We start from the raw sequence: 144,179 nt of genomic DNA, 5'->3' as shown, positions 1-144,179 counted from the left end.
ACAGTAGACAAGTAGGGGAGCTGGGATTTATTCATTCAGTCATATTTATGGAGCACTTACTGCATGCAGAGCACTGTGCTATGTGTTAGAACTCAGGTCCTTCTGACTCCCAGGCCCATGCTGTATCCACTAGACCACACTGCTTCTCATCCCCCCTGAGTTTGGTGTTTGCTAGGTGAGCGACTGTAGGATCGAGGGGGGCTGTCACCACCCCCTTTTCCCCTCCTCCCCCTCTACCTCTTGATACTTGTCTTCATCACTGTCCTCTGCCTTCTGTGTCCAGAAACTTTCCCTGCCACCTGAAAACTGTTTGACACTCTTGTGGTACTCAGACTGGTTTTCCAGCAGCTTGCCTGGGGCACCAGGTAATAATGATAATAATAATGATGGAATTTATTAAGTGCTTACTATATGCAAAGCACTGTTCTAATTGCTGGGGAGGTTACAAGGTGATTAGGTTGTTCCACGGGGGGCTCCCAGTCTTAATCCCCATTTTACAGATGAGCTAACTGAGGCACAGAGAAGTTAAGTGACTTACCCAAAGTCACACAGCTGATAATTGGCGGAGCCGGGATTTGAACCCATGACCTCTGACTCCACAGCCTGTGCTCTTTCCACTGAGCCACACTGCTTCTCCACAGAGCCACTGGATGCCCCTTGGCTGCTCTCCTCCACAGTTGTGGCCCTCAACTGCTCTGGAGAATTGGTTCTGCCTTCTTCTACAGGTTTGGAGGCTTGTCATCAATTCCAATGTGGTCTGGCTGCATCCTTCCTGCTCAAGAGACCCTCAGTTGCTAAGCAACAGGGCATCCCTTACAGGCTCCGGGGTTGGAGGGATGTGTTCCAGGAGCACTGGGAAGCAACTTAGCCTAGCAGAGAAAACACGGGCCTGGGAGTCAGAGGACCTGGGTTCTAATCCTGGCTCTGCCGTTTGCCTGCTGTATTACCTTGGGCAATTCTCTGTGCCTCGGTTTCTTCAACAATAAAATAGGGATTCATTATGGGACACGTATCCATCCCAATGCTTAGAACAGTGCTTGACATGTAGTAAGCACTTAAATACCACAAAAAAAATCCAAGCTGAAAAAAAAAGCCCACTCTAGTTCCAATGTCCATCTGCTGTCCCTGTTCCTCCTTAGGGTGCAGGTCCTAACCGGGCAGTGTCGGTCTGCCAGAAACCTCAGGGGACACCCAGTCGGGGCCATGGATTGAATCTTGGGAAACAAGGAAAGAGCAAATCCACAGGCTTGGACGCACTGGGAGAGGGCAGTCCGTCCAAACGCCGTGGAGAACAGTAAAGATCGAATTCCATAGTGGATGAGCCAGGGGTAGTGGTATGGGCAGAGAGGGAGAAAGAGCTTCTTGGAACATTAGCAGGTGGAAGCAGAAAGGAAGGAGGGCCCTGGCCTGACTTAATCACGCCTCTCCAGGCCTGGTGAGGCTGGGTGGCTCCACGTCAAGAGCTGGGATGCTTTCCTCAGTGCCAGCCTCCACGGCTCTGAGTGGCAAGGCCAGGAATGGGACTGGCCTGATGGCATCCCCCACTCAGTATTTGCCCCGTGCGCAACCACGGGGTTGGTTGGGGGGATGCCACCCCCCCTTCTCCTCTTCCCCTCCCACCTCCTCTTACTCATCATTGTCACTGTCGTCCTCTAGGGCCATGGCTCTCCTGCCATCCCCCAGTTTGTGCCCCTTGGACTGGTGCCCATGGCTGTCTCACCCCAGAGGCTGACCCCGGGGCTGTTGGGAAAAACTCGGCCTTTGTCCATCTGCCCGTGGGCATACTGGTTCAGAGGAAATCCAGCCAGGCCCCTGAGAGTCAGATTTCCTTTCCTGCAGTGTTTGCATTTCATACCAGTCTCCCCTTTCCCAGTGAACATTTCTCACACCTACTTTTCGGCCATAACCAGTCACTCTGGACTCCTTTCTGGTATTTCTCAATAGGGCAATGACCGCACCTCCCCAGGCCATTTCAGCCTTCGAGGGCTCCAGGAGGGTGGTGTATTCATCTTTGGCATAAGCAAGCATGTTTCTGTCTGCATGGGCACCGTGAGTGATGGTCTTTGGCACAGGCAAGCATATGCATCATGTGTCTTTTTGCTTCGACTCATGGGATTGTCTTTGGCATGTGCGTGCATGCTTGTTCCTCATTCATGTGCTTGTCTTTGGCATATGCATGAGTTTGTGTCTCCATGAGTTCCTGTGTGTTTGACTTGGATGTATTTGTATGTGTACCCTGGTGCATGCGTGTGATCCTTGAAGGGAGAAAAGGAAAGTGAGGGAGAGGTAGCGAGGGTGAGTGGCAAGCTGAGGCTAGCCTCTGGTCTTTCTCTAGCCCACATCCTTGTCACTTCTCCCTGCCTCTCAGGTGCCTTCGATTCTATCGACCACCCGCTTCTACTGGAAACATTATCCAACCTCGGCTTCACTGACACTCTCCTCTCCTGCTTCTCCTCCTATCTCTCTGACTACTCCTTCTCAGTCTCTCTTGTTGGCTCCTCCTCTGTCTCCCACCCTCTAGCAGTAGGGGTCCCTCAAGGTTCAGTTCTAGGTCCCTTCTATTTTCCATCTACACCCACTCCCCTGGAGAATTCATTCACTCCTATGGCTTCAACTACCACCTCTGTGTGGATGATGTCCAAATCTACATCTCCAGCCCTGATCTCTCTCCCTCTCTGCAGTCCCACATCTCCTCCTGCCTTCAAGGCATCACTATTCAGATGTTATCCCGACACATCAACTTAACATACTAAAACAGAACTCCTTATCTTCACACCCAGACTCAGCCTTCCCTATGACTTTCCCATCACTGCACATGGCATCATCATCCTTTCTGTCTCACAGGCCCGTAACTTTGGTGTTATCTGTGAGTTCTCGCTCTCATTCAAACCATAACCCATAAAGTTCCATAGATCGCTGTGAGGGTGTTAAGTGCTGAGGTGGTCGTTGGGAAGATACAACCTTGGGAGAAGAAAAAGAACCAGGTAAGTGTAGGTCATTGAAATCCACAGGCCCCAGACTCGGACTGTGTCCTCCACCTATCCAAACACTCTTTGTGAAGACCCAGTGGGAGGATAATGGATGGGTTTGGCCATCATTTGCTGTGGGAAAATATTTCCTGCAACAAACTGTCCTTCTGTCTTTTTAGCACCTAGCCGCTCAGCTCCTCTCAAATCTGCCTTGTTTTTCAACATCCCCCAAGAAGTTCCCTGGTGTTACCTTAGGACATTGCTGCTGAAAGGGAAACTTGTGTTTAGTTTGAGTTCAAAAATATTTCTAGTTGGATTTGTGTTGACCAAAAGTTTTCCTTTGCTCTGTTTTGGTTTACTTCCTCCAGGTGGGAAGATGGGGGGAAGGGGAGGGGGCAGGCAACAATCGGGAAGGGTCTTGGAAAGGAAACCTCAGAGGAGAGTGAATGGGCTTTGAGTACCCATTGAAGTTGGATAGGAGGAGCCTAAGCTACAGGTCTAAATATGTTCAAATCCAAGGAAACCTTTTATGTCAAAAAGATTAGGAAGCGTTCATTTAAATTGCAACAACTACATAACAATAATAATGATAGTAATTTTGGTGTTCGTTAAGCATATACTTGTGTGCCAAGTACCCTCTCAGGGTCGCACCTGGACAGTTTCCAGTAATCTACCAGTCTTGGCTACGGCAGGGAGAATCAAGCAGAGGCCTACCCATTCCATTCCTAGCTTGGGCAGTGGCTAACAAGTGGAAGACAATCTGCTACAAGTCAAAATACACCCATGCTGGGCAGCAGCGGCATGGGAGAAAATCGAGGGCGGAGACTCGAGTTTACCATGTGGAAGGCATCAATGGTAAACCACTTCCTTGTTTTTACCAAGAAAACTGTATGCATCCACTACCAGAATGATTGCAGATGGAGAGCGGGGCGTCCTGGGAGAGAGGTGTCCGTGGTGTTCCCTATATGTCGGAAATGACTCGATGGCCCAAGACAAGACAATGCATCAAGTACTGTATTGGGTGCTGGGCTAGATACAAGGTAATCAGGTTAGGGAATGTGTCTATTATATTGTTGTGTTGTAGTCTCCCAAGTGCTTAGTACAGTGCCCTACATATAGTAAGTGCTCAATAAATACAATTGCTGGATATCCTTGTCAGATTTCCAACATGTCTCCCTGTTCCCTCTAGACTGTAAGTTCCTTATGGGTACTCTCCCAAGCACTTAGTAAAGTGCTCTGCACATAGTAAGCACTCAATAAATGCCATTGATAAGGCTCCTCAGTCAATCAATCAATAATATCCTCTAGACTGTAAGCTCGCTGTGGGCAGGGAACAGGTGGTGTTTTTTTTTTTAACAGTGTTTATTAACTGCTTACTATGTGCCAGACACTGAACAAGGTGCTGGGGTAGATACAAGCTAATCAGGATGGACAAAGTCCATGTCCCATATGGGGCTCACTGTCTTAATCCCCATTTTACAGATGAGATAACAGGCACAGGGAAGTTAAGTGATTTGCCCAAGGTCACACAGCAGACAACTGGTGGACAATGTGTCTACAAACTCTTGTATTTTTCTCTCCCAAGTGCTTAGTACAGTGCCAACTTGTACTTCCCAAGTGCTTAGTACAGTGCTCTGCACACAGTAAGCGCTCAATAAATACATTGAATGCATGACTGAAATGCTCTGCACACAGTAAGTGCTCAATAAATATCATTGGTTGATCTACTGAGCCCCTTACTGATCCCAGTACTAAGTGCTAGCAGAGTCCAGGAGAGTAAGTGATGATCCCTGCTCTCAAGGAGTTTACAGTCAGTCAGTTGATCAATCAATGGTATTTACTGAGTGATTACTGTGTGCAGAACACTGTATGAAGCACATGGGAGAGTACAATGTAACGCTGTATAATAATAACTATTATTATTATGGCATTTGTTAAGTGCTTACAGTGTGCCAGGCACTGTACTAAGCTCTAGGGTGAATGAGAGTTGGTAGACACATTCCCTGACCACAACGAGCTTACAGTCTAGAGTTTACAATCTAAAGGGAGATTGACGCAGTGATTTTCAGAGAGGAGGAAGAGGTGAAGGTGGCTATGTAAAGGGATTAAGTAGGAGGGAATGTATATTTATAGGAACGTTAGTGCACTTACTACATGTCAAACACTATCCTGAGTGCTAGGGTTAATTAAGTCAGGTTAATTAAATCAGACACAGTCCCTGTCCCAGATTGGGCTCACAGTCTAAGTAGGAGGGAGAACAGGTATTAAGTCCCTGTTTTACAGTTGAGGAATCTGAAGCACAGAAAAGTTATGTGACTTGCCCAAGGTCACACAGCAGTCAAGCAGCAGAGCGGCAGAACCCAGGTCATCTGACTCCCAGGTGTCTGCAAATTTGTAGGTATCTGTCTGCAAATGCCTAAATAATAATAATAATCATAATAATGGTATTTTTTAAGCACTTACTATGTGCCAAACTATGTGCCAAGCACTGGGTAAATCCCTTCATGCGCTGTGCCTAACTACTTCGCTTTTCCATTGTTAGCTTGGAATTTTGATTTCGTAATGTATTATTGTGTGTTTTTCACTGTTAGTGTTCACTGTGTACCCCCGCTTAAATTCTTAACTCTTCACATTTTTTTTTTATTTGGTTTTCATGTGACGAATTAAAGGAGCATAGCAGTAGTTGGGGGAAGGAAGATCGCTCAATCAATCGTATTTATTGAGTGCTTACTGTGTGCAGAGCACTGTACTAAGCGCTTGGGAAGTACAAGTCGGCAACACATAGAGACAGTCCCTACCCAACAGCGGGCTCACAGTCTAGAAGGGGGAGACAGAGAACAAAACCAAACATACTAACAAGATAAAATAAATAGAATAGATATGTACAAGTAAGATAAATAGAGTAATAAATATGTTCAAATCCAAGGAAACCTTTTATGTCAAAAAGCTTAGGAAGCATAAATTTAAACTACAACAACTACATAATAATAATAGTAATTGTGGTATTTGTTAAGCCACAATTGTGACTTAATTGTGGTATGTGCCAAGCACAGTACTGGGCGCTGGGTTAGATGCAAGATAATCAGGTTAGGAAATGTGTGGGCAACCTCTGTGGCTCCTTGACCTCAAGAAGCAGCATGGCCTAAGGGATAGAGCAGGGGTCTGAGCACTAGAAGGACCGGGGTTCTAATCCCTGCCCCTTCACTTGTCTGCTGTGTAACCTCGGACAAATCACTTCACTTCTCTGTGCCTCAGTGACCTCATCTTTAGAATGGGGATTAAGATTGTGACCCCCATGTGGGAAATGGCCTGTGTCCAACCTGATTAGCTTGTATCTATCCTCGTGCTTAGTACAGTGCTTGGCACATAGTAAGCCCCTAACAAATACCATTAAAAAAAATTCACTCTTTCTCCTCTAGCACTTTTTCATGTCCCTGCTCTACCAACTACCAACTCTGTTGTTTTGTACTCTCCCAGGCACTTAGTACAGTGCACTGTTATAGTAAGTGCTCAATAAATACCATTGATTAATTGTCATCTCTTCTTTCTGAGGTTAAAAAATGTTTCTGCTCTCTTGGGAAGCATGAAGGTGGTGTGGGCTGGGGAGAGAGGGAGGGGAAAAAAAGAGAGATGCAGGTGCCCAATGAAATCCAAGGTAGTTTCAAAGGCCAAATTGAAGAGGAACGAAGTTTAGTTCTGAGAAAAACACCCTTGAGCTACACTTCAGGATTGTTCAGTGGCTTCCGTCCCCTACATTCCACCAAAACTGCCCTCTCAAAGGTCACCAATGACTTCCTGCTTGCCAAATCCAACAGCTCCTACTCTATCCTAATCCTCCTCAACCTCTCAGCTGCCTTTGACAGTGTGGACCACCCCCTTCTCCTCAACCCACTATCCAAGCTTGGCTTTACAGACTCTGTCCTCTCCTGGTTCTCCTCTTATCTCTCTAGCCGTTCATTCTCAGTCTGTTTTGCGGGCTCCTCCTCCCCCTCCCATCCCCTTACTGTAGGGGTTCCTCAAGGGTCAGTTCTTGGTCCCCTTCTGTTGTCTATCTACACTCACTCCCTTGATGAACTCATTCGCTCCCATGGCTTCAACTGTCATCTCTACACTGATGACAACCAAATCTACATCTCTGCCCCTGCTCTCTCTCCTTCCCTTCAGGCTCGTGTCTCCTCCTGCCTTCAAGACATCTCCTGGATGTCTGCCCGCCATCTAAAACTCAATATGTCCAAGACTGAACTCCTTATCTTCCCTCCCAAACCCTGCCCTCTCCCTGACTTTCCCATCACTGTTGACAGCACTACCATCCTTCCCGTCTCACAAGCCCGCAACCTTGGTGTCATCCTCGACTCTGCTCTCTCGTTCACCCCTCACATCCAATCCATCACCAAAACCTGCCGGTCTCGCCTCCGCAACATCGCCAAGATCCGCCCTTTCCTCTCCATCCAAACCACTACCCTGCTGGTTCAGTCTCTCATCCTATCCCGACTGGATTACTGCATCAGCCTCCTCTCTGATCTCCCATCCTCCTGTCTCTTCCCACTTCAATCTATACTTCATGCTGCTGCCTGTATCATCTTTGTGCAGAAATGCTCTGGGCATGTTACTCCCCTCCTCAAAAATCTCCGGTGGCTACCAATCAACCTACGCATCAGGCAAAAACTCCTCACTCTCGGCTACAAGGCTCTCCATCACCTCGCCCCCTCCTACCTCACCTCCATTCTTTCCTTCTACAGCCCAGCCTGTACCCTCCACTCCTCTGCCGCTAACCTCCTCACTATGCCTCGTTCTAGCCTGTCCCGCCATCGACCCCTGGCCCACGTCCTCCCCCTGGCCTGGAATGCCCTCCCTCCGCACATCCGCCAAGCTAGCTCTCTTCCTCCCTTCAAAGGCCTATTGAGAGCTCAGCTCCTCCAGGAGGCCTTCCCAGACTGAGCCCCCTCCTTCCTCTCCCCCTCCTCCCCATCCCCCCTGCCTTACCTGCTTCCCCTCCCACAGCACCTGTATATATGTTTGTACATATTTTTTACTCTATTTTACTTGTAAATATTTACTATTCTATGTATTTTATTTTATTAATATGTTTTGTTTTGTTGTCTGTCTCCCCCTTCTAGACTGTGAGCCTGCTGTTGGGTAGGGACTGTCTCTATATGTTGCCAACTTGTATTTCCCAAACGCTTAATACAGTGCTCTGCACGCAGTAAGTGCTCAATAAATACAACTGAATGAATGAATGAATGGTTTTGCAAGAACAGCTTTAAACACAGGACACCTGCATAGAGATGGTTTTAGAAAGATGAACTTGCCTATCTTAATAGAAGGAGAGATTTTATATGTGCTTCTGTGTGTGTGTGTGTGTGTGTGTGTGTGTGTGTGTGTGTGTGTGTGTGTCTCCCTGGACCCCACCCCTCCCTAAGCCAAACTGTTTATTTGTGCAGCTCGTTCATTCCACCTGAATAACTTTTCAGGGCACGTCCACCTCGAATCTCAACCAGAGTGGGCTGCAAGAAGAGACGGTGGAGGGTTTTGTCACATCACTCCTGCAGAAGTCTGGCATCCTATTTCTAATCTTTGCCATTTTGATCACCCGTTCCTTGGTGTGGTGTTTTGTCTCAACCAATGCATTTTATCTGAAATGCATTCAGTTGCTGAGCAACCCTCTGAGAGTTGGTCAGGGACCATTCTGCTGGCTCAGCGGTAGTAGCAGTATTTATCATTATCATTTTACAGATGAGGGAGCTGAGGCCCAGAAAAGTGAAGTGACTTGCCCACGGTCACACAGCAGGCAAGTGGCAGAGGCGGAATTAGAACCCAGGTCCTTCTGACTCCCAGGCCCACACTGCTTCTAAGCACTGCACTAAGCACTGAGAACGCAAACACAGGCGGGAATTAGACACAGTCCTTTGAAGGGCTCACAGTCTAAAAGCCGCTCCACCCTGATCGCCTTCTTGATTTGTTTGGCAGTGGAATCTGGTGTGTGACAACGACTGGAAGACTCCTCTCACGACATCACTGTTCTTTGTGGGCGTGCTCATCGGATCCTTCATATCGGGACAACTCTCAGACAGGTAAAGACTAAGCTTTAGGCAGGAAACCTCCTCTAGACTGTAAGCTCGTTGTGGGCAGGGAACGTCTACCACCTCTGTTATATTGTTATACTCTCCCAAGCGCTTAGTACAGTGCTCTGCACACAGTAAGCGCTCAATAAATGATTGAATGAACGAATTAACTAAATACCATTGATTGATTGGCACAACCCTGCCTAGAGACAGGGGGATGGACTTGATAACCTTTCAGAGTCTCTTCCATGACTTTTCCTCCTCAGACTGACTTTGCCCAATGGTGGAAATAATAGTAATAGTGGTAGCGGTATTTATTAAGCACTAACTGTGGGCAGAGCAGTGTACTAAGCTCAGAAAAATACTGGTGGAATGTAGACTGTAAGCTCCTTATGGACAGGGATCATATCTACCAACTCTGGTACCAAGCACATAGTACAGTACTCTGCACACAGTAAGCGCTCAGTAAATACCAATGATTGCTTGAATTAGACACAGCTTGAAATCTAACAAGCAAAATGGGGAGAGGAGACTAGCAAGAGATGTGTAAGGAGAGATGAAACCAAACATCCGTTTTTATTTTTGGATTGTGAGACCCCTGAGAGACAGGGACTGTATCTAACTCAATTAATCAAATAGTATTTATTATTTACATATTTATTTCCCCACAAAGGAAGAAATAGTCCCCTGGTATGAACAAGGGCAGTCCTGGGCTGTGGTGCAGGTCCTCACAAGGGGAGGGGGCACGTCCTAGGATTTTGGGATTTTTGTCCATGTGTTGGGGAGGAGGGAACAAGGATAGCAGACACTCAGAGAAGAGAGGTGGTTTGTTAACCAAGGTTGTTTTAGTTCAGCTTGCTTTCCCTGTTTTCATTATTATTTTTGAATAAACAGGCATCTACAAGTCCTTCCCATGACCTTTCCCCTCTTGTCATAAACTTGTTAAACTTGAAGTGGTAAATATTAGCCAGGGTAAGTAGGTGGCAGGGGAGAGCCTCCAAGCCCCGGGCTGGCACTCCTGCCCCAGGTGTAGTGATCAGGTGGTGGCTGCCTTTGGCAGACGGAGCAATCACAGACCCTGAGGCTGTCTGTGCCCGCCAATGTTTATAAACCTGGATTTCTTTCTGTTTCCACTCCCATGCTGGCCACTGCCCTACCTGACTGAGAGAGGAAGGAGCGTGCCAGGCCAGATCAGGCAGCGCCCCATTCATGGCAAGATTGTATTGCAGCCCTTGATTGGCAGTCAGGCCCTTTTTTCAGAAGGACCACAGCCAGCCTGGGGGTTCAGGGACCCAGGCCCTCCATCGGGCTGGGCATAAGAGACTGGAGCCCAGTCAGGGTCACAAGGTCCAAGGAGCTCCAAGAAAAGGGCTGGAGATGGCTCAGGGTCTGAGAGGTGTTTCCAACCCAGCTCTTCAAGCCTCCAGCTGAAGCATATGACCTTCAGCGGGAAGGCAGGGGGACCCTGGTCATGTTCAGGGAAGGTGTCTCTGGGTCAGCCCTGCTCCCCACAGAGACCAACTGGAAGTTTGTCTCTGTGCCCAGGGGTTGCCATGGTCAGGGTCCCATGGTCACCAGGTGAATGTAGGGTGTCTGCTTGCCCACAGTCCCCAGGTGAGTATAAGTTGTCTGACCACAGTCAACAGGGGAGTGTAGGGTGTCTGCATGCCCACAGTTCCTAGGGTTTTTTTTTAATGCTACAAGCACTTACTATGTGCCAGGCACTGTACTAAGTGCTAAGGTGGATACAAGCAAATCGGGTTGGACACAGTCCATGTCCCATGTGGGGCTCACAGTCTCAATCTCCATTTTATGATAAGGTAACTGAGGCACAGAGAAGTTAAGTGACTTGTCCAAGATCAAGTGATGGAGCTAGGATTAGAGCCCATGACCTTCTGATTTCCCAAGTCTGTGCTCTATCCACTACGTCACGCTGCTGGGTGAGTGTAGGACGACTGCCCGTAGTCATCATGTGAATATTGGGTTTCTGCATGCCCACAGTCACGAGGTGAGTGTATCTGCCCACAGTCACCTGGTGAGTGTAGGATGTTTGCATGCCCACAGTCACCAGGTGAATGTAAGATGTCCGTCTTTCCACATCACCAATCAATCAATCACTGGTATTTATTAAGCACTTACTGTGTTCAGAGCCCTGTGCCTGACACATAGTAAGCTCTTAACGAATACCACTAAGTTTTTGGGAGAGTACAATATAACAGAGTCAGTTGACCCGCTCCCTGCCCACAGAGAGCTTCCAATCTAGACAGTCATTGTTCTTTCTCCTCCCAGAGCTGTCTGACACCTGCTGGGGTTGGAGGTCAAGGCGTCAGGAGAGTGTAGGGTGTCTGTCTGTCCATGGTCACCAGGTGAGTGTCCCCCGAGCACATTTGCAGTCACTTGCACTGTGCCACATGTAGTGAACAGAACCTAAATATGTTTTGCGGCTCTAAGGGGAGACCAGGCTGGATGCTCCTGGTCGGAATCAGACCTGAGCCAGATGGACTCTTGACCAATCCCCCAGGCATTCCCAGAAGTGAAGGCTCTGAGATGTTGGAAGAATGGGCTGGAGCTGTTTGATCTCTAACCCTTCCCAAATCAACTCCAAGCGGGCTTTGGACTCAACCTACGGAGTCTTCCTCGCCCCTTTAAAAACCCTCTAAATGTCTGCCCCCGACTTCCAATGGCAATTGTGTGTGATTGGGTTTTGTGCAATGTTACATTGTTTAGGTTCGGCAGGAAGAGCATCCTCTTTGCCACCATGGCCGTGCAGACAGGCTTCAGTTTCCTGCAGATCTTCTCCATCAACTGGGAGATGTTCACCGTGCTGTTTGTCATCGTTGGCATGGGCCAGATCTCCAATTACGTCGTGGCTTTCATTCTAGGTATGAGCCCTCTGTGGCGAGTCAGAGGGGAAGTGAACGGGTTTCCCTTCCATCCGTGGGAGTGGGGGGGAGCGAGTTTCTTCCTCTTTCCCGCCTCATTGGTTTGCCTCAGTGGTTCCAGGTGGCTCGCCCCACAGGTGATACAACAGAGAGATAGTGACTCTCAGAGTGAGACAGGAGGATTTCTCACTAGTTCGGGCTGGTTTTGGACTTGGGGATCTGACCACTCACACTCTGGCCACTCACTCTGGAATCCCAGCTGTCAGGTGACCTGTGGGGTTGGGAAGTGGCCGATGAGAGCCTCAAGAGTTCACTCAGCAACTTCTGCTTCCTGCCAAGCTGGGGTTGCAGGGGGCGAGGCCCTCTCCTCCTCTTGACTGAGCACTGCTCTCCTGACCCCTTGACCTCTGACCCCGGCAAGGGTCAGACAGCTCTGGGAGGAGAAAGAACAGGCTTATCTGGAAAGCTGCCCCTCAGGGTGAAGAGGGCTGGAAGCCCCCAGCCCCTGTGACCAACCGATGGGCGTCCAGACCTAAGACTCGGGTTTCTGCGTCCAGGTGTCCCAGAGGAAATGAAAACTTTTTGAGTTGCTTTTTGAGTCGTTGGGTCTGGCACCGTATGGTTGAAATAGGACAGAGGCCACGAGCCAGGCTTGGTCGGTAGAGTTTCTTTCAAAATCTCCCAGACCATACAGAACTAGCCACCCAAATCTGGTCTCAGCCAGCCGTTTGTTCCTGACTGGGCCATCTGATTCAGGTTCCCTGCCAGGGAGTGAATGTAGGTTATTTCAGAGGTGTCCTCTCTCTGCCTCCCATCTCCTCAGAAGAGTTTCCATTACACTACTAAAGGACAGTCTGTCAATCAGTCAACCAGTGGTATTTATTGAGTGCTTACAATGTGCAGAGTTTTAAGCACTTGCAAGGAGGGTACAGTAGTTGATAGTCTACGGGGGAGACAGATATTAATATTGACAAATAAGTTATAATAAATAATTTGAAGATATGTGCATAAGTGCTGTGGGGTTGAGGGGTGGGACGAATATCAAATGTTTGAAGACAATGAAGGAAGAAAGTTCCTTGTTTCCTGTAAGTAAGGAACAAAGACGTGGTGCCAAGCCAGGTAACTAAGAGAGCCATCTATAACAGCCTCCAGAATCAGTTTACAATCTGGCTAACCTCAGTCCCAACCCACAACAAAGTCCAAACAACAGCCCTCTCACCCTATGGCCAATCCGTCCAATTGGATGATTTTACTGATGCTTCTGCAATTCTCTACGGCTCACCTGAGGTTTTCAGATGTCGGGGTTTTCTCTGCCTTGAACAAAGCTGCTCGCAAAGCTGTTGCAACATTGCTGTTTGTTAAACGCTGATCCTTCAGGCCTGAGGGAAGCACCTTGGGTGACCTATCAAGATAGTTTGGTGGTAGGGTCCAAAGGAGGGGTGGTGCTGAACAACACTGGGGAAAGAGAGCCAGCATGGATTGAGGGGAGTTTGAGTTCCACCCAGGAAAAGAGAGCATTGGAATAGGACAGTTGGTGGTTTGCTCACCCACCTTCTCTGCCTGCGGTTTCTGTATTTGGGGGAGCATAAGACTTGGGAGCCTCAGAAGTGTGAGGTTTGGGAGGTTGGGGAATTTGTGGCTTGGGAGCCTTGAGAGAACCCAGGTTGCCACCAGAGCAGCCAGGGTAGATGGGAGAGGGTTGAGGAACTGAAGTATTGGAAAGAGTTGGCTGAGGGGCAGGGAGGTGATGGGGTACCCAAGGGCAAGGGGGAAAACAGAAAAGGGGTGTTTCAGCCCATTGCCATTCTCTGGCTTAAGTACTGATGGAGGCCTAGGTGGTTCTGTCCTTGGCTATCTGGGCTGGAGAGAGGGAGGAATAAGGAGGGCATCCATCCATCAGAAGGGTGACCCTGTCATAGGGAGTTGGAAGGTGGAGACTCTGAGTGAAGACTTATAGTCGTGTGCTGTGTGTATTTATTATAGTCTTATTTTGATGGAGTCTCTCCTGAGGCAACAGGACCCAAACTGGTTTCCAGCACTGGACTCTATTGAATTGTTCTCAGCATGGGCCTTTTATTTGGGATGCCCTTCACGAACTCCATAAAGTTAGCCCCAACTCTCAACAACCCTACTGTCAAACAAGCTAAGGGAAACAGCGAGGCATAGTGGAAAGAGCACAGGCCTGGAAGTCAGAAGACCTGACTTCTATTCCTAACTCTGCCACTTGCCTACTATGTCACTTCACTTCTCTGGGCTTCAGTTACTTCATCTGTGAAATAGGGATTAAGACGGTGAGCCCTTTGTGGTATAGAGATCATGTCCAAGCTGATTATCTTGCATCTACTCCAGTGCTTAGTACAGTGTACAGATACCATAAAAACGCAGCCCTTTGTATATCAAACCCAGGGTCCTCTCCTCCTCTTCGCCCCAATACCCTAGCCTGTTGGGCAATAGCGCCTCCTACTGTTTTGAGGAAAATAATTTTGTTCCTCAAAACCACAGTTGTCATCGATGGCAGCGATTGAGCAGAGTACTGAGTACTGATTGTTTGCAAAGCATTGTATCCTGCACTTGGGGACTTCGAACAAAAGTAAAAGACAAGCTCCCAGCCCTCGAAGATCTTATAACCCAGTGGGGGAGACAAACAGGCATAAATTTCCAAACCTGCAATAAGTAAAGGAATCCAAGTGAAGATACAAGTGATAAAATTGAAAGGAAGCAAATAAACATACAGATCCACTGGGATGCTAAAATGGCTAGTGCAGGACTGAGCAGTGGGGATTTTTGAATTTATTAACTGGGATTTCGATTTCCTTTGAGTAGCTCAGTCTGCTCTTCTGTCAGAGGCTTGGGAATTATGCTGTTAGGTTGGATTTCACCTTTCGGCCAGACCTGCAGTCCGGGATCCCAGGTGGGGGAAGGGAAGCCCAAGGTTGGTCTCCAGTCATGAGTGGTCTCCAGTGGGAAGCCCCATTGTGTTGGAGAGCGGACAGGGTATGTCTGCATCCCCTCCACTCTTCTTTGTCTAGATGGTGCAAAGAAGCAGCATCTAGAGAAGCAGTGAGGCCTATTGGAAAGAACACAGGCCTGGAAGTCAGAGGACCTGGGTTCTAATCCCTCCTCTGCCACTTAATTGCTGTGTGACCTTGCGAAAGTTACTTAACTTCTCTGGGCCTCGGTTTCTTCAACTGTAAAATAGAGATTAAATACTTAGAGTTTGAGCCCCATGTGGTACAGAGATTGTGTCTGACCTGATTACCTTGTATCTCCCCAGTGCTTAGAAGAGTGCTTGGCACATAGTATGCGCTTATCAAATTCCATTAAAAAAAAGGCTCATTAGATTCCAGTGAGATTTGGAAGCAGTAATAATAATAGTAATAATGAAAATTGGGACATAATAATAATGGCATTTGTTAAGCACTTACTATGTGCAAAGCACTAGCATTGTGGTAAATACAATACAGTAGGTCAGACACAGTCCCTGTCCTGCACAAGGAGTTCAGTATGGGAGAGAACACAATCTTTGCCAATGTAAAGTTCTTGGCTAAAACCCTGAAAGCTAGCGAGGCCAACTCATTCTAAGAAGGGAGAATTACATCACTGGAGCATTTGCTTTGGAGAAAGAAATCATTCCACATCACAAGACAGTTGGTAGTATCTAAGACAGCAGCAGGCACAAGCTGCTTAGATCCTGGGAACGAGACCCCCTGTCCTGTTTGTACCAAGAGAGGCAGGTCTATGACTGCTGCTTTTCTGCTCTGTTGGCAGAGCTCCTGGGGGCTGGAAGGCGCACACGATCCGCTTCCTCCCAACCTCAGGTGACCTTGGCCGAGGTGATATGTGCCAAGATCCAGAAGGCCATGCACCTGCTGCTTTGATGCCCTCACTGGTGGTCTGGTGCCCTCCCAAAGGGGTTGGTCCCCACCAGGCCATTTGGAGGGGATTCTGGGAGCTTCTCAGGGGCCTCCTTCCCAAGCCTCCCTATCCCACCTTCCCCATTCCTGGGTCAGTCCCACTTTGTCCTCATCCCCCGGTGTCTCAGTGTCACAGAGAGGCGGGCATACCCATCCCTGGGGACACAGAAGTCCCAAGCTCTATTTTTGACTCTCTTCAGCTGACGGTCTCTGATGTCTGGGGCCAGTGAGGTGATCTCTCTGTGTATTTCTGGGTCCCGGGGGTCAGGGCAGCAGTCCGCCCGAGCCAATAGGAATGGTAGCGCTCCCTCCAGCCTTGGCCATCCAGCCTGCCCCATGGGCTCAGCCTGCCAGCTATTTTGGGACCTCGGTGGAGAGTCACCTTGACAGTGCCAAGCACTGCTGCAGGTTATTTTCGGAACCTCCCTCTGGTACCCTTTCCTCATGACTTTGTTACCCACTCACCAGGGTGGGCACTCAGTCAGACAGTCAATCATATTAATTGAGTGCTTACTGTTTGCAGAGCACTGTACTTAGCACTTGAGAGAGTACAATATAACAGACACATTCCCTGCCTACAACAAGCTTACGGTCTAAAGGTGGAGACAGACATTAATATAAATAAATTGTGGATATGGACCCAAGTGCTGTGGGACTGGGAGGGAGGATGAATAAAGTGAGCAAGTCAGGGTGACGCAGAGGGAGTGGAAGAAGGGGAAAGTAGGGCTTAGTCGGAACAGTTTCTGAGGAGGCAGAGAGACGGAGGTGCTGGTGGTGATTGCTTCTTTTCCTCCCCTCCTCCTCCACTTACTCCAAAAGGGCACAGACTCTAGGGTTCCACCTTTGCTCCTCTTCCAACCATCAGTCCTATTTAGCTCACTCTTTTGTGTGCAGAGCACTCTACTAAAGGCTTGGGAGAAGACAACACAGTGGAGTTGGTAAGCATGTTCCCTGTCCACATTGGGTTTATAATCTAGAGGGCGACCTGGCAGTCTAGAGTCTACAATCTCGACTCATTTCACGTTTTTGAACTTATGGTGGATGGATAGACTGGGAAGGAAATCAAACACTGGTATTTATTGAGCTCCTCCTGTGGACAAAGCATTGTATTAATCCCCAGGCTCCCACCATTAAAGAATGTGTCCTTTAATATTAATCAATCAACCACTCAATTGTTTTATTGAGCATTTACTATGTGCAGAGCACTGTACTAAGTGCTTGGGAGGGTACAATGCAAACAGAATTAGCGGACGCTTCCCCTGCTTATAACAAGTTTACAGTCTAGAGGGGGAATTAATGCAGTCAGGCAAGCAAGCATGCAGTAGCAAATATTGCCCGGAAGTTGACTTCCCTGCCATTTCACATTCCAAGTCTCCAGAGCAGGATCTTGGTGTGTGTTAGAGCATCCCCGTTGTTTCTATTCCTCAGGACAGAGACCCAGTGGCTAAAAGTTGTAAACTCTAGACTGTTAGCTCATCTTGGGCAGAGAATGTGTTCATTATAGAACAGTGCTTGGCACATAGTAAGCGCTTAACAAGTACCATCATAATATTGTTATATTATGACCTCTAGACGGTAACCTCTAGACTGTAAATTTGCTGGGTCTGCTATTTTGTTATATCATACTCTTCCAAGCATTTATTACAGTGTTCTGCACACAGTAAGTCCTCAATAAATAAGATTGACTGACTGACTGTTGGCCTCAAGGACATCTCTTCTGTGTTCTCAGCCGCCTTTCTTCAGATGCCCGCAGTTCAGCGGGGACAGGAGGATTTGAACGGGGCCAACCAATGCTTTAACTTTCCGGCTTGAACCAGTTATCACCCCTCTCTCAGATCCCATCCGAACCACACTCACCAGCCAGAGTTACTTAAGAAGGGAGCCAGGAATTGGTTGGGGTTTCCAAGGGACAGTAATTGGCAGGGAAAATCAAGGGATTGAGCTCAGACTTCCTGGTGCTGATCCAGGGATGTTGTCTAGCTATGGGACCTGGAGAGGGTGAGGTAAATTAATCTGTGTGGGGCTTAGGAAGGAAAACTTCTATCTATTCTAGCAGCGGTTAAATTGGGAGCACATTTTTCTTCCTTGATGGTCATGAAACTGGGCATCAAAAGACTCAGATTCTAACCTCAGCTCTGATCTCAGCTCTAGCACTGCCATGTGGCTTGCGCTATGTGGCCTTGGGCAACTTTCTTGGGCTGTCTGGGCCTCAGTTTCCTCATCAGTACAATGGGAAGAAGACACTGTCCCTCTCTCCCACTTGGACTGTTAGTTCCACATGGGCCAGGGATTGGGTCCGATCTGATTATCAATTGCCGTAAAAGGAGTTACATTAAAAGCATTCCTTGTAAGGCCACGGAAGTGATTTAGTGGTTTGAATTTGCAACAAAGGGATGGGTTAAAGGACTTGGACTATATCATTAGGAAAAGACTGACCAGAGAGGGGTGTGGTAGGAGAACAGAAAGTACAGAGGGACCCTCCCCCCACAACATCACCATCAGTCAACAAGGCCGGTCAAATGCGAGGCCCCCACCTGTCCTCGCCCCACAGGGGAAGCAGTGAGAGCCCCCTCCCAAATAATTCTGAATGAGATTAAAGGTCTCTGGTGATTTGATAAATCCAGAGAAACTCTGTAACTGATTGTTCCACAGCAAAGTTCTGGCCAAACCATCCATCAGTGGTAACTCATGAGCCCCTACTGTGGTCAGGGCACTGTACTAAGAGCTTGGGAAAGTATAATAAATAAAGTACACGATTCCTGCCTAGGTAACAGTCTAGCAGGGGAGGGAGATACAATGTAATTTACAAATAGAAGAGGAAGCACTTAAATAGCTGAATAGGTGAAGTACTCTGGGAGGTTGTGAGTTTGGAAGGGCTGAGATGGTAGTTGCGGGGAGGTAACCTGGAGGGAAGGAAGTCAGGAAAGCCCCCTGGAGGAAGAGGCAGTGGCACCTGCTATTTCCATCAGCTGATTTCCCTTCATCCTGGGATCAGAAAGGAGAGGCCTCAGGGATGCAGGATTTCCTGGAGCTGTGGGATGAGGACAGGCCCCCATGTTTCCTGTCCTTAGGGATTGGGACCTCCATTTTGCAGTCTCTGGGAGGAGGGAGCTAGGGCCCGTTCTGGGAGGCCAGAGCTCTTATGCTAAACTGTAAGCTCCTCATAAGTTGTTGGCTCCTTGTAGGCAGGGAAAGTATCTATTGACTCTTATCGTCTCCCAGGTGCTTAGTACAGTGTTCTGCACACAGTCAGTACTCACTAAATACCATTGATTGACTGGCTGATTCCACGCTGCCGAGGGGACCCTCAAATAGGAGGTTAAAGGACTTTGGAATTAAGATGGGGCCCCCTCTGCATTTCTACTCCCTCCTATGAGAAACTCGGATGCTGGATGGTGAAATACCCAAAATGTTTGACCCTCAGGCTTCAAAAACCTGAAAAGCAGCATGCATTAGTGGAGAGAGTGTGGGCCTGGGAGTCAGAAGGACCTGGTTTTAATCCCGCCTCCACCACTTGCCTGCTGTTTGACCTTGGGCAAGTCACTTCACTTCTCTGTGCCTCAGTTACCTCATCTATAAATTGGGGATTTAGATTGTGGGCCCTATGTGGGACAGGGACTGTGCCCAACCTGATCAGCTTGTATCTACCCCAGTGCGTAGTACAGTGGCTGGCACATAGTAAATGCTTAATAAATAACATAAAAAATGCCTGGGTACTATGCAGATAATAATAATGAACCAAATACATTTTTTTCTCTACTGGCTCACAAGATTGTGAGCCTTCTGAAAGATGGGACCTGTATCCAGTTCCCATTCTTTCCAGGTGCTTAGTGCAATGCTCAGCACACAGTAAGCAATTGATTATAATTATGGTACTTGTTAAGCACTTACTATCTACCAAGCCCGGTTCTAAGCACTGGGGTAAATACACGTTAATCAGTTTGGACAAAGTCCCTGTCCCATATAGGGCTCACAGTTGAAGTAGGAGGGAGTGGGGCTTTATCCCCATTTTACAGGTGAGATAACTGAGTTACTGAGAAGATCACACAGCAAACATGTGGCAGAGCTGGAATTAGAATGCAGGTCCTCTGACTCCCAGGCCCATGCTCTTTCCACTAGACCATGCTGCTTCTTTTCTACTACTACTACTACTAATAATAGTGGTATTTGTTAGATGCTCCCTATGGGCGAAACACTGTGGTAAGCACTAGGGTATCTTGTCTTGTCTTCTGCTGTGGAGTCATCTCCAACCCATTGAGACTCCAGGGACACATTTCTCAAGCACTGTGGTAGATTCATTCTTTCATTCATTCATTCAATTGTATTTATTGAGCACTTACTGTTTGCAAAACACTCTGCTATGCGTTTGGGAGAGTACATCAACAAACAGACACATTCCGTACCCACAGTGAGCTCACAGTCTCGAGGGGGAGACAGGCATTAATATACATAAATAAATAATAGATACAAGTTAATCAGGTTGGACACAGTTCCTGTCCCGCATGGGGCACACAGTCTAAGTAGGATTACTCACTACTACTACTACTACTACTACTGCTACTGCTACGACCACCACCATAAAGGACATAGACATATGTTGGCTATTGGTAAACTGCCTTACTTCTGCAGGAGATGACCAACTTGACCTCGCTGTTGCATCCAGTCAGTCCTGTAGGATTTAGGATCTCTTGTGTGCAAAGTACTGTACTAGATGCAAGAAAGGTGGCCCCCGCCTTAGGGTAGTTGATAATCAAATGTGGGAGACAGGGATAATGAAGGATGTTTTAAGGATAGGATGATGATTTCTTACAATCGCAACTCTGGAGTTTGATGAAAGCCCTCACGCCGGTGTGGAGGATTGCAGCCGGGAATACGTCCCCTCTTGAAGGAAAACACCTTCCTCCTTTGAAGGACCACTGTGGCTGGAACTCTTATTGACAAAGATGATACTGTAAAGAGCAAACGATGAAGTGAGTTAAAATGCTAATACTCCTCCCTTGTTTTAAACAGGAACAGAAATTCTTGGCAAATCAGTTCGCATTATATTCGCTACGTTAGGAATTTGCATATTTTTTGCAATTGGCTACATGTTGCTGCCCCTATTTGCTTACTTCATCAGAGACTGGCGGATGTTGCTACTGGCTCTTACAATACCGGGGGTGTTCTGCGTGCCGCTGTGGTGGTGAGTTTAATGGTATTCACGGGTGTTCAGGCTCCCGGGGCACTGGTAGCCTGCAGATCCAATCGTAACGTGAACAGGGACATGGAGCACCAACAGGCCAAGAACTGTTACCCAGAGGCCTCTGCTCACCGAGCCCTGAGCCTTCCAGCCATGAAGGGAGACCAGCATGGGGGACATCGAGATCAGATCCTGCCACGTGTCTGAGACTCTCTGTGTGTCGGCTCATCCCCTGCCTGTTTGTCCTTTTATCCTCCCTTCCAACTTTTCGCTTCCTCTGGAGAAGCCATATTCTCCAACCGGGTCCATCTGCTCCAATGTCTTCCATTTTCCTGAAGCAGGAAACTGTTTTACCTGAGGGGTTGGAAACATTTGCATGTGTGTTCTTTACGTGTGTATTAAGTCCCCATTCATGGTTTCACCCTTCCGAGGACCATCTAAACTCTGGATTCCTTGGACTAGTCCCCAGAAAGTCTGGGAAGTCGTGTTTTTCCAGCTGTTAATTGGGGAAATTGAAAGGAAGTCCCCAAAATCCATAGTGAAGCTGCCTTTTACAAAAAATGGCACTTGTTAAGTGCTTACTCTGTGCCAGACACTATATTAAGCTCTGGGGTAGATTCAAGCGAATCAGTTTGGACATAGTCAATGTCCCACATGGGGCTAACAGCCTTAAACTCCCTTTTACAGTCGAGGTAATTGTGGTACAAAGAAGTTAAGTGACTTGCCCAAGGTCACATAGTACACAAGTGGCAGAGCCAGGATTAGAACCCAGGTTTTTCTGGTTCCTAGGCCTGTGTTGTATATCCACTAGGCCATGCTGCTGCTTCTTCTTAAAGGGTCACAAAGTCTTCTGGGAAACACTTGGGGTGTGAAGGAAATCCTACTGATGAGATCCTTTTGGTTTTCTGGCCCAACTGGAATGCACCTTTTGGGAGTGGGGGGACTCCATTTCTTTCGTTTTACGTGTTTAAATGGGGTGACTTACTATTATTATTATTACTATGCAGCCTTCTTAGTTGGGAAGTGCCACTTTTTGAAGTCTGCAAATACCCCACAGATTGATCTAACTCTGACCCAGTCCAACGAGCCACCTGTTGGCAGCTTGGTCTTGTCCTTCCCCAGTTCCCTCTAATCGGTGCCTTTCTGCAACCTCGATATATACACAAGACCTCCAGGATGCATGTCCCGAGGAAAACTTTCAGGCAGGATGTCCTGGTGGCCTTACCGTGAGGCAGATGGGGCCAGTCCAGAGAAGGAGGAAGCCTTCTCATCCCTCCTGCTCAGAACCGTGACCTGTCCAGGATGTAGTCAGGACCACACCAACTCTGGCCACCAAATAAGCTTCTCTTCTCTTCTCTTCTCTTCTCTCCTCTCCTCTCCTCTCCTCTCCTCTCCTCTCCTCTCCTCTCCTCTCCTCTCCTCTCCTCTCCCCTCCCCTCCCCTCCCCATGTCCCACAAGGGGATCACAGTCTTAAATCCCCATTTTGCAGATAAGGTAACTGAGGCACAGAGAAGTGAAGTGACTTGCCCAGAGTCACTCAGCAGACAAGTGGCAGAGCCCAGATTAGAACCCAGATCCTCTGACCCCCAAGCCCATGCTTTATCCACTAGGCCGTGCTGCTTCCTATTCTGATCCACAGTTCAAACCAAACTTTGCACCAGTGTCAGTGCCCCCCCCCCGCCCCCACCACCATTCTGGGGCTGGGTGCCTTTGATTTTATTTTTTTCGTAGTCCAGGAAGTACAGAAGAAATTTGGTCGAGGACGGGAGGGGAATAGTACTCTGACTCCTGAAGCAGCACAGTGGGTAAGGAGCCCCAGGCTACTCACCTTTCTGGCCCACTTACACCATCCTGGGATCACCCCCACAGGGAGGTCTGACTGGGGCAGAGCTTAGGAAAGCGATCCATTGTCAGGAATTTGTTCCATCTCCTCTGCCTCCGGGTTTGTCCTTGAACCTGTAAATTGGCCCAGAAGCCTCCGTGCTCCTGTCTCAAATTCTGTCATTGCACAAAATGGGCAGGAGAGAGATGTTGTTTGTTTCCCCCAGAGTGAGCCTCTTCCTCAGGCTGGATCTTCAAGTAGGAGAACCCTGTCCCTTCCTGACTAACTCCTAGCCCACCCGGAACGGCCACTCTAGCTGCCTAGGGAGAGAGCTCCTTCTTCCCGTCAGGCTTTGGGTCTTATGGCCCTGCTCTATGTGGGCCCCCTGCTTCCTCCCTCATGTGTTTGCTGCTGACTGCGGGGGCTTCCCAGGGGAGGGATTGGTCGGCATGGATGCCCTTCGGACCCAGTATGACTTGGGTGGCCCATGACCCCTGCCATGTGTGCCATGTGGGAGGAGGGGAATGAACAGGTCAGCGGACTGTCCTGGGGGGAGGAGGGGGCTGATCAAGGTGGAGGACAAGGCCCGCTGGTGATGACATAGTGGGAACAGCAAGGGGGAGGCAACACTGTGAAACTGGGGTGGGCTCACAGCAGCCGATTCAGCCTGGGTGTCTTCTGTCCTGGTTTCCACGCCATTCGTTTTCAGGCGCACACCTGCCCTGGGGCATCCTGGGGGCCCAGCATAGAGGAATTGCTGGAGAAGTTGTTGTTGGTTCCTAGTCTGGGGTCAGTGCATTTAAGGAAGCAAGTCCCCTTGACTCCCCTCCCATCCCCCTTATTTCATCCCCCGCATAGAGACCATCCCGGGCCAAGCGCCTGTCCCCAAGAGTGGGGCAGGGCCCAAATCCAGGAGTGGGCACATCGAGAGTCCAGTTGGAACTCACTGATGTCCTTGATACCCACCCAGAAAGGACACTCAGCTGGGGCCCAGCATGGGTTATGGGGACCAATGTCCTTTTGAGGTGGCAGAGCGAGGCTAGGCTCTACCAGCTCTCTGGATAGGACTCAGGAGAATTTGGGTTTGGCAGTGCCAGAAGTTCCAAGCCTCAGGTCCACAGTTTGGTTGGTCCTGGAGTTTTTCAAGGTCAGAGATGTGGTCAGACTAGGTCTCACTGGTCACCCAGGCAGGGCTCAGTGATGGGAAGACTCCCTATGGTGGGTTTTTTGTTTGTTTTATATTTTCTTTTTTTATTGTACTTGTTAAGTGCTTACTATGTGCCAGTCACTCTTTTAAGCACTGGGGTAGATAGATACAAGATCTGGTTAGACATAGTCCTTGTTCCTACAAGGGGCTCACAGTCTTAATCCCTGTTTTGCAGATCAGATACTGAGGACCAGAGAAGTGAAGTGACCTGCCCAAGGTCACAAAGCAGACAAGTGGGGAGCCGGAATTAGAACCCAGGCCCATACTCTATCCACTAGACCACCCCACTTCTGCATTGGCAGAAGCTTGCCTGCCTGTCAGCCTGGCACAGAACAATGCTTACTGGGCTGTTACTTTCATGCCCCCTTAATTCCCTCAGGACTTGGGGTCAGACTGAACTTGGCTCCTAGACTCAGACCAAGGGTTTGAGATGCAGAAGTGGTCATCCAGAGCTGGGCCAGAAAGGTCACTGGGAGAGCAGAGGCCAGCCCTACCAACGGCCGAGTAATCGTGACCGGAAGTTCTGGCCCAGGAGCTGATTTTCCAGGACTCAGGTAGACCTCACTTAGGGCTCGCTCCAGTGCTGGGCCCTCCCCCATTGCCAGGTGATTTGATACCTCTAAAGGCACCCGAAAGGAATCAATCAATCAATGGCCTTTATTGAGCACTTACTATGTGCAGAGCACTGTACTAAGTGCTTGGGAGAGAACAATACAACAGAATTAGTGAACAAATTCCCTGCCCATCCTGAGCTTACAGTCTAGAGGATGGGAACAGTTCTAACTATCCGCTGAACAGGTAAGGAGGACTGAGAGATTCCTGTAGCGGGCAGGAAAGGACTAGGCACTGTCTTTTTCTACCGTTTGGCCTGGTCTGTAGAACTGCAGCCCTGCCCCAAGGTTATGCCCAGCCCTGCCCGCTGGTATCCATGGGGGAGCTGCAGTCCCCACATAGACCACACGAGGGCACCCTGACTCTTTGGAGAAAGAAGAAATTGGTATATAATTTCCCAAGGACCTTAGAAAATGTCTACATTTTTCTTTTAGAATGTTGCTGGCCTCTGGCTGCCGTTCGTTCACATCATGCCCCATCCATAAACAGTTTCTGCGCTGAGTGGAGATTTAAGCTTTAGAACAGCTGACATCCCCTATCCTCCATTATCACCTTCCTGGTACAAGGAATAGCCCAGCATTCCACCTGACTCTCTCTCCCCAAAGCGGGTAAGCAATAACCCCTTTCGGACCACACCGATTTCAGGAAGAATAAACAATTGTAGGGGGCTGAGGTGTTTGTTATTCTGGTGCAAAGCATTGTGGGAGTGTCAGTAGGAGAGCAGAAAGGGTCACGGTGGAAACGTTGGAATCCAAATTTTCAATGTTATTTCAGGATCATCCCAGAGTCGCCCAGGTGGCTGATTTCCCAGGGAAGATTTAAAGAGGCAGAAGCCATCATCCGCAAGGCTGCAAAAATGAATAACGTGGCAGCCCCGGCGATTATATTTGATCCTATGGAGGTAAGCATTGTGGATACCTCAGGTCTTTTTGAAGACCAACTGCATATCCTTGAAACCTTGTGAAGGAATTGCCAGCCACACAAGCCAGCCTTCACTGGGCTCACATAGAGAGCCCATCACTGGATTGGGTGCTGGGCAGTGTCAGAGTCACGGGGGTGTCCTGTCCGAGACCAACACACCGTCCCCACGCACATCTTCCCCCAGATACCGACCAGCAAAGGTGTGGGTTGGGACGGGGAGTGGATGCAGGTGGTGAGCTGGGGTTTGCCTCAGTGTGAATTGGGAACGGTGAATTTTGAGATCTATTTCCAAGGCTGACCTAGGAGAGAATCAGCATGGCCTAGTGGATAGAACATGGGCCTGGGAGTCAGAAGGACCTGGGTCCTAATCCCAGGCCTACCACTTGTCTGCTGTGTGACCTTGGGCAAGCCGCTTAAATTACCTGTGCCTCAGTTACCTCATTTGTAACAATGGGGATTGAGACTGTGAGCCCCATGTGGGACAGGGACTGTGTCCAACCTGATTAGCTTGTATCTAGCTCAGTACTTAGAACTGTGCTTATCACATAGCAAATTCTTAACAAATACCATTATTACTATTAATGCTAATATTATTGACTGGATGGAGTGACCAAAGGGGTGCTGGATTAGCAGGTTTTTGACTCATTCATTCATTTATTTAATCGTATTTATTCAACATTTTCTGTGTGCAAAGCACAGTACTAAGCACTTGGGAGATTGCAGTATAACAACAAACAGACACATTCCCTGCCCACAGCAAGCTCACAATCTAGAGGGGGAGACAGACATTAATATAAATAAAAAAATAGATAAATAAATAAATTACAGGTGTATACAGATATATACATATGTGCTGTGGGGATGGGTGGGAGGATGAATGAAGGAGCAAGTAAGGGCAGTACAGAGGGAGTGGGAGAAGAGGACAGGAGGGCTTAGTCAGGGAAGGCGTCTTAGAGGAGGTGTGCCTTCAATAAAGTTCTGAAGTGGGGGAGGGCAGAAAGACTCTTGCTTTTGTCTCTATGGGGATTTTCTTCATTCAGGAAAACACCCAGAACATCACTTTACCCATGGAGTCTCTCCCGCTGTAGACTGTAAACTCACTTTGGGAAGGGAAAGTACCTGCTAATTCTATTGTAGCGTACTCTCCCAAGCTCTTAGGACAGTGCTCTGCTCATAGTAAGGGCTCAGTAAATGCCATTGATTGATCGATTAGCCAGTGAAGGTGAAAGCGAGAATTTTTGAAGCTGACACTTTGAAAGAGGCCAGACACACCGTGGGACTCCCTCGATATTCATTTTTGAGGCTAGTGATGTTAGAAGAGGGTCAGTTCCCCACACACAGGTTAGTCTAGTCAGGGTTCAGACCCCCACAAAACTAGCACCCGTGCAAAGCCTCCTCAGGGTGGCTGGGAGTTCTTTGATTGGCTTAATCAGCTGTGTCCTGAGCAACTCAGTAAATCTGCCCTCAAAGCCTTCCCTCTGAAGTTAGTCCTGGACTTTAGTCTGTTTTCCTCTGCTTTCTGAGGCAATTTAGAGAACCGATCTGTCTACATTACGCTCCCTACTCTCCAATTCTAAGTGAACCGGGCCTCTGTCCTGTCGAAGCACGCAAATCTCACAGAATCATTCTCTCCATTCATTTAAAAGCATTTGAGCAGTGGCCACGAAGCTAGTTCTCGAGAGCCCATGGGAATTGGGCTTTCCTTTATGTTGGCTTTGTCACTGGATTTCCGGACTCATTTTCACAATGGGATGACATCCAGTCTTGTTTAATAATGAGGGGCTTTGGTCTGTGAACAAAAATGTGCCTTTTCGTTGGCTGGCAGGACAGAAGGTTTGAGCGGATCTTAAACATTTAAACTATGCAGGTCTGCTTCCAACTCGTGTTTGGTAACACCGCATGCTGGGAAGCCTAACGGATGTCCTCATTTCTCGTCCTTGTGCAGCTGAAAGCAGAGATTTTTTTACATTTTCAGCTCGTGCAGAAAAAATAGGACCCCATCAAAGAGTCTGCCACCCAGCCCAGCCCCTCTGCCAGTTAGCCCGAGCTCACGGGTTTCGGTTCCATCCCTTGGCATCGAGAGAGCAAAGTTTAAATGTCTGGGAGTCAGGAGGAGAAACCATGTTACCTGTTAAAGAATATTTTGAATCCACTCCTGGGCCAGGCAGAAAGAAACTGTGCCCTCAAGCTCTCCCCAAGGTGAGGGCAGCATCAGGGTCACACTGGCTCCAAGGGCCAGAAACAGGCATCTGTCCTGTCTTGGCAGCCTCTACCTCAGCCCATTTGGCTCCTGGTTTGGCTGCTGTGTAGCGAGCATGATTGCACCAGCCAGCCGGGTCACTTGGGGCTACCATTCCCTTCCCTCCAGTCTCCTGGTCAGTACCAGGCCAGACACGGGAGACTGTCACTTCCTCTTGCCTCTGAGGCAAAGCCCTGCTTCCAGCCCAAGGCCATCTTGTGTGGTCTTCACATGGTCACACAGTTTTGCCTGAAAATGTAACAGTCCTCCTTTCCCACTTTGGGCTTCCTGGTGGCTAAATCCCCAACTGGGCCAGGGAACTTCTGATATGTCCATATCCTCCACGTGCTTCCATCATTTCCCTTATGATTCTTCCATTCAGTGCCTCAGCCCTTAGTACAGTGCCTTGTACATAGTAAGCACTTAACAAATACCATTATTATTATTATTACTATTATTATTATTATTTTATGACCTTGTAGCTGAGCTCAATTTCACCCTAGTGGTGGTGCAAGGCAGGTTGAGGGTCTTTTCCTTCTACACTAAGCCTTGGGGAGTCATGGGGTCAAAGAGGGGAAACATACTCAGGAACTTTGAGCCAGAGCCTCTGTTAGTCATGATGGATGTGTGGGGATAACAGTCATTCCAGGAACTTATGAAGCAGCGTGGCCTAGTGGAGTCAGGAGAACATGGGTTCTGATCCTGGCTCCGCCATTTGTCTGCTGTGTGACTTTGGACAAGTCATTTCACTTCCTCTGTGCCTCAGTTACCACAACTGTAAAATGGGGATTGAGACTGAGAGCCCTGTGTGGGACAGCGACTGTGTGCAATCCGATTATCTTCTATCTACCCCAATGCTTAGTACAGTGCCTGGCACAAAGTAAGCACCTAACAAATACTGCAATTATTATTATTATTATTATTTCTTGAATAACCTAGTCCTCCTGCTTCTGCAAAGTGGCACACAGAAAGGCCAGGCCCTGAGGATGCAGTGGCCCAATCATATCAATCAATCGTATTTATTGAGCACTTACTGTGTGCAGAGCACTATACTAAGCGCTTGGGAAGTACAAGTTGGCAACATATAGTGACAGTCCCTACCCAACAGTGGGATCACAGTCTAAAAGGGGAGACAGAGAACAAAACCAAACATACTAACAAAATAAAATAAATAGAATAGATATGTACAAGTAAAATAAATAAATAAATAGAGTAATAAATATGTACAAACATATATACATATATACAGGTGCTGTGGGGAAGGGAAGGAGGTAAGATGGGGGGGATGGAGAGGGGGGACGAGGGGGAGAGGAAAGAAGGGGCTCAGTGTGGGAAGGCCTCCTGGAGGAGGTGAGCTCTCAGTAGGGCCTTGAAGGGAGGAAGAGAGCTGGCTTGGCGGATGGGCAGAGGGAGGGCATTCCAGCCAGGAGACTTGCATTCTAGTCCCAGCTCTGATGACCCTGAGCATTCCAGGGAAGAATAGGATGGAAAGCCCAGTTAATTTCAGGGGGGAAAGACACCACCAATGCCACTCTGCTCCTCCCTCAGCTTACTTTGGCTGCCCCATTATGAAGCAGCATGGCCTAGTGGAAAGTGAGTCAGGGGACCGGGGTTCTAATCCTGATTCCGCCACTTGTCTTCTGTGTGACCTTGGACATGTCACTTCATTTCTCAGCGCCTCAGTGACCTCATCTGTAAAGCCCTGTGTGGCACATGGACTGGGTCCAACCTTATTGTTTGTGTCTACCCCAGCACTTGGTACAGTGCCTGGCAAATACCCTTTTAAAAAAAACATACAAACAAAACATTTTGACTGATGACTCAGAAGCAGAGGAAACACCTAAATCCACTCGATACTAAGCCCTGCCTGGGAGCCCCAAGGTCTGAGTTGGTCTGGGTTGGGCAGAGTTCTGACTGCCATCTTCAGCATCCCTACGTCATTTGCCTCCTCCTCTTCCTCCTTCTCCTCCATCCCTTCCTGCCACCCATTTTGGGGGTTATGATCTGGGGAATCTGCCTAAGTATGGTTGTTACCATGTTTCTGGGACTACAAACACATTCTGTGTCCACAGTGAGCTTGCAGTCTAGAGTGGAAGACAGAAATTAAATTATGTATATATACATAAGTGCTGTGGAGCTGAGGGTAGGCTGAATATCAGGTGCCTGAAGGGCACAGATCCAAGCACACAGATGATGCAGAAGGGAAAGCGAGTAGGGGAAATGAGCGCTTAGGGAAGGCTCATTGGAGGTGATGTGCTTTGAATAAGGCTTTGAAGCCGGGGAGAACGATGATGTGTCAGATGTGAAGGCAAAGGGAGTTCCAGGCAAGGGGTTGGCATTGAGAATCCAAGTTAAGGTAGTGTGGGTCTATCAATCAGTCAGTCAATCAATCGATTGTATTTATTGAGCATTTACTGTATGCAGAGTACTGTACTAAGCTCTTGGGAGAGTACAGACAACAGAATTGGTAGTCACATTCCCTGCCCACAACAAGATTACAGTTTAGCAGGGGAGGTAGGCCTTAATATCAATAAATAAATTATGGATATGTACATAAGTGCTGTGGGGCTGAGGGAGGGGTGAATAAGGGGAGCAAATCAAGTGCAAGGGCAACACAGGGAGTGGGAGAAAAGGAAATGAGGGCTTAGGCTTCCCTGTAGTGGTCTAGGAGGATACCCAAAGCCATTTTGTGAGCCTGCAATGGCAAAATGAAATAGCAGCCATCCGGGGCAGACTCTAATTCCATCTCACAGGGGCGAGGACTGGGAACAAAATGCATTGCTACACTGGGCATCTTATGCCTTTATGAGTAAAGGTAACCTGGACTGGCTTCTTTTTCCCTCTTCAAGGAACTTTTGCAGCTTATCTTTGGTTGATCATGGTCTTGGTTGTCCATATGTTTTAGCTACAGGAGCTAAAACCCCAGGACCATCAGAAGGGTTACTTCTTGGACTTGTTCAGAACTCGCAATATTGCCGCCATCACCGTTATGTCTCTGCTGCTTTGGTAAGTGAAACGACAATGTGAACTAACACATTTGCCACCACGGCAAAGTGACTGATTGTGATTGTGTCTCACAAGCCCGCAACCTTGGTGTCATCCTTGACTCTGATCTCTCATTTACCCCATATATCCAATCCATCACCAAAACCTGCCGGTCTCACCTTCACAACATCGCCAAGATCTGCCCTTTCCTCTCCATCCAAACTGCTATCATATTAATACAATCACTCATCATATCCCTACTGAATTACTGCATCAGCCTCCTTTATGATCTCCCAACCTCCTGTCTCTCCCCGCTTCAGTCTATGCATCACTCTGCTTCCTGGATATCTTTCTACAGAAACATTCTGGGCATGTCAACCCTCTCCTCAAAAATCACCAATGGTTGCCTATCAACCTCCACATCAAGCGTAAGTCTTCACTATTGTCTTCAAAGCTCTCCATCACCTTGCCCCCTCCTACCTCATCTCCTTTCCCTCCTTCTACAGCCCAGCCTGTACACTCCGCTCCTGTGCTGCTAACCTTTTCACTGTGCCTCATTCTTGCCTGTCCCACCATTGACCTCTGGCCCATGTCTTATCTCTGGCATGGAATGCCCTCCTTCCTCACAAACTGGCACACTTCCCCCCTTCAAAGCCCTACTGAAAGCGCACCTCCTCCAGGAGGCCATCCCAGACTAAGCCCTCCCTTTCCTCTGCTCCCTCTCCCCTCCTCATTGCCCCGACTCACTGCCTTTGTTCTACCCCCCTGCCCCACAGCACTTGTGTATATATGTACATATTTATAATTATAATTCTATTTATTTTTATTAATGATGTGTATATATATATAATTCTGTTTATTTATAATGATGCTACTAATGCCTGTTTACTTGTTTTGATGTCTCTCTCCCCCCTTCTAGACTGTGAACCTGTTTTGGGCAGGGATTGTCTCTATTTGTTGCTGAATTGTACTTCCCAAGTGCTTTACCCAGTGCTCTGCACACAGTAAGCGCTCAATAAATACGATTGAATGAATGAATGATTATCTTTTGCAGCCTGCAGGGAAGTGATTATTATTATTACTATTACATTATTATTATTACTTCTATTATTGTATTTGTGAAGCACTTACTATATGTAAATCACTGTTCTAATAGCTGGAGTAAATACAAGTTAATCGGATCAAACACAATCCCTGTCCCACATGAGGCTTGTGGTTTAAGTAGTGGGTGATCAGGCATTGCATCTCCATTTTACAGATGAGGAAACTGAGGCCCAGAGAAGCCCAAGGCCACACAGCCAGCAAATGGCAGATCCGGGTTGAGAACCCAGGTCCTCTGACTTCCAGGCTGTGTTCTTTCCACTAGGCCACACTGCGCCACTCCTGAGTCCACCCAGGGGCCTGATGGGAATGACACCCATAATGCCCTTAGTGCTGACCTGAGGCACTTCTGGGATCATCTCTGAACAGGGAGAGAACTTGAGTCCTGGGCCCCTTTCACCCCTCGAGTTTACACATCTGTTAAAAGGTAGAACCTCCCAAAGGAAATAAGGTTCTCCTTAAACTGAATCAGTTCTAAGTGACATCGCATCTACAGCTGACAGGAATTTTCCCAAGAGAACATCAAGTCAAACCACTAGACTACACTGGATTGATTTCGGTCATTGGCCGAAGGAGGCCTAGATAACTTCCTAGGTCATAGGAGGAACGCTTGGCCCACTGCTCTGGCTAAAACCATAATAAATAAATAAATAGAAAAAGAGCCTTGTGGGTTGTCTCCCTAAGATTGTGCCTCCCACCTTCCAGGAGGCAAATGCAGGCTGCCTGTCACCGTCGAATCTGAGGGCAACAAACTCTCTCCAGAGGAGTCTTCCTGGTGCAGTTATTTGTCCCACAGAACAGCTTCTCTCTAACTAGAAGCTAACTGCAACCCACAGGAAAAGTAGCTACACATTATGAAGCATGGAAGTTCTGTGTGACATTCTCCTTCCCCTTAAGCCAGTTTCATTCTAATGGAGTTTCCTGTAAGTGGATTCCTCTTTTCCATTCCTCTGTCTTTTTCTCTCTTTCTGAGCTGTCCTTTCACTGGTGATACTTCCATTTTTTCCTCATGTAAGAGTGAGGAGGAGTGAAGCGGAAATACTGAAATTTCCAAATTAATGATCTGGGCGTTGACAAGGTCTTGCGTTGCTGCCTGTTGAAGTGCCTCTGGAATACATTTTGACCAGTGGGAGACATCCAAGTGGGGAAGCTGGCTTCCTTCTCATCCTTTCTCTTGTCTGTGTCTTCCAGGATGCTCACATCAGTGGGTTATTTCGGTCTCTCCCTCGACACCCCGAATTTGCATGGGGACCCCTATCTGAACTGCTTCCTGTCGGCCATGATTGAGGTTCCAGCCTACATCATAGCCTGGCTGCTGCTGCGGGCCCTGCCCCGCCGTTACATAATCTCCGGGACGCTGTTCATGGGGGGTAGCGTTCTTCTTCTAGTGCAGCTCGTGCCCAAAGGTAGGCGGTATCAGCCGGAATGAACCCAGGTCCTACTGACTTCCAGGCCAGTACTTCTTCCACTAGGACAGAGAATCAATCAATATTGAGTGCCTGCTATGTGCAGAGCACTGTACTGTCTGGGGGAAAACCATAGTGGTAAAAGGCATAATAACGGCCCTTAATGAACTCACAATCTCTGAATGTCTAAACGGCTGAAACAGACAGGACATAAGCTCTCTGAGTACAGGGATCATGTTTCTAACACTGTCGTAGCCTCCGAAGTACATATTATGGTGTTCTACACAGAGTATGTGCCCAATAAACTGATCAATTGATCAGTTGATAGGAGGAAAAAAAGAATGCTTCGCGTGTCTGTGAATGCAGAAGCACTGAGGTGGTGGTTGGAAGGGCATGACATGGAGGAATTGTTCATCATTGTCATAGATAAAACATAAGGAGTTCTGCTCTAGCCCAGGGATTGTGTTCTTTAAGAATATCGTTATAAAAAAATGGTATTGGAGTAACCGTTGACTCAGTGGAAACTGATGGTTGGACAGAGATGATTTGAAGATACCACCATGACTGACATTGTGTGATAGAAAATGTATCGAGAAGCAGTGTGGTCTAGCGGATAGAGCATGGGCCTGGGACTCAGAAGGGACCGGGTTCTAATTCCAGCTCCCCCAGTTGTCGGCTGCATGACTTTGGGCAAGTCACTTCACTTCCCTGTGCTTCATTTACCTCATCTGTAAAATGGGGATTAAGACAATGAACCCCGTGTGGAGGACCTGTTCTGTGTCCAACCCGATTAGTTTGTATTTGCCCCATTGTTTACTACAGTGCTTGGCACATAGTAAGTGCTTAAAAATTCCATAAAAGACAAAAAGAAAAGAGAAAGAAAAATACAAATTCCTCTATCAGTAATATGTTCACCACTAGCAGAATGCTTTATGCCCTTACTACCCTTGCCACTTGTTATTTTGTCCTATTAAAGAGAATATTGTTACAAGCACACAAAGAAACACAAAGCCCTAAGGGGCACAGTAATAATAATAATAATAATAATAATAATAATAATGGAATTTATTAAGCGCTTACTAAGCTTGTCTAAGCACTGGGGAGGTTACAAGGTGATCAGGTTGTCACCATCATCATCAATCGTATTTATTGAGCGCTTACTGTGTGCAGAGCACTGTACTAAGCGCTTGGGAAGTACAAGTTGGCAACATATAGAGACAGTCCCTACATAACAGTGGGCTCACAGTCTAGAAGGGGGAGACAGAGAACAAAACCAAACATACTAACAAAATAAAATAAATAGAATAGATATGTACAATTAAAATAAATAAATAAATAGAGTAATAAATATGTACAAACATATATACATATATATATGTATATATATATACATATAGGTTGTCCCACGGAGGGCTCACAGTCTTCATCCCCATTTTACAGATGAGATAACTGAGGCACAGAGAAGTTAAGTGACTTGCCCAAAGTCACACAGCTGACAATTGGCAGAGCCGAGATTTGAACCCATGACCTCTGACTCCAAAGCCCATGCTCTTTTCCACTGAGCCATGCTAATTCTCAGTACAGTACAGCCTGACTGAAGTGGGAACTGGGAGTTAAGAAAATCAAGCCTTTACCAGCTCTGCCCACATTTCCTTCTGACTCGAATCTACTAATAGTTGTGGTATTAAGCATTTACTTCATGCCAAGCACCATACAAAGCGCTGAGGGACATTCATTCATTCATTCAATTGTATTTATTGAGCGCTTACTGTGTGCAGAGCACTGTACTAAGCGCTTGGGAAGTACAAGCTGGCAACACATAGAGACAGTCCCTACCCAACAGCGGGCTCACAGTCTAGAAAGGGGAGACAGAGAACAAAACAAAACATATTAACAAAATAAAATAAATAGAATAAATATGCACAAATAAAATAAATAAATAAATAGAGTAATATGCCACATATACAGATCCAACACAATCTTTGTCCCAAAGATTGGGACTCACAGTCTAAAAGGGAAAGAGAATGGGTATTTCATCCCCATTTTATTAATATAATTGTTATTATTGCACTTAAGTGCTTACTTTGTTTCAAATGCCATTCTAAGCACTGGGGTAGGTTTGAATTACTCAGGTCAGACACAGTCCCTGTCCCTTGTCAGGCTCCCTGTCTAAGTATGAGGGAGAACAGACATTAAATCTCCATTTTGCAGATGAGGAAACTGAGGCACAAAGAAGTGAAGTGACTTTCCCAGGTTGTCACAAGGTTAAGTGGTGGAGGTGGAATTAGAACCCAGGTCTCCAGACTTCTTGGTCCATGCTCTTTTCTTTAGGCCACTCTGCTTCTCAGCTATGTGCATCTACCTGCACCAAATGTTGGGCTGTTCCCAGACAGGCACACGTTCTGGAAAGAACAGCCCCAAGTTTCTACATCGCAATAAGTTGAAATTGTGCAATGAAAGCAAATTGTGCAGTTACTCCTAAAACTGAGAAGCTGTACATCCACTTCACAATTGAAACTACTTCAAGGCAAAGTTAAGAAATTCACCTCTCTTCAAGGGTAAAGGACATGATATATACCAGAATTGTCTGCAACAAAAGTGAAATATAAACCAGGCAAAGGTCAACCAGTGGAATTGAGTTGGCATATGCCATTTGGAATCACCAGAACAGAAAGTTCAAAGTACAAAACTGCCGCAACCCTTGCTCATGTCAAGGAACAGCTAATTTGGATATTATCCATATTTAAGTTTTTCCTGGGACACAGTGTGACAGTAGAAAGAGCACAGTCTGGGACTCAGAGACTCTGGGTTCTAATCCTGGCCCTGCCACTTAGCTGCCATGTGACCTTGGGCAAATTACCTAGCTTCTCTGGATTTCGGTCCCCTCATCTGCAAAATGGAGATTTAATACCTGTCCCCTCTCCTTAGACTGTGAAATACGGGACCTGATTATCTTGTATCTACCCCAGCGATTGGTAAAATGTTTGGCAAATAGTAAACTGTGGCATTTGTTAAGCACTTACTGTGTGCCAAGCACTGTACCTAGCACTAGCAAGGATACAAAAAAATTAGGTTTGAAACAGCCACATGGGGCTCACAGTCTTTATCTCTGTTTTACAGATGAGGTAACCAAGGCTCAGAGGAGTGAAGAAACTTGCCCAAGGTCGCATGGTAGACAAGTGGCAGAGTTGGCTTAGAACCCAGGTCCTTATGACTCCCAGACCCGTGCTCTATCCACCAGGCCATGCTGCTTCCCCTAAATAAAACAGGAAATGAATAATACTTGGGGAAAAGACTTCAGGCCCTTCACTCACTAGACTTCTCTTTTCAGATTACAATTTCCTGTCCCTTGTGCTGGCGATGCTGGGGAAATTTGGAATCACCTCTGCATTCTCAATGCTTTATGTCTTCACCGCTGAACTCTACCCAACCATAGTCAGAAACATGGCAGTGGGGGCCACCTCCATGGCCTCCAGAGTGGGCAGCATCATCGCTCCATATTTTGTTTATCTTGGTAAGATGCCATATGTACCCTTCTTGTGCCTCTATTTGCATGCCACTCTTGAACCCTCAGGGAAAGCTATCCTATGAAAACGTGAATGTTTATTTCTACTCCCCCATTCTCATGTGATCCTCTTGCCAAGGTATAATAATTATGGTACTTGTTAAGTGCTTACTGTGTGCTGGGCATGGTACTAAGCACTGGGGTGGATACAAGCAAATCGAGTTGGACATAGTCCCTGTCCCCTGTGAGGCTCACAGTTCCAATCCCCGTTTTACAGATGAGATAACTGAGTCAAGGGGAAGCAAAGTGACTTGCCCAAGGTCACACAGCAGACAAGTGAAGGAGCCAGGATTAGAACCCATGACCTTCTGACTCCCTGGCCCATGCTCTATCCACTGCTTCTCAGTATAGCAGTATGCAGTACTCAGTATATACTCAGTATTCTCAGTATGCTGCTTCTCAGCATAGCAGGGTGGGAATGAAGAAGGGCAGTCTGATCCCCCACTATGCCTCACCCACCCATCCTCTTCCTCCTCTCTTCCCACTCTGGGATTAGAGATTGCCCAGAATGGGAGACAGAATGGGTCAGGACAGTCAGGGTGAGGGGAAGGAGCTGGTCTCAGGAGCTTACCTGGATCCCTCAAATGCTGAATTGGGGTTGGTATGAGACCCTGCCAATGCACTGTACACCTCTGCCTGACTTCAGGCTAAGGGGTCAGAGAACCGGTCATTCTATCCTGTGAAGCACAGAGGTAGATGATGTGACAGGCACCTGCTTCAGTAGCTAATTCCTCAAGGTGACCTCTTTGGGAGACCCTTCCCCCCCACTCCCCAAACAATGAGGTCATACTCCAGCCACGGACCTTCTGAATGGGTACAAACATCAATTTATCCTTCCTCAAATTCCACAACCCCAAACTAGGAGGTCCTCCCTGCAGCTCAGAAGTGATGAGTTCAAAATGAACAAAAGAAAACTCTCCTTCCACCCTGTAGCTGTTGTTCTTTTGGAATTCCTTAACGCAGGAGCTTGTAGAGGAGGAAGCTAGCGGTAGGTTCTCAAAGTGTTTGAGAGCTCTGTAATGGATTAGAAATGTTAGCCAGTGTAGCCTAATAGATGGATGAAAGGAGGGCAAGAGTCAATTTATCTTAAGTGCCCTCCAAGGGTCTCTATTGGAAACAGAATTCTGAGCTGTAAATGCCATTTTTAATGTTCTGAAATGTGGCCCTTGGAGTCCATTTCCATATCATTGTTATTCTGGTATTCCCCCCACCCACTCCCTTTCCCATTTCCTAGCTTTCAAATCCATGGGCTCCAAAAGATTTTGACATGACCTGGGAATCAGCCTAATTTATAATAATAATAACAATAATTGTATTTGTGAAGCACTTACTAAGTGTCAAGCACTGTACTAAGCACGGGAGTAAATAGAAGATAATCAGGTCCCACGTGGAGTCACACTCTAAGTAGAAGGGAGAGCAGGTGTTGGTTGAATCCCCATTTTGCAGATGAGGGAACTTAGGCCCAGAGAAGTGAAATGACTTGCCCAAGGTCGCACAGCAGACAAGTGGTAGAGTTGGAATCAGAACCCACATCCTTCTGACTCCCAGGCCCATGCTCTTTCCACTAGGCCACACTGCTTCTCTAAGATGGGAGTGGCATCCAAGGCACCTGAGAGCTGGATCCCTGGATAAAAATCAAACTGTCTGGCCATATAATCCATGGAGAAATTGAAATGGGCAGAGTACAGTTCTGAGGGTTGGAAGGACCTGGGCTCTAGTTCTGGCTCCTCCACTTGTCTTCCTTGTGATCTTGGGCAAGTCACTTCACTTCTCTGTGCTTCAGTTCCTTCATCTGTAAAATAAAGATTAAGACTATGAACCCCATAAACCCCATGGAAATTAAGACCCGATTACCTTGTGTCTAACCCAGTGCTTAGGATAGTGCCTGGCACATAGTAAGCGCTTAACAAATACCATAAAAAACAAAACAAAGAGCCGAGTTCTAGTCCTGGTTCCTCCACTCATCTGCTGGGTGACCTTGAGCTAGTCACATCACTTCTCTGTGTCTCAGCTCCCTCATCTGTAACATGGAGATTAAGATCGTGAACCCCATGTGGGACATGAACTGTGTCCGACATGATTAGCTTGTACTTACCCCAGCACTTAGAACAGTGCCTGGCATGTAGTAAGCACTTAACAAACATCATTTAAAAAAAAAAATGGGGAACACCATCAGGGGGTGGGGTTGGGAGGCGCTCTCTTCACCATCAAGCTGACCAAAAGGGAAGTTGATATTTTTAATCAAAAGACAAATCATCGTCCAGACAGCCCAGGCCCACCATTTCCATATCCAAGTTTCTCCATTCCTCCTACTCTTGTGAGACTTGGCCAGCTTGAGTAGGGCCTGGGATCCAGGGAGCGAAGGCAGACATTCAGTGGTAATGGTTTCCCCATCAGTCATATCATCGCTCATGGCACCTCCATTGCAATCTACCAAACCTATCCTTTGTCCCTTCTCCCATGAGGCGAGCCTCACTAGGCCAAAGTTCCTTCGCCCTCGGGGGCCTTGGTTCCACATGGCTGACTGAGAGCCGGTGCGGGCAGGAAACCCGCTGGACTGAAAGCTGTCTGGAGAGGTGCAGGGCCAAGCAGGGAAATGATTGTAGAAGTCTGATGATTTCTTGGGAGGCTGCCAGAGTGGAACACTCTCCCGGACCTCGTTTTTCAGCCTCTTGGGCCATTTCAGAATCACATTAGGTCAATTTAGCTGTAGCTTTCAGCAAAAGACATTTCCACACAGTGCGCTGCACAATGTAAGCACGCAATAAATATGATTGACTGAATGAATGAGTGAATTTTTTTATGGCATGTGTTAAGCACTTACTATGTGCCAGGCACTGTACTAAGCTCTGGGGTAGGTGCAAACTAGTCATGTTTAACACAGTCTGTGTCCCACATGGGGCTCATAGTTTTAATCCCTATTTTACAGATGAGGTGTAACCAAGGTACAGAGAAGTGAAGTGACTTGCCTATAATTACAGAGCAGACAAGTGTCGGAGCTAGAATTAGAACCCAGGCCCTCTGACTCCCAGGCCTGTTCTCTATCCACTAGGCCACGCTGCTTCTCACAGATTGAGAGGCTAGTGCAGAGTGATGGAGACAAAATAGACAAAGATTGAATGCTAATACAGAGAGGTAGAGAGAGACACAAAACAGAAAAACAGAGACAAAGACTGAGTGATGCCAAGACACACGAAAGCCAGACAAAGGCCAAGTACTGCTGCAGAGTGACACATGGCAAAAGATAGACACCAAATGAAAACAAAAGACCAAGACCGACAAACGTTCATTGCAAATGCTGTTTGGGTGACATAAATGCATGACTGATATCTCTTACTTATGCTCTCGTACCAGGTGCATATGACAGAGTCCTGCCTTACATCCTCATGGGGAGTTTAACGGTGTTGATTGGGATCATGACCCTGTTGTTGCCAGAAAGCTTTGGAATGATTCTACCAGAGACGTATGAGCAGATGCAGACGGTGAAAGGGTAAGGGCACTGCCTTCAACCCCTAGCTGAAGACATCAGAGGCAAAGATCAATTATTCTGATGATTGCAGAGGACAGTGGGGGATCAGTCAGGGAATGTTTCCCAAGGGAGGAGGCACTTACTCTGGAGAGTGGGCCATTAGGGGTCAAACATGAGAATGAGAAAGAGAGACAGCCTCAGTAGTGTTGCAAAGAGCCTCCTACCCCTTCCCTCTTGTTCTGAAAGATCAGTAAAGCTTCCTCGGAATTCTGAGTATAATAATAATTACAATAATATTAATAATGGTATTTGTTAAGCACTTACTATGTGTCAAGCACTGTTCTAAGTGCTGGGATAGATACAGGTTTATCAAATTAGAAACAGTCCCCGTCTACGTGAGGCTCACAGTCGAAGTAGGAGGGAGAATCCCCATTTTACAGTTGAGAAAACTGAGGCACAGAGAAGTGATTTGCCCATGGTCACATGGCAGGCAAGTGACAGCCAGAATTAGAGCGCAGGTCCTTTGACTCCCAGGCCCGTGCACTTTCCACTAGGCCACGCTGCTTCATTGCAGTATTCATTAGGCACTTTAAAGTGTGGAGAAATGATATCCTCACTGAAGTATTTTAGACAACCCCACCCACCCTACCACCACCCCCTCAAGTGAAGACAATCTAAAGGCATAAAGGAAATGTGGAAGCTGATCAGGATCTTTTTTTAAATTTTATGGTATTTCTTAAGCACTTACTATGTGCTAGGCACTGAACTGAACACTGGAGTAGATATAAGGCATTCAGGTTGGAAACAGTCTATGTCCCATATGGGGCTCACTGTTTTAATCCCCATTTTACAGATGAAGGAACTGAGGCACGGGAAAGATAGTGACTTGCTCAAGGTGGCACAGCAGACAAGTGGTGGAGGCCGGATTAGAACCCATGTCCTTCTGACTCCTATGCCTATGCCCTATCCACTAGGCCATGCTGCTTCAAATGAGACATTTGTGTAAATTAATTGAAAAGCTGCAAAGTCCTCTTTGAGCATATTAGAGAGAAAATTTCCAAATACTCTATTTAGTCACATAATTGACCCACTTTTTCCCCAAAGCTTTTGGAACCCAAAAACAGGAGAGGAGCTTTTTGTATGGGCTCATGTAGGAATTAAATGTAACAATGAGAGGAAGAAGAGAAAAGAAGGGGAAAAGAGGAGGCAGAAAAAAGTGGAGGAGGAAGAGAAAGGTGAGAGGGCCCTAGAAACTGCCTCTAGGGCCCCTTCTAAACTATGAGCCATTGTTGGGTAGGGACCATCTCTATGTTGCCAACTTGTATTTCCCAAGTGCTTAGTACAGTGCTCTGCACATAGTAAGCGCTCAATAAATACGGTTGAATGAATGCCTCTCTCCTATTGCACTCTCAATGAAAAAAAAATGCTCTTCTGTCTCCACAGTTGCCCATGTTATCACAGGTTGCAATTACGAGGAAATAAAAAGAATCTTTTCTATCCTCAAAAATTAGGATGGGGAAATTTTAAGGCAGAGGCAATTGTGTGAATGAATATAGTCATATTTTACTCAGGAAATGTACTTGGAAAGGGAATGCAAAAGGGAAAGCTTTCATTGCCTGATTAAACTTTCCCACAAGAACTGATTAAAAGAAGGTGACTCAACACTTGTCCTCTGGCCAAAACTCTGGGTAAAGGAGCTGATGCCCCACACTTCCACTGGCCAGCCTTGCCTTTGGGCTTGTTATTATTATTATTATTGTTGTATTTTGTTAAGTGCTTACTATATACCAAGCACTGTTCCCCTCCCACCTCACATTTCATTTAGAGGGGACTAGGGCAGCCTTCTGAGCCCTATTCCGTCCGATTCACAGGGCACACAGGTTCAACCCCTGAGGTTATGTGGGCCAAAGGGGTCACACACACTAGAAGAGGGGAATTTTCATTTTGTATTACAGGAGAATAATGGGAAGCAGCATGTCCTATTCACTCATTTCTGTCATATTTATATGTGCAAAGCATTGTACTAAGCACTTGGAATAGAATACAATATAACAATAAACAAACATTCCCTGCCCACAATGAGCTTACAGTCTAGGAGGGGAGACAGACATTAATGGAAAGAATAAATAGATCAATAAATAAATAACAGATATGTACAGAGTGCTATGGAGCTGGGAGTTGGGATGAATAAAGGAAGCAAGTCAGAGTGATGCAGAAGGGAGTGGGAGAAGTGGAAAGGAGGCTCAGTCAGGGAAGGTCTCTTGCAGGAGATATGCCGTTAATAAGGCTTTGAAGGTGGGGAGAGTAATTGTCTGCCTAGTGGAAAGAACATGGGCCTGGGACTCAGAAGGACCCAAGTTCTAATCCATGGCTACACCGTGTGCCTGCTGCGTGATCTTGGGCCTGTCACTTCATTTCTTTGGGCCTCAGTTACCTCATTCTTTCATTCATTCATTCAGTCGTAGTTATTGAGCACTTACTGTGTGCAGAGAATCGTACTAAGCGCTTGGAAAGTACACTTTGGCAACAGAGACAATCTCTACCCAACAACAGGCTCACAGTCTAGAAGGAGGAAATGGGGATTAACTCTGTGTTGCTCCACTGAGGACATGAACTGTGTCCAGCCTGATTAGCTTGTATCTACCCCAACGCTTCAGTACCTGACACATAGTAAGTGCTCAACAAATACTATTTAAAAAAAATAAAAGGATTGGGAGCTGCATTCTGCCTCACATCTAACAAATCATTCATTCCCGACAAGCAGTGCTATTAAAAAAAAATAAAATAAAGGAATTGGGGGCTGCTTTCTACCTCACATCTGACAAATCGTTCATTCCCAACAAGCAGCGCTGCCCATGTGGGGAGTCCCAGGACCCCCAGGCATCCTGTCCCTTGGGCATCCCCTCTCTGAAATCACTCAAACCCAAAGGCCAGTAGGATTTGCAGCCAGTTCTATTGTTTTATCTAGAAAAGGCCCAGGCAGCAATAATAATAATGGGATTTGTTGAACACTTACTATTTGTCAAGCACTGTACTAAGTGCTGGGGTAGATATAAGCTAATCAGGATGGATACAGTCGTGGCTCAGTGGAAAGAGCCCGGGATTTGGAGTCAGAGGTCATGGGTTCGAATCCCGACTCCGCCACTTGTCAGCTGGGTGACTTTGGGCAAGTCACTTCACTTCTCACGGCCTCAGTTACCTCATCTGTAAAATGGGGATTAAGATTGTGAGCCCGACGTGGGACAACCTGATCAGCTTGTATCCCTCCCAGCGCTTAGAACAGTGCTTTGCACATAGTAAGCGCTTAACAAATATCATCAATATATATTATATAATACAGTCCCTGTCCCGTGTGGGGCTCACAGTCTTAATCCCCATTTTACAGATGAAGTAGCTGAGGCACAACAAAGTGAAGCAACGTGCCCAAGGTCACACAGCAGAAAAGTGGCAGAGCTAGGATTGGAACTCAGGTCTTTCTGACTCCCGGGCCCATGCTCTATCCACTAGGCCCCGCAGTGGGGAGGGAGATTCAGAGATTAAATATGCTCTATGCAGAGCTCCTCTCAGCTCTGCTCATTAGCATCCTGGGAACAAGTTCTTTTCAAATAGCTTTGGTTTTGGTTGGCTCCATGAGCTCTTCAGGGGATTAAAGGGTGAGCTTAAGTTGCCCTGATTATTGCCAACTCAAACAGAGGCAAGCCTCAACCCTCTGTTTTAACAGATCTGAGGCAAGAACTTAAGTTACCACTGCATTTCATTACTTTTTCCCCACTGCCCCAGGCCCACTTCATTCATTCATTCATTCAGTCAGTCAGTCAGTCCTATTTATTGAGTGCTTACTGTGGGCAGAGCACTGTACTAAGCACTTGGGAAGTACAAGTTGGCAACAAATAGAGACGGTCCCTATCCAACAATAGGCTCACAGTCTAGAAGGGGGAGACAATAGACAACAAAACAAAACATGTGGACAGGTGTCAAGTTGTCAGAACAAATAGAATTAAAGCTAAATGCACATTATTAACAAAATAAATAGAATAGTAAATATGTACGAGTAAAATAAATAGAGTAATAAATCTGTACAAACATATATACAGGTGCTGTGGGTAGGGGAAGGAGGTAGGGCAGGGGGATGGGGAGGAGGAGAGGAAAAAGGGGACTCAGTCTGGGAAGGCCTTTTGGAGGAGGTGAGCGCTCAGTAGGGCTTTGAAGGGAGGAAGAGAGCTAGCTTGGCAGATGTGTGGAGGGAGGGCATTCCAGGCCCTTAATTATGCCCTTATCCTTAGTGATTAAGATGATAAAATAACCATGTCCTAGTCAGTTTGTGAGGTAGACGGTCGGTTGATTGCCTTTCCAACTCATTAAACCACAAAACTCTTCAAATGAGAAGCAGCTTGGCCTAGGGGATAGAGCACAGGTCTGGGAGTTAGAAGGACCTGGCTTCTAATCCTTGCTCTGCCACTTGTCTTCTGTGTGACTTTGGGCAACTAAATAACAATAATAATTGTGGTATTTGGTAGGTGTTTACTATGTGCTAGGCACTGCTAAGTGCTTCAGGAGATACAAGGTCAGGTTGGGCTCAGTCCCTGTCCCACATGGGGCTCACAGTCTTAATCCCCATTTTACAGATGAGGTAACCGAGGCACAGAGACGTGAAGTGACTTGCCCAAGGTTACTCAGCAGAGAAGTGGTGGAGCCTGGATTAGAACCCAGGTCCTTCTGATATCTAGACACATACTCTATCCACTAGGCATGCTCCTGTGCCTTAATTCCCTCATTTGTAAAAGGGGATTGAGACTGTGAGCCCCAAGTGGGATATGGATTGTGTCCAACCTGAGGATCTTGTATCTTTGTCAGCGTTTAGTCAAATGCATGGTGCGTAACAAATACTATTTAAAAAACAAATGCAGCAGTCTCCCCCTCCTCTTCACCCTACCCAGAATAGGTGTGGTGCTTTCCTCCTGTATTTTCCCAAGTAGGAAGTTAAGCCACTTTGGAAAGCACAGATGTCAGCACATACTAATTGATTTCTAAAGGCTGCCAAGGAATGTGTACAACCCAGCGTTTTCAAAAACATATATAAAGCCAAAAGCTTTATAAAGCCAAAAGCTAAGATTGGGTCAGTATTAGGAACAGTAACCCTGGATTCTTTTGACGGTGGTCAATAAAACAGTGGGTGGGTGAGAGAACTTCATTAGAAGGAACATTCAGGGATTTGAGTTAGGCTGATGCAGCCTGCCTTATTGGGTTAGTGATGGCAACAAGTTATGTTGCCAACTTGTACTTCCCAAGCACTTAGTATAGTGCTCTGCACACAGTAAGCGCTCAATAAATACGATTGAATGAATGAAATGAATGAATGAATGGCATTCATTCAACTCCTCACCCTGGGCTTCCAGGCTCTCCATCACCTCACCCCCTCCTACCTCACCTCCCTTCTCTCCTTCTACAGCCCAGCCCGCACCCTCCGCTCCTCCGCCGCTAATCTCCTCACCGTACCTCGCTCTCGCCTGTCCCGCCATCGACCCCCAGCCCACGTCATCCCCCAGGCCTGGAATGCCCTCCCTCTGCCCATCCGCCAAGCTAGCTCTCTTCCTCCCTTCAAGGCCCTGCTGAGAGCTCACCTCCTCCAGGAGGCCTTCCCAGACTGAGCCCCTTCCTTCCTCTCCCCCTCGGCCCCCCCTCCATCCCCCCCATCTTACCTCCTTCCCTTCCCCACAACACCTGTATATATGTATATATGTTTGTACATATTTATTACTCTATTTATTTATTTATTTTACTTGTACTTATCTATTCTATTTATTTTATTTTGTTCGTATGTTTGGTTTTGTTCCCTGTCTCCCCCTTTAGACTGTGAGCCCACTGTTGGGTAGGGACTGTCTCTATATGTTGCCAATTTGTACTTCCCAAGCGCTTAGTACAGTGCTCTGCACATAGTAAGTGCTCAATAAATATGATTGATGATGATGATGATGGCATTTCTACTCTGGGGAGCTAAATTTGAAAAACTTGATGTCCAGGATAGAGTCCTGTGCCAAAATGAATTCCTGCTGTTGACTAGCTCGCCTCTAGTCTCTATATTCATTGTAGGCAGGGAATGTGTCTGTTATATTGTTATAGTGTACTCTCCCAAGCGCTTAGTACAGTGCTCTGCACACAATAAGCGCTCAATAAGTACGACTGACTGACTGTTGCCAAAAGGAGTTTGACTTCCTGCCACATGGACTTACAGACCAATAGCAAAAAGGGTTTAAACAATTCAGGTCAGGTTTCCTTGCATCAGGTTGGTGGGAAAACGACTGTTCTTTACCTGAATTCCTAAGTGCATGCATCAGGTTGGTCCTGCCTAGTTTTTAACCAGTCTCAGGTTTCCTTGCATCAGGTTGGTGGGAAAATGACTTTTCTTTACCTGAATTCCTAAGTGCATCCATCAGGTTGGTCCTGCTTAGTTTTTAACCAGTCAGTCAGTCACTTTTGGGTAGGGACTGTCTCTGTATGTTGCCAACTTGTACTTCCCAAGCACTTAGTACAGTGCTCTGCACTCAGTAAGCACTCAATAAATACGATTGATTGATTGATTGATTGATGGTATTCATTGAATGCTTACTGTGTGCAGAGCATTGTACTCAGCAATTGGGAGAATACAAAACAGTTAGTAGAGACATTTCCTCCCCACAATGAGCTTACAGTCTAGATGGGGGAACAGACACTGCCTTGTCTTAAGCATCGAGTCGTCTCCGACCCATCGCAACTCCATGGACATATCTCTCCCAGAATGCCCCATGTCCATCTGCAGTTGTTCTGGTAGTAGGCAGTTGTTCTGGTAGTAGATCCATAGATTTTTCGTGGTCGAAACATGGAAGTGGTTTACCATTGCCTCCTTCTGTGCAGTAAACTTGAGTCCATAAGTAAACTATGGGTCTGTCCTTAAGTACGGCTCAATAATCACGATTAATTGAGCGAACCGACAGGATTTGGTGACAGTTCGAATATGTGGGCATTGAGTATTACCAGCCAATCATTACAATCGTTATAATTTCCCATTGGGGAAATGTTTTTCATTGCCAAATCATTAGCATACTTGGGAGAGAGAGCGGGGGTCCAAGATGAACTAGAGGGGGAAGGGAGAAAAGAGTGGAGGACGGAGTAAGAGAGGAGGAAAAGGGGTCCATGGGCCTCTATGCTTTAAGCTTGTTGTGGGCAGGGAAAGTGTCTATTTTATGTATCTTTGTCCAGCCCAATTTGCTTGAATCCATCCCAGCACTTAGTACACTGCCTGACACATAGTAAGCGGTTAACAAATGCCGTAATTATTATTATATTATTGTATTGTACTCTCCCAAGCACTTAGTACAGTGCTCCAGCACTTAGTACAGTGCTCCAGTAAGCACTCTATAAATATGACTGAATGAGAGAGGAGGAGGGTTCCAGAATGACTCTAGTTCACAGGCCTGTTTCGTTTCAGATTCGGTTCCAAAAAACCCCTGCAGAACTCAGTCAAGCAAGAGAAGAACCCTCGGGTTACGATAACGCCATTCTGATCCATCATCTCCCACCCAACCGGCCAAAAAGCGGACCAGCACGACTGTGGGGCAGCTGGGTCACCTCCTTGCCGAAGTAATGGGGCCGCTGACCATTTTGTTGGCCCAAGGTTATGAGTGGATTTTCTATTCGTTGAGTCATGGCCCTGCTCTTCCAGGATCCTTTTGACTGTTATCTCAAAACAGAAGGTCTTCAGAGGGCTCCCACTGGCGACTGTCTAACTTGCTGTTTGTGTGCGTAAGAGAGACTGGCCGGTGTCGGGGTGGGGATTCCTGAACAACTTCCTGCCAGGACCGCAATGCTCACTGTAGCTTGGGCTCAGACTGCTTAGTGGGGGACTTTTTGCATTTCTGAGTTGGCCGAAAAGCCAGCACTCAAACTGTTGGCTTGTTGGGTTTCATTTGGGGAGAGGGTGTTTACCAAGTCGAGCGTTGACATTGAGATTCAAAATGCAGTAAGCGTTCTTAGAATTATTGGCCTGTATATATATATACACACACAATATATAAGTATATATATATATACTTTTTTTCCATCACCAGAGAACCTCATCTGAGCTCTGGGAAGTTTTTTATGGGCAGCAAGTCCTGCAGCTTGAGGCAGAGGGTGATGGGTGTGTAGCAAGCATGATGTGGTCTGTTGTTGAAGATACAACCTGGGTTCTGGTCACGAGGGGACCTTCACTACCCCCCTGCCCCCTGGGCGATCCAAAATGGATGAACCACTTGGATTCCAGTCTACTAGCTCCCAGCACTCCCAGAACCTAGGCTAATTCCCAGGTTTTTGCCTAACAAACACTCCAAACTTTCCACTAAATTCACTATGGGCCTCGAAAGAACCAGTTTAGAAGGATTGCCGGTTAAATGGCTAAGTCTGTCATACACTGGAACGAGGTCAGATGCAAATTCCCCCAACCCAGTGGACTGGTGCCAGGCTGCTCAGCATTAGCCAGGAAGTCCCGTGCACTCCATTCCAGAGAGATGGTGCTCAGTGAGAAACCGGAAACCACTCTCTTCTTTTCAAAGCTGCTTTCTTTCAGGGAGAAGTTGACCTTTCCCTGATCGGAACCGTCTGAATATGTCTTGTCTAACCGATGGTGTGGCAGTTGGTTTTGGAACAAAATGAAGGCTGTCCTTTGCTGTCAGAGAGCTCACTCCAGGACCAAGTATTTCCAGCTTAGAAAAGAAAGGTCCGCTTTATGCCACACCCTCATTTTGACAGGCAGCAGTCAGTCAATCATATTTATTGAGTGCTTACTGTGTGCAGAGCACTGTACCAAACTCTTGGGAGAGTACGACGTGACAATATAACAGACACATTCCCTGCCATTTCATCCTTACATTGACTCATTTGGCCACGATTTCTAAGTGTTGATTTGGACATTGGGCTTTTGTTAGCTAAGTACTTTCTGCATCAGTAATTTCCCTTCTTTCAAATAGTTTTATTAAGAATTGGAAAAGTGGTTTGTTGTCTTCTGGCAACACACTCCTCATTGTTTCATTCCTTGACACTGCCCATGCTGGTGGATTACAGATTTCTACTGACCCTCCCCTGCACCACAACTCTCCCCACACCATAACCTCCCCTGCACCACAACCATGCCACATCACAACCCTCCCACACTGCTATCCTTCCTGCAAAGAAATTCACCACGTATCTTTCCCAACATGTTTTTCATTACCAAAGTATTTTTGAAGAATTCTTTGAAGATCCTTTGATGTCGCATTTAGGCAAGCTGTTCTGGCCATTACAGAGTCCTGGTATCCTTTGATGTCAGTGTCAATTGTCAGCCCTGAAGAGTGACTTGTTGCCATGGGCACCATGGCCAGAATTTTTATGAAAAGATTTTCTAGACTAATCTTGGTTTACCTGATTGTGAAAGTGGCTATTTCTAAAATGCATTAAAATGGTTTCTAATCCCATTTCCTTCAGGAGAGTACATTACTTAAGTTGTGAAATTTTAGATGCTCGTATTTCCCATCCCTGATCCTCCACCCCATTGGCCTCCCAAGTAATTGCTAGATATAGCTTATTGAGCTCAGCAGTGAGCTCTCAGTAAATACCATTTCACCACAACTCCTCCTTGACATTCCTCCCTTCTCTGCTCTCCTTCGGGCACCCCCTTGAATCCTGGCTCATATTCTAGGATCCCATTTCCTGCATCCTCATTCCCTCCAACTGGAACATGGCAAAACTGATTCAAACAGGCCACTGGAGCCCAGCCCCTTGCTTGAGAAGGGGAGGAGGGAGGGAACGAGGCTGCTGCTGCTGTAGTTGCCAAAATGATTTCACGTTCTGGGCCACATCCTGGAGGGAAAACATGGCGCTAGTGGTGGGAGGGCAGCGTTGCCTGGTGGGAAGCACAGAGACCAGAAGTCAGGAGACCTAACTTCTAATCCCAGCTCTGCCACCGGTCTGATAGGTCACCTTGGGCAGATCACCAAACCTCCCTGTGCCTCATTTCTTCATCTGTAAAATGAGGGTGAAATCCCTGCACTCTCTACCTCAGGTTTTCTTTCCAACTCTGCCCCCAACCTTCCTCGTGACTTTGGACAAATCACTTAATCCTGCTGAGTCTTTTTTCCCCATTCACAGCAGGAGGCCTCACTTCCTCCTCCCAGTTAGTATCTTTTCAGGGGTGATTTCTAGCTCAGAAACTCCTTTCCATCATCCTTAAAGCATTCAGTCAGCTCGCCCCTTCCTACCTCACCTCACTGTTCTCCTCGTGGCTCCGTGGAAAGAGCCCGGGCTTGGGAGTCAGAGGTCATGGGTTCTAATCTCGGCTCCGCCGCTTGTCAGCTGTGTGACTTTGGGCAAGTCACTTAACTTCTCTGAGCCTCAGTTCCCTCATCTGTAAAATGGGGATTAAGACTGTGAGCCCCATGTGGGACAACCTGATGACCCTGTATCCCCCCAGCACTTAGAACAGTGCTTCGCACATAGTAAATTCTTAACAAATGCCATCATTATTATTACTGTCCAGCCCACACACTTTGCTCCTCTAGTGTCGGCTTGTTCACTGTACCCCAATCTCACCTGTCTCTCCACTAATCACTTTCCCCCATCCTCCCTCTCTTCTGGAATTCCCTCCTTCGTCATTTTCACCAGACCACCACTCTCCCCACCTTCAAAGCCATATTAAGGTCATGTCTCCTCCAAGAAGCCTTCCCCGAGTAAACCCTCTTTCCCCTGATTCCTTCTCCCTTCTGCACTGTTGATGCATTTGGGTCTGTACCCTTTGGGCACTTCATATTCACCCCACCCTCAGCCTCACAGCACTTATGTACATATCTGTAACATTTATTTATATTAACGGCCATCTTCCCCTCTAGACCATAAGCTCACTGTGGGCAGGGAACGTGTCTACCAAACCTGTCGTAATGTACTCTTCCACGTGCTTAATACAGTGCTCTGTGCACAGTAAGCACTCAATAAATACCACTGATGGATTGATAGACACTTCGCTTTCCTAGGTGACAGTAATCCCAAAGGGTGGAGAAGGGAAGATGTGTTGAGGGCAGAACTGCCAAGGTGTTTTGCTTCAGCCTCACTTCCTGCATCTTTGTTAGTCAGAGCCCCCTTAGGCAGGAAGGCAGGAAGCCTCTTGGAGCTGTTCCTCTGAAGACATTCCAGATCTGCCATCAGCAAGCCCAAATTAATCAATTAACCCATCACTGTTCTAAGCACTGCTGTAGTACAAGTTAATTGGGTTGGCCACAGTCTCTGTCCCACGTGAGGCTCACACTCAATCGAATGAATGAATAAATGTAACATTCCACTGGTCCTGGGGGCACCACAGTCCAACTTTAGCCTCACTCTGGGAAGTGGAGCAGAGCTGAGGAAATCAGCCAATCAACAGTATTTACCGAGAGCCCACTGTGTGCAAAGCACTTCACTAAGCGATTGGGAGAGGACAAAACTATACAACTGATATATGCATTCCCTGCTCTTAAGGAGCTTACAGTCTACAGTGTGCACAGCACTGTATTGAGCACTTAGGAGAGAACAATAGAGTTAGTAGTTGCCCTTGAGGAGCTTACAGTCTAGCTGAAGGGAACTGAAGCCTGGTGCAGTGGACTGGAATGAGGCATCCCAGGACACTGCTCCTGTCCCTCCTCCTGACTCAGTGAGGAAGCTCCCACACAGGCCAGACTAGAAGGAATAATAATAATAATTATGGCATTTGTTAAGTGCTTACTATGTGCCAAGCACTGTTCTAAACGCTGGGGTAAATACAAGGTAATCAGGTTGTCCCACATGGGGCTCACTGTCTTAATCCCCATTTTACAGATGAAGAAACTGAGGCACAGAGAAGTAAATGACTTGCCCAAGGTCACACAGCAGACAAGAGGTAGAGCCAGGATTAGAACCCATGTCCTCTGATTTCCAAGCAAACCCTTGCTCTTGCCACTAGGCCATGAGGGATGGGGAGAAGGGAGCAGCTACCCACAGGAGTTGTGGTTGCACTAGAGCATTCAGTAAAAAGCTTGGTACACAGTGCTCAGTAAATACCATTTACCCAAAGAGCAAGCCCCTTAACAGTGACCAGCCAACTGCTGGCAGCTCCCATAATGCCCAGCATCCTTCCAGCCATCCAATCAATCAATCAATCAATCGTATTTATTGAGTGCTTACTGTGTGCAGAGCACTGTACTAAGTGCTTGGGAAGTACAAGTTGGCAACACATAGAGACAGTCCCTACCCAACAGTGGGCTCACAGTCTAGAAGGGGGAGACAGAGAACAAAACCAAACATATTAACAAAATAAAATAAATAGAATAGATATGTACAAGTAAAATAAATAAATAAATAAATAGAGTAATAAATATGTACAAACATATATACATATATACAGGTGCTGTGAGGAAGGGAAGGAGGTAAGACAGGGGGATCGAGACGGGGGTGAGGGGGAGAGGAAGGAGGGGGCTCAGTCTGGGAAGGCTTCCTGAAGGAGGTGAGCTCTCAGTAGGGCCTTGAAGGGAGGAAGAGAGCTAGCTTGGCGAATGTTGGGAGGGAGGGCATTCCAGGCCAGGGGGATGATGTGGGCCGGGGGTCAACGGCGGGACAGGCGAGAACGAGGTATAGTGGGGAGGTTAGCTTGTACCTACCCCAGCACATAGTACAGTGCCTGGCACACAGTGAGCCCTTAGTTAATACAATTTAAAAAAGAGTGTCAGAATCACACTGCAATTTCATTGACTCATGAGGAGCTGGAGAAAGAGCCCCTGCTGAGTTCCAGCTAATAATAATAATAATAATGGTATTTGTTAAGTGCTTACTATGTGCAAAGCACTGTTCTAAGTGCTGGGGAAGTTACAAGGTGATCAGGTTGTCCCACGGGGCGCTCACAGTTTTAATCCCCATTTTACAGATGAGGTAACTGAGGCACAGAGAAGTTAAGTGACTTGGCCAAAGTCACACAGCGGACAGTTGGTGGAGCCAGGATTTGAATCCATGACCTCTGACTCCAAAGCCCATGCTCTTTCCACTGAGCCACACTAGCTGCCAAGCCCCCTGAGTCACTCTGTCTCCTCTGTGTGCAACAGCTGGGTCTCTTATTTTGTCTTTTTCCTGTTGTATGCTGAGCCCCTTGGTGCTGGTGATATAGGCAATCAGTCAATTGCATTTATTGAGCATGCTTAGCACACAGGCCTGGGAGTCAGCAAGGACCTGGGTTCTAATTTCAGCTCCACCACTTGTCCGCTTGGTGAGCTTGGGTAAGTCACTTCACTGTGCCTCAGCTACCTCATCTGTAAAATGGGGGTGAAGACTGTGAGCCCCATGTGGGATATGGACTGTGTCCAATCTGATTAGCTTGTATCTGCCCCGGTGTTTAGAACAGTTTCTGGCACATAATAAGCATTTAACAAATACCAGCTTGACTTAGTGGAAAGAGCCCGGGCTTGGGAGTCAGAGGTCATGGGTTCTAATCCCAGCTCTGTCACTTATCAGCTGTGTGACTTTGGGCAAGTCACTTAACTACTCTGTGCCTCAGTTACCTCATCTGTAAAATGGGGATTAAGACTGTAAGCCCCATGCGGAACAACCTGAAAACCTTGTATGTACCCCAGCGCTTAGAACAGTGCTTGGCATATAGTAAATGATTAACAAGTATTCATTCATTCATTCAATCATATTTATTGACCACTTACTGTGTGCAGAGAACTGTACTAAGTGCTTGGGAAGTGTTATTATTGTTATTGTTATTATAAAATTAGCACTACGCCATGCAGAGCACTGAACTAAGTGCTTGGAAGTGTACAGTAGTAGACATGAGCCCTGTCTGAATGAGTTCACAGGTTAGTGAGGGTGATGGATACTGAAATAAATTACAGGTAAGGGAAAACGTAAGTATAAGGATATGTATAAAGTTCATTGTGGGTGGGAATGTGTCTATTCTATTATACTCTCTCAAACGCTTAGTACAGTGCTGTGCACACAGTACACGCTCAATAAATAAGATCGACTGGGTAAGAACTAAAGTGCAGAGGTGATATGGAAGTGCTGAAGTGACAATAAGGGGGAAATTAGGTGGAGACAGGAGGGCTTAATCTAGAAGGGCCTCCTGGAGGAGAGGTGATTTAAGAGGAACTTTGAAGGTGGGGCGAGCAGTCACCTGCCAGCCTTCAAGGAGGAGGGAGTATCAGATAGAAGGGAGGGCATGAGCAAGAAGTCAGTAATGAGAGAGAAAAGAATGGGCACAGTGAGTAGGATGGCTTGGTAATCTTGATAGTATAGTGTTATGTGCTTGGTACAGCGCTCTGCACATGGTAAGTGCACAATAAATACCATTGATTAGTTGATAGGAATAAAGTGTGTGAGCTTGGGTTCAGTGGGAGAGGAGTGAGGCTAAGTAGTCAGGTGGGAGCTGATTGAGAGCCTTAAAGCCAATGGTCAGGAGTTTCTGCTTGTACAGAGGGGAAAGAGCAGCTTTTGGAGGTTTGGGGAGATTGGGGAGGTATCAATCAATCGATCATATTTATTGAGCACTTACTATGTACAGAGCACTGTACTGAGGGCTTGAAAGAGTAAAATACAACAGAATTAGCTGACAGGTTCTCTGTCCATAACAAGCTTATAGTATAGAGGGGGAGGCAGACATTAAAATGAATAAGTAATTTGCAATATATAATTTAAAGATAGGTATGTAAGTGCTTTGGGGGTGGGGGTGGGGTAAATATCAAGTGTCCAAAGGTCACAGATTGAGGTGCATGGACGATGCAGATGGGAGAGCAAGCACCGGAAAAAAGGGTTTAAATCAGGGAAGGCCTCTTGGAGGAGATGTGAACTTTGAAATGTTCTGAGGATAGAGAGGGTGGTGGTCAGTGTATATGGAGGGGAAGGGAGTTCCAGGCTAGGGGGAGGATGTGGTAAGGGTTCGGCGGAGAGATGGATGGGATTGGGGCACAGTGAGTAAACTGGCACTAGAGGAGCGGATTGTGCTGCCTGGACTGTAGGCAGGAAAATAAACGTTCTACAGAAACAGCCAAATGAATTTTTCCAAGACTTAGATGTCAGAAAAATGCCAGCTCAACATTGTTACTTGGGCAATTTTGGTGTTCATGTCTCCAGGAAAGAGATATTGGGGTAGTCAGTCCATCAATCATATTTATTGAGCACCTACTGCATGCAGAGCACCGTACTAGGCACTTGGGAGAGTATAATATAACAATATAGCAGACCAGTCCACCCCAGCCCTTCCCTGCTAAAATCAAGTTGGAGACAAACTTGCTGCCCATTCTTTGGCCTACTGGGGTCAAAGGCCATCCTAAATGGTCCACTCCCTTCAAGGCAGTCATCTCAACTATGGCTGTTGCCATTAGGGTGCTTGACGCATTTGGCTACAGATGAGAGCCAAAGTCTTATACTCCTCTTAGTTGGGTCTGGTTTCAGAAGACTTTACTCTCCTTGCGAAGTTGGGTTGAGGTCTATAAATATTAAAACCCCTCTTGGGCAGTGGTATTATTTCTGCAGGCCTCAGAGATCTAAAATCAGCATTCCCTACCTCACCCTGTTCTACCAGGGCACAGTGAGCCTTCTTTAGAGAGCAAGCAATGCACTCTGCCAGCCTTGCCAATGTACCATGGTAATTTCCTGAGGTGGTAATTTTCCTTTTCCTTTCCTCTTGTAGTTACTGAGATGCAGTAGAATTAGCAAGAGAACTAGTTTGTTTTGTCACTCTAAGTTAAAGGATCTTGAGTTTATTTCATTATATTTTATATTTCACTCTAATTAAAACTCTAAATACGATTCCTAAAAGCTGAGTTTGTTTTTATCAGGTGGAAAATGGACTTTTTCTAACGAAGCGCTAGCCTGGGCTATCTACTCTGCTTCACTTCTGTACTTTCCTCCTGGCATAATCCAGTTATGCAAAAAAAATTCAGTACCTGAGTCTCAGCCAGGCTGATTTTATCTGAGTAAATATTCTCAATTAGTCCTTGATTTGCTTGATGAACATTTATAAAGTACCTCAGGCACTTCAGGCATTTTTCTTTGGTTTTAGTGTTTGCTAAAAACTGCTTGATTTCTTCCTATGGGCATCATTTCAGGACATTCGTAACCTGGAAAAGACTGTTCCTTTGTTAGTTTGGGAAGGGAAGCAGCATTGCTTAGTGGATAGAGCACGGGCCTGGGAGTCAGAAGGACCTGGATTGTAATCCCAGCTTCGTCATTTATCTGCTGTGTGACCTTGGGTAGTTCACTTCACTTCTCTGTGCCTCAGTTACCTTATCTATAAAGTGGGGATTAAGACTGTGAGTCCCATTGTTTGACAGGGATGTGTCCAGCCTGATTAACTTGTATATACCCCAGAGATCAGAACAGTGCCTGGCATATAGTAAGTGCTTAACAAATACCATAAAAAAAAGGAAAGGTAGAAATCCATGAAAAATTTTACTTAGCAATATAATTTAATCAGTACTCCTGGGTTCTAACTCTAGTTCTGCCATCTTCTGCTATGTTAAACTGATCTCTCATGGACTCTCTCTCTCTCTCTCTCTCTCTCTCTCTCTCCCCCCCCCCCCATCTGTCTTATATCCAGTTCCTTAATAGCCTCTTCATCTTTTCCTCACTTCCATTATTCTTGCATCTTATTTTCCTATATAATCCTTGGACTTGAATGTTCTTTTCTTCCTCCCTTCTTTCCTTCCTCCCTCTTTTTAAAAATTCTGTTCCAATTTTCCTTCCATTTTTGTGATTCTTTCTTCTTTGTGTTTGAAAGGGGATAGGAATTCCAGGCGGGAGGAAAGGTGTGAGCAAGGGGTTGGAGGCAGGAGAGTGAAGAATGAGGCGTGGTGAGGTGATCTTGAGAATAATGTGAAGTATGAGCTGAGGTGTAGTAGAAAAGAGTGGATAGAGAGGAAGAGGGCTAATAAAGTGCCATAGAGCACTTTCCTTCTGCTCTCCTTCTTTTTCCCTCCCCCAAGACTCTGTTCCCCTTTCCTCCCCCAGGCTCACATTAACAGAGTTGACAGGAAGTTGTGGCCTCAGCAGAGAGTGCCAAGTCTCTGTGCCAGAAACCCAGAAACATGAGACTTGTATGCTTCTCCAAGAAATACAAATGAGGCTCACGTCCACCTTTCTCCTTTAGTCCTCTTCCTCGTGAATCCTGCACCTTTTCCTTGATGTGCCCTCCCTTTAAAATCTTTTTTTTCAGCCCATCTCCCAGGGATAAGGTCTTGTCAGAAGCCCTGAGCCTCAGCCCATAACAAAAAGCTCCTTGGTCGCGAACCATAAAATTTCCCTATGCCCAGGCACACAAGTTCCCTTTTTTTCTGTTGCCGTCCCATGGAATCCGAGGCCAATCCGAGGCTCTCTATCTACTTCCTCGTCTTTTCTTCCCAGACTCCAACCAACTTAGAAGTATCATCACTTGGCACAGTTGTGGATCTTTTAGAGGTTGCAGTACCCTGCAAGACACATCTGCTGGGGTTTATGACCATGCAGAGAAGCTGTGTTGCCTAGTGGATAGAGCACAGACCTGGGAGTCAGAAGGACCTGGGCACTTGTCTACTGGGTGACCTTGGGCAAGTTGTTTCATTTCTCTGTGCCTCAGTTACCTCACCTGTGAAATGGGCATTAAGACTGTGAGCGCCATGTGGGACAGGGACTATGTCTAACCAGGTTAGCTTGTATCTATGCCAGCACTTAATACAGTGACTAGCACATAGTCAGTGCTTAACAAATACCCAAAAAAAAAACATTCCCAGCATCCGCGAGGGCTTGTGTCTGTCCTCTCTGGCTCCTTCAATCTTTTGGTTTCATCATCATCATTATTGCAATGGCCTCCTACCTAGTCTCCCTGCCTTCAGTCTCCCCTCTCCAGCCCATGTTTTACTCGGCACCCAGATTGTGTTTTCTAAAATGTAGCTCTGCACATGTGTCCCCGCACCTCAGAAATCTTCAGTGAGTGCCCATTCTTCTTCACATCAAGCAGAAGCTCAGTCAATAAATGATATTTCTTGAGCGCTTACTGTGTAGAGAGAACTGTACTAAGCACTTTGGAGAGTATGGTACAACAGAGTTGGTAGACACATTCCCTGCCCACAAGAAACTTGTAGCGTAGAGGGAGAGACAGACGTTATTGGAGACAGACAATATTATAAATAACAATTTGTAATATATAATTTATAGCTATGTAGAAGTTCGGAACCACTGACTTTGTTGCTTTATGGCACTTAATCAGTGCTCTCCCTCTCTGTCCACTCTCTTCTACTACTACACCTTAGCTCATACTCCCCATTCTTTTCAAGATCACCTTCTCATCATGCCTGATTCTTGACTCTCCCACCTCCAACCCCTTGCTCACACTTTTCCTCCCACCTGGAATTCCTAACCCCTTCCAATCTTCCAGATCACTGCTCTCCCCTTTTTCAAAGCCTTTCTGAAAGCTCACCTCCCCCAGGTAGTCCTTCCCATACAACATTTCTTCTCTGCCTCTTGTCTGCTGTGTGACCTTTGGGCAAGTAACTTCACTTCTTTGGGCCTCTGTTTTCTCATCTGTAAAATGGGGATTGAGACAGTGAGCCCCCTATGGGTTAGGGACTGTGTCCAACCTGGTTAGTCTTGCATCTACCCCAGCGCTTAGAACAGTGCTTGACACATAGTAAGTGCCTAACAAATACCATTATTATCATTATTATTATTCTCCCCAGGTTGTATTGTCCCAGCTACCTCCTCAGCACCAGGGCACTCACTTCTGTACATATTGGTTTGTTTAAAGCATGCCTTTTTTCACAATCCTTTTTTTCGAATCTCTACTTCTGCCTCTCAGCAAAGCACTGACTGTGACTCCTGACTGTGTTTGACCCGATTACCATGTATCTACCTCAGAGCTTAAAACAGTGTTTGGCACATAGTAAGCAGTTTACAAATACCACAATTAAAAACAATTAACAATTAGCGGGTTAGTGATAGAAACAGAAACTTTCATTTTCACCCTTAGCTTCTCACAGCCAGAAGGAACTCTGCCGGATCCAGATCCAGGGGGCAAATCCTTCAATTCCCAGGGAGTAGTGTGGCCTCGTGGAAAGAGCCTGGGAGTCAGGTTCTAATTCCAGTTCTGCCACATTTCTGCCTTGTGACCTCGGGCAAATCACTTGACTTCTCAGTGCCCAAGTTGCTTCATCTGTAAAATGGGACTAAATTCCTGCTCTCCTCCAACTTGATTGACTTGTATCTGTCCCAGTGCTTAGAACAGTGTTTGACGCATAGTAAGTACTTAATGAATACCAGTAAATTAAAAAAAAATTCCCAGTGGAAAATCCAACCCAGGCAGTTGAAGAAGAAGAGGGACCTAGGGTCACCCACTTCCTCTCTTTGTCCCCTGGAAAAGCTCGGGTTTAGCAAGAAATGGTAAATAAGGTGATTGGCAGGAGCTCCATGAGTGGAATGTTCAGTGAATATGAGAAACTTTTTTTTTTAGATGAGTTTATTCTTAGCCTACATCTTGATATACTATTGCTTGCTTTTATTCCCAGGCCTTAGAGTCCCGGACACAATTCCTTCAACATAAACCCGCCCAAGAAAAAACATTAAGAGATGCCTTCATGGTAGTGATGAACTGGAGTTGGACCTCCTGATTATTATTTTTTTTTGTTCACATTAGAGCTAAAATGCACTTCTTATTAATAGGCTGGCCATGTTCCCGCTTTAGCTGGCCAACTCCTAGATTTTTGTAAGGTATTCTAGGCAATTTTTGCAAAATATACAAATGTCCCAAAATTCCTTGTGCCCTGGATAAACACTTCAGATTTCCTAGCACCATGGCTTAGTGGAAAGAGCCCAGGCTTGGAAGTCAGAGGTTGTGGGTTCTAATCCCAGCTCCACCACTTGTCTGCTGTGTGACCTTGGGAAAGTCACTTCACTTCTCTGGCCTCAGTTCTCTCATCTGTAAAATGGGGATTAAGACTGTGAGCTCCACATGGCATAACCTGATAATCTTGTATCTACCCCAGTATTTAGAACAGTGCTTGGCACATTGTACGTGCTTAACAAATACCATTATTATTATTATTATTATTATTATTATTATTATTATCTGATTGGGGTTGCTCATTTTAAATGATTGGTCTTCCACATGCAGCTCAAAATCCAACTAAAGGAAATACATCAGAAATATCATTATTATTCATTCATTCAATCGTATTTATTGGGCGCTTACTGTGTGCAGAGCACTGTACTAAGCACTTGGGAAGTACAAGTTGGCAACATATAGAGAGGGTCCCTACCCAACAGCGGGCTCACAGTCTAGAAGGGGGAGACAGACAACAAAAGAAAACATGTAGACGTGATGTAACATTATTACATCACACCACTGGTATATCCAATCAACAGTGACATCTGGACTCTTAGAGGAGCAAAGTGATTGATGTTTGCCTTCCTTGATATCCATCCTACTCCCTCTCCCTTCTGCATCACCCTCGCACTTGTATTTGTACCCTTTTATTCACCCCATCTTTATCCCCACAGCTTATGTACCTATCTGTAATTTGCTTATTTATTTATATCAATGTCTGTCTCCCCCTCTAAACCGTAAGCTCCTTGTGGGCAGGGAACATGTCTACCAACTCTATGTTTTGTACTCTCCCAAATGCTTAATATAGTTCTCTGCACACAGTACATTCTCAATAAATACCACTGATGGAACGAGCCATCTTTCTAAGCCATCTAAAATACCTACATTTTCTCTCTAACTCCCTCACTTCGCCTCTCTTCACTATGAGCCTCTCATTTGTGACTTTCTAACTACACTTCTTGGACCCACTGATATTCTCTGCCTTCACAACTTCCCATGGAAACACATTTGTTATGTTTCCTTCTACTCGTACTCAGCAAACATGCCTAACTCTACTCCCCCGCTAAAGACTGAAAACTTTTCTACCAACTCTATTGTACATGAGCTTAGTACAGTGCTCTGCACACAGTAAGTGCTCAATGAATACCATTGATTGATTGATTGTGATCATTATCACCAATGATTAAAAAAAGAGACTATATCTTGATTGTGCCTGTGATATAAACAGTGGCACCTTATCATTGGGCTCTCAATGTATCGATACTATATTAATATACGAGTATATTCATGCCCTCGATGAATTAACCATCTAAAGGCATCCAAGACCAATGCTATCAGTCAGTCAATCGTATTTATCGAGTGCTTACTGTATACGAGGCACTATACTAAGCATTTGGAAGAGTACAATATAACCATAAACAGACAATTTCCCTGCCCACAATCAGCTTAATTAAAAGTACAGTCTTTAAACAATAAAGCAGTCTACATTACTAAAATCCCAGGAGTGCTGCTCTGTAGGAAGGCGGGCCATGTATGCTTTCTTAACACTGACATTATTGGGTTAGGTCAAGTAGGTCCCCTACCCCAGAGGCAACCCAGAAAGGGGCACAAGAAGTTCATTCATTGGCATTTTTAGGGGTTCTCTTCCAGTACAGCTATCTGGGTAGTTCTCAGCTCTGGAAGCTGGGCAAGACCCGCTTCTGCTTTAAGTATGAAATTGCCCAGTTGGAAGCCAGGCCAGCTAAAAATAGTGCTGGGGAGGAGGAGAAGAAGGAGAAGGAAAACACACAATGAAATCTGTAGCAAAAAGAACAATGTGGCCAAGTAGAAAGGGTATGGGTCTGGGAGTCAAAGGACCTGGGTTCTAAGCGGCACGGTGTAATGGGAGTCAGAAGGTCATGGGTTCTAATCCCGGCTCCGTGACTTGTCTGCTGTGTGACCTTGGGCAAGTCACTTTACTTCTCTGTGATTCAGTTACCTCATCTATAAAATGGGGATTGAAACTGTGAGCCCCACATGGGGCAGGGATTGTGTCCAAGTTGACTGGCTTGTAGCCACCCCAACACTTACTACAGTGCCAGGCACAAAGTGAATGGTTAACAAATACCATTATTATCATTATCATTATTAATAATAATAATCCCATCACAATATTGTGTGCTGTGTAACCTTAGTCAAGTCATTTCACTTCTCTGTGCCTGTTACCCCACCTGTAAAATGGGGAGTAAATCCTCCTCCCTCTGACTTGGACCACAAGTCTCATGTGGGACAAGGATTGTGTCCAAGCTGGTATCTTGTAGAAGCAGCATGGCTCAGTGGAAAGAGCATGGGCTTTCAAGTCAGAGGTCACGGGTTCAAATCCCAGCTCTGCCAATTGTCAGCTGTGTGACTTTGGGCAAGTCACTTTACTTCTCTATGCCTCAGTTCCTTCATCTGTAAAATGGGGGTTAAGACTGTGAGCCCCCATGGGACAACCTGATCACCTTGTAATCTGGTCCAGCGCTTAGAACAGTGCTTTGCACATAGTAAGTGCTTAATAAATGCCATTATTATTATTATTACCCCAGTGCTTAGTGCAGCACCTGGCACATAGTAAGCACTTAACAAGTATCATTAAAAAAATGCCTCCCTCCTTGGGGACTGGGAAGAGCTCCTGCACGCTCTTCTTACTCCCTAAAAAGAGTAGCCATCAGTCAATCAATAACATGGATTGACCACCACCACTATGTTGACAGCCCTGCCTGAAGCATTTTTTAATGATATTTGTTAAGGTGCTCATTTTGTGCCAGGCACTGTACGAAGTGCTGTGGTAGTTACAAGATAGGTTGGACACAGTCCTTGTCCCATGTGGGGCTTACGGTTTTCATCCCCATTTTACGAATGAGGTAATTGAGGCACAGAGAAGTGAAGTGACTTGCCCAAGGTTGTCAAGCAGCAGACACGTAGCAGAACTGGGATGAGAACCCAGGTCCTTCTGACTTCCGGGCCCATCTGACTACCAGGCCCATGCTCTAACCACTAAGCCTCACTGCTTCTTAGTTGAGATAATTCAATAGAGATAGAAGATGGGATCCCTGCCCATAGGGAGCCCACAATATACCTGCATAGGCAGATGAATCAGAATTTACAAACAGGAGGAAGAATGGTTCAAACTGCATTTTGTAAATTGGTATTTACAAAAGTGCAACAAGAGGATAAGAACTCAAAAGTGTTGAAATGATAGTTGGAGGGATGGGTCCCAGGGGAGAAGAAAAAATAAGTCAGAAAGCCTCTTAAGAAGAGGCTAAGATTTCAGATGGGCATTGAATATGTGGGAGAGCTGAAGTCCGGTGGATTCTAGAGAAGCAACATGGCCTAGTGGAAAGAATGTGAACTTGGTAAGTCAGAGGTCCTAATCCACCTCTGGCCACATACCTGCTGTGAGGACATTGGGCAAGTAACTTCCCTTCTTTGTGCCTCAGTTCCCTTATATGCAAAATGGGGATTCAATACCTGTTCCCCCTCCTACCTGATTTTCTTGTCTCTAGCCCAGGGCTTAGTACGCTTAACAAATACCACAATTATTATTATTTGAAGGGGGCACCAGTTCCTGGAGGAGCAAAAGCGAAGTGTCTGAAGTGAGACAGTCAAGAATGTGGCACAGTGTGATGGTGATCTTGGTAGGAATGAAGAGTGAGGGCTAGGGTGCAGTGGAAGAGAGCAGGTAGGTAAGAGGGAGAGTGCCATAAAGCCAGTGGTCAAGGGGTTCACTTTGATGTGGAGCGGAATGGGCCAACTATTAAGTGTTAGGAGTAGGGAGACACGTAGAGAACTACATTTCAGAAGACTAGTCTGAGCAGCAGGGTGAAGGATGGACTGGGTTGAGGGGAGAGGCAGTTGGCAAGGAGACCAGTGAGAAGGCTGATACAGTAGTCAACCAGGATATGCCCATTCCTCTCCACATCAGAGACTCCAAACCATTGTCTATTAACTCCTTCTGGGCACAGGGTGTGTCTACCAACTTTGCTGTATTGTACTCTTCCAAGCACATAGTTTCAGTGCTCTGCACACGGTAAGCACTCAACATATACCATTGATTGATTGATTGACTTTAGAGCGCTCAGTGAGCTTCTTGCCCTGTTTCTTATCCTCTCTTTTTTCCTCCCATGTCACTCCAGCAAGGCAACCCACTCACTGTGCCTCATTTTCATTCATACATTCATTCAACCATATTTATTGAGCACTTAACTGTGTGCAGATGCACTGTACTAAGCGCTTGGGAAGTATAAATCGTATCTCATCTCTCTCACCACTGAGCTCTTGCTTGCGCTTTCCCTCTCCCTGGAGTTCCCTTCCCCCTTCACCCCTGGGAGACGACTTTTCTCTCCGTCTTTCAAAGCCCTTCTGAAACCACCTCTCTGCACAGAGGCCATTCTGGATGGAAATGCTCATCTCCCCACCCTCTATCTCTTCCCAGTTGCCACTTAGGCACTTCCACTTCACCGCAGCACTTAGGTACTCTCCTCCCCCATCTGCCACCCTTACCCCCATATCTTTATGCTTTTCTACTTCTTCCCATCTGTAATTCATGTTAGAGTCTTTCTCCATCTAAAGGTGCTGCTGCTGCAAAATGGGGGTGATTGAAGCAACCCATCTCTCTTGCCCCAGTACTGGAGTTCAGTACATGGGATGAGAATCAGAAGTACTGTAAGCTGGCTGTGGGTTGCGGACACATGTCTACCAAACTCCAGTATCGTAGTCTCCCAAGCGCTTAGCACAATGTTCTGCACAGAGTAAGCACTCAATAACTACCATTTATGATGACAATGATGATGATGATTTATATAAACTGAAGCCAATGGCTTGTCCATGATTTTGATTTACTTGTGATGCGTCATTCCTCTTTTGAAACTGGTGCTTTAAAATGGGTGTATAGAGGACAAAACCTGTGGCTTTCAGCTGGTAAGTGCTACCAATGGCAAAACGGCTGGGAAGAACTCCAAAGAAGCATAGTATAGCAGCTTATAGCCTTGCCTTCCCCACACTTGGGTTCACGCTCGTTGCTAGAATGTCTGTTTATTGTTCTATCGTACTCTCCAAGCCTTTAGGACAGTGCTCTGCACACAGTAAGCACTCAGTAAATATGATTGAATGAATAAATCAATGCTTTTCCATGTCCTTTCTGCCAGTCCCTTGGTAGCATTCCTCATTCCCCCTCTTCCCCACGTTCCTCTACTCCCCTCTCTGCCTCACTCCTTCTGCTTTTATTGCTCCTGCCCTCCCTACCCTCAGATCACAGGGGGAGGAAAGTAGGGGGTAGGGTGGGAGGCAGGCGGAATGATGCAAAATATATAAATTAAAATCCCCGAGAAAACAAAAATTAATAAAAACTTCTCCCAAGCTAGAATAAACACTCAATTGCAGGTGTTATACATCTCTCTCTCACTCACACTCTCTGTCCTTGTTCATCCATGTCCTAGTTTCTGTTTTGGAATGGGGGCCTAGAAACAGGGACTGCATTGTAAGTTAACCTCTCGTTGACTCATTCTATTGTAGTCTTCCAAGCTCTCTTTGAAATCCTCTGCCACAGTCGATGCTGCAGTAAATACGTTCAACTGACATATTCTCAAGTACCCACTAACACTAGCATCCCATCAATTTTAAGAGCAGGCTCTGTGGCCTTAGTTAAAGACATTTTTTCCCTAAATGGAGGGGGAAAAAAAGCAACAGATGGTCCTTTAAGATTTGATGAGACTTTTGCCCTGTTATTGGATAGGGACTGTCTCTATCTGTTGCCAAAATTGTACTTTCCAAGTGCTTAGTAATAATAATAATAATAATCATGGTATTTGTTAAGGCTCTTACTATGTGCCAAATACTGTTCTAAGCACAGGGGGTGGGGGGATACAAGGTAATCATGTTCTCCCACTTGGGGCTCACGGTCTTGATCCCCATTTTACAGATGAGGAAAACTGAGGCACAGAGAAGTGAAGTGACTTGCCCAAAGTCACACAGCTGACAAGGTGGCAGAGCTGGGCTTAGTACCCATGACCTCTGACTCCCAAGCCCATGCTCTTTCCACTGAGCCATGCTGCTTCTCAAGCACAGTGCTCTGCACACAGTAAGCCGCTCAATAAATATGATTGAATGAATGAATTTTTTGCAACAATTTAACATTTGTTTGCCCCACTTCCAGGCATTTATGACCCATTAGCATTTTAATCAGACAATCTGAAGGCTGGGACAGAACAGTGAGGTCTTTAAAATGTCATTTCAGTCTCTAAAGCATATAGAAAAGACTTCCCTTACTAACCCCTGGATACCCAAGCCACTCTATCTGCTTCAGTCAAAGGTATTTTTTTAATGGTATTTGTTCAGTGCTTACTATGTGCCAGCAAATATTTTACCTCACATGGCTTTCCAAAAAGTTTAGAGATTAAAGGGATTATAACATATGAAACTTAATCACGAGAGAATCACTGTCGACGGAATTATTTCAGCTGTTAACTAATAAATAGGGTGGCCTGGTAGAAAGAGCACAGGTCTGGGAGTCAGAGGACCTGGTTTTCATCCCAGCTCCACCATTTTTCTGCTGTGTGTGAACTTGGGCAAGTCATTTAAACTTCCCTATGTCTGTTATCTGTATACGGGGATTAAGACTGTGACCCTAAATGGCCTGTGTCCAACCTAATTACCTTTTATCTACCCTGGGGCTTAGTAACATTCCTGGAGATAGTAAGTGCTTAACAAATACATTTGAAAAATAGCTTATTGCTATTTTTAAAATCATTTACTATCCTAACTGCTCTTCAGAGGAGAAAGACTAAGAGATTGTGGAGATCTTCACAAATTGAACTCTGTCCAAGACATTTCATTAAAAATTTTAGAGGATTTCATTTCACCCTCCAGAACAATTGAGACCCTGGTTCAACCTTGGGTCTATTCCTAACTCTCATAGTTTGACAAAGGTCTAGGCTCATACTTAGATTTATATAGCTGTTCACTCCAATTATGGATGCCTTAATCAGTGTCTTTCTTGCTAAGCGCTAGACTGTGGAGCCTGTTGTTGGGTAGGGGACTGTTTCTAATATGTTGCCGACTTGTACTTCCCAAGTGCTTAGTACAGTGCTCTGCACACAGTAAGCGCTCAGTAAATACGACTGAATGAATTAATGTGTTAAGAACTACACAATCAGGAATGTGTAGAACTACACAATCAGTTCAATCTTGCTAGCGAGACATATAATACAATCAATCAGGACGCAGTCCACCCCCTTCCTATATGGGGCTGTCTTTACCACAGAGATGGGGGAGGGAGGAGAGGGAGGCCTACCTATGACCCTTGATAGGTAGGTTGTTGGCTTCGGCGTTTACCCTACATGAGCAAAGAATGGATGTTAATCCAAGTCCCTTGTGGGTTTGCTATGCCCTCAAAACCCTGAAATATGCAGCCTGGGTGCCCTATCTTGTGTGTGTTTGGCCAGGCTGCTGGAGGGGCCAGACATGGGGGATTGATCCACACTGCTGGGCTCAGCTCAGGATAGGGCCCCAGATTTTCAGATTTCATTCAAGCTTCTATTGTACGGCATGGTCAACTTACTGGGAGCACCAGATGGGGGAATGGTCAGTAGAAGGTTGGGCCCTCCTCCTCAGGCAGAATTTGATTGAGGCTGCAGTGTTAGGGATGTCCAGTTCATCCAATTTTATTCCCCTTGTCTCACGTGGGTCCATCTAATGGAATGTGTGCCTGTGTGTGTGTGATTCACACATGAACACAGGGGAGTCAGCAAAGGGGTGTCCAATATACCCTTGTACTTTGATCTCATCTATCTCACTGTCAGACCCTTTCACCCACATCCTGCCTCCTGGCCTGGGGACGCCCGCCCCACCCCTTCATATCTGACAGACGATCACTCTCTCAACCTTCAAAACTTTAATAAAAGCACATCTCCTCAAGAGATGTAAACCTTCATTTCTCCCTAAACTAAACCCTCGTTTCCTCTTCTCCTGCTCCCTCCGCGTTGCCCTTGCATTTGGATTTGCACTCTTTATTCTTCCCCACTCAGAGCCACAGCACTGGATATACATATCTGCAATTTATTTATTTACATTAATGTTTGTCTCTCCTAATAATAATAATAATAATGGTATTAAGTGGGTTACTATGTGAGAAGCACTGTTCTAAGTTCTGTGGGGATACAAGGTGATCAGGTTGTCCCATGTGGGGCATTTTACATCATTCATTCATTCATTCATTCATTCATTCATTCAATTGTATTTATTGAGCACTTACTGTGTGCAGAGCACTGTACTAAGCGCTTGGGAAGTACAAGTTGCAACATATAGGAGACGGTCCCTACCCAACAGCAGGCTCACAGTCTAGAAGGGGGGGACAGAGAACAAAACAAAACATTATAACAAAATAAAACAAATAGAATATGTACAAATAAAATAAATAAGTAAATAGAGTAATAAATACGTAACAAACTATGTACATATATACAGGTGCTGTGGGGGAGGGGAAAGGGAGGCAAGGCGGGGGGGGATGGGGAGGGGGAGGAGGGGCTGCTTCACTGCTTCTAGACTGTACGCTCACTGTGGACAGGAAATGTGCTCTACCAACTCTGTTATAATGTACTTTACGAAGCACTTAGTAAAGTGGTCTGCACACAGAAGTGCTCAATAAATACAATGATTATTCTTGTCTGCCATCAGCATGCCAACTCTAAGCAGTGAGGAAGAGATATTTACTATGAAGAAAAGCTTTCATTGCACTAAAAAGGGCAGAAATAGAAGTCTCTATAATAGTGGGTTGTGTGAAAATGATAGACCTTTTTCTCCATGGTTGCCAGGATACTGGAAAACAAAAGATCACCCTGTGACATTTCTTTAGTTACTTTACATTTAACCATTTATAACTGATTCTTAAAATTATCACGCAGGTGTGAGAATTTAGAACTTTCGGTTTATAGTTTTCGTCAGTTTTGCAGAAGAATCAGTACAGGAATACTGCTCTAATTGCAGCATTTGCAACTGACGACCTGGCAAGTTGTCCTGCACCATCTTCCCTGGGGCAGCAGACCAAGTGCCGGACAAAAACCCTCCGGCACTGTGATGCCAAGTTATAGCACAGCCCAGCTCATGGAGGCTGCTTCCCTATTACCCAAGACGTGTCCCCTCGCCCAGTTACATCCTCCTTTACTGGAGCTCCGCAGGTCTCCCAATTACACTTATCCCTCCTTTGTCAAATCCGTTTGAGACCAGCCTTTTTTCAGCCCAATTTAGGAATTGCTTTTGGAAGCCTAAACAAATGAAAGAAAAAGGGGACTATTCATTCGTGTGACAATCCTGGCTCTGCCACTTTGCTATCAGCGCTGTAGAACAGTGCTTGGCACATAGTAAGTGCTTTACAAATACCATCGTTATTATTATGTGACCATGGGCAAAGTCACTTGGATTACTCCTGTGTCTTGGTTACCCTCATCTGTGGAAATGGGGGATTAGAGTGTGAGTCCCATGGGCGGACATGGGACTGTGTCCAACCTGATCATCTTGTATCTACTCCCCTGCTTAGTACAGTGCCTGGCACATAGTAAGTGCTTCAGTCAATCAATAGTAGACTGTGAGCCCGTTGTTGGGTAGGGACTTTATATGTGCCAATTTGTACTTCCCAAGCGCTTAGTACACGTGCTCTGCACACAGTTAAGAGCTCAGTAAATACGATTGAATGGAATAAATGGAGTGCTATGTACAAACCACTGTGCTAAGCATTTGGGACAGTAGAATATAACAGAGTTCATTCATTCAGTGGTATCCATTGAGGACTTACTATGCAAAGCACTGTACTCAGCTCTTGGGAGAGTACAACCAACAAACATTCACTCAGTGGTATTTATCCGCTTACTGTGTGCAAAGTACTGTTCTAAGCTCTTGGAGAGTACAGTACAACAAACATGCATTCATTCAATGGGTATTTATTGAGCGCTTATTGTGTGCAAAGCAACTGTACTAAGTGCTTGGGAGAGTATAACAACAAACGATACAGTCTGCTCAAAATGAGCTCACGGTCTAGACGGGGAGGCAGACATTAATATAAATAAATACATTAAATACAGATACATTCTCTGCCCTCAATAATGTAAAGTGTAGAGGCGGTGAGTGTGTGGCTTAACCAATACCAGTGCGGGTTTAACTTTATGAGGGCAAAAGGAAGGGGAGGAAAGGGAGGGACTGAGGGATGGAGTGGAGGAGGAGTAGGGGGGAGGAAGGAGATGATTGTAGGGTGGAAGTGGGGAGGAAGAGGGGGGAGGAAGGGAAGGACTGTGGGGTGGAAGTGGGGAGGAAGTACAGTGCTCTGCACACAGTAAGTGCTCAATAAATATGATTGAATGAAGAGGGGGGGCTGAGGGGTGGAAGTGAAGGAGGGGGAGGAAGGGGAGGAGGGGGAGGATTGTGGGGTGGAAGTGGGGAGGAAGAAGGTGAGGAAGGGAGGAGCTGAGGAGTGGGGAGGGGAGGAGGAGGTAGGGAAGCCTGAGGGGTGGAAGGGGATGAGGGTGGGTGGGAGTGAGGAGGGGGATGAGGGGGGGGGATGAGGAAGGGGAGGCCTGAGGGGTGGGGAGCTAGGCAACAAGAGGGGGAAGAAGAGGAGGTCTGTAGGGTGGGGGAGTGGAAGGAAGGGGAGGGTGGGGTGTGGGAGATGAGGAAGGGGAGGCCTGAGGGATGGGAGTGGGGCACAGGAGGGGGAAGAAAGGAGGCCTGCAGGGTGGGGGGAGTGGGAGAAAAGTGAGAGGGCTGAAGGGTAGAAGGGGAGGGGGAGGAGGGGATGATTGTGGGGGTGAAAGTGGGGAGGAAGAAGGGGAGGAAGTGGATGGGCTGCAGGGTGGAAGTGGAGGAGGAGGGGAAGAGGAGGATTGTGCAGTGGAAAGTGGGGAGGAAAAGGGGAGAGGAAGGGGAGGGCTGAGGGGTGGGGGGGGTAGAGGAGGAGGTATATGTTATCCATAGACATACACCTATAATTCTATTTATTCTGACGGTTTTGACACCTGTGTACACATTTTGTTGTCTGTCTCCCCCGCTTCTAGACTGTGAGCCTATTGTTGGGTAGGGACCGTCTCTATATGTTGATGACTTGTACTTCCCAAGCGCTTAGTACAGTGCTCTGCACACAATAAGCACTCAATAAATACAACTTGAATGAATTGAATGGAAGGGGGATGAGGATGAGGAAGGGGAGGGCCTGAGGGATGGGAGTGGGAAGGAGGAAGGGGAGGAGCAATGGAGGGGAAAAGAGGCTGTCTTTTGTTCGGCCATTTTTTCTGAGAACGTTTTCAATTCCGCAGTCCTTCCCGGGCCCAGCCGCCCCCAACCCCAGGCTCCAGCTGGAGTTGGGTGGTGACAGGGAGCCACTAGGCCGGTTGACTATCTTGCCCATCTTTCAAAAAGCTCCAATGGCTGCCTGTCAACCTACGAATCAAGCAAAAACTCTTCACTCTCGACGTTCAAGCTCTCCCATCACCTCTACCCCCCTCCTACCTCATCTCCCTTCTCTCCTTCTCCAGCCCAGCCCGCACCCTCCGCTCCTCTGCCACTAACCTCCTCACTGTACCTCGTTCTCCGCCTGTCCCACCGTCCGACCCCAGCCTACGACCTTCCCCTGGCCTAGAATGCCCCTCTTCTCACACATCCGCCAAGCTAGCTTCCTTCATCCCTTCAAAGCCCCTCCTGAGAGCTCACCTCCTCCAAGAGGCCTTCCCTGACTGAGCCCCCTTTTTTCCTCTCCTCCTCCCCATCCCCCTTGCCCCTACCTCCTTCCCCTCCCCACAGCCTTGTATGTATATTTGTACCGATTTATCACTCCATTTATTTTACTTGGACATACTGACTATTCTATTTATTTGTTAATGATGTGCATACAGCTTTAATTCTATTTGTTCTGAGGACTTTGACACCCGTCCACATGTTTTGTCTTGTCGTCTGTCTCCCCCCTTCTAGGACTGTGAGCCTGTGGTTGGGTAGGGGCCGGTCTCTATATGTTGCCGACTTGTACTTCCCAAGCGCCTAGTACAGTGCTCTGCACACAGTAAGCGCTCAATAAATACGATTGAATTGAATGAATACGATTGACTGAATGGACTGAACCCCCAGGCCCCGGTAGTGGGGAGGCAGTCAGGAGGCCGCGCCGCAGGGCCGCGTCATGCGCGCGGCGACGGCAAGGGCCGGCTGCCGCCCTCCCACCCCCCCCATCCCGGGAGAGGGGTGCCCCGCGCGTGCGCACTGCCGCCTCTCCCCGCTCCGCGGGCCCCAGCCGCCGTTCGCCTGTCCTCGCCGGCATGGGGGGATACGACGAGGAGACCGCCTTCCTGGGCGAGTGGGGCCGCTTTCCAACGGCTGGGTGTTCTTCCCTGCTGAGCGCCAGCAGTCAATCCCCAACGGCTTCACCGGGCTGTCCATCGTGTTCCTGGCGGGGACGCCGGAGCACCGGTGCGCGGTGCCGGCGGCGGCCAACCTGAGCGCGGCGTGGGCGGAACCACAGCATCCGCTGGTGGGAGCAGGGCGGAGGCCGGAGGCCCAGCCGCTGCCGCCGCTACCCGGCTCGACGCCCTGCGCAAATTCTCCGCCCTGGGGCTGGTGCCCGGCAACCTGACGTCGACCTGGCCCGGCTGGAGCAGGAGAAGTGCCTGGACGGCTGGGGACTACAGCCACGACGTCTACCTGGCCACCGCCGGTCACGGAGGTAGGCCCAAAGGACGGGGACCGGACCGGCCACCCCGATGACCCCCTCCGGCTTGGGCACCGCCGTGGGGGCCTGGGCACCTTGGGATCGTTGCCCACCAGGGACTTTATGCACCTGGGGTCTGGGGCACCAGGGATTCTGGCCACCTTGGGGTCTTGCTCATCAGTGACCTTATGCACCTGGGGTCTTGCGCACCAGGGACCTTCTGCACCTTGGATCTTGCGCACCAGGGATTTTGCCCGTGGGGCCTGGGGAACCAGGGATTTGGAGCATCTTGGGATCTTTGTGCACCAGGGACCTTGTGCACCTGAGTTCTGGGTCACCTTGGGGTCTTGCGCACCAGGGACCTTGTGTCCCTGGGATCTGGGTCACCTTGGGGTCTTGCGCACCAGGGACCTTGTGTCCGTGGGATCTGGGTCATCTTGGGGTCTTGCGCACCGGAGACCTTATTCACTTGTGGCCTTGCGCACCCGGGATTTTGGGTACCTTGGGATCTTTGCACGGCAGGGACCTTGTGCACCTGGAGTCTGGGGCACCTTGGGGTCTTGCGCACCAGGGACCCTATGCACCTGGGGTCTTGCGCACCAGGGGTTTTGCCCGTGGGGCCTGGGGAACCAGGGATTTGGAGCATCTTGGGATCTTAGTGCACCGGGGACCTTGTGCACCTGGAGTCTGGGACACCTTGGGGTCTTGCGCACCAGGGACCCTACGCACCTGGGGTCTTGCGCACCAGGGATTTTGCCCGTGGGGCCTGGGGAACCAGGGATTTGGAGCATCTTGGGATCTTAGTGCACCAGGGACCTTGTGCACCTGAGGTCTGGGGCACCTTGGGGTCTTGTGCACCAGGGACCTTGTGCCCCTGGGATCTGGGTCACCTTGGGGTCTTGCGCACCAGAGACCTTATTCACCTGTGGCCTTGCGCACCTGGGATTTTGGGTACCTTGGGATCTTTGCACGACAGGGACCTTGTGCACCTGGAGTCTGGGGCACCTTGGGGTCTTGAGCACCAGGGACCCTACGCACCTGGGGTCTTGCGCACCAGGGATTTTGGGCACCTTGGGATCTTTGCTCACAAGGGACCTTGTGCACCTGGAGTCTTGTGCACCAGGGACCTTATGCACCTTGGGTCTTGCGCACCAGGGATTTGGGGCACCTGGGGTCTGGAGCACTAGGGATTTGGGGCACTATGGGATCTTTGCGCAGCAGGGACCTTGTGCACTTGGGGTCTAGGGCATCTTGGGGTCTTGCGCACCAGGGATTTTGGGCACCTTGGGAACTTTGCACAGCAGGGACCTTGTGCACCTGGGGACTGGGGTACCTTGGGGTTTTGCGCACCAGGGACCTTGTGCACCTGGGGTCTTGTGCACCAGGGATTTTGGGCACATTGGTATCTTTGCGCAGCAGGGACCTTGTGCACCAGGGATTTTGGGCACCTTGGGATCTTGGTGCACCAGGGACCTTGTGCCCCTGGAGTTTTGGGCACCTTGGGGGTCTTTATGCACCAAGGACCCTCTGCACCTGGGGTTGGGGCATGTTGGGGGTCTTTGTATACGACGGAACTTGTGCTCCTGGGGTCTGGGGCACCTTGGGGTCTTGGACACCAGGGATAATAACAATAATAATGGCATTTATTAAGCACTTACTATGTGCAAAGCACTGTTCTAAGCACTGGGGAAGTTATAAGGTGATGAGGTTGTCCCACAGGGGGCTCACAGTCTTAATCCCCATTTTACAGATGAGGTAACTGGGGCCTAGAGAAGTTAAGTGACTTTCCCAAAGTCACACAGCTGACAATTGGCAGAGCTGGGATTTGAACCCATGACCTCTGATTCCAAAGCTTGTGCTCTTTCCACTGAGCCACGCTGCTTCTCTAATTTATTGTGCACCAGAGACTTGTGCACCTGGGGTTTTGGACACCTTGGGGGTCTTTGCGCATCAGCGATCTTGCGCACCTCGTGGTCTTGAGCACCAGGGACCTTGCACACCTGAAGTTTTGCACACATGAAGTCTTTCACATCTGGGGTCTTGCACATCTGGGGCTGACCTACCACAAGGAAACACTGGCTGAGGTTCAATCTCCTCACATTTTCCTCCCTACAGGACTTAGAAAAGCTCGGGACAAAGAACCTTTTTCCCGGCTGGTTTGGAGAGTGGGATCTGTTGAGATTCAGGACAATGATGAATTTAGCAATTTTATTAATATGAAAGGAAGCTTGCAGGTATATGGGCCAGGCACTGCTCCCAAAGCATCTCGTGGCCTCATGCAACCTCAGCATTTTGCTCCATTTCAGTTAGTCAGCACCTTGGAAATTTTTAGTTGAAAAAACTGACTCATGGTGGAACTGGGGGTGGGGGGGCATTAATGACCTAGAGTGTATTTTCTAGTTGTCCTTGGTCACAAACCTAAACTTGGTAGTTGTGAGGGAGCTCAGGTGTGTGTTTAATGGTGAAGGGCATTGGGAAAAAGGCAACAACAGGCAATGACATTATTCTGTGTAGTCTATTCTATGAATTTCGGCCAGGAATTACCCAATAGAAGGAAAAGTATCTTCTAAATGAATGTTCTACCCACAGAACCTCCAGCCAAAATAAGCACAGAACCCCAGTTCAATCCCATACTTCCAGTCAGTGCCTTTCCCTGATGATTTGCCTTTCGAATCACCCCGCGTGCCCTCCCTCTTTCTGAAGACTATGGGTTTGGCCTCCGTTCATGAACCAAAACCGCACTTGGGTATATTTTATACTCTGATGCTGAGGTAGGGTAACAGTTTTCATTCTCAACTCACCTGCTTATGCCGAGGGAGTTTGGCCCGAAATAGTTTCTTCCCTGGCCACACAGTGTAAATGAAAGCCCAGACCTTCTCTGATGTGTTTTTGTGCTTATGTTGAAGGTATATAACTCACAGATTGCACCCCCATCAATCATTACAGTGAAATAAAAGGTGAAATTTAGTAGGTTGGTTTATTTTGCAGCAGTAGGGGGCAAGCTCTTGTGGAGCAGAGCACTGGAGCCCCCAGCATCTAAAATTAAGATTGATTTTTGAATGCCAGTACATCTTTGCCCCATCTTGGGACTGTGTCCTCCCTGATTGTATTGTCTCTACCCCAGCGCTTAGTACAGTGCCTGGCACATATTAAGCACTTGGCAAATACCACAGTTTCTATTGTTCTTTTTTTGTCATTATCTCAGTTCTGACTAATACATCAAGTGGTGATTTTTTTTTCCCCTATAGTCTTGCCCTACGCAACTGCCCCATGGTCACTGAGAGTTTAAAAAGTTGACCTTTACCACTGTAGGGTATTTATCATTGGAAAATTAATTATCCATTTTTAATGTCTTTTGGTGGGTAAATGTGTATATATGCATGGACCTGTCCATGTGTTTAGTGGTGACATTAAGAAGAGTTGGCTGATGAGAAATATTGACAAGACAGTCAACAAAAGAAGTGATTTTCCCAAATTCCTCCTCAACCCAGTCCCTGTACCACAAAGGGTGTATCCTGACCTAGTTCCTCCTTCCCCAGTGTTTAGAACAATGCTTGACACATAGTAAGCACTTAACAAATACCATCATTATTATTCTCTCCCCCTCTAGCTCCTTGCTCCCTTTCTCCTGGCCCCCTATTTTGTTTTTAGCCTGATAAGGATGGCATGAAGACCTGGATTCACTAGTGGCAGGTGGTGCAATAATTTGGAGTAGTCATACTGATTCAGAAAGGCAGCATGGTGTAGTCAGTAGAGCATGGGCTTGGGAATTAGAAGGTCATGGGTTCTAATCCCGGCTTCACCACTTGTCTGCTGTGTGACCTTGGGAAAGTCACTTCACTTCTCTGGGCCTCAGTTACCTCATCCGGAAAATGGGGATTGAGACTGAGCCCCACATGGGACAGAGACTGTGTCCAGCTGATTTGCTTGTATCCACTCTAGTGCTTAGTACAGTGCCTGGCACATAGTAAGTGCTTAACAAATACCATTATTATTTGTTATATTTGGTCATATCAGGTTTCTTAACCACAGCTCAAGGAAAGGAGAGAGAACCAGGGCTAAAATGCAGAGAATATGGTGGTCTTTTAAGGGAAATTGTGTTTCTATTGGTTTGTTTTTTAAACCATCTTTTCAAGGCTATTCTGCCAAGCTGGTAATTACTTTCAGCACAAAATGATAAAGACTGGCAAGGCAGATTTGCATGTTTGCCATGATGCCAGGTATCTCTTTTGTAAGTGATGATTATTTTTTATGGTAGTGGTTAAGCAGTTATGTGCCAGACACTATACTAAGCACTGCGGTAGATAATAATAATAATTAATCATAATACTGGCATTTGTTAAGCGCTTACTAAGTGCAAAACACTGTTCTAAGCACTGGGGAGGATACAAGGTGATCACATTGTCCCACGTGGGGCTCACAGTCTTAATCTCCATTTTACAGATGAGGTAACTGAGGCTCAGAGAAGTTGAGTGACTTCTCAAGGTCCACACAGCAGACAAGTGGGGGGACCGGGATTAGAACCCATGACCTCTGAATCCCAAGCCCAGGCTCTTTCCACTGAGCCACGCTGCTTCTCAGTAAATAATAATTAATAATGATGGCTTTTGTTAAGCGCTTACTATGTGCCAAGCACTGTTCTAAGCACTGGGAGCGGATACAAGGTAATCAGGTTGTCCCACATGGGGCTCACAGTCTTAATCCCCATTTTACAGATGAGGTAACTGAGGCCCAGAGAAGTTAAGTGACTTGCCCAAAGTCACACAGCTGACAAGTGGCGGAGCTGGGATTAGAACCCATGACCTCTGACTCCCAAGCCTGTGCTTTTTCCACTGATCCATGCTGCTTCTCTAGATACAGAGTATCTAGGTACTTTGATACAAAGTAATCAGGATGGACACAGTCCATGTCTCACATGGGCTCACAATCGTAGTCTCCATTTTACAGATGAAGGAACTGAGGCACAGAGAGGTGACCTGCCCAAGGTCACATAGCAGACAAGAGACAGAACAGAATTAGAACCCAGATCCTTCTGACTCCCAGGCCCATGCTGTATCCATGAGGCCACATTGCTTCTCATTCATCTTTCTTGCTGATTGTTCATTCTTTGCTTTATTTGCTTTTCAGGCAGTGATCATGCAAGGAAGGGGAGAAAAATTATAGTTTTTATGAGCATTTATTACCTAACTGCCGTGTTGTGGGAGTTTGAGTAATTTGCCACTTCAAAAGTTATGTGTCCCTCCCCCTCCCCCTTTTTTTTCTTTAACTATTCTGCCACCATGTTACTTTCACAAGGACTGGGTGCCCTTTCACCTACTTCTATGTTGTCAATGTAAAACTTGCTTAACTGCAGACAGTACCATAGGCTATTCTTACTTTTTCTTCATTATCCAACCACGCATATTTCAGATTATTAGCTGGTGTTCCTTGCCCTTTCAGGAGTTAGGAGGGTTTTTTTTATTCCCTTACATTCTTTGTGCCTGATGAACAAGTTTGACTTTTTGTATGTTGATCTTGCAGGAAACAGCCAATTTCTTTCAACCTCCAAAAGAAAGGGTGATATTCAGACTGTTCTTGGGAAAAACATTTCCAAAAGTACTCTTTCTCCAACAGTCTTCTCTCCCTCCTTATGCTCCGCCCCCTTCATTTCTTTTCTGCCCCATCTTTGATAAATGGAGCATCATCGTTAGTATTTATTGAGCACCCACTAAATGCTTGGGAGAGTATAAAGGCATTAGAAGACCCGATTCCTTCCCTCAAGGAGCATCCGGGTTTAGCAGGGGAGGCCAACACTTAAATACATGACAACCATGGGGAGTAATAGGGTATGTTAAGAGCTTTTCATAAGTACCATTGGAGCTGTGATGACTTCAGAGCTTAAGTGGTGGACGAGGAAGGGCCAGCGTGGCAGTTGAAGGAGGGAATACTACAGATTGGAGCTGAGCTCTCAGAAGGACTTTGAAAATATGCCGAGCTGGGGTCTGTCAGCTAAGCAGAGCGAAGAAGCTCCAGGAGTGGGTTGAGGGAGGCTCATGGGAAAGATGTGAATAGCTTGGCTTGAGAGAGTGGACGATTGTGAGCCACTGTGAGATAATAATAGTAATAATAATTATGGTATTTGTTAGGTGCTTACTATGTGCCAGGCATTGTACTAAGCTCTGGGGTGGATACAAGCAAATCGGGTTGGACATAGGCCCTGTCCCACGTGAGCCTCACAGCCTTAATCACCATTTTATAGATGAGGGAACTGAGGCCCAGAAAAGGGAAGTGACTTGCCCAGCGTCACAGAGCAGACAAGTGGTGGAGCCGGAATTAGAACCCAGGTCCCTCCAACTAATAATTAAAAAAAAATCAGAACCTGGGCTGTCATAATTTTAACATTTTGACTAATATTGGGCTGGTTCAAGAAAGTAAATATCATCCAGTAAACAAAATGTTAGGGTAAACATATCCTCTAAATATATTGTTCCTTGGGAAGACAGAAAAATAAGTTTGGATTTCCCAAAGAAGGGATAATTGAACAGAACACTTCCTACCTAAATGTTTTCTGAACTCTAATTCCTATTTATATCTATTCCATCCCTCCTCACAAACCCAAAAGTTGTCAGTTTTAGGGGGAGAGTCTTACTGATCTCCCTATCTCCACCCCCCCCAATTTTTTTATTTCTGACTGAAATCACTCACCTTCAGTATTCAAAGCATCCCTGTCCCATCCAAGCTTATCTTGCCCCATTTCTGTTTATGGTATTTGTTAAGTGCTTACTATATGCCAGGCATCATATTAAGGTTCTGGAGAGATACAAGCTAATCAGGTTGGGGCACAGTCCCCTGTCCAAGATTAATCAATTGAGCAGTTACTGTGTTCAGAGCACTGTACTAAGAGCTTGGGAGAGTACAGTATAACAGAGTTGGTAGACATTTTCCCTGCCCACAGTGAGTTTCCAGTCCTGGGTAGGGGAGACAGACATTAGTATAGAATAAATTGTGAATATGTACATAAGTACATATGTAAGCTGAGGGAGGGGTGAGAATAAGGATATAAATCCAAATGCCAGGGTGACCCAGAAGGGAGTAGGAGAGTAGGAAATAAGGGCTTAGTCAGGGAAGGCCTTTTGGAGAAGATTGTGCCTCCAAGGTTGGCATTAGAGAGCAGTAGTGTGTGGAGCTAGGTTGTAGTGGGTGAGCAGTGAGGTGAGGGAAGAGTGGGGCAAGGTGATTGAGTGCCTTAAAGCCACTGGTAAGGAGTTTTCTGTTTGATGTGGGAAGTGGACAGGCAACCACTGGACGTTCTTGAGGAGTGGGGACAACATGAATCTGAACGTTTCGGAAGAAAAATGATCCAGAGGCAGCAGAATGAAACGTGGACTGGAGTGGGGAGAGACAGGAGGCAGGGAGGTCAGCTAGGCAGCAGAGACAGTAATCAGTTGTGAAATGAAATTAAGTGCTTGGATATAATGTTGCTAGCAATGTGGCCTAAGTGTATAGAACATGGGGCCGTGGGAGTTAGAGGACCTGGGTTTTAATCCTGGCTCTGCCACTTGTCCCTCTAGTGTTGTCCTTTGGGCCAAGTCACTTAACTTCTCGTAACGTCAGTTTCCTTATTTGTAAAATGGGGATTAAGACTGTGCCCCATATGGAACAGGGACCTGGGTCCAATCCAGTCACTTTGTATCTAATCTACCCCAGTCCTAGGTCCTCTCCTAGAAGATTAAATAAGTAATGTGTGAAGCAGCATGGCTTTGTGATTAAAGCATGGGCCTGGGTGTCAGAGGGACCTGGGAACACCCACGTCCTTATGTGCTCACTCACACATTACTCACACAAACACCACAGTTGTGTGCTGGTGCTCACACCACAGACACACCCCACATCCTTATATGTGCATGCGCGCACCCCCCACCCCCCATGTACATGGTATCAGGGTCGGCACAGTTGTGCTCCCTTCAAACTGGCATTCTGACCTGACCCCGGAATCCCAGCAGCTATAACTGGTAGATGGACAGAAGAGGAGAGGAGGGGCTGCAAGGCCTTTAGGTCCCTCACGGAGCTGGAGGAATGGTGAAGCAGCTGGAGTGGATTCAGACCTGGGAGTCAGAAGACCTGGATTCTAATCCTGGCTCCCACCACCTTGCCCACTTCATGATCTGGGGGCAAGTAATTTCTCCCCTGCCTCCATTTCCTTACTGTAAAAAATGGATTAAACATCCGTTTTCCTTCTCACTTAGACTGTGAGCCCTCCCTCCCCGCAGTTTGTGGGCAGGGACCATGCCCACCAACTCTGTTGTATCGTAATCATTGTATCATATTGCACTTCCCCAAGTGTTCAGTACAGTGCTCTGCAGACAGTAAGCTCAATAAACACCATGATTGATTGATGTGAGACAGAGAGTGTGTCCAACCTGATTATTGTGTGTAATAATTACAGTATTTGTTAAGCGCTAATTATGTCCCAAGGCACTTTACTAAGCACTGGGGAAGATGCAAGCGGATCGAGTTGGACACAGTCCCTGTCCCAAATGGGACTCACAGTTCTCAATCTCCAGTTTATAGGTGAGGGTAACTGAAGCACAGAGAAGTTACATGACCTTGCCCACAGGTCACACAGCAAAGTGGCAGAATTGGGATGAGAACCTGTGACCCTTCTGACCTCCCAGGCCCATGCTCTATCCACTACGCCAAGCTGCATCTCATGCCACGCTGTCTTGTTTTACGTTGTCGAGTCACTCTCCGACCCATAGCAACGCCACAGGACCCATCTCTCCCAGAACGCCCCCACCTCCCATCTGCAGTCATTCTGTAGTGTATCCATAGAGACTTCTTGATAAAAATATGGGCATGGTTTACCATTGCTGCCTTCCCACGCAGTAAGCCTCAAGTTTCTGCCCCTTGACTCTCTCCCATGCTGCTGCTGGCCCAGCACAGATGAGTTTTGACTTGTAGCAGGTGCCTTCCACTCACCAGCCACTTGCCCAAGCTAGGAATGGAATGGCTAAGCCCCTGCTTGACTCTCTTTCCTTTAGTCGAAAACTGTAAAGGGTACTGGAAACCCTCCAGGTGCAACCCGGAGCGGGATCATGCCATGCTGCTGCTCAATATATAGATAATAATGATTGCATTTATTAAGCACTTACTAGGTGCAAAGCTCCTGTTCTAAGCACTGGGCGGTTCAAGGTGATCAGGTTGTCCCACAGGGGTCTCACAGTCTTAATACCCCATTTTACAGATGAAGTCAACTGAGGGCCCACAGAGAGTTAAGTGACTTGCCCAAAGTCACACAGCTGACAATGGTGGAGTTGGGATTTAGAATCCATGACCTCTGACTCCAAAGCCATCTAATCTACTAGATCCTAATCTACCTCAGTGTGCAGTATAACACACAGTAAGTGTTTAACGTTATTTCACAGGTACATTTATTGATAGGGGCTTGTTGGTTTCCTGGGCTATCTGTGCCCTCTGAACCTTCAACATTTCCCAAGCTTTTGGGAGTTATTTTTGTAGATTATTTGCCATGGGATTTATTTTGATTGACCATGGTCTGGAATCACCAGGCCCACAGAGGAAATTTGTATTGGGCAAAGATAGGGCAGACCCAGGACTGTCAAACTGTCCCAGAGTACCCAGTAGAGCACCAGTAAATCTCGGTGTACAGAGTGGTCATATCCAGGAACATGCAGGTAAGTAATTTGTAACTGGTGGATCTTGTCTTATGTCATTGAGTTGTCCTCTGACCCATAGTGATGCCAATGGACACATCTCTCCTAGAATGCCCCCCACCTCCATCTGCAATAGTTCTGGTAGTGGATCTATAGAGTTTCTCTTGGTAAAAATACAGAAGTAGGTTTACCATTGCCTCCTTCCACAGAGTCAACTCGAGTCTCTGCCCTCGACTCCTCTCCCCTACCTCTGTTGCCCAGCACAGGTGAGTTTTGTCTTGTAGCAGATTGCCTTCCACTCAACTAGCCACTGCCCAAGCTAGAATGAAATGAGTGTCACTCTGCTTGACTCTCCCTCCCATAGTTTGAGACTGGTAGAGTACTGGAAACTCTCCAGGTGCAACCCTGAGAGGGAAAACAATGATCTAGTGCAGTAATAATTAGGAGGATCTGGTGCTTTTGTAAACACCCTCAAATGGATTTGCCTTATGTTCACCTGTTGGAGTACTGCCTGGCTATTATAGGGCTATGTTTGAGTTGCCCTCCAGTTCCCATCAGCTGACCGAGGCAGGTGTATGAGAGAAGGGAAAGTCTGGCCCTGTGGTTGTGGGCAGGTGAAAAACTCTTCACCATTAGTATTTGCTAAGCTCGTATCTGTAATAATAATAATTAATAATAATAATAATATTGGTATTTGTTGAACACTTACTGTGTGCCTGGCACTATATTAAGTGCTGGTGTGGATACAAGGAAATTGTGTTAGACACGGATTCTTGTCCACATGGTGCTCACAGTCTTAGTAATGATAATAGTAATGATAACAGTGGTATTTAAGTCCTATTCTTGTGCCAAGAACTGTTCTAAGCACTGGGGGTAAGATACAAGGTTATCCAGGTTGTCCCACGTAGGGCTCGTGGTCTTAATCACCATTTTACAGATGAGGTAACTGAGGCACAGAGAAGTGACTTACCCAAAGTCACACTTCTAACAAGTGGCAGAGCCGGAATTTGAACGCATGGCCCTCCTGACTCCCAACCTGATGCTTTAGGTACTGTACTAAGCGTCGGGATAGATACAAGGTTGGACACAGTCCATGTCCCATGTGGGGCGCACAGTACTTAATCCCCATTGAATAGGTGAGGTAACTGAAGCACAGAGAAGTGAAGTGACTTTCCCAAGGTCACACAGCTGACAAGTGGCAGAGTGGCATTAGAACCCAAGTCCTTGTACCTCCAAGCCCATGCTTTTACCCATTAGGCAACATTCCTTCTCTATCTCCTGAGTCTTGCCAGAGGACTGAGATGGGCAAAGCCTCAGTGACTAGCCCAAAAGTCTCTGATGGCACTCGCCCCCATGGAAGTGAATAGCCTTTGAATGTGGTTCTTCCTTTATCTTCAGGATGCAGATCTTTAAAACCCCTCTTTCAGCCTTTGATGCAGTCTCCTGAAATTCTCCCTCCTCTTCTCAATGACCTGGATATCCTTGGCAAAGGCTGGGGAAACTAAAGCCAGCTTCTAAAATGACGCCAACAACTCTTTACAAAATCTGCCCTATGAAAGGTTTTGAAATGACCTGACTGCTTCCTTGACAGTTCAGATCCAGATTAGTGCACTGTACTAAGCGCTTCGGGAGAATACAGTTATAACAGACACATTCCCTGCCCACAGTGAGCTTATGGTCTAGAGACTGCTTAGCCATCCTTAGTATCATGAAGATGACACTGCCACTTGTGAGATCGTACCAGGCATCAGCGGGTTGAGACAAACTGTGGTTGTGGTGAAAATAAAAAATATAGTCAGGCATCTTTTCCTCACATTTCCGCCAATTTCAGGGTATAGGATGGATCAGGAGGTGGGTGAGACTTTCCTGGAATGTTTGCCTGTAGATGGTGAGTTGGATGAAAAAGACTTTTGTGTTCTTTTCAAAAGCCTTTGTCCTTTTCTGACCATCTAGCAGCACGTATGTTCTGATACAAATTGGGATGACCATATGGGACTCATATGCCCCAAACGAACTTTTTCATTCTTTCCTTAAAAATGGCAGCACTTATTTTTAAAGTTTACCAGCATTCATCTGTTTGGGCAAATTTTGTTGCAATGGGACTTTGCAGGTCGGGATATTGACCATCTCCACAAATGGGGGGGAAATTTTAATCTTGAGGAACTTACCACCTAGAGCAGTTGCGCTTCACGGCCGTTAGGGTACAAACCACTTTGGTCCCATTTAGCCCTGGATGTATTGCACTTGGATGGTCTCAATCATGCATTCAATCATATTTATTGAGCGCTTACCTGTGTGCAGAGCACTGTACTAAGCGGTTGGAAGTACAAGTTGCCAACATATAGAGGACGGTCCCCCTACCCAACAGCGGGCTCACAGTCCTAGAAGGGAGATGACAGACAACAAAAACAAAACATATTAACAAAATAAAATAATAGAATAAATATCATCATCAATCATATTTATTGAGCGCTTACTGTGTGCAGAGCACTGTACTAAGCGCTTGGAAGTACAAGTTTGCAACATATAGAGACAGTCCCATACCCAACAGTGGGCTCACAGTCTAAAAGGGGGAGACTGAGAACAAAACCAAGCATACTAACAAAATAAAATAAATAGAATAGATATGTACAAGTAAAATAAATAAATTAAATAAATAGAGTAATAAATATGTACCAACATATATACATATATACAGGTGCTGTGGGGAAGGGAAGGAGGTAAAATGGGGGGGATGGAAGAGGGGGAACGAGGCTGAGAGGAAAGGGGCTCAGTCTGGGAAGGCCTCCTGGAGGAGGTGAGCTCTCAGTAGGGCTTTGAAGGGAGGAAGAGAGCTAGCTTGCGGATGGGCAGAGGGAGGGCATTCCAGGCCAGGGGGATGACGTGGGGCTGGGGGTCGACGGCGGGACAGGGCGAGAACGAGGTACGGTGAGGAGGATTAGTGGCAGAGGAGCGGAGGGTGTGGGGTGGGCTGTTAGAAGGAGAGAAGGGAGGTGAGGTAGGAGGAGGCGAGGTGATGGAGAGTCTTGAAGCCGAGGGTGAGGAGTTTTTGCTGATGCCGTAGGTTGGTTGGTAGCCACTGGAGATTTTTGAGGTGGGGAGAAACATGCCCATAGCGTTTCTGCACACTAGATGAATCCGTGCAGCAATGTGAAGTATGGATTGATGTGGGGAGAGACCAGGAGGATGGGAGATCGGAGAGGAGGCTGATGCAGTAATCCAGTCGGAATAGGATGAGAGATTGAACGAGCAGGGTACCTGTTTGTATGGAGAGGACAGGGCTGATCTTGGCAATGTTGCGGAGGTGAGACCGGCAGGTTTTGGTGACGGATTGGATGTGAGGGGTGAACGAGAGAGTGGAGTCGAGGATGACACCAAGGTTGCGGGCTTGTGAGATGGGAAGGATGGTAGTGCTGTCAACAGTGATGGGAAAGTCAGGGAGAGGGCAGGGTTTGGGAGGGAAGACAAGGAGTTCAGTCTTGGACATGTTGAGTTTTTAGATGGCGGACAGACATCCAGATGGAGATGTCCTGAAGGCAGGAGGAGATACGAGCCTGGAGGGAGGGAGAGAGAGCAGGGGCAGGATGCTAGATTTGGGTGTAATCAGCGTACGAGAAGAGGTTCCCTGACCGGGAAACGAACCCAGGCTGCGGTGGTGAGAGCACTGAATCCTAACCACTAGATTGGTTAAATGCTTACTAATGTGCCAGGCTTTTAATAAGTGCATACTATGTGCTAGGCACTGTACTAAAGCCCCTGGAGTAGATAACAAGATAATTGGGTTGGACCCAGCCCCTGTCTCTCATAGGGCTTACAGTCTTAATCCCCATTTTCTGATGAGCTAACTGAAGCACAGAGAAATTGAGGTGATTTGCCCAAGGTCACACCGCAGACAAGGGTGGGGAGTTGGGATTTGAACCCAGGGACTTTCTGACCATCAAGGCCTGTGCTTTTTCCACTAGGCCACTCTGCTTCCCTTTATTCCCTCCTTCCTCAGCCCCCACAGGAGCTTACTAATATATCCATGATTTAATTATATTTATGTCCATCTCCCCCCTCTAGACTGTAAGCTCTTTGGTGGGCTGGGAACATGTCTACACAACTCTGTTATATTGCACTCTCCAAGTGCTTAGTTCAGTGCTCTTCACACAGTGAGCCTGCAATAAATAACATTGATTGATTGATTGATTACCTGTAGCACTGCAGGGATTCGTTTCTGCACTTTTCACAGATGAAAGTCAGGACTGAGGGGCCGATTTTGTTCTACCCTTTACATATATTTTAAAACATTATTATAGTAAGCGCTGTTCTATGTGCCGGCGTAGTGGTACAAGTTAATCTGGTTGGACACAGTCCCTAACACACGTGAGGTTTGCAGTCCTAATAGGAGGGAGACAAGGTATTGAATCTCCATTATACAGTTGAGGAAGCAGGCACAAGAGAAGTGAAATCACATCCCTAAAGTGATCCCCTCTAAACTGTAGGTTTATTATGGGCCAAGGAACATGTCTACCAACTCGGTTATATTGTACTCCCCCAGCTCGCTTAGTTTAGTACTCTGCACGCCATAAACACACAATAAATACTATTGTTTGATTATCGGAAAGGTCTGAAGGGATTTGTCTGTTTGTTTTGATGTGTATGTCCTATCTCTAATTCTGTTTTATATGATGCTATTGGATGCCTGTTTACTTGTTTTGATGTCCCTGTCTCCCCCCTTCTAGGACTGTGAGTCCGTTGTGGGCAGGGATTGCCTCTCTTTGTTGCTTGAATTTTACTTTCCAAGTGCTTATTAGTGCAGTGCCTTCTGCACACAGTAGGCATTCAATAAATGTGATGTAAATGAATGAATTCAATTTCTGCCATTTTCCAAGATGAAAGTCGGACCTGAGGGGCGATTTTGATCTGTCAACAGAGTACATATATGTGTACTCTCCCCAAGCCCATAGTACAGTGCTCTGACATAGAGTAATTGCTCAGTAAGAAAGATGATTGTAGACTGTGAGCCCCGGTGTGGGCAGAGATTGTCTCTGTGGCTATATTGCACTTTCCAAAACTCTTAGTACAGTAGTCTGCACAACAGTAAGTGCACAATAAAATGACATTGAATGAATGAATGAATGATTAAGTCTCAAGGGGAGGATAAGTGGCAGAGCCCCGGCATTAGAACCCAGGTCCTCAGACTCCCAGGCCCAAGTTCTTTCCACCAGTCCACGTTGTTGTCCTGTCAGCTTCATCGAACCATATGAGGACAGAAACGGCAGGTTCTTCCAGTTACTTCGGTCACTCATGTAATTAAAGAACCCTCACTGACTGCTGCCTACAGCTCTTGCCCAGCTGCAACTGAAATTTGGGGGTGTGGAAGGGAGTGGCTCTCCAGTTACATTTCAGATGGTGGCAATCACAGTACAAAATTGGGTTACAGAGTCCTTGCTTCTCCCGAAATGGCTGGCATCGTCCGCTGCTCCTTCAGGACCTGGACTGGTAATGAGCTGAAGCCCAGTAGTTTCCTGTTTAGATTCCCGGAATGTGCTCCCTCATTAAAAGAGTCCCAGTAAGTATGGCGTGTGCACCAACAATTGCTTACATCGAGATCAGAAAGCACAGGGACGACTCAAAGACCCAGTCATATGTCTGTCATAACTGTGGAAACTGTGGGGCATTTTGATGAAGAGGGGATTACACTGCTTTGTATTTTTGTTCAGGTGGTTCCCAAGTAGCAAAGTATTTGTACTTCTGTTTGTTTTTTTGTTTTGTTTTTTTCAGGCAGGGGTGTGTGGACTTTGTTCATTGCTGTGCAAACCCGTTATTAAGTACAAATGGATTACACTGCCTCTTGATTGGCTGTCAGATGTTCCTGAGTGTGTGACAGGAACTTTCTGGCCAATCAACACGTAACACCATTAAGGCCAGGGAGAGAGAGCCAGCTGCCTCTCCCGCCAAGACCGGCTACCCCTGTCCTCTGCTCCCCTCCCACCACCTGTCTGTTTCTGTCATGACTATAGTGGCTTCCTCTTCCATCCCTGCTGTCCTGATTCTTGTGACAGGGACCTTCTCTCTTAACTCATTAAACTGGTTTGGGGGGATGGAGAAACCTCCCTAGGTTTTGAAATTGTGAAAGTGAAGTCTCTCCTTTGTTTCTTTTGCAGTGGAACCCTGGTATGTGATGATGACTGGAAAGCTCCACTAACTACCTCCCTTGTTCTTTGTGGGTGATGCTTATCGGATCCTTTGTTTCAGGACAGCTCTCAGACAGGTAAAGTGTTTCTTCTGTGGTGGCACTGAAACAACTAGATGCTCCTATTACTCCTTAGTCCGACCGGCGCAATCCGAGTGGTGCGATTTCTAAGGCATATTGCTTCAGTTAGAGGTGCACCATGTTTTTCCCATTTCACCTCCAGATAAAGGTGGGTTGCCACTCTGAAAATACCATTTCATTAGAATCATCCAGTCAATTTCAAGATCAGAGTTCACTGTGCCTTTGCAGAGGTACAAACATAAAGACATGCTGTAATTGTCCTGAGTGATATATCTTGGGTTGCTGCCTTGGGACTCTTTTTTTTTTTTTTAAGAAAACTTTGTACAGTTCTTTTTACAGTGAGTTATAAATGTGGGAGAGTTGAAACAATTGGCCAGGAAAGATTTTTTGGACTGATTATGTAGATTATTTGGTGCAAAATGGTTTAAAAATTAGCTGGTCTAAATGACTGCCTTCACAGTCCACTCCATGCTTGGCTAGATATGACTATAAATATGTTTGTTGTATTTATTAAACACTTTCTCTTTTCTCCTGGGTTACTAGTTTGGATGTCCACGTCAAACAGTAGTATGTATTAAGCCTCAGTTACCTCATCTGTAAAATGGGGATTAAGACTGAGCCCCATGTGGGACAACCTGATTACCTTGTATCTACCCCAGTGCTTAGAACTGTGCTTGGCACATGGTAAGCGCCTAACAAAACTCATTATTATTATTATTAAGCACTTAACTGTGTTCAGAGTACCACACACTCAAGAACTACGTCTTCTAATTCCTGTTGTTAATCTATCATACCCCAAGTGCTTAGTCTAGTGTTCTGCCCAAAGGTAATCAGTATTTCAATCAGTGGTATTTATTGAGCTCTTATTGTGTGCATGGGAGAGAATAATACAGTGGAGTTAGTAGGCAAGTTTCCTGCCCACAGGGAGCTTACAGTCTAGAAGGGGAGGCAGACATTAAATAAACTTTGGATAGTGGAATGGGAGAGTATAGGGATATGTACATAAGGACTGGGGGTGGGGTGAATATCAAGTGTTTAAGTGTTTGAGATCCAAATGCATTGGCAGCGGGTGTAGGGAAGGGCAAATAGGAGAAATGAGGATTGATTGATTTATCAGTAGGGAATAGAATGAGGCTATGGGCAGCGGATAAAATTTTAGACAAGTGGAAAGATGTGAGGTTCAAAGTTTTACACTTTCCTCATTCCTTCAGTGATATATTTGTCCCAAAGTGCTGTATTGGTCAGCACTTGGACACTTGGTCCCCGATTGAGAGATGAAAGAGACAGGACGTCAGTGGATAGGCTGGCCTTGACAGCCAAGAGGGAGATCAGTCAATCAGTGGTATTTCTCGAGCGCTTAATGTTGCAGACCACTGTACCAAGCGCCTGGGGAAGAGTACAATATAACAAACATATTCATGGAGAGTTTACAGTCTAGAGAGGGAGACAGACATTAAAAATAATCAATAAAGTAAGATTGTAGAGGCTAAACCTTGAGAGCTAGTGTGAGATGGGCTTGGGAGCATGGGAGCCCTTCGGCTGTAACTGCCAGTGAGAACCTGAAATTCTTCCTCTTCCAGCCACAGCTCCCTGCTGAATTTTGGTTTTTATCTTGTGTTGTTGCTCTTGTGTGTGTTATGTCTGCAGTCCCCTCTCCCCCACTTCTGGTCTTAGATGTGAACCCCCTGAGAGACAAGGGACCGTGACTAATTCCCCACCCGTATATTCTTTCTGAGCTCTTTAGTACAGTGTTCTACCCCCACAGAAAGCGCTTAAAAAATTACCTACTGCTGCTACTACTGCTATGCTCCGAGGTTCTGAGCTGGAGGGGAGCAGCTCAGAGCCAGATGCGGCCCCAGACGGACCTGTCGTATTTACCCAGTGGGTCAGGCTGGCTGGGACTGGTCAGTTTGCGGAAGACATTCATTCTCCCCCTTGCCATCACCGCTAACCTCCTTGCCTGAGGGGACCAGGGCAGTTTCTCCCCCATCCCTTTAAATCCTCTTCTCTCTATCTCATTCCCAAGGTCTCCTTCGAATGTGCCAGGGGAGAGATATAATAAGAACAATGATGATAATTTTAATAGTTATTATGGTATTTGTTAAGCACTAACTCTGTGTTGAGCACTGTGCCAAGATGATCATTTTGGCTACAAACCTTGTCCAACAAGGGGCTCACAGTCTAAGTAGGAGGGAGAACGGGTTCCGAATCCCTATTTTGCAGTTGAGAAAATTGAGGCTCAGAGACGTTAAGGGATTTGCCCAAGGGCATGCACCTGGCAAGTGGCGGAGCCAGGATTGGAACCCACATCCTTTGACTTCCAGACCTGTGCTTTTCCCTCTAGGCCATGCTGTTTCTTTCCAGGTCTAAAATCAGTCAATCAGTGGTTATTTATTGAGCGTATACTATGTGCATAGCACTGCCCCCTCCTCTCCCCCTCATAATGCCCACTTGCCGTTGCCGGTAAAATTAATTTTTGATTTTCACTAATGGGTCTTTCTTACAGGAAATGGCTGCACCTCTTGTTAGGTGTTCTGGAGCTCTTGGAATCCCTGGGGTCAGCAAAGAACCTTTTTTTTTTTTTTTGGTGATTGGAATTGGTGATGTTTAATCCAAGGTTGCCAGCTGACCCCATTTTCCTGGGCATTTTGGGGGGCCCACCCATTCCACACTAAAGATAAAGATATTCTCAACCCATAAAGAGATATGGCCAACCTTGGGTTCCATAGCATGTTTGCATTGGTAGAGGGATGGCAGAAGTAGAAGGTTACTTTTTCCTCAAGAAAAACAGTTCATGCCAAATATGCTTTATAGCTTTCACTAGACTTGACCTCCTTTCAAGAGAACAAACAGAATGGAATGGAGAAGTCATTCCAAACCCTCAATGTTTGGGAGTAACTCAGCCTTTCCAACCAAAACAAGCAAACATCAAAATTCCATTGTTGAGCTGGCAACCAGTTGGAGCCAGAGTGTTGCCCAGTTCTCTCCTCTGGTGGTGGTGGTGTCAGAAGAGTCCAGTCACCCCAGCACTTAGTACAGAGCCTGGCACATAGTAAGCGTTTAACAATACTAATAATGATGGTATTTGCTTAAGCGCGTACTATGTTCAAAGCACAGTTCCTAAGCGCTGGGGGAGATACAAGGTAATTACGGTTGTCCCACACGTAGGGCTCACAGTCTCTAACTTCCCCATTTTCCAGATGAAGTAACTGACGGCAGAGAGAAGTAAAGTGACTTACCCCAAAGTCACACAGCAGAAAGTGGCGGAGTAGGGATTAGAACCCCATGACCTCTGACTCACAAGCCCCGTACTCTTTCCACTGAGCCATGCTGCTTCTCCAATAATGATGGTATTTAAGTGCTTACTATGTGCTAAGCACTGGGGAAGATACAAAGTAATCAGGTTATCCCACGTCAGGCTCACAGTCTTAATCCCCATTTTATAGATGAGGTAACTGAGTCACAGAGAAGTTAAGTGACCTTGTCCAAAATCACCCCAACTGACAAGTGGCGAAAGCCGGGATTAGAACCGACAACCCCCGACTCAAGCCTGGGCTCTTTCCACTAAGGTTCCGTTAACTTTATTAACCAAATACCATTATTATTATTAAGGAATATGACTTTATTAAGGTCAGAGCCCCTAGAGGAGTGCCAGTATGGAGGCCCTCCTTGCATTGGTGGTCTGCAAGGGAAATGGGATGTTTTCCCAGCTGGGACTCATACTTCTTGGAGCCTTTTCAGGCCAGAAGGTGAGCATTTGGGATGTAGGCTTCAGTGGGGTCATGGGGGTGCTGTTCAAACCGCAAACTGTGGACTAGGCCCGGGACCCAGCTTCAGACCTTTAGTCACCCTGAGTTGGGGCTCCATTGGAGGGCCCCCATGTTACACATGTCACCATCACATTATGTTGTTCAGGCAAGCAGGTGTGTCGTGATGATATAATAGCAGCATCTGCAGAATTTTGTTTCTCCACCACTACCCTCTCTGTGGCCATAGGGGTCACCTCTTGACTGAAAACCCTGAGCAACCTAGCTCACCAATTCATTTCATTCACTTACTTACTCCTGTATTAAGTGCTGGGAGAAATGCAACTTTGACGAATCAAATGTGATCTCTGGCCCCAAGCCGTCAGTGACTCAAAGTCTACAAATAAAGGAGGGAGGGAAACGAGATTGGCACATACACAAGGAAAGATAAAATAATAATAGCAACATAAAAGACTAGGACAGGTTGTTAAATGCAAGAAGGGCAGCCCGTGCAGCCATCTTTGAGAAGGGTCAGGACTCCGCTGTCTTCGGGAGGTCTCTCCTGGCTGCTCCCTGACGTCTGGAGCCATCCCTGAGTGGGACAAGGATGCTTCCATTATCGTCCTGACTGTTGGAACCCAGTGAGTTTAAGGTGTTCTAGGATCGTGTAAGGTTCTCCCTGAGCACGATGAAGCAGTGCCACTTCTTCATGTTTGCAGGACACAAGCCAAGCATCCGCTGTAGCAGCTGAGGAAGGAAGTTAGAATAGCACCCCTGGGGGCACCTGATATCCCAGGAGTGGAAAACATAAGTTCTTGCAGGAGCCAAGGATCCTATCCTGTTAATCCTTTCCATTCTAGGAGTCTTCATTTTTCCTCTATTATAGTTTGCTCTCAGTCCCTGCTGGGTACTTGCACTTATTCCTTCTTTTATACCTTCTGTCAGCAGCCCACTTTTCAGTTCCACCAGTAAGGCAAAAAAAGACCATTCTCTCCTGTCCTGGCCATTGTAAATGTTTTCTTTCTGAGCCCAACAGTCTTCCTTCACACTGTGTCCACAGGCAAGGTGGTTGATAATGCTGTCCATATTTGAAGGTAGCTGAGAAAACATGCAAGTATTTCTGCCTCTTTCTCTAATCTATCCCTTCCTGCCTTTTTTTTTTTTAAAGTGGTATTTGTTAAATACATACTATGTGCCAGGCAGTCAGGTAGGACATAGTCCATGTCTCACCAGGTGAGGTAACTGAGACACTGAGAAGTGACTTGCCCAAAGTCACTTAGCAGACAAGTGGCAGTCCTCTGACTTATTAGACTTTTGCTCTTTCTGCTAGACCAGGCAGCTTCTGGGAAAGTTAAGGTCATGGGTTTAGAACCCACTCTTTTTCTCTAATACTTACTACCAGGGTGAGAGCTTGGTTTTGTCCAGTAATCTGGAAGTTCAGGTTCTATTGTTTATTTAATAGTAATAGTATTTATTAAGATCTTACTGGGTGCAGAGTACTTTACTGAGCACAGGGAAAGAATACTCAGGAATGAATTAGACTCAGTTCCTGTTCTTTGGAGGCCTCCCTATCTAAGAAAGGAAAAAATAGGGATAGGGACTGCTGACAGACACATAGAAAGAGATGGGAACGAAACACTAAGAAACATAAAAATGAAGGGAATGTGCCTAGGATACCCAGACTAGAGAAGCAGGCAGAATTTCAAGCTCTTAGCAAACTTAGAATCCACAGTCACAACAGCAGCTGCCACGACAGCGCTCCAGCAACAGCTGCCCAGTCTTTACGAGGTTGTATAGAGACAGCACCAGGCTGCAACCTGCTTCCCTCTGTCTCTGTGATGCAGAGGAGAGCTGGGGTGAGATCCCAGGGAGACAGCTTGCCGTTTCACATAGAGCATGCTGAGGATTCTGAGGGCCACAACTGGGGCAGGGGGGGGGGCGGCAGGCACCCGGAGGATTTCACGCAGCCATCCGGTGGAGAGAGGCACAGCAAACGCCCAGTCAAGGCTTAGGTGAACGGGAGGCTGGGAGAGGGGCCCTGGAGGATGTTATGGGGGATGGAATAATAATAATAATTGTGGTATTTGTTAAGCACTTACTATGTGCCAGGCACTGTACTAAATGCTGGGGTGGATTCAAGCAAATCAAGGTTGAACACTGTCCCTGCCCTGCATGGGGCTCACAATCTCAATCTCCATATTGTACAGGCAAGGTAACTGAGGCACAGAGAAGTGAAAGTGACTTGCCCAAGGCCATATAGCAGACAAATGGGCAGAGTGTGGATTAGAGCCCTTGACCTTCTGACTCCCAGGCCTGTGCTGTATCCACTACGCCATAGGAATTGGGCAGCCTGCAGGTGGGAGAGATGATCCAGGGAACAGGGCAGTACATAGCTTCCTGGGGGGAAGTCTTAGCTCTTAACCAAGTGATTTTTGAGTTGGGACGACAACTTTCACCTTCGTGAAGATGACTGACAGCCCAAGCTCCAGAAAGCCTGGGGTTCCATAACTAGACTCAAAGCATGTTGTGTTTTTATCCCATTCTGCTCTGCAAACAGGTATCAGATGAATAAATAGAAGATCGTGGCAACCACTCCCCAAAAATGTAAACACATTTTGAATCTAATCACAGAGCTCTTTACCCTCTTTATCTTTATTCCACAACTTTTTACAAGTCTGAGCTCCTCGTGGGCAAGGGACATGACTGCCAACTCTGTTGTATTGGACTCTCCACTGCTTAGTACAGTGCTGTGCACATAATAAGCGCTCAGTAAATAGCATTGATTTATGGCCTTGGGCAAGTCCCTTAACTTCTCTGTGCCTCAGTTGCTTTAACTGTCAGTGGTGATTAAATCTCTTTATCTGTTTATATTAATGTCCTGTTTTCCCCTCTAGACTGTGAGCTCACTGTGGGCGAGGAATGTGTCTGTTTTTATAGTGTACTCTCCCAAGCGCTTAGTATAGTGCTTTGCACACAGTAAGTGCTCAATAAATACAATTGAATGAATTTCCTCCCTTTAACAGAATATGAGCCCCATGTGGGATATGGATTGTGTCCAAGATGATTACCTCATATCTACCCCAACGCTTAGTACAGTGCCTGGAACATAGGAAGCATTTAACAATTACCATAAAAAAATACCACAGTTGTTATTAGACAATGCGGATAGCATACCCTACCAAGCAACAAAGGGAAATCCTTAAACTGTGAAGGGGAATGTCAACCATTCGTGGCTCTTAATTAGTAATTCTGATAAAAAAAGAATCTTTGATTCCTCAAGTACACACAAATACACACGCACACAACCAAAATTCTTCAATCTCTGGCCAACAGTGCCCCCTTGTGGTGCAAGGGTGCATTTTTCCCAGGATGATGATGATGATGATAATAATAATAATGGCATTTATTAAGCACTTACTATGTGCAAAGCACTGTTCTAAGCGCTGGGGAGGTTACAAGGTGATCAGGTTGTCCCACGGGGGGCTCGGAGTCGTAATCTCCATTTTACAGATGAGGTAACTGAGGCACAGAGAAGTTAAGTGAATTGCCCAAAGTCACACAGCTGACAATTGGTGGAGCCGGGATTTGAAACCCTGACCTCTGACTCCAAAGCCCAGGCTCTTTCCACTGAGCCACACTGCTTCCGTATAATATTGGCATTTATTAAGTGCTTACTATGTGCAAAGCACTGTTCTAAGCACTGGGGAGGTTACAAGGCGATCAGGTTGTCCCACGGGGGCTCACAGTCTTAATCCCCATTTTACAGATGAGGTAACTGAGGCACAGAGAAGAATAATAGCATTTGTTAAGCACGTACTATGTTCCAGCAACAGTTCTAAGCACTGGGGTAGATCCAAGATAAATGAGTTGGACACAGTCCCTCTCCCACATAGGGCTCACAGTCTTAATCCCCGTTTTACAGACGAGGGTAACTGAGACACAGAGAAGTGAAGTGACTTGCCTAAGGTCACACAGCAGACAAGTGGAGGAGCTGGGATTAGAACCCAGGTCCTTCTGACTACCAGGTCCACGCTCTGTCCAGTACACCATGCAATATAAGGCACTGCATCTTTCCCCTCCCTCTCTTCATAAGCAGTCAACATATTTTCTGATAGCTCCTTTTCCCTTCTGAAACCCATGGCTTGACCTGGAATTAAAGTAGTTAAAAAATACATCTTTTTGTCTTTGTTAGCCATCTCTGTTGTATATTTGACTGTAGTTGCCTGTATCTTTTTCCCCTTTAAGGGTACTAATGACAAATGTTAAGCTCTTATAATGTGCAGCACACCAAATCTCCATCTCCTCCCCTGTTCTCTCTCCCACAACTCCAGGCTCTCAACTCCTCCTGCCTTCAGGACGTCTCCACTTGGATGTCCTCCCACCACCTAAAACTCAACATGTCGAAGACTGAGCTCCTTATATTCCCTCCCAAACCCTGTCCTCTCCCTGACTTTCCCATCACTGTGGATGGCACTACCATCCTTTCCCATCTCACAAGCATGCAACCTTGGTGTCATCCCTTGACTTCTCTCTCTCATTCACCCTACACATCCAATCCATCACCCAAAACCTGCCGGTCTCACCTTCACAACATCCGCCAAGATCTGCCCTTTCCCTCTCCATCCAAACTGCTACCTTGTTGGTACACTTTCTCATCATAGCCTGACTGGATTACTGCAATCAGCATCCTTTCTTATCTCCCAACCTCCTGTCTCTCCCTGCTTCAGTCTATACTTCACTCTGCTGCCCGAATTATCTTTCTACAGAAATGATCTAGGCATATCATCAACCCTCCTCAAAAATCTCTAGTACTTGCTTATCAGCCTCCACATCAAGCAAAAACTCTTCACTATTGGCTTCAAAGCTCTCCATCACTTTGCCCCTTCCTACCTCATCTCCCTTCTCTCCTACATCGCAGACCGCACACTCCGCTTCTCTGGTACTAACCTTCTCACTGTGCCTCATTCTCTCCTGTCCCCACCGTCGACCCCTGGCCCACATCCTACCTCTGGCCTGGAATGCCCTCCCTCCTCACATCTGCCAAACTAGCACACTTCCCCCGTTCAGAGCCCTACTGAAAGCTCACCTCCTCCAGAAAGCCTTCCCAGACTAAGCCCCCCCTTTTCCTTTGCTGCTCCTCCCCTCCCCATTGGCCCGACTCCCTCCCTCTGCTCTACCCCCTCCCCACCCCACAGCACTTGTGTATATCTGTACATATTTATTATTCTATTTATTTTATTAGTAATGTGTCTATATCTTTAATTCTGTTTGTTTATGTTGATGCCTGTTTACTTGTTTTGATGCCTGTTTACTTTGTTCTAGACTGTGAGTCCGTTGTTGGGTAGGGATTGTCTCTGTTGTTGGACTGTACTTTTCAAGCACTTAGTACAGTGCTCTGCAGACAGTAAGTGCTCAATAAATATGATTGAATGAATACTTAGACATGTATATTACAGGTATCACAGAATTAAAAATGAATTTAGCTGATATTTTCACATCTTTCACTTCTAGACCTTTAGCTCCCTCCAGATAAAGCTTGTTATGGGCAGGGAGTGTGTCTGCTAATTCTGTTGTATTATTCTCTCCGAATCATTTAATACAGTGTTCTGCACATATTAAGCCTGCAATAAATGCCATTGATTGATCTTTGGCAAAACCACTACAGCAGATGGTGAAACAAAATCTGCTTTACTTAATAATTATAGCATTTGTTAAACACTTATTATACATCAAGCACTGTTCTAAGCACTGAGGTAGTTACACAGTAATCAGGTAGGACACAGTCCCTGCCTCGTTTGGGACTCAAAGTCTTAATCCTCATTTTACAGATGAGGTAGCTGAGGCGTAAATGAATGAAGTGACTTTTTCTGAGTTCCCACAGCACACAAGTGGCAGAGTCAAGATTAGAACCCAGGTCCTCTGACTCCCAGGTCCATGCTCTTCCCATTAGGTCCCGCTGCTTACCTAAGAACTAAGCAATAAAATGGCACTCTTTTGATAAAGTTTTTATAACACAGAACTAGACTGCATATTTAATGTCCATTTGCATGTTCCAGAATGTTTCCAAGAAAATAATTTTAACCTTGTTGATTGACTCCAAAGAGCCGAGCACAAATACTTTGTTATTTTCAATTCAAAGATGCACATTAACATGGACTCTGTATTTGATGAGTTTACCATCCAAATCTTATTCCAATTTAGCAGGTGATCACATGGTCAGAGGACATTCTTTTAACATCTTTTAAACCATTTCAATTTGATGGGTTGGATGAAAGGCCCTCTGTCCTGAGTATTTCTGCTTAGCTGTTCAATCCTCAAGGTAGACAGCAGTTACCCTGCTCACCACGGGCCCACGAAGCTTTAGCAAATCTGCCATCAAACGGCACAGTTGGTTTTGCCTGGTGGGAATTCCAACTTACAGACAATACCATGTTTCCATCATGGCGTTTCCATCTTCTCTCCAGAAAGGCCAGCTCCCACAGAGCGAGTCCCTGCGTGTTCTTTACATATGCTGGGTTGTAAGACTTTCCTGGAGTTGTTTCCTGCAGTCACTCTTTCTTTCTCTCTTTGTCCAAGGTTTGGCCGGAAAAATGTCCTGTTTGTGACCATGGGCATCCAGACGGGCTTCAGCTTCGTGCAGGTTTTCTCAACAAGCTATGAGATGTTCTCGGTCCTTTTCCTCATTGTGGGCATGGGCCAAATCTCCAATTATGTGGCAGCTTTCGTTCTCGGTATGAGCGCTTCTTCAGGTTGAAACCGTCCTGTGACATTGTCAATCGTTCAGTCGATTAATCATATTGAGCGTTTACTGTGTGCAGAGCATTTGGGAGAGCTACAGTAAAACAGAGTTGATAGACACATTCCCTGCCCACAGGGAGTTTCCAGTCTAAAGGGGGAGACAGACATTAATGTAAATAAATAAATTACAGATTTGTACGTAAGTGCTGTGGGGCTTAGGGAGCGGTGAATAAAGGCATCAAATCCAAGTGCAAGGGCGATGCAGAAGGGAGCAGTGAAGACATCTCTTGGGGATGTAAGTCAGTCATACTTTTTGAGCACTTACTGTGTGCAGAGCACTGTACTAACCGCTTGGGAGAATACAATACAATAACAGACACTTTCCTTGCCCACAACAAGCTTACAGTCTAGATGTGCTTTTAATAGGCTTTGAAGGTAGGCAGAGTGATCTCCAGTTGACTTTGAAGGAGGAGGTATTCCCAGGCCTGAGGTAGGACGAGGGTGAGGGTTCGACAGCGAGGGATATGAGTTCAGGGTACAGTGAGTAGGTTGGCGTTAGAGGAATGAAGTGTTTGGGCTGGTTTGTAATAGGAGAGTAGCGTCGCTTCATTCTCTGCTGCTGATTCCACAGGCTGGATTCTGGCTCATTCGTGCCTGACCACAAGGACCATCATTTGCCTCGTCAATCAGTTAATCATATTTATTGAGGGTTTGCTATGTGCAGAGCACTGTACTGTGAGAACACAATACAGCGGAATTAGCAGGCATATTCCCTGCTCACGATGAGCTTAGAGTCTAGAGGGTCCTATAAAGGTTGGCCAGGAGTCATGAGCGATCCCTGTTAGCATAGTGGATAGAGCACAGGCTTGGGAGTCAGAAGGTTATCCCCTCTCTGCCACTTGTCTGCTGGGTGACCTTGGGCAAGTCCTGTCACTTCCCTGTGCCTCACTTACCTCATCTGTAAAATGGGGATTGAGACTGTGAGCCCCACATGGGACGGGGACTTGGTCCAATGCAATTTGCCTGTATCTACCCCAGCACTTAGAATAGTGCCTGGCACATAGTAATCGCTTAACAAATACAATCATTATTATCACTATTACTGTTAAAACTGATTCAGTCAAGTGCTTTGCCCAAGTGCACTCAGCCACGGTGAAAACTTTTTGCCTCTGAGTTTTCAGTCAGCTGCCCAGTGCTTTGAAGTGGGTAACTTCTATCTTATTAGATAATGCCAGGACCATTAAGCGTGCAGTGAACAGAGTCAAAGAGAGACCCCCTTACCCATTCTCTAGGAGTTTGAATTGTTTGAAAACATTACTTGGGGGAGGAAACTGCTATTTATTACCTGTTTTTTGTGGAGAATAGGTAAATACTCGATCCACTTGAAAAGAACCAAAAGAAGTAGAATGTGGGACAAAATGGCTATTTTTAGAGAAGCAGCATGGCCTAGTGGATTGGAGGATGGGCCTGGGAGTCTCTGGGCTCTGTCGCGTGTCTGTTGTGTGACCTTGGGTAAATCTCTTCATTTCTCTGTGCCTCAGTAACCTCTTCTGTAAAATGGGAATTAAGACTGTGATCCCCTTGTGGGACGGGGACTATGCCCAATCGTGTCAGTTTATATGAGAATCAGCCTGGCTTAGTAGGAAGCAACATGGCATAGTGGATAGAGCACGGGCCTGAGAGTTAGAAGGTCGTGGCTTCTAATTCCAGCTCTGCCACTTGTCTGCTGTGTGGCCTTGGGCAATTCACGTCACTTGTCAGTGCCTCAGTTACCTCATCTGCAAAATGGGGATAAGACCGCGAGCCAAGTGTCTTGTCTTATGCTTTCGAGTGGTGTCCGACCCATAGTGGCTCCATGGACACATATCATCCAGAATGCCCCACTCTCCATCTACAGTCTTTGTGGTACTGTATCCATAGAGGCAAAAAGAGTGTGAAGGCTTTTTTGCTTTTTTTTTTAGATGATATTTTGTTAAGCCCTTATTTTTGTGCCAGGCTCTGTACTAAGTGTTGAGATAGATCATAATAATTATGTTATTTTATTAAGTGCTTACTACGTGCCAGGCACTGTAGTATGCGCTGGGTTGATATAAGCAAATCGGGTTGGACACAGTCCCTGCCCTGCGCTCAGGGTTCACAGTATGCAGAAAGCACTGTACTAATATTTGTGGTGTTTGTTAAGTGCTTACTATGTGCCAAGCACTCTACACAGTAATCAGGTCCCACGGGGCTGACAGTCTGAGTAGGAGGGAGAACAGGTATTGAACCCCTATTTTACAGATGAGGTCACTGAGGCCCAGAGAAGTGAAGTCCAAGGTCACACAGCAGACAAGTGGCAGAGCCAAGATTAGAACCTAAGTCCTCTGACTCCCAGGCCCATGCTTTTTCCACTAGGCCATGCTGTTTCTCGAGCACAGCTTAAACATTTATATGTTAGTAGGACAGAGTACAGCACAGCTGAGACTCTGACAAGGACTGTAGTGACCTGGAAACAATTTTGTAGGCACTAGCGGGGTGTCATTAATTCCCCCAAAGGAGCTTGGATACTGGCAGACTCTGGCCCTGAATAATAAGAAAATTTTTCCTGATCTGACCCAAATGAAGCTTTTGCCCTGAAAAACAGTCATAATAGTTATAATACATTGATTTTTAAAAGTGCTTTTTAGATTGTGGTCCCACAGGGCCAGGGACCATGGCCATTGCCCACCTGTGTCCTTTTTTCCCTGGCAATTAGTACAGTGCTCTGTACCCAGTAAGCACTTTCACCTCCATGAGCTCATTTTATCCTCCCAACTTCCATGTGACAGGCTGGCGTCATCATCCCCATTTTAGAGTTGAGAAAACTGAGGCCCAGATGAGCCTGAGGCCACCCAGAGGCTAGGCCTCCCAACTCCATGGTCCAGGTTTTTTCCACTGTCTCCCAGGGAGATCTTTGTTCCTTAGCTATGACTGTGTTTTTCAAACAAGTGCCATTATTTCTGTTCACAGAAAGTGGGAAATTAAATTATCGTTCTTACCTAATTTCTCACTTTCCCTGGCAAGAGCCAGTCTGGACACTCAGTGCCTGCTCCTACCACTAGATTTCACTATTTTGCTAGCTCAGTCCCCTTTTTTTCCTACTGGTGGCATCGAAGACAATTTTCCTCTATTATTGTCAAAAGTAATTCAGTAGTAATAGATTAAATTTAAAAAAGTTAAAATGCTAACCCAAATACTCCCTTGTTTTGAACAGGAACAGAAATTCTGGGCAAAGAGGTTCGCATTATATACTCCACAATAGGTGTGTGCATATTTTATGCCGTGGGCTACATGCTGCTGCCCCTATTCGCTTACTTCATCAGACACTGGCGGATGTTACTACTGGCTCTTACAGTGCCTGGGCTGTTCTATATTCCACTGTGGTGGTGAGTTTACTCGCATTCACGGGCGTTCAGAGGCCCATGGGTGGCCGGTTTAGAGTAACAGGTTTGTGTATCTAACCACCTGTCTTAAATAGCCATAAAGATTCAATGCCCGGGCAATCAAAGTGACTAAAACAGACTTTCTTACGATCCTGAAGAGATGTTCAAATTTCATTTTCAAGTCCAAAGGAAAACGCCCCTTGGCTCCGACTCCCTTCGCACAAGGAGACACTTTCCACTGAAAAATCAGTGCACAGCTTTCTAGATCCATAAAGGGGCAGATGGATTTACAAACCCACTATCTTCCTTTCTGTTTTCTGCATGGTTCAGCAAGTGCCTCGTCTCAATGAATGAATGAACATCCGCCTCCAAACCTTCCCTATTATTTTTGGTAATCCACAGGGTGGGGCTCTTGCCCTCTCTAGGCAGAATGAAAGGAGAGAGGGCCTTGCCTCCTCAAAGGGACAAATCAATGAAGTGGAAGTCCCGTCACTCTCACGACATCCTTATCCCCCCTGGCATTTCAGTCTTAGATGAGGCACATAGCATAGATTTCTGTGGGACTCCTAGCTTTGCAGAAAACATCCTTTGTGCCCAGGATCTCTGGTTTTAATTTCCCTGTCACAATGTACGGTGTAACAACTTGATATACTGTGTGTTTTTGTCCATCTGTCTTACTTCATGCCATTAACTCCTCATTCCTCATTCACACTGCCACTTGTGACCTCCCTTTTTTTGATGTGGAAAAAAAAATGAGTTAAAAGTCAGTGATAGGTGCTTACTTTACCAGCTCTGGCCAATGTGAAAACATGTGCTATTTAAACTTGCTGCAGGATGGTCCCTGAATCTCCTCGGTGGCTTGTCTCTCAAGGAAGATTGAAAGAAGCAGAAATTATCATCCAAAATGCTGCAAAAATGAATAAAATCGAAGCACCGTCAACCCTATTCAGTTTGGAAGAGGTATGTGCCTGAAGGAAGTTTACATTGTCTGAAGCCATACAGCCCAAGGCATTTCACTTCCAGGATCATTCCGTATAGTCAGAGAAGAGTAGAGTCGTCAGGTTAACGGTAACAGCACACAATTGAAATTTCATCCAGAAACCCTCACTGCACCAAAGTCTTCAGGCAATCAGCTTCAAAGCTCTCCATCAGGTGGTGCCCTCCTTGTCTAGCTGCTTTCTTCTCCCCTTACCCCTTGCCGCAAACTCTCCACTCCCAAGCATATCTCTCCACTCTCATCTCTGACATGCCGGAGGCCATTCCCTTTCCTGGAATGCCCTCCCCCGCCTGCTTCAACAAACCACACTCCTCACCTTCACAAAGCCTTCCCTGATTCACCCCCTTCTATTTCAGTCATCCACCCACTTCATTTATCTCAGCACAAAAACATCTCCCTCGGGAAAGATTTGTCTTTGATTTACCTGAGTTTATTTTAACCTTTGCAATGGCTCTCAGGTTGGATTGCCCATATTCCCCACTAGCTTGTGAACTCTTTGAAAGTGGGGAACGTGTTTCTTTTCTGAAAATCCCTCAAGCATGTAGAACAGGGTTGTAGGCTTTCAGTAAAGACCAGAAGTGGAGCAGCAGGAATTCCTGTCCTAGTTTTACAGCCAGAAAACCAGGTGTCCCAGTCTTCTAGAGTGTATTGACACTGATTCTGGTTTGTGAAACTCAGGGGCCAAAAGTTCTGATTGCCATATTGTATGTTAAACTTATCAGAAAGTACACCATTCTCGTTTATGGAATTGCAAGAAGCTAATGACAACTTTGACTCCTGTTGTACTCTCCCAAGGGCTTAGTACAGTACATAGCACTCAGTAGGCACCCAGTGCATATCCTGGATTGACCTTTGGGACTTGTCATCTTTCTTCCCCTCCCTTTCTAGGAAAGAGATGCCTCCCTCCTCTTTCCAGGAAATTCCGAGCTCCAGCTGTTGGATTTAGAGCAACTAAGCATTCATTATTAGTAATACCGCTGAGCCTTCAACTTCTACTCTTCAGACTCACCAGGGATTGCGAAGTTGAATTTGAGGTCAGGAGAGTCCCAGGTTGATAAATTAGAGAAGGAGCGTGGCCTAGTGGATAGAGCACAGGCTTGGGATCAGAAGGATCTGGGTTCTAATCCCATCTCCGTCACCTGTGTGATATTGGGCAAGTCATTTCTCTTCTTTGTGCTTCAGTTACCTCTTTTGTAAAATGGGGATGAAGACCATGAGCCCCATGTGGGTGATGGACTCTGTCCTACCAGTTTATCTCGTATATACCCTGGCGCTTAGTACAGTGCCTGGCACATAGTAAGCGCTGAACAAATACCATAAAAAAGTAAAAATTCCCACGATGATACGGACACAGGTGCATTCTGCTGCGTGGTTTAGCCCCTGGAGCAAATAGCAGTTAAAGTCAGAACCTGTTTTTTCATAGCAGGGCAATTACACATAGCTTTGTTTCTGTTTCCAGTTTCTCATTGTCGGCTTCTCCCCACCCTTTCGGGCATCTGGCTAGGGTAGGATTGTTTGGTCAGCTGCCCCACCTGATTTACGAGGAAAAGTTGGGAACTGCAAAAACCCCAGTTGCTGAGGTAACAGCAACCATGTAGGGGATTCCCAAGGTGAGTGATCGCAGCCAAGCCATAGAGGTAGTTCTCACAGGTGAAAGCAGAGGGAAGGTAACAGCCGAGCATCCGAACTTTCCATCTGGAAGAGAGTTGGGACTCTTGGAGATGACCTCAATGCTAGATGTAAAGATACTCAGGCAGCAGCTGGTTGGTTTTTAATAAAGCCACCCAGATTGTCTTGGTGTGTTGTTTTCTCCTTTCCCCCATGTCTTCAGTCAGTCAACCGGTCCTATATATTGAGCACTTACTGTGTGCAGACCACTGTACTGAGCGCTTGGGAGAGTACAGTATAACAGAGTTGGTAGAAACATTCTCTTTCCACAGTGAGCTTGACAGCTTCAAATTCCCCCAGAGTCAGCTTAGCTTGGCTCCTTCTTCCTTAAGAGGTCCGTGCCAGCTCTTCAGGTGACCCAGAATTTAGTCTGGGCTCTGGCTCTGTCCTGCTGTGTGACTTTGGGCAAGTCACTTCATTTCTCTCATCTGTAAAAAGGGAATAATAATACCTGCTTCTCCCCACCTCACTTCAGAGGGACGTTGTGAGGTTATATCATCAATGGTATTTATTGAGCGGTTACCTTGTGTAGAGCACAGTATTAAGCGTTTGGGAGAGTACAGTACAACAGAGTTGGTGGACACATTTCCTCCCTACAATGAGCTTACAGTCTAGATACAGTTTGGTCATTGATGGAAAAGCACCTTGGGAAAAAAAGCAAGGTATTATCATCATTAATGTCATCATCCCTGACCGGCGATTGGGTTCCATGCCTTTGGATGGAGACGTGGAATCCACTAAATGAGGAGCACCTAAGAGGAAAGGAGGACGAAATGCTGCCTCCACAGAGAGCAGAAACTCTAAGAGCACAAGACGCTTTGCCATCTTAGAATGCCATTCAGTCCCTCGTGCCAGTTCTGGTGTATCCAGAACCACTCAGGGAAATGGAGACAGCCATCCCGGCCAGAAATAGATTGTTTTGAGGAAAGTGGGCTATTTAAGGAAGAGTCTTTCCTTAATTGAATACGGTAATAGCGTGACCTCTCTTTGACCTGCCAACTAGTGGACCTAGGCCGTCCCCAAAACCTTCTTTTTGTGAGAAGCCACATCAGTTTACTGAGGAATGAAGTTCATGAAAGACCAGATTTAAATCAACAGTCACAGGAATCAATTCTCTGGGAATGAACCTCTCTCATCATGCCTACCTGAACTTGTTTTCTCCAAGAAGGGGGCCTGTGAATAAATAACATGGCTGGTAGCCCGGAGCCTGAAATATTTTGTCAGAAGACTAGTTCATTCAAACAAATTTTTGTGTTTCTAATTCCAAAACCCAGGGGAGGAAACAGGTTAAGAATTAGCTTTGCTGAAGGATGAATCACAAAATCCCAGTTGCTGAAAATACCTCAGAGGGTGTGCCCATGCAGGAAACCAAGCCTGTAAACGTGAATTTCACAACTTTTAAATTTGTGGCCCGCTTAATATTCCTGGGAATTGGCTGGAAAAAAATTCTGGCTTGAACAGTTATTGAGTGTCTCAATCTTAGTTAACAGAAAACTGGCAACTACATTCCAAAGCCAGGACTACCATCTTTTATGGTGCTTTAAGGGAGCCAGAGTGGTCTCTGGGAAGCAGCATGGCCTAGTGGAAAGATCATGGACTTGGGGGTTAGAGGGTCTGGGTTCTAATTCCAGCTCCACATGTACCTGCTGTGTAACCTTGGGAAGTCATGTAAGTTCCCTTTGCCTCAGTTTCCTCAACTGCAAAATGGCAATTCAGTTCCCATTCCCTCTTACTTAGACTGTGAGCCCCATGTGATCTTGTGTCTATCCCAGTGCTTGGCACAATAGGTGCTTAACAATAATAATAATAATTATGGGAAAGGGCAGGGGGCTGGGAACCAGGACACCTGGGTTCCACTCCCAGCTCTGCAACTGGCCAGTGAGGTGACTTTGGGCAAGTTATTAACCTCTCTGGGCCTCAGTTACCTCATCTGTAAAATGGGAATAACATTACCTGCCTCTCCCTTCTTTGCGGGGATTATCTGATTATACAGTTCCAGCACTTAGAACAGTGCATGACACATAGTAAGCGCTTAACAAATGCCATAATAATTATTATCTGACATAATTGGAATACAAGCACTTTGGGGGAAAAAGCATTGAACAAATACAATATGTTAGATGTGTAGGAGTAGTATTCAATCACTGATATTTACGAGCACTTACATATTACAGACGTGTAAGGAAAAAAAAAAGCCTCCAAAGCCCATGAGCCAGCATTTCAGGCTATTTCTTTGCCCGCTCCCTACGTACAGTTAAAGCGTTTCTCACCCATCTGTTCCTTCAGCTGCAAGACCTGACTCCCGAGGGGCAGCCATCTCACACCTTTCTGGACCTGATAAGGACCCAGAACATCCGACTCATCACCATTATGTCAATAATTTTATGGTGAGTAAACGGGGATTGTCTGAACATTCCAGCGATGGTAGCTTTCCGCCAGGGCAATTAAACCAAGCTGACGTGGTTACACAGAGATAGGCCCAACAAGAAAGTAGCATGTGCAATCCCTGTTTCTTTGGGGTTTGGAGGAAAAAAAATTTTGGTATTTGTTAAGCGCTACTATGTGCCAGCCACTGTATTCATTCATTCATTCAATTTATTAAGCGCTTACTGTGTGCAGAGTTCTGTACTAAGCACCTGGGAGAGTACAATGCAACAATAAATGGATACATTCACTAAACACTGGGGTGGCTATAAGCAAATTGGGCTGGATCATCATCATCAATCGTATTTATTGAGCGCTTACTGTGTGCAGAGCACTGTACTAAGCGCTTGGGAAGTACAAGTTGGCAACATATAGAGACAGTCCCTACCCAACAGTGGGCTTACAGTCTAAAAGGGGCTCACAGTCTAAAAGGGGCTGGATACGGTCCCTGTCCCACATGGGGCTCACAGTCTCGATCCACATTTTACAAATGAGAGGGTTTCATTTTTTTTCTTCTTGCCAGATGCCACAGGGACTGTTTATCAATTTTGTCATCACAATCATTGTGGCATTGTCTGACTCATTTCTCTCTCTCTCAAACCAGATATTCAAATCTTTCACCAAATCCTGTCGCTTCAACCTTCATAACATCACTAAAATCCACTTTCCTCTCCATCCAAACTACTACCTTGTTAATGCAAGCATGTATCCTGTCCCAACTTGATTACCATATCAGCCTCCTTGCTGATCTCCCTGCTTCCTGTCTCTCCCCACTTCAGTCCATACTTCACTCTTCTGCCCGAATCATTTTTCTAAAAAATTGTTCAGTCCATATTTCCCCACTCCTCCAGAACCTCCAATGGTCTCCTGTCCACCTCTGCATCAAAAAAATTTGCTTATCATTGGCTTTAAATCACTCATTTACTGTGTCCTCTCTTACATTATCTCTGTGATTTCCAACAACCCAACCCGTACACTTCACTCCTAATGCCATCCTACTCACAGTAGCTCGATTTCCTCTATCTTGCCACCAAATCCTAGTCCACGTCCAGCCTCTGGCCTGGAACGCCCTCCAGCCTCAAATCCAAGAGACAGTTTACTCTCCACCTCTTCAAAGCCTTATTGAAGGCACATCTCCTCCAAGAGGCCTTCCCAGAGTAAACCCCGCCTTTCCTCTTTTCCCATTCACATCTGTGTCACCCTGACTTGCTCCCTTGGTTCTTCCCTCCTCCCAGCCCCACAGTACTTATGTATATATCTGTCATTTATTTGTATTTGTGCCTGTCACCCCCCCCCACAGACTGTGAGCTCATTGTGGGCAGGGAATATGTCTATTTACTGTTGTATTGCACTCTACCAAGCACTTAGTACAGTTCTCTGCACACAGTGTGTGCTCAATAAATCTGATTGAATGAATGAATGCAAGTGACTTGCCCAAGCCCACATGTATCAGCTGATTGATCATCATGGTCATTGATTTTCAAATTGAGTATTATCAGAGCTCTTGTTCTTGAAGGAGCTGACGGTTTTGCAGAAGCACAATAGAGGGGATTGTCTTCAATTTCGAAGATGGCAAGGCTGACAGGGAGGCCACATCCAAGAGCGTGGGCATCTCTGAACAAGAACCACTCACACATCACATGCACAGAAATCCAGCAGAGCACCTTTTCTGGCCCCTGGACACTGGGGTGAGCTCAGATGCCACTGAATGGTTAAGAAGAGAAAGGTGTGACCATGGGGAGAAATAGAGCAGCCGACTCAGTACTAACCATCCACACTCCCATCCCTCCAGTTTGATAGGGGAAACTGTCACTGCCATCAACAAGTTGAATCAAGTCTCTCCGAATGCCTAATAATAATAACAATAATTGTGGTATTTCATTCATTTATTCAATCATATTTATTGAGCGCTTACTGTATGCAGAGCACTGTACTAAGCACTTGGAAGTACAAGTCAGCACCATATAGAGATGGTCCGTACCCAACAATGGGCTCACAGTCTAGAAGGGGGAGACAGACAACAAAACAAAACATGTAGACAGGTGTCAAAATTGTCAGAACAAATAGAATTATAGCTATATGCACATCATTGACAAAATAAATAGAATAGTAAATACGTACAAATAAAATAGAGTAATAAATCTGTACAAATATATACAAGTGCTGTTGGGAGGGGAAGGAGGTAGGGCAGAGGGGATGGGGAGGAGGAGAGGAAAAAGGGGGCTCAGTCTGAGAAGGCCTCCTGGAGGAGGTGAGCTCTCAGTAGGGCTTTGAAGGGAAGAAGAGAGCTAGCTTGGCGGATGTGTGGAGGGAGGGCGTTCCAGGGCAGGGGAAGGACGTAGGCCGGGGGTCGATGGCGGGACAGGCGAGAACAAGGCACGGTGAGGAGGTTAGTGGCAGAGGAGCGGAGGGTGCAGGCTGGGCTGGAGAAGGAGAGAAGGGAGATGAGGTAGGAGGGGCCGAGGTGATGGAAAGCCTTGAAGCTGAGAGTGAGGAGTTTTTGCTTGATGCGTAAGTTGACAGGCAACCACTGGAGATTGTTGAGGAGGGGAGTAACATGCCCAGAGCATTTCTGTGCAAAGATAATCTGGGCAGCAGAGTGACGTATAGACTGAGGTGGGGAGAGACTGGTGGATGGGAGATCAGAGAGGAGGCTGATGCAGTAATCCAGTCAGGATAGGATGAGAGATTGAACCAGCAAGGTAGCAGTTTTGATGGAGAGGAAAGGGAAGATCATGGCAATGTTGTGGAGGTGAGACCAGCAAGTTTTGGTGATGGATTGGATGTGTGGAGTGAATGAGAGAACAGAGTCGAGGATGACACCAAGGTTGTGGGCTTGTGAGACGGGAAGGATGGTAGTGCCGTCTACAGTGACGGGAAAGTCATGGAGAGGACAGGGTTTGGGAGGGGAAATAAGGAGTTCAGTCTTGGACATATTGAGTTTTAGATGGAGGGCAGACATTCAGTTGGAGATGTCCTGAAGGCAGAAGTAGATATGAGCCTGGAGGGTAGGAGAAAGAGAAGGGGTGGAGATGTAGATTTGGGTGTCATCAGCATAGAGATGATAGTTGAAGCCGTGGGAGCAAATGAGTTCACCAGGGGAGTGAGTGTAGATAGAGAACAGAAGGGGACCAAGAACGGACCCTTGAGGGTCAGTAGGGGGATGTGAGGGGGAGGAGGAGCCTGCAAAGGAGACTGAGAATGAATGGCTGGAGAGATGAGTAGAACCAGGAGAGTACGGAGTCTGTGAAGCCAAGGTTGGATAGCGTGTTGAGGAGAAGGGGGTGATCCACAGTGTCGAAGGCAGCTGAGAGGTCGAGGAGGATTATGATAGAGTAGGAGCCATTGGATTTGGCAAGAAGGAGGTCATGGTGACCTTTGAGAGGGCAGTTTCGGTGGAGTGTAGGGGACGGAAGCCAGATTGTAGGGGGTCGAGGAGAGAGTTGGCGTTGAGGAATTTGAGGCAGTGAGTGTAGATTATTCGTTCAAGGAGTTGGAAAGGAAGGGTAGGAGTGAGATAGGGCAATAACTAGAAGGGGAGGTGGGTTCAAGAGAGGGTTTTTTTAGGATGGGGGAGACGTGGGCATGTTTGAAGGCAGAGGGGAAGGAACCAGTGGAGAGTGAGTGGTTGGAGATGGAAGTTGAGGGGAGGAGGGAAGAGGTGGGAGATTTCATAAGATGAGAGGAAATGGGGTCTGAAGCACAGGTGGATGGAGTAGCACGTGAGAGGAGGGAGGAGATCTCATCTGAAGATACTGCTGGGAAGGATGGGAGAGTAGCGGAGAGGGTTGAGAGCAGAGGGGCTGGAGAAGGGGGAGGGGTGACTTTGGGGAGCTCAGATCTTATGGAGTTAATTTTACTAATGAAGTAGAAGGCCAGATGGTTGGGGGTGAGGGATGGAGGAGGGGGAGGAACAGGGATCCTGAGAAGGAAGTTAAATGTACGGAACAGCTGATGGGGATGATGGGCATGGGTGTCAGTAAGGGAGGAGAAATAGTTTTGCCTAAGCGTTTACTATGTGCCAGGCACTGTACTAAACCCTGGGTGAGTTGGTCACAGTGCGTGTCCCATATAGGGCTCACAGTGTCAATCCTCATTTTACAGATGAGGTAACTGAGGCCCAGAGATGTGAATGACTTGCCCAAGATCCCACAGCAGACATGTGGCAGTGCTGGGATAACAACCCATGACCTTTTGACTCACTTGCCCACTTGGGAAGAACAATGCTCAGCTTAGACTCTGGCCCCTCACTATCCTGAGACCCTTCACCCGGAGGATTTAGCAAAGCTTCCAGATTTGTTTTGACTGGCTTGTTTGAGTCACTCTGGCTGAGGTGGAGCAGCTGTTGATACACACAGTCAGTGTCCCTCTTTCTCTCTCTATTCTACGGAATTGGAGATGATTCCTCGGGAATTCCTAGGGCCCACAAGACCCAGCTAGCCTGGCAGGATGCTGCCGCAGATGGTTCCACAGTGATAATGAGTCACTTCATTTCCCCAGATTCTTCTGGTTTTGCTTTTCCAGGAGCTGAAGCAAAGTGCACTTTTTAGAAATGGCCCTGTAGAGGTCGAAACCAATGAAAGATATTTGTGCATATCCACCCCAGGGCATAGAATAGTGCCTGGCACATAGTAAGCTCTTAACAAATACCACAATTATTATTATGAAAGAGCCAGAGCCTCAGCCCACACTGATTAAAATGCCATTAAAGTAGTCATCTGTCTGTTCCTTGGAGGGTAATTCTTTGGACTTGGAAAGTCCCGAGGGAAGGGTCTTGTTTCCTGAGCAGACTCACCCTTGCCATCTCCTTCTACACTCTCCCAGGGGTCTTCTCCCCAACTAATTCATTCATTTGTATTTATTGAGTGCTTAATGTGTGCAGAGCACTGTACTACGCACTTATGTGGGTGAGGCTATTGGGAGGCTAAGCATAATGTGGGTGAGGCCTGCACACAGTCGTTTTCTTTTCTCATTTGGTTGCATCCTGCCCCCTCTATTGGGCTAATGAATTCTTCCCCGACTAGTCCCGCACTTCCTCTACTCCCTCTCCATTCTACATCACTATTGCACTTGGATTTGTACTTTTATTTACCCCACCTTTGGGCCTACAAGACTTATGTATAAAGCTGTAATTTATTTATGTTAATGTCTGTCTCCCTCTCTATATCGTAATCTCCTTGTGGGCTAGGAACATGTATACCAACTCTTATTATATTGAACTCTCCCAAATACTTAGTATAGTGCTCTGCACACAGTAAGCGCTCAATAAACTCATTGATTTTAGCACTTGATATTCACCCCACTACAGGCCCACACTTCCGTACATACCAGTAATTTATTTATTTTAATGTCTGTCTCCCCCTCTAGATTGTAAGCTCCTTGTGACAGAGTTCGGATCTCCCAACCTTCTGTTGTATTGCCCTTTTCCAAGCACTTAATATAGTGCTCTGCACACAACAAGTGCTCAATAAATTCCATTGATTGATTAATTGACCCTTAAACTTTAGTCAATCAGTCAATTAAACAGTGGTTTTTATTGAGCCCTTAACTCTGTGCAGAGCACCATACTAAGTGCTTGGGAGAGTACAATATAACAGAGTTGGTAATCACATTCCCTGCCTACAAGGAGCTTACAGTCTGCACTTGATATTCATGCCACCCCTACAGCACTTACAGATTCATAATTTATTTAAGTGTCTGTCTCCTCTTCTAGACTCTAAGCTTCTTATGGGTAAGTACCGTGCCTGCCAACTCTGTTGAATTGTACTCTCCCAAGCACTTAATACAGTGCTCTATACACAGTAAGTGCTCAATAAATACAGATGATTCCCTGTCCCCCTTTTGGCTTTTCGGCCAGAGGCACCACCTTACGTTTTTCCAAAGTAGCACAACTCTTGGAATTGTTCTGCTCGTATTTGGGGCTTCTGGAGGGCTATTTGAATTATTTCTTTTGTCCCCTCGCAGTACTCTGTCATTTGGAGATTGACTCAACAGGTTATTTAGACTAGCAAGCATTTTTGGGGTCAGCAAGAAGTTTTCCTAGAAAACTGGGTCCTTCAGCCAGGATTTTTTTTTTAGAAATTGTTTGTAGTGTGGCATTTTCTAGAGTAAGCGACTCAGCAGTGCAGAGTTTCACCGTTTACTAAGTTGAGGCAGGTTCCCTCCCTGACAGATGTGGAATATGAACGTGGAAAATACTCTTGCCTCCCGTGGGGGCGAGCACTGTACTGAGCACTTGGGAGAGTACAGTGGAACTTTAGTGGGCAGGGAATGTGTTTTCCAACTCTGTTCCATTGTACTCTTCAAAACGCCCGGTGCAGTTCTCTGCACACAGTTAGCGCTCAATAAATACCTTTTATTGATTGGGGCGGATGGAAGCTTGGCTGCTGACTTAAATTGGGAGGGGGTTATAAGGCAGATTGCATTGCAGGCAGTGCATATGTCTGTTTATTATTATATTGTACTCTCCCAAATACTTTGTACAGTGCTTGGCACACAGTAAGTGTTCAATGCATACGATTGATTGAATGAATGAATGAATGAATGAATGAATGTCTAACTGGACTGATTGGCAGGGAGGCAGGGACTTGCTTTTGTCAGCTTCCGAAGCCAGGAGGGGAGAAAATCAAGGGTGCCATTGTGTCCAGGTGGACTTGAGACCAAGACCCAGTTTAGGGTGGGGACTGAGAGCACCCCGGAAGTTTTCCCATCCTGGAGTCAGATCCAGTTCCCAGGTTGCTTTGGGGCCTGTTTGATTTAAAGGACTATGGCAGTGGAGATTGGTAATGCAAGGCAAGCGGACCAGGCTATCGGAGAAGCAGCATGGTGTAGTGGATTGAGCACGGGCCTGGGAGTCAGAAGGTCATGAGCTTTAATCCCGGCCCCATTGTCTGATGTGTGACCTTAAGCAAGTCACTTCACTTCTCTGGACCTCAGTTACCTGTTTTGTAAAATGGGCATTGAAACTGTGAGCCCCATGTGGGATGGGAACTGTGTCCAACCCGATTTGCTTGTACCCACCCCAGCGCTTAGTACAGTGTCTGGCACCTAGTAAGCATTTAACAAATACCAACATCATTATCATCATTATTACCAGCCTCCACTCCCACCATCCTTAAAATGGGGCAGGCTCCAGAGCAGGGGAGGGTTAGGTTGGGTGTGCAAGGGTCTCAATGTACCTGGCATTGAAACCAGCACCTAAGGTGCCACTGCATCTTCTGGCTTAGCCACCCGCCCAGGCTTCTAGTGTCCTGATTCCATTTGTGCCCAGCCCACTCGGAGGACCAGGCAGGCTCACACCCCTGGGTGCTCCGGGGCCGGGCAGATTTCCACCAGTGTCCCACCTCCCCTCTAATGTCTTTCCAAACTGTTTTTCAGGATGACCATATCGGTGGGTTACTTTGGTCTCTCCCTTGACGTTCCCAACTTGCACGGTGATCCGTATCTGAACTGTTTCCTCTCTGCGCTGGTGGAGGTTCCCGCGTATATCTTTTCCTGGGTCCTCCTCCGCAAAATATCCCGGCGGATTTCCCTGTCCGCCTCCCTGTTCTTGGGAGGAGGTGTCCTGCTCTTCATCCAGCTGGTGCCCGAAGGTAGGCTCCCGTCGGTTGTGAGCGGAGTTCGTCCAGACAGACAGGTTTCGGAAATTGGCCTGGCCCGCTGACCCCATGGGCCCCGGAGATTGTGAGCATCCTAAATGAAGTTCCTGTTCTTTATTGGCCACCATCGCCAACCCATATCTGATCTCACTCCTCGGTTCCCTGCCAGGTGGGTCCATTTGACCCAAGCCAAGGGTTAACGAGCCCGTGTCACCATTCACTTGGTTCATGTGGCCTCCCCATCTCGTTTTTTAGAAATAATATTTGTTAAGGGCTTACTAAGCTCCAGACACTGTACTAAGCACTGGGGTGGATACAAGCTAATTGGGTCGGACACAGTCCCTGTCTCATGTGGGGCTCACAGTCTCAGTCCCCATTTTACAGATGTGGAAACTGAGGCACAGAGAAGTGAGGTGACTTGCCCAAGGTCACATAGCAGATAAGTCATGGAATCAGGATTAGAACCCAGGTCCTTCTAACTGCCAGGCCCATGCTGTACCCACTGCGCCGGGCTGCTTCTCAGGGAGTCTCTGACAGTCAATCGCGAGTGGTTATTGGGTGATCACTGTGTGCAGAACACTAGGACTAAGAGCTTGGAAGAGAACACAAGACTTATTAGGTGTGCAAGATCCCTGCCCTCGAAGAGCTTACAGTCTAGCGGGATTGTATTGTTCTCCACAGCACATTCAGCAGCGGGATGAGAAACATTCCTTCTTGTGGCTATGCATTTTTATATGACTGACTTTCAAATTGATATTGGCCCAGTCACTGGTGTTTATTGAATGTCTTCTCGGTGTCTACTGAATGTTAGACACCATGTCAGGTTCCCTGCCCTCCTGTTCCCCTGTATAGGACATTGGCCAACCCCTCATGGCAGAAAATAGGCACCCGCCATTAATATAAGGATAAAAACAATCAATCAGTGGTAATGATAATAATTCTGGTGCATTTTAAGCGCTTACTAGGGGCTAGGCACTATCCTAAGCGCTGGGGTGGATACAAGCAAATCGGGTTGGACTTGGTCCCTGTCCCACGTGGGGCTCACAGTCTTAATCCCCCTTTTACAGGTGAGGTAACTTAAGTCCAGAAAAGTGAAGTGATTTGCTGAAGGTCACTCAGCAGAAAAATGGTGGAGCTGGTTTTAGAACCCAGGTGCTTCTGATTCCTAGGCCGGTGCTCTATCCATTAGGCCATGCTGCTTCTCTATTTGTTAGATGCTTTATTAGTTGCTTATTGTGTGCAGAGCAAGGTACTAAGCGCTTAGGAGAGTACAATGTAACAGAGTTGGTAGACACAATCCAAACAGTGTCAGAATATCCAATGTTACATCTGGAATTGGGATCCCACTAGATTAGCCTGACTCCATTCACCATTAGAAAAGTGTTTGGTTGATATAGCAAAGCACAGTAGCATTCAGATTTGTCCAACTTTCTGTTAGGATGAAATTAATAAGGGGAAGAAAGGAAGAAGGCTGGGAAGCGGCATGCCTAGTGGAAAGGGTACAGGCCTGGGAATCGGGGCATGGGTTCCTATTCCAGCTCCAACATGTGCCTGCTATGTGACCATAGGCAAGTCATTTAATGTCTCTGTGCCTCAGTTACCTCTAAAATGGGGATTAAGAATCTGAGCCCTATGTGGGAAATGGACTGTATCCCACCTGATTAGCTTGTATCTACCCTGGCCCTGGCACATACTAAGTATTTAACAAACATCATTTAAAAAAAAAACTGTTCTCCCTCCTACTTAGACTGTGAGTCTCATGTGGGACCTGGTGATCTTTTATCTACCTCAGTGTTTGTATAGATCTTAACACATAGTAAGCTCTTAACTAATACCCAGTTATTATTATCATTATTACTTATAGACCAGTCAGCTGAACATCAATACCAGCGGAGATATTTAAACAAACGAAAATGTTCAGCCCCTTAAAAGAGCGTATGATGCTGGAGAACGAACAGCATGACTGAATGATGACAAAATGGTGCCAGAAAAATTATTCTCTTTAAGTGACAGTGACAAACTACTTAGACTCGTCAACAAGCTGGAAATTTATGGTCTCTGGCTACTTTGATGATGGCCAGATGGCTTGAAAGTTATCCAAAGAGGAGACATCAGGGACTTGAAGTCAAACTGGGGAAACACTTTGATTATTGATTGTCCCATGCGTATAAGTCGTGGGACCAGTTTCCATCCATAGTGTCATTGGCATCCTAGATGAAGGAATCAAAGCTGCATTTGATAGGCAAATGATTATGAATTGGCCAGGGTACCAACATGGAAGGCTAGAATTGAATTCAGGGGGATGTAAAGTATCAAGGAAAATGGTTCCTCAAAGCAGAAAGGAATTCAGGAAGGGAAAGTGCAAATTATCAAACCCTGTGACAAAAGACAAGTGATTATTTTTGTGGTGTTTAAGTGCTTATGCTGTGTCAAGCATTGTTTTAAGGCCTGGGGTAGAGACAAGATAATCAGGTTGTACACAGTTCCTATCCCACACAAGGCTCTCAGTCTAGGTAAGAGGAAGAACCAGAATTGACTCTCCATTTTACAGTTGAGGAAATTGAGAATACACAGCAAGATCACACAGCAGGCAACTGGTGGAGCCAGGTTTAGAACCCAGGTTTCTCTGACTCCCAGGCCATGCTCTTTCCACTAGGCCATACCACCTGGGTAGGTTGAGGAAAGATGAGCCTAACCACAAATACTGCAGAACATCAGAGCATCATTGCTGATGTCCTTTCAGTTTCCGGTCAGCTATGGGATGCTGATATTAAAAAAAAGTCATTTATAATAATAATTATGGTATTTGTTAAGTGCTTACTGTGTGCCAGGCACTATACTAAGCACTGGGGTGGATACAAGCAATCAGATTGACCCAGTCCCTGTCCCACAAGGGGCTCAAAGTCTCAATCCCCACTTTACAGATGAGGGAATTGAAGCACGGGGAAGTGAAATGACTTGCACAGGATCACACAGCAGACCTGTGGTGGAGCCAGGATTAGAACCCACAGCCTTCTGACTCCCAGGCCGGTGCTCTATCCATTACTCCATGCTGCTTCCCAGTTTAGACTGGGCTGTATCAAAAACATGAATGTGGCAAGAGCTGGAAGTACTCCACCTCTAAACTGCACTGGTCAAACTGGTCTGGCCGGCATTAGGGGTTTTGGGTCCAGTTCTGGTCATTGATGCTTAGTAAATTCCACTGACTGATCGATTGCACTTTTAAAAACTTGTATGAAAACTGGAGAGAATACAGAACAGAGTGGTGAAAACAGTACACTCGAAGGGTTAGCTGTTTGCGTATTTAAATGCATATTTTCATGTTTGATCATTTGTAGCTATCAATCAGTCAGTGGTATTTATTGAGGTCTTTCTGTATGCAAAACACTGCAATAAACCGTTGGTAGTTGGTAGTAAACCCAGTACAGCAGAGTTGGTGCACGCATTCCCAGCCCACAGTGAGCTTACATCTGGAGGGGGAGACAGACACTAAAATAATTTTTATTGTGGTATTTAGAGTGCTTACTGTGTGCTAGTCACTGTACTCAGCACTGGAGTAGCTATAAGTTCGTTGGGTTGGACACAGTCCCTGTCCCACATAGGGCTCACAGTCTTAATTTTCATTTTACAGATGAGGTCACTGAGGCACAGTGAACTGAAGTGACTTACCCAGGGTCACACAGCAGACAAGTGGCGGAGCTGGGATTAGAAACCAGGTTCTTCTGACTCTCAGCCCTGAGCTCTGTCCACTAGGCCCAGCTGCTTCTCTATTCAAAATCTGTAATGTATAGATATGGGCACAAGTGCTATAAGACTGAGTTTGGGCCAAATACCAAAAGCCCAAATGTCCCAGATCCAGGTGCAGTCTATCTAATATTAAGATATCTGTGTGTTCGTTCACTCTTTTACCTATTGAGTATTTGGCCATTCTTGTCCACTTGTCTTTATTCATTACATTGAAAGCTCCTTCTGACCAGGGGACTCTGTCCTGTTACTCCTAATGTTGTTTCCCAGCACCAGAACAGTGCTTTGCACATAGTAAGTGTTCAAGAAGTGCTATTGACTGATGATGACAAAAAAAGGTCCCATAAGGAAAGATGAGGGATTTGGGAGTGGATTATGATGATGACTGATGATGATGATGTTGTGCCCATCGAGTCATTTCTGATTCATAGCATTTTTTTCTCTGGGTATACTTTCTCCAGAGCGTCCTGTCCTCTACCATAGTCCGTAACCTTTCCAAACAGTTCTTCCATTATCATTTTTATGGTCTCTGTCCATCTAATGAATGAATAGCTCTCTTCCTCCCTCCAAAGCCCTACTGAGAGCTCACCTCCTCCGGGAGGCCTTCCCACACTGAGCCCCCTTTCCCTCTCTCCCTCCCCAATCCCCCCCCCGCCCTACCTCCTTCCCCTCCCCACAGCACCTGTATATATGTTTGTGTAGGTTTATTACTCTATTTTACTTGTACATATTTACTATTCTATTTACTCATTTATTTTATTTTGTTAATATGTTTTGTTTTGTTGTCTGTCTCCCCATTCTAGACTTTGAGCCCGCTGTTGGGTAGGGACCGTCTCTATGTGTTCCCAACTTGTACTTCCCAAGCGCTTAGTACAGTGCTCTGCACACAGTAAGTGCTCAATAAATACAATTGAATGAGTGAAAGTGTCCCGAAGTATCCTGTGCTCCAGCTGTCACCAGTGTGAACCCTTTTAGACTGTGAGCCCACTGTTGGGTAGGGACTGTCTCTATGTGATGCCAATTTGTACTTCCCAAGCGCTTAGTACAGTGCTCTGTACATAGTAAGCGCTCAATAAATACGATTGATTGATTGATTGATTGATCTAACTGCCATTCTCCCTCTAACATGTTTTCCATGGACTTTTCCTAGCATTAGTGTCTTCTCCAGAGAATTAGTCCTCCTGATTATTTGTCCAAAATATGCTAATGTAAGTCGAGTCATTTGACCTTCCAAAGACCACGTTGCTTTAAAATCCATTTTAGATTCCGTTTGTTTGTTTGTCGGGCAGTCCATGGTATTCACAAAAGTCTTCTCCAACAGCACATTTCAAAGGAATCGATGTTCTTGTTATCCTATTTTTTCACTGTCCAGCTTTCAGATCCATAGAGAAAAGAAGGCCATGGAATAATTATATCTGTCAGTCGTCAGCACTTACTGAGCACCTACCGTGTGCTGAGCACTGTCCTAAGCCTTTGGGGGAGCACAGTAGTCTAGTAGATGTGATCTCTGCCCTTAAGGACCTTATAGTCTAGCTCCTATTGATTGACTGATTGATTAGCCTACCAGAAGAACTCCTGTGGTCCCCAACTCTGGAGACTTTTATGAAAAGAATAAATACTCATCCATCTTGGAAGGTTTTTGTTATTTTCTTGCCTGGAGGGCTGGGGGCCTGACCCAAATAACCCATCCCTTCCAATTCTGTCATTTTTGGATTCTTGTCCCCTCCAAAGGGTCAAAGGAGCCTGCATTGGCAGGTCAGGAGCCTAGGGGTTTAGTAGGTATCATGGGCAACAATGATGGAAAACTAGCATAGTGGTTGTGTCTGTCTCGGGCAAGACTGGCAGCAGGTTAAAGAAGGTAAAGAATCTTTACAGAACCCACAAGCTTCTTAAAAGCTCAAACTAAATTCTTGTCTTAGAACTTCCCACCTTCATCTGCATTCATTCTGGTAGTGTAGCCATAGAACAGAAGTGGTTTACCATTGCCTTCTTCCACGCAGTAAACTTGAGTCTCCAGTGGTTTACCATTGCCTTCTTCCACACAGTAAACTTGAGTCTCCACCCTCAATGTTCTCCCCTGCTGCTACTGCCTAGCACAAATGAGTTTTGACTTGTAACAGATTCCTTCCACTCACTAACCACTGCCCAAGCTAGGAATGGAACGGGTATGCCTCTGTTTGACTCTCCCTCCCATAGCCGAGATTGGTAGAGTACTGAAAACTCTCCAGGTGTGATCCTGAGAGGGCAAACTACAATCCACCTGCTCCTTAAATTAGGGCTATCCGTTGCCCATCTTTCCATCCCAGTAAGGCACGGAAAGGATTCAAAGTGTGAAGTCAGGGATTTTTATCCCCCCAGGGTTCCCCCAATTGCCCTGGGGTCTCCCCATCCATCCCCTCTGATGTGTTCCCGGCTTCCAGTGGCCCAAGGCTACCAGCTTCATCTGCCACCAATCAATCAATCAATCAATCGTATTTATTGAGCGCTTACTATGTGCAGAGCACTGTACTAAGCGCTTGGGAAGTACAAATTGGCAACACATAGAGACAGTCCCTACCCAACAGTGGGCTCACAGTCTAAAAGGGGGAGACAGAGAACAGAACCAAACATACCAACAAAATAAAATAAATAGGATAGAAATGTACAAGTAAAATAAATAAATAAATAAATAAATAAATAGAGTAATAAATATGTACAACCATATATACATATATACAGGTGCTGTGGGGAAGGGAAGGAGGTAAGATGGGGGATGGAGAGGGGGACGAGGGGGAGAGGAAGGAAGGGGGCTCAGTCCTGGGAAGGCCTCCTGGAGGAGGTGAGCTCTCAGCAGGGCCTTGAAGGGAGGAAGAGAGCTAGCTTGGCGGAGGGGCAGAGGGAGGGCATTCCAGGCCCGGGGGATGACGTGGGCCGGGGGCCAGGCCGCTGGATGCAGGGAATTTGGGGGTGGGGTGGATATACGGAAAACAAATCAACCTAAAATAGTGCTCGGTAAAAACCCATTTCCTGGTTCAAGAGGGACATAGAATTGGATCCATTAAGACACTGCCTTACATCTGTAAGGCTGCCAGACACGATGATGTGTTTTTTACAAGCCTGTTGGGGCACGGAGGTGGGAGCCAAGATCTTAAACGCAGGTCCTCAAACCTGGAAATGACATTACTGAGTGAACTGAAAGGTAGAAAGGTTTTGTTTATTTTAACAAGTCGACTTTAGGTGACAAGGAAATGGAAACTCCTGGAAACTGGGAACTCCTTACCATAGGCTTTAAAGCACTCAACGTTGCACCCTCATACCTCCCTGATTTGCTACTACAACTCAGCCAGTACACTCTGCTCCTCTAATGTTAACCTACTCATCATACCTTGAGCTCGCTATCCTGCCACAGACCTCTCGCCCACATTCTGTCTCTGGCCTGGAACTCCCTGCCCCTTTATATCCAAAAGACCCACCATCACTCTCCCCAGCTTCCATGCCCTATTAAAAACATTTCCTCCAAGAAGTCTTCTCTCATTTCCTCATTTCCTCTTCTCCCATTCCCTTAGAGAAGCAGCATGGCATTCTGGATAGAACATGGGCCTGGAAGTCAGAAGATCATGGGTTCTGATCCTGGCTGTGCCACTTGCCTGCCGTGTGATCTTGGGCAAATCACTTCACTTCTCTGTGCCTCAGTTACCTCATCTGTAAAATGGGGATTGAGACTGTGAGCCCCATATGAGACAGGGGCTGCATCCAACCCTATTTGCTTGTATCCACCCCAGCGCTTAGTATAGTGCCTGGCACATAGTAAGCGCTTAACAAATGCCACAATAATAATAACTCCCTTCTGTGTTACCCTTGGACTAGGATTTACACCCATTGTTCACCCCTCCCTCAACCTCACAGTACTTATGTTCACATCCGTAATTTATTAATATTAATGTCTGTCTTCCCCTGTAGATGGTAAGCTCGTTGTGGGGAGGGAACATTTCTGCCAACTCTGTCACATTGTACTCTCTCAAGAGCTTAGTACATTGCTCTGCACAGTGTAAATGGTCAGTAATTATGCTTGATTGATTGATTTGATTGATCTTGTAGCCATAGAATGGAGCTGGCAGTGGGTGGCACAGAATGGTGAAAATGAACAGGGCCTCCACCTGGGACTTCACCACTGTGGTTTCTTTCTCATCCTTCGCTTGTCGTTTGTGTAGGTATGAATCAACTGTCTGTCTCTCTGGTGATGTCCGGAAAGTTTGGGATCACCGCTGCTTATGCCATGGTTTATGTATACACGGCTGAGCTGTACCCGACTGTAGTGAGGAACATGGGAGTTGGGGCCAGTTCCATGGCCTCACGGTTTGGCAGCATCCTGTCTCCGTACTTCGTTTACTTTGGTGAGTTTTTCAGGCTGTTGCCTGCCACAAGGCACGGGGTGAACTGGCACCAAGCACCCATGGAGTGAGTTGAGGGCAAGGACGACCAACGTGGATTTTCTTAGCCCCAGTTCGTAGACCTGAGCACGCTGGCCTGCCTGTCCTATCAGGAGTCCAGATACAATGAAAACAAACCCAGACCGAATCAGCCCTGGCAAGGGGTGATTGACACCTGTCATCGTCTCCTGGAATGCATGATTCTATTCATGAAATAACCCCCCAGTCCTAAAACTAGGAATCTGAACCACTCCGGGCTTCTGTGATTAAGTATAAATCATTGAGTGAGTCATTTCTCAGTGTCTTCTAGCATTGATTTTTCTCCCAGCAGTATTTATCTGCATCATGATTAGTGATCCCCTCACTAGAGTTGGAGCAAAGCACCAAGAACTGTTTGGGTTTTTTCAGGGGGATCTTATGCTTTGCCAAACTATGTAGGGTCATCCTTAAAACTTTAGAGTTTTGAAGGGCTGGGCAAGTGTTTTCAGAAGTTGAGTGGCCATCATGGAGGAACCAATCCTCCGCCATCCCATTCTTCATTCATAATAATAATATTATTTATTCACTGTCATATTTTTTGAGGGCTTACTGTGTGTAGAGCACTGTACTAAGCGCTTGGAAAGTACAATTAAAGTCAGTAATTGCATTAATAGTAATAATAACAATAGTGATATTTTTAAGCATTTATTAAGTGCTAAGCACTGTAGTAGATACAAGTTCATCAGTTTGGACACAGGCCCTGTGCCACATGGGGCTCACAGTCTAGAGGAGAGGGAGAACAGGAATTGAATCCCCAGTTTTCAGATGAGGAAAAGAGAAGGTAAGTGACTTGCCCAAAGTCACAGCAGGCAAATGGCAGAGTTGGGGTTAGAACCCAAATCCTCTTGACTCCCAAGCTCTTTTCATTAGGCCATGCTGCTTCTCATTCATTTACCCAAGTTGTTCATACTTGGTTAAGATAGTACAGTAATATCATTATTCTGGGTTGAAAAGTGACTTCACCCGTGACAGCTGCACATGGTATGTTGAAACTGTTGTCTGGGGGATTTTGCTTAGCATGGAATTGGACACTGGAATATTCTTTCTTATTTATTTTTCTTTTTTTAAATGGTATTTGTTAAGCACTTAGTGTATGCCAAGCATTGTTCTAAGCTCTGGGGTGGATACAAATTAATCAGGTTGGACACAGACCGTGCCCCACATGGGGTTCACAGTCTTAATCCCCATTTTACAGGTGAGGTGAGGCCCAAAGAAATGAAGTGACTTGCCCAAGGTCCAACAGCTGACAAGTGGCGGAGCCAGGATTAGAACCCTGTCTTTCTGACTCCCAGGCCCATGCTGTATCCTTTAGGTCATGCTGCTTCCCAATTAATAACTTGCTTCAGCCACTGTTCTCCTAAAGAGAACAAAGATGGTTGACAAAGCTGGAGATTGTGACTCTAGAGTGTGGTGTTAGGCGTTATGTCATTAAATGCCTATTTGTATATCATGTAACATAGCTCTCCTTTGTTTGGGAAGACGGTTCCCCTAGCAGTGGCATTCACTTATGGGTCTGAGCAGAGCTGGAAAGAGTAGTTCAGGCCACAGTGCCCCAACCCCACCCTGCCCACCCAAGACTTCCCCTTGTCATGGTCACAGTTGTGCTCTTTGTGATATCTGGAACTGTTTTCATTTTGATTACAGAAGACATTATTCCTGCGTCAGACCATGTCATAAGGTGCTCTCCTGTCTTATGGACTTCTAGGTGCTTATAACCGGTTCCTGCCTTATATCCTCATGGGAAGCCTGACAGTAATGACAGCGACTTTGACCTTGTGCTTCCCAGAAACCTATGGACTTCCCCTCCCACAGACCATTGATCAGATGTTGAGGGTCAGAGGGTAAATAAATCTCTTCCTAACTTCTTTTTTCCAAAATGCTGTGCTACCGATCAGTCGATCAATAGGTCACTCTGTAATCCTAGAAAATGATGGTGGTTATGTTCCTGATGAACCCGTGTTGAGGAAATCCACAGCCCTCAACCAACGCCATTCTCATCTGCATACCCGTTTCTTTTGACATCGCATCATGGTCTCTCCAGGTAGATGAGAATTGTCGGCAGAACATTCCTGAATTTCCTAACCACCTTCTATCTGAAACGGGAAATGAAAACATGCAGTGTGGAAGGATTCAGTGGAGTAATTGAGCACCTACTAAACACTGAACCCCATACTAAGCACTTGGGCAGGTACACTAAAGACAAAAGACGCTGTCCCTGCCCTCGAGAAGCTTAGAAACTAATGGAGAAGGCCTGGAGGCACCAGTTATGTGCAGTTAGCATAAGGAAAAAGGTACAGTTGGAATAGGAAGAAAGATAGCTTGGGGAGTAGGATTAATAATAATAATAACGATGGTGTTTGTTAAGTGCTTACTATCTGCCAAGCAGTATTCTAAGCAATAGGGTAGATTCAAAGTTATCAGGTAGGACACAGTCCCTGTCCCACATGGGGCTCACAGTCTCAATCCCTGCTTTACAGATGAAGTAACTGAGGCAGAGAGAAGTGAAGGGACTTGCCCAAGGTCACCCAGCAGACAAGTGGTGGAGCCGGGATTAGAACCCAGGGCCTTCTGGCTCCCAAACCCAGGCTGTAACCACTACTCCATGCTGCTTCATGTGGATCTGAGCAGGAGCAACAGATAGCCTTAGTCCTGAGACTTTGGGACCAAGAACCTGCCCAGAGGGTTGATTACCGTGCCAGTGACTGGCTCAGCATCACTCACTCTCTCATCCACTCCAGGCATGTTCCCCCTGCAAGGCACAGGCTGCAGTGAATTAGGGGACAGGCCCAGGGAGAAGCACACTGAAAAGGGCCAGCACAGTTGTTTATTCATTCATTCAATCATTTATTGATCACTTACTGTGTGCAGAGCACTATACTAAGCACTTGGGATGTACAAGTCGGCAACAGATAGAAACGGTCCCTGCCCAAAAACGGGCTCACAGTCTAGAAGGGGGATACAGACAACAAAACAAAACATGTAGACAGGTGTCAAAATCATCAGAACAAATAGAATTCTAGCTATATATACATCATCAACAAAATGAATAGTAAATAATTACAAGTAAAATAAATAGAGTAATAAATCTACAAATATATGCAAGTGCTGTGGGGAGGGGAAGGAGGTAGGGTGGGGGGATGGGGAGAAGGAGAGGAAAAAGGGGGCTCAGTCTGGGAAGGCCTCCTGGAGGAGGTGAGCTCTCAGTAGGGCTTTGAATGGAGGAAGAGAGCTAGCTTGGCGGATGTGTGGAGGGAGAGCATTCCAGGCAAGGAGAAGGACGTGGGCTGGGGGTCAACGGTGGGACAGGATGGAATGAGGCACAGTGAGGAGGTTAGCGGTAGAGAAACGGAGGGTGTGGGCTGGGCTGGAGAAGGAGAGAAGGGAGATGAGAGGAGGCGGCAAGGTGATGGAGAGCCTTGAAGTCGAGAGTGAGGAGTTTTTGCTTGATTCGTAGGTTGACAGGTAGCCACTGGAGATTTTTGAGGAGGGGAGTAACATGCCCAGAGCATTTCTGTACAAAGATAATCCAGGCAGCAGAGTGAAGTATAGACTGAAGTGGGGAGAGACAGAAGGATGGGAAATCAGAGAGAAGGCTGATGCAGTAATCCAGTCGGGATAGGATGAGAGATTGAACCAGCATGGTAGCGGTTTGGATGGAGAGGAAAGTGTGGATCTTGGCGATGTTGTGTTGTTGCCTGTGGTAGCCAGTTAGCTTTCAGGTCTTCTGATTCCCAGAGCAACAGCAGGACTGATAGGAGAACAGATGGGTAAATAATAACAATTATGGTATTTGTGGAGCGCTTACTATGTGCCTAGCACTGTTCTAAGCACTGGGGAAGATACAAGGTCATCATGTTGGACAAATTCCCTGTTCCACATGGAGCTCCTTGTCTTGATCCCCATTTTACAGGTGAAGTAACTGAGGCACAGAGAAGTGAAGTTACTTGCCCAAGGTTGCAGAGCAGACAGGTGGTATAGTCAGGGATTAGAACCCACATTCTCCAACTCCCAAGCCCATGCTCTTTTCACTGAGCCACACTGCTTCTCTCTAAGTGGATTTGTAGAGTACATACCTTTATGTACTCCTATACACACATGCACACACAGACGTGTGTATGTATGACTGAAGTCTTGGGAGCAGATGAATTTCCCCGAAGAGTGAGCGCAAAGGGGAAAATAGAAAATAGAGAGAGAGAGAGAGAGAGAGAGAGTGCGTGCATGCGCACACGGGCATGTCCCAAGGATGGCTAAGTGGAAAAAAGTACTAGGGAAGATTTTGAGTTGGTTCAGTCAGATATTGATTCCTGAAGGAAATAGGATTTCACGGGGGTTTAGTAGATAAGGAGAGCTGTGGTCTGTCCGTTTTGAAGGTAGAGGGTATTCCAGCATAAGCAAATATATTAGCAGTGGGTCCAATGCAGGAGAAGGGAAAGGGACTTAGAGTGAGTGGCTGAGCTCGGGAAAAGTTGAGAGTGGAATGTGGGGTAGCCAATGAAGAGAGCAGATTTATGAGAAGGAGAGGGCTGTTAGAGAGATGCAGGAAGCCAATGGCAAGGCATTCAATAATAATAATAATGGTGTTTGTTAAGCGCTTACTATGTGCAAAGCACTGTTCTAAGTGCTGGGGAGGTTATAAGGTGATTAGGTTGTCCCACAGGGGGCTCACAATTTTAATCCCCATTTTACAGATGAGGTAACTGAGGCACAGAGAAGTTAAGTGACTTGCCCAAAGTCACACAGCTGACAGCTGGCGGAGCCAGGATTTGAACCCATGACCTCTGACTCCAAAGTCTGTGCTCTTTCCACTGAGCCACGCTGCTTCCCTGTTCATTCATTCATTCAGTTGAATGTATTGAGTGCTTACCGTGTGCAAAGCACTGCACTTCGTGCTGTTTCTTCAAATGCCATCAACTCATTTCCGACCCATAGCAACCCTGTAGACACACCCTTTTCAGAACGTACCATCTTCTGTCATAAAGTCGTTCTGGTACATGTGTCCAGAGAGTTTTCTTGGTAAAGGTACGGAAGTGGTTTACCATTGCCTTCTTCCATGCAGTAAAAGCTTGAGCTTCTGCAGTTGTCTTTGATCCACGTTTTGATGACTTGATCATCTGCCTTTGACTCTTTCCCATGTCACTGCCGCACAGCACAGGTGAACCAACTTTGTCTGATGCTTCAGCTTAGACCTTTCCATTGTGGGTAACCCTATATGGCACAGCTTTAAGCTTCATCAGCATACGCAAACTCTCTTGCCACGATAAGGTGTCGATTCATAGGAGCGACTAAGTGTTTGGGAGAGTACAGTATAACATTAAACACACACATTCCCTGCCCACAATGAGCTTACAGTCTGTTGTGTTTGAGGAGTAGAGAGACATGTCACTAGATTGTAAGCTCCTTTAGGGCAGAGATCGTGTGTCTTTACTTTATTGTGCCCCCACCCCCAGAGCTTAGAGCAGTAAGCACTTAATAGATACCATTGACTGATCGATTGGTGTGCCAAGTAAACTGAAGAGGGGAGAGGCTGGACGGGGAGAGACCAGGGAGGAGGGTGATACCACAGGCAGGATTTGATAAAAACTAGAACCAAAGTCCCCTCTCAGGATCGCACCTTGAGAGTTTCCAGTACTCTGCCAGTCTCAGCCATGGGAGGGAGAGTCAAGCAGGGGCATACCCATTCCATTCCTATCTTAAGCAGTGGCTAGCAAGTGGAAGGCAATCTGCTACAAGTCAAAACTCACCTGTGCTAGGCAGCAGCGGTGTGGGAGAGAGTTGTGGGCGGATACTCAAGTTCACCGCATGGAGAAGGAAATGGTATTTATGTATTTTTACCAAGACTCTATGGCTACACTACCAGAACAGTTGCAGATGGAGGTGAGGCATTCTGGTAGAGATCTGTCCATAGGGTTGCTGGCATAAAGACAAGACAAGAACCAAGTGGTGGTCATTTGGGAGAAGAGGAAGGAGGTAGAGCTGGGAGTTAATGGGGAGGAAAGTGGATCAGTTCTAGTGACATGTCAAGTGGGAGAGATAAAAGGCAGCAAGTTTCTGGGACAGGGAGGGAGGATGGTGGTTGGGACAGTTAGGAGGGAAGATGGGACATTCACGTGGAGATGTCCTGGAGGTAAGAGGAAATGTGAGACTGTAGAGCCGGTAAGAGGGTGGGACAAGGGCGGTAGATTTGAGAGTCATCATATAGAGGGGGAAGTTGAAACTGGGAACAGAAGAGTTTCCCCACAGAGTGAGTGTAAAGGGAGAAGAGCAGAGAACACAAGATAAAAGTTGTGGGATATCCACAGTTTAGGAATAAGAGAGAGTAGATGACTCAGTGAGGGGACAGAGAAGTGGTTAGAGAGGCAGGAGGAGGCCCGATGAAACCATTTCAGAGAAACCAAGGCTGAATAAAGTTTCTACAACAGAGTGGTCAGTAGTGTCAAAGGCAGCCATGAGGCATCGAACAGAAATAGGCTTTAAAACACTCAGTCACCTGGCCCTCTTCTATCTCACCAGTTTCTTACTACAATCCAGACTGCACACTTTGCTCCTCTACAGCCAACCTACTCACTGTACCTCCATTTTGTCTATCTCACCGGTGACCCCTTGCCCATATCCTGCCTCTGGTTTGGAACTCCCTCCCTCTTCATTTCTGACTTGATCACTCTCCCCACCTCCAAGTATTTGTGAAGGCACATCTCCTCCAAGAGGCCTTCCTTCACTGAGCCCTCCTTTCCTCCCACTCCCTTCCACGTCACCCTTGCACTTGGAATTGCACCCTTTGTTCACCCTTCCATCAGCCCCATAGCACTTATATATGTATTCATAGTTTATATTAATGTCTGTCTCCCCCTCTAGACTGTAAATTCATTGTGGGCAGGTAACATGTCTACCAATTCTGTTATAATGCATTCTCCCAAGTTCTCAGTACAGTGCTCTGCACAGAGTAAGCTTTCAATATATACAATTGACTGATTGATGAGGTCAAAGGGTATTAGGACAGGCTGGCTATGAAGAGGTCATTGGGAGCCCTGGTGAAAACAATCTCAGAGAATGGAAAGAGGTGGAAACAAGATGGCAGGGAGGCCAGAGGAGAGGAGGAAAGAAAATGAAGGCTGTGGCCTTTAAATGGAAATGGGAGTAGGGAATTGGTGCAATAGGTAAGAAGGCCCGGTGTGATCTGGTGAGTGGCCTTTTACTGTAGGAGAGACTTGAGCATATCTTTTAAGTACGGAAAAAAGGAACCAGTATTTAAGAAACCTTTTTTGTAAAAGGTGGTTGCAAAGCATATTCAAATACTGGCATTTCCATGCATTGTTACTGCAGAATAGCCCAAAGCAAAGTGTGACCTTCATTAATTAAGAACTCCCAACAGTCTCTCTGCCAAAGAAATGAGACAGTCCAGGGAACTAAGATCTCCAATGGGAATTGCTTTAAGAGAGCAATCCATAGACTTTACCTTTTGAAGATTTTTAAAACTGAGTGTGTCCACTCTTTTACTATCTCATCCTGCGCTGAGATACTTGGGATATGTTGAGGTGCCTCCACCCAGTTGCTAGTCAAAGGGTCTCAAGAAGAGCATCTCTGAAAAGTAGTGTAATATTAAATATTATTTGATAATACTAAACTTAAAAAAGTTTCCGACGATGAGGATAGTGGCAGTATATTAAGCTCTTACTATGTGTTGAGTACTGTTCTAAACACTGGGTTAGATACAAGTTAATCAGGTCGATCACAATCCCTGTCTCACATGGGGCTCACCAGCTAAGAAGAAGGGGGGAAGCAGGTGTTCAGTCCCCATTTTACAGATGACACTGAAAGACAGAGAATTGAAGTGACTTGCCTGAGGTCACGCAGACAGGTGGCAGGGCAGAGCCTGGGTAAGAACCTAGGTTTCTGACTCCCAGGTCCATGCTCTTTCCACTAGGCCATGCTTCTTCTTAGATGATGAGGGAGTGCCCTTTGAAGTATATATTTGCATAAATTGTCTTCAAATAATTGCAGTTAAAAAAAAATCCTCAGATGAGGTGGACTTCCTGATTCTTAACTTGTTAAAAAAAACTGTTTTACAGAGGCAAATCCAAGCTAATGCCCCAGAATAACAAAGAGATCTCAAAAGAGGATGAAGAAGATGTGACCATCTTTAAATCCACACCCCTATGAGGAAATCTCCATTTTCTGGAAAGTCAAACTGAAAACTCAAGACTTTGTCCTGCTCAGATGGCCTGGGGATAACAACACTAAGTGCCCTGTAATTATGTATATGATATTTATTAAATTGAGGCAGTTTTCACAGTGCTGTGGATGTCAGTGCTTAAAAGAAACTCCAATTTTAATAGAACTAATGACATTGGGAAGGGTAAGAACACTAATGAGCTATATGTGATAAATTTCTACAGTAATTTCCTACCGCAAGAAAAAGCCACTAATGGAATGAGGGATTTCTTTACTTCCTTACCCTCCCCCAGTCAGAGACAGTGTGCAGCAATAGTGGACAGGAAATCACTTCAGCCAACCATTTTCTCTCTGGCCCTGTACCTTTATCAAGAAATGCACCCTCCAGGCTGGGGAAATCTGGATGTATTTTAGGTGGAAACCGATTGCAAGTATCTCAGATGGAAGATAAACCATCTGAAAGAATCTGCTAGCAAAAGCCCTCCAATCCTCCGGGAAGGCTGCGGGGGAGACGTGTTTACTTGTAGGCAAGGAATCGGGCAATTCCAGGTCTACTTAAAAAATCGCACATTTGGAACCTGCACCAGAATTTCTCGCTTTCCTTTTCCTGGGATTGTTGGGTTGGACTTTGGGCAGCCTCTCAGAGAGGACATGCTTTTCTGAGGTCAATGAGTCCGTCGGCATTCCTCGAGGAGGTCCTCGAGAGTCTCGGGTTCAAGGCCCTGTATCACGGGCTGACTTGAGGGAGCTGGCCCTGGGAGACCCCGAAGGGGAGAGAGCTCTGCCCAGCTGTTAGGGAACAATCTTCTCCAAGTAGTTTGTTCCTTTGCCCACCTGGGAGACTTGTAGGCTCTGGGACTGGGGAGCGTGCCGAAGGGGAAGGGACCCCCCTCAAAGTGGTGTTTAGGGTAGTTGCTTTGGGGTCTGTGGGCTCACGTAGCTGAACCTTTGGCCTTTCCCATCTTCCCAGCACAGGGCCTTAGCGTCCAGTTATGTGGGCTCTGAGCTCAGTTATCGAGAAAATCCTTTGAGCCCAAAGGGAAAAATGATCAGTCCATTGACTATGGGCTGTGACCTCCTGACAGGGGCCATTGGACTACAGAATACTTTAGATACCAGCAGAACCTAATAGGACCCCGAGAAGACTCTATCTGACACATCGGGTGTGGATTTCTGCCAAAATCGCAAGACAAAGTATTGTACCATGTTGATTTTAATGGATTATTTTTACTTCACCTGTGTGACTGTATCCCCTAAATAAAATAGTTTTGGAATAAATCATTGCAAATCCTGAGTTACTGCTTGTGTACTTAGCTCTCAGTTTTTCTTCCTGTTTAACATTTGACTTTTTTTTTTTCTCCCAGGCAGCTGGACGTTGGGGTTAGAATCCAACCAAGAACAAAGCAACAGACCCTATTCAGGCTCCTGTTGGAAGTTTCCATGTGGATTAATTACTCTGGAGATTTTCCGTGGCTGATTTCTAAATTCTCACCTGCCACAGGCTTATCTTTCCTCCTGACTCGTTCTCACCCGGCAACGTCCTCGGTCCGCAAGCATGGCTCTTCCCAAACCTCAACTTTCCCCATTGCCCAAGCCTGTCCCAGCCACCTGCCATTCAAGGCCCAAACCACCATCCCCTTTTTTTAATCTGCTGAGGCTTTGGTCTCTTTAGCCCCCACTTCTCCCATCCATTAGCATGGAAACTTCTCTGGGCCTCAGTTATCTCATCTGTGAAATGGGGATTGACAGCCCCTTGTAGGACAGGAATTGTGTCCAACTTCATTCATTCATTCAATCATATTTATTGAGCACTTACTGTGTGCAGAGCACTGTAATAAGCACTTGGAAAGTACACTTTGACAACAAATAGACACAATCCCAACAAAGGGCTCACAGTCTAGAAGAGGGGAGACTGTAAGCTCATTGTGCGCAGGAATGTGTCTGTTTTATTGTTACACTGCACTCTCCCAAGTGCTTAGTACTGTGCTGTGCTCACAGTAAGTGCTCAGCAAATATGACCGACTATTCAATCAGTGGTATTTATTGAGCACTTACAATATGCAGAGCACTGTACTAAGCTCTTGGAAGATTACAACAGAATTAGCAGACATATTCTCTGCCCACCCGAGTTTTCAGTCTAGAGGGGGAGATGGGTATTAATAGGAATAAATAAGTAATTTATAATTTAAAGATATGTATATAAGTGCTGTGGGGTTGTGGGTGGGGTGAATATCAAATGTCCAAAGGTCACACTTCCAAGTGCGTGGATGATGTAGAGCAAGTCAGGGAAAAGAACTTAATCAGAAAAAGCCTCTTTGAGGAGATGTGACCTTAATAATCTTGTCCTGTATTAACCACAGTGCTGAATACAGTGCCTGGCACATAGAAACTGCTTAACATATACCACTGGAAAAAAAAAAAATGGGGAGAAAAAGGGTGAGGGGAATTTTAGAGATTATGCCATAAACAAAAGGCACTATTCATTGACTGCCTGCTGGACCATGCTCAAGTACTTATGTACTGTTAAGCTCAATGTGGGCAGGGAACGTGTCTGCCAACTCTACTGTATTCTCCCAAGTGCTTAGTACAGGGCTCTGCACATCATAAGCGCTCAATAAATATCATTGATATTGAGATGATTTTGAAGGAAACTTAGACCGTTGTTACATTCTCAAATTATCTGACAAATGCATCCGTTGGCATCTTCCCTAGGAGATAAGCAATGTTTTGAGCTCAGTAAAGGATATATTCATTCATTCATTCAATTGTATTTATTGAGCGCTTACTGTGTGCAAAGCACTGTACTAAGCGCTTGGGAAGTACAAGTTGGCAACATATAGAAATGGTCCCTACCCAACAGTGGGCTCACAGTCTAGAAGGGGGAGACAGAGAACAAAACAAAACATATTAACAAAATAAAATAAGTAGAATAAATATGTACAAGTAGAATAAATAGGGTAGTAAATACGTACAAACATATATATACAGGTGCTGTGGGGAAGGGAAGGAGGTAAGGCGGGGGCCATGGAGAGGGGGAGAAGGGGGAGAGGAAGGAGGGGGCTCAGTCTGGGAAGGCCTCCTGGAGGAGGTGAGCTCTCAGTAGGGCCTTGAAGGGATATATGCCTCTGACCTTTTGGAGAGTGCCAAAAGGTTAGTGAAGCAGCGTGGCCTAGTTGATAAAGAATGGGCCTGAGAGCCAGAGGACCTGGATTCTAGTTCTGGCTCTGTCACATGTCTGCTGTGTGACCTTGGGCAAGTCACTTCTCTGTACCTCAGTTTCATCAAAGGCAAAATGGGCATGCAATACCTGTTCTCTTTCCTACTTAGACTGTAAGCCTCAGGGACTGTATCCGGCCTGATTAACTTGTATCTACCCCAGTGGTTAGAACAGTGCTTGCCACATAGTAAGCACTTAACAGATATCATTAAAAAAATGAGCACAGGCCTGGAAGTCAGAGGACCTGGATTTTAATTCCAGCTCCACCACTTGTCTGCTGTGTATGACCTTGGGCAAGTGGCTTAACTTCTGTGCCTCAGTTACCTCATCTGTAAAATGAGGATTAAATCCTCCAACTTAGACTATGAGGCCTATGTGGAACAGGGGCTGAGTCTACCCTGATAATCCTGTATCTATCCCATTGCTTAGAATAGTGCTTGACACATACCAACTGCTTAAAAAAATATCATATAAAAATCAAAATAAACAGCCAGAATCAAAGGGTACCTGAAGTAATGGAATGGCATGCAGAATCAGTGACTAGGTGGCTAATAACCGAGGGGTAGTGAGTTCTTTCCTCCTCCCCTGCTCCTCCCTCTCTGAAAGTTCCTACCCAGAGGGAAAGGCTGAAACTTCAACGGGTCCAATTTGGCTACTTGCTAATGGCTTTCGGCAACAGGCTCCGAGTGAGGTTTCCTACTGAGGGAGCAGGACCTGGAGGTGGCACTGGTCTTTGCGAAACCCCAGAACCAGAATGGTAAAATGGAAAGGGGGTGTGAAACCCAAACCTGGCATCGCAGTTGGGTTACAAGTGTGTCCTTCCTCCACCCTGGGGCAAAGGGATGTATCTGTCTGAGGCAGGGGGTGCCAGGCCTCAAGGGCACCCTCCATGGACTCAGGGCAGGGGCATTAACCTCTAGACACAGGGGCCCAAATAGGCTCTACTTGCCTCAGGACACCCTCTTCTTCCCCAACTCTTGTCAAGCACTTAGTGTGCCCTGCCCACGTGGCCCCAGGAAGCAGCGTAGCCCAGTGGAAAGAGCACACACCTGGGAATCAGAGGACTTGGGTTCTAATGTCACCACTTGTCTGCCGTTTGATCTTGGGCAAGTCACAACTTCTCTGTGCCTCAGTTCCCTCATCTGCAAAATGGGGTTTCAATCCTGTGCTCCCTCCTACTTAGAATATGGGGCCTGATTATCTCATATCTACCCCAGTGCTTAGTACGGTGCTTGGCACATAAGTAAGTGCTCAACAAATACTAGAATTATTTTTATTATTATTGTTATTACTGCTATTATTAAATGCCTAGGTAGGAGCCCACCCTCCTTGTCCCCTCTCTTCTTCCACAGATTATCAGGGACTGTCTAGTTTACCTGTATCCTTCCTATCTGCCTGCTGAAATACAGGTTGGCATGATTTCAGGGTGGGTTTGGGGCCTAAGGTCGGGGGTCACAGAAGGCCTATGGCTCAGAATATTCTGCTAGAGCCCAGAAACGTGGCAAAATCTCACTGGGCTTCCTTGGAAGTCTGTGGCCCCAGGCCCATGATCTCCCCCCCCGCACGCCCCTGGCCTTTGAGCCCATTTTACTGCAACAGCCCGGGATGTCTGCCCATGAGATCATTGTGTTTTGGGTACAGTCCTAATTTTAAGCCTGTTGACCGTGTTGGGCCAGTAAAACACAACTTGATATTCCGTGCCAAAGCAGGACTCTGGCATCTCTGTCATGTTTGGTTTGCAACAGAGCCACTTTCAGAATCCATGTGGCCTCTCTCTTCGAATGAATAATTGTTGTTGGAGGGTTTGAAAGGTGCAGTTTCTGTAAACGGGCTCTGTGGGGGCTGGACAGAGGATGTGGTCTGATAAGCAGAGCATTGTTTGGGGCCTTACTGCTTGGAACCTCGAGGGTCAGTTTCCCAATGGGGAAATGGGAATTCTGAATCCTGTTCTTCTCCACAGATGGGTTGTCTGTCCCACTGAAGGGGCATCTGGACAAGAAACAGAGGAAGGTGCCTGGAAGTGTTCTAATAATAAGAAGAAGATGTTTATTAATCACCTACTGAGTGCTGGGCTAAATGTAAGTTAATCAGATCAGATCCAGCCCCTGTTCCATATGGGGCTTAGAGCCTTAGAGATAGAGGGAGCATGAATTTTATCCCCAGGGTTCAAAATTCAGGTACAGAAAGGTTAAGCGATTTGTCCAAGATCAGGAAGCAGGCCAGTGACACAGCTGGGACTAGCACCCAGGTTTTTCTCACCCTCAGTTTTATGATATTTGGGGATGGAAACTGAACCCAATTTCATAACCCTGCTATCAATCCCAGTGTTGGCATGTAGAAAGTGCCCTAATAAAAGTCCTACTGCCTCCCTGATTCCATGCTGAATCTGAAATTCAGTTCATTAAGAGGAACACTTCACCATAGAGTCTCCTTACCATCAGCTTTAAAGCACTCAATCACTTTACCCCTGCAATTTCCTACTACAACCCAGCCCACATACTTCATTCCTCTTAATGCCAACTTACTCACTGTACCACGTTCTCATCTATCTCACCATCGACCTCTTGCCCAGATCCTACTCCTAGCCTACAGACGATCACTCTCCCTACCTTCAAAACACTATTAAAAGCACATCTCCAAGAGTGTTTCCCCTACTAAACCCCCGTTTCCTCTTCTCCCATTCCTTTATGTATCATCCTTGGACTTGGATTTGCACCCCTCCCTCAGCATTTATGTATATAACCATAATTTATAGAAAAGTCTGTCTGTCCCTTTAGACTGTAAGCCTGTTACATTTGTACTCTCCCAAGTGTTTAGTGCAGTGCACCGCACACAGTAAGCACTCAATAAATACGACTGATCTATTGAATGAGTGGAAGAGCCCCTCTCCTGGGCCCCATCAAGTCTACTTAATCTGACCTACATGGAGGGGCAGTGGGGCCTAATCTTTAGGTACAACAGGGTAGAGCCAGCCTTTATACCTCCAGACCCAGTGAGTCACCATTTGGACTTTATGGGGAAAGGCACAATCAAACTATACCCAAAGATCCCGACCACTCCTAGGAGAAAGGTGAGGGTCACAGAGGTTAAAAAAACAACAACAAGGAATCAAGGAGGATTAGGATCAAGTAAAACTCCTTAGACTTAGAAAGTGCACAGTGGAGATTTTGGTGAACATAGGCAGAGGAATGAAGGGGGCAGAATACTTTGGTTTTTGACTAGCATTTTATTTATAAAGCACTCATAACACCCTGGGAGGGAGGGAGAAAGGCAGGTGTTATTACTCCCATTTTACAGATAAGGAAACTGAGGTACAGAGACGTGAGATGGCTTGCCCAAGGTTACACAGCAGACTGGCAACAGAGCTCGGAATAACAAGAGGACCACCTGTCCACCAGAAGCGTACACCCTACTGGGGGAGACAAGCACTAAAATATTTACAACTAGAATGGTCAAAGAATTGAGTGTCCATTAGATCAACTAGTGCTGAGGAGGATATAAATACATTCATCAGTGCTAGAGTTGGGCAAAGGGATGATATAGCTCAGGGTGCTGGAAATGTAATCAGGGTAATCATGTTGGAGGAGGCGGGATTATAGGAGGGCTTTGAATGTAGGGAGAGCTGTGGTCTGCTGATGGGGGGGCCAGAGGGGATGGGGGGAGGGAAAGAAAGTTCTAAGGACTTAGTACAGTGTTTTGCCCTCCATTGGAGCTTAGTAGATGTCCGTTGATGATGATGATGATAGTATTTGTTAAATGGATGCTATGTAGCAAACACTGTTCTAAGCATTGGGTTAGGAATAATCAGGTTGGACCCAATCCCTGTCCTGCATGGAAGTCCCAGTCTAAGGGGTGATTATGGCCAGAAGCACCAGGAAAGACTCTGGGTTTGTCTCTAGTTGGTGCCTGTGACATTGAGAAAGAACTTGGGAACACATTGGGTGAATGCAATCTGATGGGCTAGCAAAATTTCAGTTAATTTCGTAAAATCGGGACCACCTTGGAAAACGAGTTCTTGCTGAAACTTCAAGCCAGCCGCTTGCCTATCAGAGCATCAGGAAACCCTCAATACATACCATAAGCAACTCTGACTGGGCCTCACTGTAAGCTAAGTCCTGGGACCTTGGGGAATTAGTAATAATAATAATTAATGACAATTTATTATTATTATTACTATGGTATTTGTTAAGCGCTTACTATGTGCCAGTTACTCTACTAAGCACTGAAGGAAGCTAGGGAAGGAAATTCCTTCCCAAGTGCTTGCTGTCCCATCATTGGGGAAGGTTTTGAATGGTTTTTATAAAAGAAATCCTTGTTTTTGTTGTTTTCACATGTGGAATTGCATTTTGTTTCTTTATTGACAAAGGAACTTACATTCTCTGAACCTTTCTCCCTGCAGTAACAATATACATCTCTTTAAATTATATGTTATAAATTATTTTTACATTAATGTCTGCCCCCCACCTCTAGACTGTAAGCTTGTTATGAACAGGGAACACATCTGCTAATTCTGTTGTATTGCACTCTCCCAAGTGCTTAGTACAGTGCTCTGCACATAGTAAATGCTCAAAAATTCCATTGATTGATTTCTCTCACCATAGCCAAGAGTAAATGAATGTCTAACCCACTGCAGCACAAGGACAAGAGAGCCTATCTCTGGATTCTCAGGTGTTGCCAATGCACTTTCAGGAAATCACCTGAGAACAATAAGCAGCATGGCCTAGTGGAAAGAGCACAGGCCTACGAGTTAGCAGACCTGGGTTCTAATCCAACTCCATCCTTGTCTGCTGCATGACCTTGGTCAAGTCACTTAACTTCTCTGTGCCTCAGTTAACTCTTCTGTAAAATAGGGTCTAAGACCCCCATGTGGGACATGAACTGTGTTCAACCTGATTGTCTCTTTTCTAGCCCAATGCTTAGTATAGTGCCTAGCACACAGTAAGCCCTTAACAAATACCACTGAAGAAAAAAAAAGAGTAACTCAGACCCATCCCCAAAGTGGGAAAGTAAGCCTCCCCACATCCCTCTGTACTAAGCACTCAATACAGTTCTCTGCACATGGTAAGTGCTTTTCTATAAAGTGGAGATTAAAGGCTGTGAGCCCTATGTTCTGGTATCCACCCCAGTGCTTAGTACAGGGCCTAGCACATAGAAAGCGCTTATCAAATAGCATAAAATTTTTTTAAAAAATTGATGGATTGATTGATTGACCTCTTCCCGATTCCTTCCAAGATGGTGTATTTGCTAGAGAACGGCGGGATCTGCAGCCTGGGGAGGGGCCAGGTAAGATAGTGGCCTTTCCTCATTTATTCATTCATTCAATTGTATTTATTGAGTGCTTACTGTGTGCAGATCATTGTACTAAGCGCTTGGGAAGTACAAGTTGGCAACATATAGAGATGGCCCCTACCCAACAGCGGGCTCACAGACAGCCCTGAGGCTCCCCAGTGATGTCTCTGAGGGTTCCCTGGACGGTGGGAAGGGGCACTGCCCAGGACTGGGGATTAGGGAATTCATTCATTCAATCATATTTATTGAGCGCTTACTGTGTGCAAAGCACTGTACTAAGCGCTTGAAAAGTACAATACAGCAATAGAGACAATCCCTGTTTTGGAGGGGGTGTGGGGGGAGAACAGACATCAAAACAGGTAAGCAGGCACCAATATAAATAAATAAAATTATAGATCTATACATATATATACATAAGTGCTGTGGGGCGGGGATGGGGGGAAGAGCAAAGAGTAGAGGTGAAGCAGAAGGGAGGGGGAGCTAATGAAAAGGGGGCTTAGCCTCAGAAGGCCTCTTGGAGGAGGGGTACCTCAGTTGGGCTTTGAAGGAGGGAAGAGTTGAAGGTTGGCAGATTTGAGGAGGGAGAGTGTTCCAGGCCAGAGGTAGGACGAGGGCCAGGGGTTGGTGGCGAGACAGTTGTGGGTGGGGCATTAGTGGCCCTCAAAGAGGTTTAAGAATTTTCTTTCTACATGTCCTGGGAGCCATGTTTTGGTCTGAGGGCAGCGCCAGTCAGTTAATAGTATTTATTGAGCACTTAATGGTGTGCAGAGCATTGTACTGTACAATGTATAACAATATAACACACATTCCCTACCCATACCAAGCTTACAGTCTAGATAGTGAAACAGACATTAATATAAAAACAAAATTAGAGATATGGACATTCATGCTGTGGCGCTGGGAGGGAGGATGAACAAAGGGAGCAAGTCAGGGCAATGCAGAAGGGAATGGGAGAGGAGGAAAAGAGAGCATAGTCAGGGAAGGTCTCCTGGAAGAGATCTGCCTTCAATAAGGCTTTGAAGTTGGGGGAGAGTAATTGTCTGTAGGATTTGAGGAGGGAAGGTGTTTCATTACAGAGAAAGGACATCAGTGAAATAGATGAGATTGAGGTACAATGAGGTTAATGTTAGAAGAGTGAAATGTATAGTCTGGGATGTAGTAGGACAATAGCAAGGTGAGATAGGAGGGGGCAAGGTGATGGAGTGTTTTAATGGTAAGGAGTTAGAAGTGTGAAATATATGGTCTGGGATGTAGTAGGACAGTAGCAAGATGAGATAGGAGAGGGCAAGGTAATGTAGTGTTTTAATGGTAAGGAGTTTCTGTTTGATGTGGAGGTAGATGAGCAACCCCTGGAGGTTCTTGAGGAGTGGGGAAATATGGCCTGAATGCTTTTGTAGAAAAATGATCTGGGCAGCAAAGTATGGACTGGAGTGGGGAGAGACAGGAGGCTGGGAGGTCAGCAAGAAGGCTGATACAGTAATCAAGGTGGGATAGGATAAGAGATTGGATAAACATGGTAGCAGTTTGGATAGAGAGAAAACTGATTTTAGTGATTTTGTGAAGGTTGAACAGAAAGGATTTAGTCATGGATTGATTATGTGGGTTGAATGAGAAGGGGCCAGGAAGCCTTGTCTGGTTCTCGGGGTTGCTACCAGTCCTGGAGTTGTGTCCAGTCTTGGAAACCATGTGCAATCTAGAGACCATGCCCAGCCCTGTTAATAATAATTATGGTATTTGTTAAGTCCTTACTCTGTACCAAGCACTGTTCTAAGCACTGGAATAGATACAAGGTAATCAGGTTGTCCCACGTGGGACTCACAGTCTTAATCCCCATTTTATAGATGGGGTAACAGGCACAGAGAAGTGAAATGACTTGCCCAAGATCACACAGCAGAAAAGTGGTGGAGCGGGGATTAGAACCCACGTCCTCTGACTCCCAAGCCCGTGCTCTTTCACTAAGCCATGCTGCTTCTCTGATGGTTTGTGCCCAGTCCTGGGGGCCATGTTCAGGCCTGATGGACCATATCTAGTTCTGTTGAGCCATGTTTAGCTCTGAGGGACTCTGTCCAGGCCTGGGGGCCATGGACAGTCCTGAAGTCCCACGTCCAGTCAGATGGACTATATTGAGTCCTGGGGGCCGTGGTCTGTCCCAGTGGGCCATGTCCAGTCCTCTCATGCTGTGCACAGTCCTAATGGACCATGGCCAGTCCTGGGGTCCATGGCCAGAATTGAGGGATCATGTTTTGTCCTTTTGGACTCATGATTATTGTTGTAACCATTAAGCCCTTACTCTTTGTCAAGCGCCGTCCTCAGCTCTTGGCTAGATCCGCACTAATCAGGTTGGACCCAGTACCTGTCCCACATGGGGCTCACAGTCTAAAAGGAGAATATGTGTTGAATCCCCCATTTTACACGTGAGGAAACTGAGGCACAGAGAAATTAAGTGACTTGGCCAGGGTCACACAGCAGTCAAGTGGCAGAGCTGGGAGTAGAACCCAGATCCTCCAACTCCTGGGCCTTGTGCTCTTTCCCCCGGGCCATGGTGCTCCTCGGGACTTGTGGCCATTCCTGGGCCCTGTCACTGGGCCCTAATGGGCTGTTCCCAGACGTGGATGGAGTCTACCCAGGCCTGGGGTCCTGATGGACATACCTCGATCTGGGGGCTCTGGTTTGTCCCGGTGGACCACGTCCAGCCCAGGGGCAGCGACCCATCCTGACAGACCATGCCCAGTGTCGGATGAATTCTATCCAGGTCTTCGGGCCGTGGCCAGGACTGGGGAGCTGTGCTAAGCCCTGATGGGCTGGGTGGAGTCCTGGGGGCTTAGGCCAGTCCTCGAGGCCATGGACAGTCCCGATAGGCCTTGCCCTGTCCATTCTCCACATCCCTCATCCCCCTGTTCTCCCATCATTCATTCATTTGTTCATTCAGTCGTATTTATTGAGCGCTTACTATGTGCAGAGCACTGGACTAAGCGCTTGGGAAGTACAAGTCGGCAACACATCACCACATCCCACCCACGTATCCCTTTATCATCCATCATCCTCTCCTCCATCCCCCCACTCCCGCCCCCCTTAATCCCTCCATCCCCCATTCCTTTTGTCCCCTCCATCCTCCTGCTCCTCTATCCCCCACCCCCATCCCTCCATCCCCCATCCCCTTATCTCTCCATCTCCCGATCCCTCTATCCCTCCATCCCCATCCCTCTATCCCCTATTCCTCCCATCCCCTGTCCCCATCCCTCTATCCCTCCATCCCCTATACCCTATGCCTCCATCTCCCAATCCCCAATCCCTCCATCTCTCGTCCCTCTATCCCTTAGTAATAACAATAATAATAATAATGGTGTTAAGCACTTACCATGTTCCACGCACTGTTCTAAGCGCTGGGGCAGATACAAGATAATGAGGTTGTCCCACGTGGGGCTCACAGTCTTAATCTGCATTTTACAGATGAGGTAACTGAGGCACAGAAAAGTGAAGTGATTTGCTCAAAGTCACACAGAAGACAAGTGGCGGAGTCGGGATTAGAACCCACATCCTCTGACTCTGACTCGGGCTCTTGCCACTAAGCCACGCTGCCTCTCTCCATCCCCCATCATTCTGTCCCTCCATCCCCACCCCCGGCCCCCCATCATTCTCTCCCTCCATCCGCCTCCCGGCCCCCCATCATTCTGTCCCTCCATTACCCCCTCCGGCCGCCCATCCATCCCCCCCGGCCCCCCATCATTCTCTCCCTCCATCCCCCCGGCCCCCCATCATTCTCTCCCTCCATTCCCCCCGGCCCCCCTTAATTCTCTACCTCCATCCCCCCCCGCCCCCCATCATTCTCTCCCTCCATCCCCCCCGGCCCCCCTTCATTCTCTCCCTCCATCCCCCCCGGCCCCCCATCATTCTCTCCCTCCATCCTCCCCGGCCCCCCTTAATTCTCTTCCTCCATCCCCCCCGGCCCCCCATCATTCT

At 46.4% G+C, this 144,179-nt stretch overlaps 1 protein-coding gene, 3 non-coding genes and 1 pseudogene across 4 annotated transcripts in view; 3 read left to right on the top strand and 2 right to left on the bottom strand.

Annotated features, from left to right (window-relative positions):
- LOC119950111 (solute carrier family 22 member 4-like) overlaps positions 1 to 48,414 on the top strand; it is a 77,990-nt gene extending 29,576 nt beyond the window's left edge. The window contains exons 2-10 of the mRNA XM_038772108.1: positions 8,937 to 9,040; positions 11,759 to 11,913; positions 20,838 to 21,009; positions 25,423 to 25,549; positions 30,714 to 30,814; positions 33,086 to 33,300; positions 36,632 to 36,814; positions 40,220 to 40,355; positions 47,800 to 48,414. Coding sequence (XP_038628036.1) covers positions 8,937 to 9,040; positions 11,759 to 11,913; positions 20,838 to 21,009; positions 25,423 to 25,549; positions 30,714 to 30,814; positions 33,086 to 33,300; positions 36,632 to 36,814; positions 40,220 to 40,355; positions 47,800 to 47,875 — 1,269 coding nt within the window. The 3' untranslated portion in view covers positions 47,876 to 48,414. The remainder of the gene's footprint in view (positions 1 to 8,936; positions 9,041 to 11,758; positions 11,914 to 20,837; positions 21,010 to 25,422; positions 25,550 to 30,713; positions 30,815 to 33,085; positions 33,301 to 36,631; positions 36,815 to 40,219; positions 40,356 to 47,799) is intronic.
- A 24,065-nt stretch (positions 48,415 to 72,479) lies between these two features.
- Positions 72,480 to 133,001, top strand: LOC119950112 (annotated as a pseudogene).
- LOC119920062 lies at positions 82,798 to 82,936 on the bottom strand. The gene has a single exon (XR_005447831.1). It is a non-coding gene; the product is annotated as a small nucleolar RNA SNORA7 (small nucleolar RNA).
- On the bottom strand, positions 121,206 to 121,342 carry LOC119920559. The gene has a single exon (XR_005448295.1). It is a non-coding gene; the product is annotated as a small nucleolar RNA SNORA7 (small nucleolar RNA).
- LOC119920666 lies at positions 129,138 to 129,275 on the top strand. The gene has a single exon (XR_005448397.1). It is a non-coding gene; the product is annotated as a small nucleolar RNA SNORA7 (small nucleolar RNA).
- Positions 133,002 to 144,179: the final 11,178 nt, after the last annotated feature.

This window comes from Tachyglossus aculeatus, chromosome X1, assembly GCF_015852505.1.
Source record: "Tachyglossus aculeatus isolate mTacAcu1 chromosome X1, mTacAcu1.pri, whole genome shotgun sequence".
Taxonomy (NCBI): Eukaryota; Metazoa; Chordata; class Mammalia; order Monotremata; family Tachyglossidae; genus Tachyglossus; species Tachyglossus aculeatus.
This window is presented reverse-complemented; position numbering and strand designations above follow the sequence as displayed.